Source organism: Mus musculus, chromosome 11 (assembly GCF_000001635.26).
Source record: "Mus musculus strain C57BL/6J chromosome 11, GRCm38.p6 C57BL/6J".
Classification (NCBI taxonomy): Eukaryota; Metazoa; Chordata; class Mammalia; order Rodentia; family Muridae; genus Mus; species Mus musculus.
This window is the reverse complement of record NC_000077.6, coordinates 49,193,741-49,337,919: the sequence shown is the minus strand read 5'-3', so window position 1 is coordinate 49,337,919 and position 144,179 is coordinate 49,193,741. Positions and strand designations below refer to the sequence as shown.

Sequence of the window (144,179 nt, the reverse complement as noted above, 5' to 3'; positions counted from 1 at the left end):
ACTGTTTATTTATATCAATCTTTTCATTTTATGTGTTTCTGATGATTTGATACTTGATACTTTGATTCACCATAAAGCTACTTCCCCTTTTAGGTACAGAAATTCTCACAGATAGCAAAGCACTTTCTTATAAGAAACATCACCTGAAAACAGTCAACATTCCTTTCAGCTCTTTTGCTGGGGTCATAAATGATGCTGAAATTATTCAAAACTACAGTATCTAAGGTTTATACACTGTCTCGTGGTCTGTGGCTTTCGTCTGCATCTCCTCTCAACTTCCTATCAAACTCTGGCACATCACTCTGTGTAGCCACAGACACCATGCCTCTTCCTTTTGAGAACTGTGAATAATGAGTTACTGATAAATTACAGCTATGTCGTTAAAAAAGGGCCTCTCTTGACCATTAATTTAACAAAGACTCTGTGTTAGTTGCCATCTCTTTGCCTGTCACATTCACTAGGAAGAATCCTGAACTTCAGCATGTCCAACATGAAACTCATTCTTTCTGGTTATTAAGAAAATGAAATTCAACTGCTTATACTCTTGTGTCATCTCAGTGAAGCACTTCTAAGCTATGCTGGCCACTGGACCAGAAAATTAGTCATCAGCCTCTACACTGACATTTTCTGTGAGCACACTCTACATGCCACTCCATCTACAATAGCATTTCTCAATCAGAGATGAAGTCATTCATTCTGGAAGATTTTCCCACATGTACAAATATTTCTGATGTGTGTAGAGACCAGGAGTGGCGCTGTGTCTTTTACAATGCACAAAGCTTACCATCACCACCACATATACATTAATTATCTATTCCCAAATGCCAGTGTATGAATTTAACACTCTTGCTTCTTGGGAGAATTCTTTTCTACTTTGGTGTGAACTGAAGGCTCCTTGCCATATAGCCATATGGACACTTCATCTTCTCACATATCACTTATCATCTGTGACACTAAGTTATGACCTTTAGATCTGTCATGACAGGGCTTATGAGAAACAGAGCTATGTCTGCCTTGATCCTCACAGTTGTTTTTTAGCAACATAAAGACATTTATGATCTATGAAAATAATAAAATCCTTGAAAGCAAAGGTCACAATTAATATTTTTCCAATTTTTCAATGCCATTCCACTACATTATTGATTTTAATAAACAGAGTCATATTCGAGTGAGGAATGTCAATCATTCTACCAAGCAAAGGAGGTTCAGCCTTAAATCACTCAGTGTTTGGTAGCATGGATTTCCTTCTTATCTATGCTTTTCTATCCTTGCATAATTGTTTCTCATGGCATGTTTTTCATACATTTTCAATTAAAATACAATTGCATTACTTTCCCCCATTGTTTTCTTCCCTCCAGTCCTTCCTAAGTCACCTCCCTCCAACTCATTTCAAGTGCCATCCTCAAATTGGTAACTCCTCTGATTATTATTGTGATGTGATGTGTGTGTATAGATACTCCATTTTATCTGCACTTGTAACTTTTTATTAGTTGATAGAAGGCTCAGCTCACCATCAAAAGTTCTTAGACACCATTTCATCCTTCTGTGCATGTTTCATCATGGCCACCCCATTCTCCTTCTCTTCCTCCTCCTCCTCTTCTTCCTCATCCTCCTCCTCTCCCTCCTCCTCCCCCTCCTCTTCCTCCTCCTCCCCCCATAGACATGACTGCTGCTTACTCCTCTCAACCTTCTCATGCTAAAATCATCCAGCACCTCACTCTAGTCCACATCTTCCTTTAGACATGAGTTTCAAGGTTGTATCATGTTCTTAGAAAAAACAACCAGCATTATCCAGCATTTTGTCAGCTCATTTGACCTCCAAAGCAAACCAATCCACACCCTGTTTAAACACAGACGCCTTGTGTAGACCTGGGTTTCCCCTCATGGATCCGTTCTTGTTTACTCCAAGAAGTCTTCCTTCATGTATCATCAACAGCTCTGACTTTGCCTCTACTCCTTGTCGCCTAGCTGTGATGTATGTGCCTTATTTTGCATGTTATTTCCTTGACATCACAGAAGCTAAATTTTGCAAAAATGTTATTAACCCAATATTTACACTTAATGAGGTAACCAAGATGTTTAGCGAGTACTCTAATTTTATGCAACTAAAAAGTTGGTAAAATTACTGTGCAACCTGCTGTGTATGCTTGAGTGGGAGGACAGAGAAAGAAAGACTCAATTAGTGCTAAAGTTGCCTGAGTTCCACCTTTCCACACTCAAACCAGGGACACAACTGAGCCTTGCATAACTGCCTCATGCTATGCCTGGTGTTGTCTGGTTTTGTCTGTGGAGACAGAAATGCCACCAAGTCATTACTCTCCCACAACTCCCTATGCCCTTACCTTTCTGGATTCTCTTGGCATCAAAGGTGAGGTGAGCACTCCATGACACTGTTATCATCTACCAGCCAGGGAAAACCACTTGCTACTTTGGACCTTACTTCATCTGTAAGGTGGGGTGCTTGTGAGAGAGTTACTGTCCAGGGGATGTTGTGAGGATAAGTGGTTTCTTCCTTGAGATGCAGGGGTTGCTGAGATTCATAACTTAGTGCGAGGAACCACCACAGCTCCTGCACTACCTCACTCAGGCTAAGTTGGACCAAGTGGCAGTTTTAACACTACATAAGCTACTGTCCCTAAAACTGAACCCTTCGATTCTGTCCTAGGGGCATTGCCAACTTTAAAATTCTCAAAAGGGAGAGTTTTTATTCATTTATTTATTTTTATGAACCAAGTCTCTAGAGGTCTGTAGGCTCAAATGAGATAATTAAAATTAACCAATAGCCTTCCCAAGATCTGAATCACAAGCCTTAGTTTTTCCTATTCCCCATATATTGTTTAAAATAACTGATAATTATTCAGTATCCTCACCAAACTCTAAAGATCAGGAAATACTAGCCCCAAACTGCCTCACTGAAATTAATAATAGCTGAACAGCAGCTGCCTGTGCCTTTGAAGGAGCATGCTATGTCTCCAGTGAACAACTCCTCTTTTTAGATACCTTAATCTCCATCCTGTAGGCCTTCTGGTTTTCAATCCTGAGATTTTAAATTGTTTACTATATTTCTTTCTTTCTCTTTTCATTCTTTTGTGTGTGTGTGTGTGTGTGTGTGTGTGTGTGTGTGTGTGTGTGTGTGTGCTGGCTTTGAGATCAAAAGACAACTCACAAGAGTGTGTTCTCTCTTTCTGGCATGTGAGTTACAGAGATTGAAACCATGTCTTGTTTGGAAGCAGACACATTGAGTCTCTAATCCCTATCCTGAACTCTTAAGAAGAGGACAGAAGAGAAAACCTGGAAAATGAAGGACAACCTATCAGACTTGGAAGGAAACCCTGAAGTCCTTGTCCAATTCACAGAACTTCTCTGAATGCATACAACTGTGCTCATGATTTAATGTCTCAGTGATGAGAATCGTGCCTTACATGGCTTTTGGCTCTTCCTTCAGAAACTGCCCTTTGAGCTTCAAGGCCTTGTCCTTCTCTTGACCTTCACTGCCACAGGGACATTCGTGTTTCACACACATAGCAGCTTCTCAAAGACTGAGGGCATGTACTAACTTCATGTAGTACAATTTATACATAGAAATAATGTACATATTTTAGTGCATGAGTTCTGTGGGATTAAATTTTAATTTAAGGAATGAAAAGTTAACAAGGAAAAATCATGACTGACGAGATATTGTTAATATAATGTCCATTTTATACCTTATCCTTTCTGTTGTTTGCTCACATCATATATTTAATTTTACCACATTTATTATTTTTTCTTTTGTTGCCTACTTTAATACATATATACATACATACATACATATATATATATATATATACATGTATATGTAATCATTTTGCTTTTGTTTGTGAATTTCTCCTGTATGTTTTATGATTGTTCTGCATATTTCTTCACAATGATAACTGGTACCCATTACCGTTCTTCTTAAGTATAACTCATATACTTTCCCATTCCTCCCAACCTCTTCCTTTTTCTAGCTTTCTTATTTCCTCCTCTTTATACATTACAGCCATAATTTGACATAGCTTTAACAACCTCTAAATGCTATGGCTATTAGCAATATCCTAACTTTCTCCTCCCAGGTACTTTCCCATCATGGTATATTTCTAAATTCCTATAATACTAGTTTGTATCCTCGACCACCCTACTTCCCTTCTACTCCTAACTAAAATCCTAACACACTGTGCAGTATCCTTGTCAGTTCAGCCTTCACAGTTATTGAAGCCAACTGGACCATTGTTGTTAGTTAGCTAGTATGCTATTTACCTACTGAGCTGTGACTGTATGACTGTGTTTTGGTACAGTTTCTTCAACATCCAAAGTCTTCCAATAGCAGTAGGACCACAGCTGTTAATGTGAAGACACAGACAGAGCCTTCCAAATGGTTCCTAGACTAATCACTGAGCTGAAAGGTAAATTAACCTAAGAGGATTAGAAGCACTGTGCTAATGCGATACTCTAAGTTATACAAGAGCCACAAAAAGCACACTGATGTCAAAGGGGGATTGCTTTCATGTAAACATTTTTTGTTGTTTTGTTTTGTTTTGTTTTGTTTTTCGAGAAAGGGTTTCTCTGTGTAGCCCTGGCTGTCCTGGAACTTACTTTGTAGACCAGGCTGGCCTTGAACTCAGAAATCTGCCTGCCTCTGCCTCCCAAATGCTGGGATTAAAGGCGTGCACCACCACTCCCGGCTAAACATTTTTCTTTTTCTTTCTTTTTTTTTCCCATTTTTACTAGGTATTTAGCTCATTTACATTTCCAATGCTATACCAAAAGTCCCCCATACCCACCCACCCCCACTCCCCTACCCACCCACTCCCCCTTTTTGGCCCTGGCATTCCCCTGTACTGGGGCATATAAAGTTTGCGTGTCCAATGGGCCCCTCTTTCCAGTGATGGCCGACTAGGCCATCTTTTGATACATATGCAGCTAGAGTCAAGAGCTCCGGGGTACTGGTTAGTTCATAATGTTGTTCCACCTATAGGGTTGCAGATCCCTTTAGCTCCTTGGCTACTTTCTCTAGCTCCTCCATTGGGAGCCCTGTGATCCATCCATTAGCTGACTGTGAGCATCCACTTCTGTGTTTGCTAGGCCCCGGCATAGTCTCACAAGAGACAGCTACATCTGGGTCCTTTCGATAAAATCTTGCTAGGGTATGCAATGGTGTCAGCGTTTGGATGCTGATTATGGGGTGGATCCCTGGATATGGCAGTCTCTACATGGTCCATCCTTTCATCTCAGCTCCAAACTTTGTCTCTGTAACTCCTTCCATGGGTGTTTTGTTCCCAATTCTAAGGAGGGGCATAGTGTCCACACTTCAGTCTTCATTCTTCTTGAGTTTCATGTGTTTAGCAAATTGTATCTTATATCTTGGGTATCCTAGGTTTGGGGCTAATATCCACTTATCAGTGAGTACATATTGTGAGTTCCTTTGTGAATGTGTTACCTCACTCAGGATGATGCCCTCCAGGTCCATCCATTTGGCTAGGAATTTCATAAATTCATTCTTTTTAATAGCTGAGTAGTACTCCATTGTGTAGATGTACCACATTTTCTGTATCCATTCCTCTGTTGAGGGGCATCTGGGTTCTTTCCAGCTTCTGGCTATTATAAATAAGGCTGCTATGAACATAGTGGAGCATGTGTCCTTCTTACCCGTTGGGGCATCTTCTGGATATATGCCCAGGAGAGGTATTGCTGGATCCTCCGGTAGTACTATGTCCAATTTTCTGAGGAACCGCCAGACTGATTTCCAGAGTGGTTGTACAAGCCTGCAATCCCACCAACAATGGAGGAGTGTTCCTCTTCCTCCACATCTAAACATTTTTCTAAAACACTAGATTAAGCCTTACTTTGGTTCTTAGTTGGTTCTAAGTTTGTTTCACACTGGGTTTTGAAGACAAAACACATGTCATTGAGGCTAAGACTCACTCAGTAAGGAGAAAGCTCCCTATCATGAAAAAGTACCACACCAACAGTGCTGGAATGAAGCATGTCACAATTGTCCAACAAAAATGATGGCCAGTAGGACGGTAGGTTGACAAAGGTGTACCTCAAAGGCCAACTGGAAACCCTGTTCCAGCATCCATAAGAAAAGTTCATTGGGAAGGGACAGAGTCTTACATAGCCACAGACAGACTGACAACATAGGCAAGATGTATAAAATTATACTCATTCTTTGTAAAGCTGGTACATTTGCATAAACCTCTGTGAAACCCAACCCTAAACAGGATATCTCCTGAAGGAACCCTGAAGAAGAGGAGGCACAAAGAGTGTAAGAGCCAGAGGGGATGGAGGACACCAAAGAGACAAAGCCTTCTACATCAACAGGATAGATGCATAGGGTCACTCACAGAGACCTAGGCAGCATGCACAGGGCCTGCACCAAATGGGGTCCTAGAGCTGAAAGAAGTGGACATAGGCCCTCCTCCTTAACCCAGAAGCTGTGTCCAATTGATAACCATTTGCAAATGAAAATTCAGTTTCTTCTAAGGGAGTCTCACTGGGGGAACAAACTACTCTTAAGTGTAGGATGCACGCCAGGAAGAAGATGACCAACAGGCAATGAACTCAGTGGCATCTTTGGAGGTTCCTTGACTTCTAGTGTAGTCTCAGGGTGATTTTTAACTGTACCTTATTTTTAATTTCTATTTTATTGTGTGTGTGTGTGTGTGTGTGTGTGAGTGTGAGTGTTTGTGTGTGTAGTATGCACACACTTTTTGTTTTGGTTTATTTTTGTATTTTTTGTCTTAATTAGTTTTGGTTGGTTGGTTGATTTGGGGTTTTGATTCGCTTTGCTTAAAGAGAGAGAGAGAGAGAGAGAGAGAGAACACAGGAGAGTAAATGGTATGTGTGTGTGGGGGGGTGGAGTGATGGCCCAGCAGTTAAGATCACTGATTAATCTTCCAAAGGTCCTGAGTTCAATTCTCAGCACCCACATGGCAGCTCATAACTGTCTGTAACTAACCCCAGTCCCACTGGGTCCAACACCCTCACACAGATAAACATGCAGACAAAACACCAGTGTGCATAAAATAAAAGTAAATAAATCATTTGTTATTTAAAAAGGGTGGGGAAGATCTGGGAGGAGTTAGAGGAGGGAAAAGAATATGATCAAAATATAATTGTATGGGAGAGAGAGCTGGAGAGAAAGCTCAGTGGTTAAGAACACTGGCTGTTCTTTCGGAATACCCAGGTTCAATTTCCAGCAACCACATGACAGCTCACAACTCTTTGTAACTCCAGTTCCAGGGGATCTAACGCCCTCACACAAACCTACATGGAAGCAAAACACCAATGCACAAATTGCACAAACAAGAATAAATGAATCATTTAAACATATTGTGTATGAAAAAAATTAAATTAAAATGCTCTTAAATTAGGCTGGAGAAATGGATGAGCCATTAAAGCCTAAACTCACACCCAAGAAATGCTCTTAGATTGTAATCATTAATGATGACATTAAATCAGCCTTATCTTCTTGTGTTACATCCTGTTAACATTTCTTTGCTCAAGATGAGTAAACTTCACAGTAGAAAGTCCTATCTGAGTTGGACTGGCACTTGGGAGGCAGAGGCAGGAGGATGTCTTTGAGTCCAAGATCCTATATAGTGAGATAACTTTTCAGAGAGAGAAAGAGAGAAAGAGAGAAAGAGAGGAAGAGAGGAAGAGAGGAAGAGAGAGAGAGAGAGAGTAAGAGAGAGAGAGAGAAAGAGAGGGAGGGGAAGAGAGAGAAGAGTGACAAAGCAGAAGCAGAAGGGAAAGCAGAAGAGGAAGAGGAGAAAAGAGAGGAAGAAGAGGGAGAAGAGGAGGGGGAAAAGGAGGAGGAGGAAGAGGAGGAAGAGAAGGAGAAGAAGAAGGAAGAGGAGGAGAAAAAGGAAAAGAAGGAGAAAGATAGGGGGAGGGAAAGATAGAAAGTCCTACAACACTTTTGATTCTTAAGCACAAATTCATGCTAAAAGTTGTCTGTGTCAAGAATTTAGTAAGTAGAACAAGCCATGATTAAAATGAGATAGCTTCTGTTCTGAGCATGAAAATCTTTCCCACTCACTACTAAAAATATATCCCAATGCAGATAAAATAGAAGAAATGAGCAGTAAGCAAAAATAGCTGTCCCCTGAGACAGTTCTCTTCTTAATTGCGATATAGAATTTCAAGACATCAAAATGCTGCAGTTTTATTAGTATGTTTTGAGAAAGAAGTCACAGAATCACTTTTTATATTATTTTTTTTCTCAGAAAAAGAGGCAGGGAACAAGTGCACACCACTACAGTGCTTTGTGAAAGACTTTCTCGAGTCTTTCTTGGGACATAAGAGGTGGAGATCCTCAGTACTGAAAGATATACCACATTGACAGAGCTTGCTTATTAAATTTAATTGTTGACAATTCCAGACAAGTATATAATACAATCTGATTACACTCACCCTCTCCACAGTGTGTGTGTGTTGAGAAACACTACTCTAAACTACTTTACTTTCTATTTAACAAGAACAGGTACTGAAAATATTTATTGTAGATACACTACACATCAAATGCTGAGAGTGGTTAATATAATGCTCATTTTATTAAACAAGAAACTAACACTAAGGTAAAATAGATGCTTGGACCACTCAGAGCTCCAGCAAGGTGTAAGCACAAACATATGTGGTAGCAAAGTCCTGGGCTTTTCAGCATGAAGACCAAGGCAATCAGTGGGAAGGTATGGTAGTCTGAATGAGAACAACCCCCATAGATACATATATTTAAATGCATGATCTCCAGTTGACAAAACTCTTTGGGAAGGATAAGGAGGTATGGCCATATGGGAGGAGATGTGTCACAAGAGGCAGGTTTTGAAGTTTCTCTATTTAAGTAAATATAGCCATGTCTGAAAGTCACATACTCTATGAAATGGCTCTGTGCATGATCTGATTATTTTCTCCAAGTATCATAAAAGAGGAAACACTGTGATAAACTTTTGAAACAGACTCTGAAACAGCAAGAGTCTGATAAGGCCACCAAAAGTTAGAAACAGCAACAGTGAATTTGTGTGCTCTGCCTAGGGACATACCACTAACTATGTGACATCACATTAGGATCTGACTTTGTGAAAAGTCATTCAGAATTAATTAACTAACTAATTAATTAATTAATTAATTCTTTCACTCCCCACAACTCCTCAGAGTGCACTCTTCTTCACTCAGTTTACTTTTGAAGGCTGTGTAACAATCAGCACTTACCCACTGCTGAGCAATGACCAGACAGTGACTTAAAATGAACCATAGGAGCTCCTTGCTTCCACCTTCCACAAGGAAGGCAGCGAGCCCTGGTGCCTACTGAGGACATGCTTAATATTTGTTGACAGCTTCATAAATGCACATCTGAAATTTGAGCACTTTACCCCATGTTATCTTGTCTCATCTCTCTGTCTTTTCCAATGAATCTTTTCGTCTTCACAAGCCAAGAAGGATTGTTTCCTAGAGAACCCTGGGCTCAATTCTCCTGAAGCTATTACAGAAACAAAATGTTTTGTTTTGTTTTGTTTTGTTTTGTTTTGTTTTGTTTTGTTTTGTTTTGTTTTTACTACCTGGAGTCTGTGCCTCTCCCTAGCACCTTCCACAGAGCCCCCTTTACATCCTTGTTCCTCAGTGTATAGATCAGAGGGTTGAGCATGGGGGTAACTATAGTATAAAAAAGGGCCACAAACTTTCCCTCATTCTCAGAATAACTGTCATTTGGTTGCAAGTACGTGTAGATGGTTGAGCCATAAAACATAGAAACTACAAGGAGGTGTGATCCACACGTCCCAAAAGCTTTTCTGCGACCAGATGTTGACTTGACCTTCAGTACAGCCCTGGCAATGTGGGCATACGATCCTAGAATCAATGTTGCTGGGAATACCAAGATTATGGCTCTCGCCACAAACATCTTGGCCTCTGTTCCAGCTGTATCCTTGCAAGCCAACTTGAGGAAGACAGGCATCTCACAGAAGAAGTGATTCAGTCGATACCTGCAGAGAGGCATGGCCATCATGAGACCTGTCTGGATCAGAGAGTTCACGAGGCCTGCTACCCAAGAAGAGATAGCTAAAGCCTGGCACAGAAGAGGGTGCATAATGGTTGTGTAGTGTAGTGGACGGCACACAGCTGCATAGCGGTCAAAGGCCATCACCACTAGAAGCATACTCTCTGTAGAGCCCAGGGCAAGGACACTGAACAGCTGGGCCACACACCTTCCATAGGTGATGGTATGATCCTGTGCAGCAATATTGATCAGGAGCTGGGGCACGGTGCTTGTGGTGTAGCAGAGGTCCAGGAAGGAGAGGTGCGAGAGGAAGAAGTACATGGGGGTGTGCAATCGAATGTCCAGTTGTGACAGAGCGATGATGGTGGTGTTGCCAAAGAGAGTTAAGGAGTAGAAAATCAAAACATAGATAAAAAGAATGAGTTCTAATTGAGGCCAGTCTGAAAAGCCCACCAAAATGAAGCCTTTACCCAAACTGGCATTAAAGCTTCCCATAGCCTCTGGCCTGCACTGTAGCAGAGGACAATTCAATGCATCCGATGAAGAAAATGGATTAAGGCTGTTCACAGCCTTCTTCAAGCCATCCTAAATCATTTGTTTTATTATTCAATTCTATTTTATTCAGTGTTTCATCCCTATCTTCTCTTCTATAGACTGAACATCTCTGGATTAGGAATAATGTTCCTTTTCTTTGGAACATTATAGCTCAGCTATTTGTTCCATGACTTTGGCAGTTCTTCAGTCTTGCAGATCATAACTTTCTTGTTCAAAAGTAAAGAAGAGCTTTGAAAGTTCAAGGTGTACATCCATACCATAGCATTCTATGTTATTAGATCTTAATCCTTCTTTTAATCTAGTTGTTAGCTTGTTGCAGATCTGAATCCAGGCTCGGGCAGATGGCAATCACAATGTTGACCCCTGGTTCCTCCTCCGCCTCCTTCTGCACCATGGATATTGTCAGTTTACCCATCCTGGAGTCCCACTCACAGCCACTGCCATCTGCCACAGAACACTGAGAAGTAGTTTCACTTCTTTGGGGAAGGAAATAGCAAGAAATATGTCCTTTGTGATGAGTAAGAAGAATGCCCCTCCTTGAACCTGGTTCTTCAAATAAAAATGTCTATATAATTCTGCTCTACAAAAAGATCTTTTCCTATTCTCTATCCGAACCTTCTTTAAACTATTTCTTGCTAGCTCCTCCTGTTCATCTCATGACATCCACACTACATATGTCTGTCCTGCTAGGAGCAACTGTAGCAGAAGACAAGCTAAATATAAAAATAAAAACTAATGTTTATCACAAAAAATAATAAATAGTGAATAAATATTGTCACTGCCTTTTTGGTACTGAGGGTGACAAATGAGCACTACCTTCATTTAAGATACATCATGGCTATTGAAATGTGCTTTTACCATTTTATCTCATAAAAATAAGATTCCTCTAAGCCTGCAGATTAATTGCTGATGTACTGGTAAATGATGGAAGTACGTTAGACAAACTATCACTCTCCTCAAGAGATGGAGGCTTCTCATAAACACAGGAATAAGATTATATGAACACATGCCAAAGAGAGAGAAAAACAAAGATGAGACTCCAAAATCTAGCCTATGATTAGTAGGAAACGCCTTTGCATACTTAACTAGTTCCTTTTTCTGTCAAGTTTAACAAACCAGAATAATGTCATCAGTGGTCAATGCTGAACTCAAAGCCTTTAGCTCAGTATCATGTCCCCACAGATCAACTCTATCAGGGGCCAGCTGTGCCTCCGGCTCTGAAATATATGCTTCTGTGAGTCTTGGCTTACATACCTGTAAAAAATATGGTAGTAATAACTTGATCCAAACAATTGTGGCTGTGGTTACATGAAATATCATATCATGTATACTGCAAAAAATTTTGTTTGTTATGCTGTTTATTAACACTGTTATTAATTTTGTTTGTTAACACTGTTAATGTTGTTCTGCCTTCAACACTAACAGTGTTAACTCATGCAAATGAGGCTGCATAACTCACTCAGGATTGTATGTCCACCACTCACTGCAGTAGCTGGAAAATAACCATCAAAGAAAATATTGCCTGCCTGCCTGACTGACTGACTGAGTAAATGAATGAATGTGTGGTTGAATGAATGAATGAGTGACTGTATAAATGAATGAGTGTGTGCCTTTGTAACCCTGGCACCATGTCTGTTGTTCATGGATGTTCCAGAAATCTGGACTGTTCTTCACTTATTAGCACAGGGTTTTTATTCACTCCTACTGTATCCTTCTATACAAGATTTTATATCATGACATATAGAAACAAATAACAGATTTTCTTTTATATTTCCATTTTTAAATTTTGTGTGCTTGGGTGTTTTGTCTGCATCTATGTCTGGGCACCCTATGTATACCTGATGGCCACAGAGCCTAGAAAGGGACATTGAATCTCCTAGGACCAGAACTACAGATAATTGTAACCCGCTAGGTGAGTGTTTGGAGTAGAACCTAGGTCCTCTGGAAAAACAGAAAGTGCACTTAACCATGAGCAGTGATCCAATATGATAAAACTCAGAGCTTGATATCACTGATGTTCATTTTAACTAATGAAAAGTTTAGATAATTTTGAAGCAGGGTATGAAGCTGAATTTTCAACAGTTGGTGTTTCCCAGATAGATGTTAGACCCAGGGCTGGCAATACCCGTGAACAACCAGGAGCTGAGCCGGCAGACTCAGAAACTTATAGGCTCCAAACCCTAAAAGAAAAAGGTACGTATTTAGGCTTTACAAGGCAGCCAGCCTTATAGCTTCTGGGATACAAATAGGGGGTGGGGAAAGACCAAGAAGCCATCTTCAACTGATAGCCACCAGCAAATGAAAATTTAGTTTTTTCCAAGGGTGTCACAGTGGGGGGAAAAAACCTACATGACCAGTAGATGACCGACAGGAAATGAACTCAACAGCATATTAGGAGGCTCCCTGCCTCACAATGTTTTGTTAGGGCATTTTAAAATCTTATTTTTATTTTTATATTATTAGATGATTACATATTTATTCATAGCTTTTTATCCTGTAAGTCCTCTGCATGTATATATTATGACTTCCAGGTTAGCGCTTTTAAGGGATTCCTGAGTGTGTAAATGGGAAGGTTTCTGTGTCTGTATCAGTATATTGTGCCTATTCTTGGGCTCTTCTATTTCTGCTGTTTTTACTGTTCTATTCTGATGTGTTAGTTTTTGTTTTCTCTTATTATACATCATACTCTATTATTATCCTTGAGAAGCCTGTTTTTTTGCTAATGAGAGACAAAAAGGGGGTGGGTGGGGTTAGGGTGGGAAGGAGCTGGGAGGAGAAAATCATAATCAGGAAATGTGATGTGTGAAAAAAATAAAAGGGGAAAATACAACTCATGACTACAGATCCTGTGACTGGAATCTTAGTGCTCTGGGCTTTCACCACCAGTGGCCAGGAGGGAATTCTGACAGCAGCCACCAAGAGGATGTCCTCTGCTCAAGAAAGCTAGGGACCAGGGAAGGTCTAACAGCTCTCTACTGGGGATATTTACTTCCCCGGCATCCAACATCTTCCCTGTTTAAAATAAAAACAAACGTAAATATCTGTCTACTACATATATGCAAGGAACACTAAATAAACCCAGTAGAGTGCATGTATGTGTGTAAAAAAAAATTAAAACGGAGAGGTCATGAGTTTGAGAGGGGGTGTGGGCATGGAAGAAGTCAGGGTAGAAGGGGAGATGGAAATGATAGAACCACACTACCTGCTTATGAAAATCTCCAAAAATCCAAATTTACAATAAGAAATTATGTTTTTAAAGTGTGTGTGTTTACAATTGAGGCTTATTGTTAACATTAACAGCACTCTAGTCTTTGTCTGTCTCAGTCACAATTGGATAATTTTAATAATGGTGGATACAGAAGTTGCAAAACTTTTAACTAGGTCACATGAATGTAGATGACAATCCCTAATAACCAAATTAACTCTAAGAGAAAAAAAACAAAGTCAGATGTGTCACACTTCCAAGTACATTACAGAGAAACAGTAATTTTAAAAACAGTAAAGAACACAGAGAGCATTGGGAGGGAAGAGAGAGCCAGACACAAATCTGAATGCACACAGCCAACTGCTGTTCCAAGGGTTGCAGGAGAACACAAAGAATGTAGGAGAGTCTCTCATGTAAGCAGTACTGGGAGAGATGCATTTACACAGCAAAGACAAGACTACCACTGTTGAACACCCTTCACAAAACAGCTCAACGATGACAAAGGAGGCAGCAACCCTTGAAAAATATCATGGAGCCAACTGAGGGACACTGTGTAAGCGGAATAAGTGGTCAGAATTGGAAAAAAAAAAACTTGTATAACCTCAATGGTACATCAGTCCGCCTTTCTACATATACCATCATTGTCTCTTGCCTACAGCATTGCATAATGAAGAGAAATCACACTACATTCACTCTATCCCATAGCATTTAGGGTAATATTCAAGACTCCTTTATGAAATATTTAACAATAACACACCAATATTTTATAATATAAGACCAGGAAAGATGAGTCTAGCCACCTTAGTAACACTTCAAAGTCTTAACAAATAAATTATAGTTTATAATCTGACTCCCAACACAGAACCCTACCTCCAAGTAAGAATGCTTTCCCATCCTCTTCCTCTCTAATAAACAGTTCCTCATTTACTTTGATCATTTCAGACCATGGCTCAGTCTCTGTTGCCTGCTTCTGGTGTCTACAATTGGTTTTGCATCTCAGATCCTAGGCATCCAAGAAATTGACTTTCAGAAGGAATCATAGATTCAGGGTATCTCACCCAGTCAGTACTCACCACAGCTTTGGAAAGAAAACAGTTATGTTGACTTTCCTCAATCCTGCTGGTTTCTGGATCATATGAAACCCAGGTCACACTGGTGTCATCTAGAAGTGTGTGCGATAAACTGGTTTCTCTTTGGTGCCAACTGTATCTGTGGTACTGAAGGCTGAACCTCAGCTCTATGTTCCTGGATAAATCATGTTTTTTTGATGCTACCACCCCTAGCAGGCTCACCTGCTGAGGGCTATAACTAAGGGGAAGGGGAGAGCCTGTACTTTTCTCTGGCTCATTGCCATAATCAACTCAACCTAGACAAGAGCTGGTATATCATCCAATCTGACCTTAGGGCAGACTGCCTTATACTTGCCCCTGGGACACTGCCTGGCCTCTCTAATCAAAGTGGAAACATGATTGTTTACTCAAGTGTGGTCTTGGAGACCTCTGGGGACCCTAAGCATATTATAATTAACTGACTGCTTCCATATCTGCTCTCCTCAGATCCCTTTATCCCCTTATACTGCTCAATCCAAGGCGACCCATCCAGGTCCTCAAACCATACCTTTTTTTATATAATTTCCTCATAGTTTCCCAACTTTGACCACCGTCTAATCAGCCTTTCCATGAGACCATATATCAGGTCTCATATAACCCAACCATGTTCATCAAAATCCAAATATCTTCTTCTTATTTAAGTTTCATCTAAGTTTGTTCCCATGCATGGAGAAAGTCTTTCCAACTAGACATTTTCTTTCATCTAAAATCTGATATACTTTTGCTCTTGTACAAATTCTATTTCATACATTTGTAGTTCTTATTTTATACCATGGTTTTGTCCACAACAAATTTAAAAATTGAAAGCTTTACTTTTTTTAATTACTGTTTGTCAAATGGACTGCCTAGGGGAGAAGCTGACAGATAGCCTAGTGCTGTGTAGTGAGATTCTGGAAGAATTTAAATCCTGACAACTGTTCACAGGAGAAATACTAAGCCTTTCCTGCAGTGCACAGACATCCTCAGAGCATGTAGAATAAGGGAAACAATGGTCACAGGTTGCTTACCCAGCCTAGGGCCCTTTCAGACAATGGGATTTAAAAGCCACAGGGGTAGCCTGTATCTTGTCAGGTCTGAATGTCTAACTCTAGAAGCAGGCATACCAAGTCAGAATGCTGCCCTTGGGCCTGACCCTGCCTGAGCATCACAAGATAGACCTTGCAAGAGCATCATAGGCAGAGAAATGCACAGTAGCCTTGTGTCAGCCACACATCCCCAGGAAGAGTACAGTCAATGGGGTGGTGTCTTCTCTCCATGCTGCTGTCCCCAATAATTAAATGATTTGTAGAAGTCATGAAATCTGTTTGTACTGTTATGCACTTCACTATCATTTCCTTTTTATATCCCACTGGATGCTCAACATCAACTGACACTTATTTGAAATGGATGATGGTGGGCCTTCAGAAATCCTGTCCACTCTCTATAGAAGGGTTTCTTTACATTTTGGTATGCTCTTGAGCACCTCACTATTTGTAAAAGAATCTGTAAGAACTCTACTGATAGCACTCAAAGAGTTAACAAAAAAGCCACAGTTGAGTGAGAAAAACTGTTTCAACTGCCAGAGGCCTTAAGGTTTGGGAGTAAAATTCCCAATAAGAAAAATGAGTGACTTCTCTATGACTTGTTAGCCAGGGAAGGCCATCGAGTCTCTGCCGATAGGCTATGATACTATTGCTGACAGTGTTGGTGGATGGTAGAACTACACAGAAAGTCCTTATTGCTGAAGACATAAATGCTTTGGCAGTCAGTCATGGAAAACTAAAGCTAGGACTAAACTGGTAGCTTTTTCCCCATTAGTCGACTTTTGAAATCTTAGAAAACACTAATTTGACTATAGGAGGAGAATTGTCACCAACCCTTCTACTCAACTATGGACCTCACGTGCCACATTACTAAAACCAGGCGAGCTGTGCTCACAGGGGCAATAGCAGCACCACTGTTATGCTTTTCAGTTGAATTGGAGATCTACCTTACAGCAGGAACCTCAATCGTACTATAAGGCAGAAAGAGGAGGTCATTGGTTCCAGTAGAGAAGCTGCTGCTATCATTTCCTTAAGTATTATAATGTGACTATCAATTACATTCTAAAAAGTGTGTGCGCATGTGTGTATGTGTGTGAGAGTGTGTGTGTACTTATAGACCATTGCTACTATTAGCTTCAATTGTTCATGAAGGAAGTCTTCTCTTTTGCAACAAGAAGTAGAAAGCAGATTCATAAATGACCAAACTTCTAAAATGATGTAACTATGACTGTGGTGTGGTGCACAAATAATAAGTCTTAGATGAAGAACTCTATCAAAGAGCCATATCACCCCCTTCAAAGTTCATAGCCCTTTGGAGATGAGAGTACAGTAAGAATGTAAGCACCGAAAGAAGAGATAGAGTCTTCTTGGAGTTGTTTCTTATGTATTGAAAATTTCCCTCTTGGAAAGTAGGGGGGTTCCTTAAGACTCAGAAACTAAACAAAACTCACAAGTCTGAAAAGGTTCCTGAAACTAAGAAGAATTACAAGAGCCTTCCCCAAGTTTACACAAGCAGAAACAACTACCTCAGTAGGCTCTGACAGTCTGACTGGCTGGAATGACTACACATAATGCAGAGAGACCCAGGACTGTGGCTTTCCTATACTGAAGTAGGCTTTTTGGTAATGCAGCTGCCTTTGAGTCATCCCCACTCCTGTAAGTAACACTAAATCTAATCTCTGGTTTGCTAATATAGAGTTGGTTAAAATAACTTCTTTGATTTTTTTGCTCTGTCTTCGGTTAATAGATTTTTTTTCTCACATCTGCCCAGGAAAAAAAATCACAAGACACCTTTCAAGGAGAGAACTGCACTTTTTCATTGATGAATTAGACAAAATAAAATTTAACAAACCTGTGACCCTGAGAAAGGATTAAGATAAGATATGAAAAACATGTTCCAAACATAAACAAAGTTGATGCAAACTAATTATAATAAAACAAGGTTGAGGTAACACAAAATTTATTACATTTATAGAAGTTTACTAACAAAGATACCTGCACTTTTAGACATAAAACCACCATTTAAATGAATGGAATGAGCAATTTGATGGAATTCTGGTAGTTGGATAAAACAGAGGAAGAGAACGGAAATGGAACCCCAAAGGAACTTTTAGATTCCTGGTCAATGATAAGTAGGAGCCTTTTCCCTTGATTTTTTAAAATTTTGATTGCCTATTTTCTTACAAATATAGATTTTTCTATATTAATATTTGCATCTGGACATATATAAAATATCAAAAATTTTAATTTTTCCTTTAGTCTACTAATCTTGCATCTGGATGTATATTAGTTGTTGAGCTCTTAGACATTTGTATACTCATTTATATTGTTCACATCACTAACAGGGAAGGGAGGAATCTAGCCAGTTGGCAAGACAGACACTCATAGTTCTGCTGGGAGAGCTGTGTTGCTTGACTGCAGCAGAAATGATTCTGTCTTCTTCTCTAAGATGGAAAATTAGCCCATGATTCAAATTCACATGGTACACTGGGCAGTTCCACTCACGATTGGCTTCTTTCTTCCACGCAAATGGAAAGCACTAAAGTAAGAGGCCTAGAAAACAGGGCCTAAGTTATGACTGATGTTAGACAGGGTGACGATCGATATGTTAGGAAAGTGGGGTGATATCGAGGTCCCACTTGGAGCTGATGCTCCGACCCATGCACATTCAGATAATTCTACACACAGAGCTGGGGAGTCATAAAGTCTATAAAAAGGAATGAAGTTGTGAGCCCAAAGTGATGCTGAGGAACATAGGAGAAATTGAAGAAGAAGCTAGGGATAAATTTGATCAAAGTATAGTATCCTTGTATGGATAAGAATGTTTGGATACTAAATTAAAAATGAAAATTCAAAAAGGAGAGATAATCAGAGTGAACTCAAGCCCTCTGCCTTGGGTCACAGCGTCCACTGTAGGACACAACATGGGGATCTGACTTTGAGTGCTGCCATTCATAATTTAAAACCATCTGACACTCAGACTTGCCAAGAACTCAGCCCATTTTCACAGGTGCTCACAGTCCACCTCTCCCAGGCTCCTTCTGTGCAAAGTTGTTTCTACATCTGCATTTATCCTTACTGAGCAGCAATGACAGACAGTAACCCAGGGAGAAGATCCTCACTCCAGCTCCCAAACAAAGAAGGCATTAAAATGCTATGGCTGCTGGGGAATATTTTGTTTTGTTTCAAGTTTTGTGATTTATTTCCTTTACACACACACACACACACACACATGCACACACACTTGTGTGTGGAGGACTTAATTGTGTCCTTTTACGATGTGGAATACAGGCATCAATCTTAGATACTCAGAGTTGGCCACAAGTGCCTTTATCCTAAGAGCATCTTGCCATCCTAGGACTGGTTTTCTTATTGATTGTTTTGGTTTGGTTTGCTGTCTTGTCTTCTATTTTTGTGTGTGTGGACAGATTCATGCATGTACATAACTAACTGTAGTTGTTTTGACACCCAATTGCCCTTTCCCATGGAACTACTCAGAATATGAAATGTTTTTACTGATCAGCGTTTCCTTCCTACCCTGTGACTGTAGCTCTTCCTAGTACCTTCCACAGAGCCCCCTTCATATCTTTGTTTCTCAGGGTATAGATCAGAGGGTTGAGCATTGGGGTGATGATAGTATAAAAAAGGGCCACAAACTTCCCCTTGCTCTCAGAATAGCTGTCTTTGGGTTGTAAGTATGTGTAGATGGCTGAGCCATAGAACAGAGAAACCACCAAGAGGTGGGAGCCACAAGTCCCAGCAGCCTTTCTGCGTGCAGTTACTGACTTGACCTTCAGCACCGCCCTAGCAATCTGTGCATAGGAGCCTAGAATGAGCATGGTAGGCACTGCAACAATCACTGCTCTGGCCACAAACATCTTGGCCTCTGTTCCTCCTGTGTCTTCACAGACCAACTTGAGGAAGACAGGCATCTCACAGAAGAAGTGATTCAGTCGATGTCCACAGAGTGGCATGGCCATCATGAGGCCTGTTTGAATCAGAGAGTTCAAGAAGCCTCCTACCCAGGAAGCAATAGCCAATGCCTGGCAGAGAACAGGGTGCATGATGGTCGTGTAGTGCAGTGGACGACACACAGCAGCATAGCGGTCAAAAGCCATCACCACCAGGAGCACACTCTCTGTGGATCCCAGAGCAAGAAATATGAAGACCTGGGCCACACAGCCTCCATAGCTGATGGTCCTGTCTTGTCCATGGAGGTTGATGAGGAGCTGGGGCACGGTGCTGGTGGTGAAGCAGAGGTCCAGGAAGGAGAGGTGAGACAGAAAGAAGTACATGGGGGTGTGTAGTCGAAGGTCTGTTCGGGAGAGAGCAATGATGGCTGTGTTGCCAAAGAGAGTTATAGAGTAGAAAATCAAAATATGAATAAAGAAGATGAGTTCAAGTGCAGGCCAGTCTGAGAAGCCCACCAAAATGAAGCCTCCTCCCAAACTGATATTGAAGGTTCCCATAGCCTTTGACCTGCACTGTAGCAGAAATCAATTCTTTGGATCCTATGAAGAAAATGGATATGACATTACTCTCAGCATTCTTCCAGTAATACTAAATCATCTATTTCATTATTAAATTCTATTTTATCCGGTATTTTATTCCTATTTTCTCTTCTATGGAATGATTGACCCTGGATTAGGAATTACGGCCCTTTTCTTTGAACCATAGCTCAACCATAGGTTACAAGACTTTAGCCTGGCTGCTCCTCAGTCTTTCAGATCCAAACTTTCTTGCTCAAAAGTAAAGAAGAACTTTGAAAGTTCAAGGTCTGCATACATACCATAACATTCTATGTTGTTAACTTTTATTCCTTCTTTTGATCTATTTGTTAGCTTGTTACCAATCTGAATCCAGGCTCAGGCAGATGCTGATCAGAATATTAACCCCTGGGTCCTCCTCAGCCTCCTTCTGCACCATGGATATTGTCAGTTTACCCATCCTATAGTCCCACTCACAGCCGCTGTCATCTGCCAAAAACCACTGAGAAGTAGTTTTAATTCTTTTGGTCGGGGGTGGGGAATATCAAGAAATGTGTCCCTTCACTCCTCCATTGCTGCTGAGATTGTAAGCTGGTACAACCACTCTGGAAATCAGTCTGGCAGTTCCTCAGAAAATTGAACATAATACTACCAAAAGATCCAGAAATACCACTCCTAGGCATATATCCAGAAGATGCTCTAACTTTTAATAAGGACACATGCTCCACTATGTTCATAGCAGACTTATTTATAATAGCCAGAAGTTGGAAAGAACCCAGATGTCCCTCAACAGAACAATGGATACAGAACATTTACACAATGGAGTACTACTCAGCTATTAAAAACAATGAATTCATGAAATTCTTAGGCAAATGGATGCATCTGGAGGATGTCATCCTGAGTGAGGTAACCCAATCGCAAAAGAACTCACATGATATGCATTCACTGATAAGTGGATATTAGACCAGAAACTTAGAATACCTAAGATACAATTTGCAAAACATGTGAAACTCAGGAAGAAGAAAGACCAAAGTGTGGATTCTTTGTTCTTTCTTAGAATGGGGGAACAAAATACCCATGGAAGGAGTTACAGAGACAAAGTTCAGAGCAGAGACTGAAGGAATGACCATCCCAAAACTGCCCCACCTGGGGATCCATCCCATAAACAACCACCAAACCCAGATACTATGGCAGATGCCAACAAGAGCCTGCTGACAGGAGCCTGATATAGCTATCTCCTGCGAGGCTTTGCCAGTGCCTGACTAATACAGAAGTGGATACTCACAGTCATTCATTGAACAGACCCTGGGGTCCCCAATGAAGGAACTAGAGAAAGTACCCAAAGAGCTGAAGGGGTTTGCAGCCCCCTAGGAGGAATAACAATATGAACTAACCAGTAACCCCAGAGCTCCCTGGGACTAAACCACCAATCAAAGAAAACACATGGTGGGACTGGTGACTCTAGCTGCATATGTAGCAGAGGACTGCCTAGTTGGTCATCAATGGGAGGAGAGGCCCTTGGTCCAGTGAAGGTTCTAAGCCTTAGTATAGGGGAATGCCAAGGCCAGGAAGTAGGAGTGGGTGGGTTGGGGAGCAGGGGGAGGTGGGAGGGGATAGAGGATTTTCAGAGGGGAATCTAGAAAAGGGGATAACATTTGAAATGTAAATAAAGAAAAAAAAAAATATATATATATATATATGTGTGTGTGTGTGTGTGTGTGTGTGTGTTCCTTGTAATGAGTAAGAAGATGTTCCTCTTGACCCTGATTCTTCAACTAAAACTGTCCATAATTCAACTCCACAGAAAGAGTGTTTTCAACTCTCTATTTAAACCCTCTTTAACTATATCTTGCTAGTTTCTCCTATTCACTTGATAACATCCATGCTATATGTTTCTATCCTGCTAGGAGCAACTCTGTAGTAGAGGACAGGCCAAATATAAAAATAAGTATTAGTGGTTTTTACAAAATGAATAAACATTGTCACCAGGCTTTATGGTACTGAGGGTGACAAATGAGCACTACTTTCATTTAAGATCCACCATGGCTACTGAAACATGTTTCTACCTTTTTATCTCATAAATATTAGTTTCCTCTAAGCCTGCAGATAAATTGCTAACACAGTGGTAAACGATGGACGGATGATAGATATAAACTCTCAAAGGTGGATACTTCTTATAAAAATATCAATAAGATTATATGAAAACATGCCAAAGAGTAAAAACAAAAACCTGATTCCAAAGTTTAGTCTATGATTAGTAGGAATCATTTTGAGTACTTAACTAGTTCCTTTTTCTGTCAATTTAACTAACTATAAAAATGTTATCAATAGTCAATGCTGCACTCAAAGCCTTTTGCTCCGCATCATGTCCCCACAGGTCAACTCTATCATGGGCCAGCTGTGTCTCCTGCTCTGAAATATATTCTTCTGTGAGTCTCAGATTAGTTATTTGTTAAAATAATAATAATAATAATAATAATAATAATAATAATAATAGTAGTAGTAGTAGTAACTTGCTCCAAGCAACTGTGGTAGTGGTTACATGAAATAATTATCACGTATATTACAAAGTTTTGTTTGTTCTCACTGTTAATGCTGTTCTGCCTTTAACACTAACAGTTAATTCATGCAAATGAGACTGCATAACTCACTCAGGATTTTATGTCTGCCATTCACTGCAGTAGCTAGAAAATAACTACCAAAGAAAATTACAGTGTGCACCCAGAGCTAATCCTATGCTACAGCATTCCATATCCAAATACCACCAGGAGAAAGCTGGCCTCCTTAGAATGCTGACATACCTGTGAGCACAGGTAAGACCACCAGTTCTGCTCAAATTCCTGCCCCAAGAGGACCCCCCAGAGCCATCAGGACACAGGAACCAAGGAACAGTTGTGGACAGGATCCTTCCAGTTTCTGCCTGCACCCCGGGGTTGACCCTGTGCCACAGCTCTCCATACTCAAATTCCTCCCAATAAGATCTGGTCTCCCAGAAGCACTGACACACAGGCTTGCAGGAGGGACAAGCCAAAGTCAGAGACAGCAAGACCAGCTAACACCACAGATAACGAGATGGCAAGAGGCAAGGGCAAGAACATAAGCAACAGAAACCAAGACTACTTGGCATCATCAGAACCCAGTGAACCATGGTTACCCCAACACATCAGAAAACCAAGACTCTGATTTAAAATCACATCTCATATTGATGATAGAGGAATTTAAGAAGGACATAAATAATCCCCTTAAAGAAAAACAAAAGAACATGGGTAAACAGGTAGAAGACCTTAAAGAGGAAACACAAACATCCCTTAAAGAATTACAGGAAAACACAATCAAACAGGTGAAGGAACTGAACAAAACCATCCAGGATCTAAAAATAAAAATTGAAACAATAAAGAAATCACAAAAGGAGACAACCCTGGAATTAGAAAACCTAGTAAAGAAATCAGGAGTCATAGATGTAAGCATCACCAACAGAATACAAGAGATAGAAGAGAGAATCTCAGGTGCAGAAGATATCACAGAAAACATTGTCACAACAGTCAAAGAAAATTCAAAATGCAAAAATCTCCTAACCCAAAACATCCAGGAAATCTAGGCCACAATGAAAAGACCAAACCTAAGGATAATAGGTATACAAGAGAGTGAAAATTCCCAACTTAAAGGGCCAGTAAATATCTTCAACAAAATTATAGAATTTTCTTTCCTAACCTAAATAAAGAGATGACCATAAACAAACAAGAGTCCTACAGAACTCCAAATAGTCTGGACCAGAAAAGGAATTCCTCTCATCACATAATAGACAAAATACCAAATGCATAAAACAAAGAAAGAATATTAAAAGCAGTAAGGGAAAAAGGTCAAGTGACATATAAAGGCAGATCTATCAGAATTACACCAGAGACTATGAAAGCCAGAAGATCCTGGACAGATGTCATACAGATCCTAAGAGATGACAAATGCCAGCACAGGCTACTATACCCAGCAAAAGTCTCAATTACTATAGCTGGAGAAACCAAGATTTTTTTTTCCATGACAAAATCAAATTTACACAATATCTTTCCACAAATCCAACCTTACAAGGGATAATAGATGGAAAACTCAAACACAAGGAGGGAAAGTACATCCTAGAAAAACAAGAAAGTAATCTTTCAACAAACCCAAAAGAAAGTAGCCACACAATCAAAATTCCACCTATATCAACAAAAATAACAGGAAGCAACAATCACTATTCCTTAATATCTCTTAATGTCAATGGACTCAATTCCCCCAATAAAAAGATATAGACTAACAGACTGGATACATAAACTGGACCCAACATTTTGCTGCATACTGGAAACACACCTCAGTATCAAAGACAGGCACTAGCTCAGAGTAAAGGGCTAGAAAACAATTTTCCAAGCAAATGGTCCCAAGAAAGAAGATGGAGTAGCCATTCTAATATCGAATAAAATTTACTTTCAACCTAAAGTTATCAAAAAAGATAAGGAGGGACACTTCATACTCATCAAAGGAAAAAATCTACCAAGAAGAATCCTCAATTCTAAACATCTATGCTCCAAATGAAAGAGTACCCACTTTCATTTAAAAAACAAACAAACAAACAAACAAAAACCTTTACTAAAGCTCAAAGAACACATTGCACCTCACACAATAATATTGGGAGACTTCAACACCCCACTCTAAATAATGGGCAGATTCTGAAAACAGAAACTAAAAAGAGACACGGTGAAACTAACAGAAGTTATGTACCAAGTGTATTTAACAGGTATCTATAGAACATTTCATCTTAAAACAAAAAAATATAACTTCTTCTCAGCACCTCGTGGTACCTTTTACAAAATTGACCATATAATTGGTCACAAAAGAGGCCTCAGCAGATACAAGAAGATTGAAACAATCCCATGCATCCTATCAGATCACCATGGGCTAAGGCTGGTCTTCAATAGCAACAAAAACAATGGAAAGCCCACATATACATGAAGGCTGAACAATGCCCTACTCAATGATAACTTGGTCAAGGAAGAAATAAAGAAAGATGTGTTTCTTAAACAACATTTTAATTTCATTAGAATGTTAAACTATAGATTACCATGTGATCATCACCATCTTGGACTTCAGCTTTTGAGATTTTTCTCAAATAAAAATGATATTTTTGGAGCCAGGTGTGGTGGTTCATGCCTTTAATCCCAGCACTAGGGAGGCAGAGGCAGGCAGATTTCTGAGTTCGAGGCCAGCCTGGTCTACAAAGTGAGTTCCAGGACAGCCAGGGCTATACAGAGAAACCCTGTCTCAAAAAACAAAACAAAACAAAACAAAACAAGAAAAAAAATAAAAAAAAACAAAAACAAAAAACAAAAAGATATTTTTGTTGTGATATTAAAATAAAAGAAAAAGAAAAAGGAAGAGAACAGGAAACAACCGAGCAGTGAGGTAAATAGTAGATTCTAGAACTGCATTTTTCTCTAGCCAGTGCTCAAAAAGCAACATTATTTTTTCCTAGTGTCAAGAAAAATGCTTATGAGAATAATTTAAAATATACAGAGTCATATACACCAGTATCTACATCTAGATAAATCTAGAAGTAAATCTATTTCCATATTGTGCCAAGATATTAGCAGTTGTCTGTGATTCCACATGCACATCGGAGATAGCATGTGTACCCCCACCTTCACACACATGCACACACATATGGTAATAATGAAAATGTTTTGAAAGTTGACTGTAGTTTTTTCCATTGTAAAATCCCATACTTACATGGCCATTCCAAAGCTTTTACAATATTTTTGGCATTTTTCGATGAACAAGAATTTTTTAAATAAACAAATGCTTTAATAACCCCCCCAAAAGAAAATTACTGCCTGCCTGCCTGACTGACTGACTGAGTGAGGGAATGAATGAATGGTTGAATGAATGAATGAATGAATGAATAAGTGTAAACATGAATGAAGGTATGCATGTGTAACCCTGACACTGTGTATGATGTACATGGATGTCCCAGCATTCTGCACTGTTGTCACCTGTTAACACAGGCTTTTTATTCACTCCTACTTGATTCTTCTAAACAATGATTTTATATCATGGCATGTAAAAATGAAAAACACATTTTTTTTTCATTTTTAAATTTTGTGTGAATGGGTGCTTTGTCTGCATCCATGTCTGTGCACCCTGTGTGTGCCTGGTGCTCACAGGGTCCAGAAGAGCACATTGAATCCCCTAGGAACAGTATTACAGATGATTGTCACCCAGAAGCTGGCAATCTGAACCCAGGTCCTCTGGAAAAACTACAAGTGCTCCTAACCACTGAGCCATCTCTTCAGGCCCTGTCTAATACATTTTCAACCAGCAAAGCTTAGTGCTATAATTTCAATATGATAAACAAATGAACAATGATCCAATATGGTAAAATTCAGAGCTTTATATCAGTGATGATCATTTTAATGAAGGAAAATTCAATGGAATAATTTTAAGCAGGTGCATGAAGTTAATTTTCAGTACTTGGTGGTAGCCAGCTACATGCTCTACCCAGGACTGGCAATACCCATGAGGAGCCAGGGCCTAAATTGGAAGACCCAGAAGCTTATAATCCCCCAAACCATAAAAACTAGGGACTTTAGGTTTTATAAGCTATCTTTAAGGGTAGGAATTGGGGTGCACACCAGAAGTCATCCTCCATTTGCCAGAGCAACTGAAAATTTAGTTTTCTCTAAGGGAGTCTCACTGGGGAGGCAAACTACTTGTAACGGTAGGCTGCTTGCCCTGCAGTAAAAGGCCAACGGGACATGAACTCAATGGCACAGTGAGAGGTTCCTTGCCTCACAGTGTCTTGTCGGGGCATTTTTTAAAATCTGATTTTTTTATTTTTACTTTATTTGATAAATACACATTTTTCTAGATTTTTACCCCACAAGTTCTTTATGCACATATTATTGTTTACAGGTTAGTGTTTTACAGGATTCCTGAGTGTCTAAATGAGCAGCTCTTGCATCTGTATCTGTTTGTTGTGCCGTTTCTTGGGCTTTTTTCCTTCTGCTGTCCTTTTTGTTCTATTCTGATGTGTTAGTTTTTGCTTAATCTTACTATATTATATTCTATGATTATGCCTGAGAAGCCTGTTTCTTTTGGGGAAGGTGGTGGTTCAAGGCATTGTTTCTCTGTGTAGCCCTGACTGTCCTGGAGTTCACTCTGTAGACCACGCTGGCCTCAAACTCAGAAATCCACCTGCCTCTGCTTCCCAAGTGCTGGGATTAAAGGCGTACACTACCACTGCCCAGCGCCTGTTTCTTTTCTAATAAGAGACACAATAGGGATGGATAGGAGGGGTTAGAGAGGAGCTCAGAGGAGGAGAAGGAGAAAAAAATCATAATCATAGTCAGGATATATTATGTGAGGAAAAGTTAAAAGGAGGAAAGAATCCCACCTATGACTATATATCCTGTGACTAAAAACTTAGTGCTCTGGGCTTTACGATCAGTGGCCAGGAGGGAATTCTGACAGCGGCCAATAAGAAGATGTCCTCTGCTCAAGAAAGCTAGGGACAGGGAAGGTCTAATAGCTCTCTGTTGGGGATTTTAATTTCCCCAGCATCCAAATTAAATCTTACCTATTTAAAATAAAAACAAACATAAAAAGTCTGTTTGCCACATTTATACAAGGAACACTAAACAAACCCAGAAGAGTATATGTGTGTGTGTAAAACAGTAATGAAAGGATAAGAGGTCATAAACTGCACAGGGAGTGTGCATGGAAGAAGTTGGTGTGAAAGAGAGATGGAAATTATATATGTGCATCACTCACTTATGAAAATCTCAAAAAAATACACATTTACAGTAAGAAAATAGTTTTTTTTAAGTGTGTGCATGTTTAGATTCCAGACTTATTGTTAACCTTAACAGCACTCTACTCTTGGATCATTTTATCTGTCTCAATCACCATTGGAAAATGGCAATAATGGAGGATAGTGAAGTTGCAAAACTTTTAACAAGGTCACAAGAATGTAGATGACAACTCCAAATAGCCAAATTAACTCTAAGAGAGAAAAACAAAGTCAGATGTGTCACACTTCCAAGTACATTACAGAGAAACAGTAACTTTAAAAACAGTAAAGAACACAGAGAGCACTGGGAGGGAAGAGAGAGCCAGACACAAATCTAAACACACAGCCAACTGCTGCTCCAAGGGCGGCAGGAGCACACAAAGAACATAGGAGAGTCTCTCATGCAAGCAGGGCTGGGAGAGATGCATTTACACAGCAAAGATAAAGCTACCACTGTCGAACACCCTTCACAAAACTCAGCTCAATGATGACACAGCCCTTGAAAAACATCATGGAGCCAACTGAGGGACACTGTGTAAGAGGAATAAGCAGCCAGAATTAAAAGAAAACTTGTATAACCTTACTGGTATACACAACATGAAAGAATAATATGACAATGTAAAAGAATAAAATATGACTGCTGCAAATGAAGCAGAGGTGACAGGGAGAGGCTGCAGGGCACAGGGTACAAAGGGAAAGATGCACAGGGTTTTAAAGTGTCTCAATGACTAACAGAAGAGACTATCTCTGCCATAATATCGAGAAGAGGGAGGGAGAGTGAGAGGGGTAGAGAAATGGGGAGAGGGGATCAATGCAGGGCACTGTGTATTAACTTGCATAATCATAACCCTGTTCAATGTCACCTCTGATCTCATGTACTTGTTAATGTTGGGAGCCATTAAGACAACACAATTGTCCTGATCTCTGAATTGGGCCTCTCCCCCCGAGAAGAAAAGGGGTCAAAAGCAGGCCATGACACAGCAATCCAAGAACAATCACAGAATGTTCCAGCCCTAAGTCATCGCAGATGTCCTGACCACACCCTGATACCGCCAAGTTCCTGCTTCCCCGTGTAACTGCCTAAAGAATGTGCAATTCTATTGCCCCATCCCTCCCGCTGATAAGTACCTGTACTTCCCCTTTTGCTTGTGCAATTCTACTGCCCCATCCTTCATGCTGAAAGGCACTTCCCCTTTTGCTTGTGCATTTAAACCTTGGGCCTGGCTAATACACTGGGGTCTTGATGCAACTCAGAACGTTTCTGTGTCATTATTCGCACAAGGTTCTTGTCTCTCTCTACCCCCCAATTTGGTTCTTAGGAGAAGGTCCCCTTGAGACCCTCGAATAACTGGACCTGCTGGACGGGTCAGGTAACATCACCCAAGTGTGCTCCAGCATTGTTCAGCACACTTTACATGCCGCCCAGAGGAGATCGAAGTTCTCCATCAGGAGGGAATTTGTCCTCAGTGACTAGAATCCTAACAGCATAAAAATAGGTATAAAACTGTACTCTCTTGGGAAATTGTACAACAGGAACAGAAACAGACTACCAACTAATCCTGAGTTGAACATGGTGATGGAGCAAACATTTGGGGTTGACGCAGGTGACACCTGGTTTGTATGGGTAGAGTGGCACAGTATAGCCTGCACCAAACAAGAGACTTTATCACCTCCATGACACACACAAGAATGTCAACTGTGCTGAGAAACACTTTAGAGACAGGCTTGCTGTTCTCAGCTGAGATGGCACTTTACTGTAAGACCACCCAAGGCACTGCACCTTCACACAGACTGTCCCATCCAACCCAATTTCTGATTTAATTATGTACCTGCACCACCATTCTAGAGCTTCCAGAGAGTGCTGCTGTGTCTAGCGTGTCTGCAATGATCATTTTAGGATGCAGAAGAGCTGTCACATGTAAGCAGCAGAAAGGTCCCCAAGTCTGCAGATATTCGCCTGTACCAGCATTCAAAGGCTCACAGAAAAGCACTGTAGCCCTCTTCCTTAGGAAAGAGAACAGGAACATGGGGGGCAAGAAGGGAGGAACTACACCATACGCTCCAGGAGATGATTTCTCACCACGCCTACATCATGTTGCTTTCCCCCACTCTGTCCAACCAAAGCTTCAATGTTTTCCTGCCAACTTCAGAACCTTTATTTATATGACTTATTTTATTTTAAAAATTATATTATAATCATATAATTTCCCCTTCCCTTTCATTTTTCCAAACCCTCACATATATCCATTCTTGCTCCTTTTCAAATCCATGGCCTGATTTTTTCATTAATGGCTGTTGCACGCACATATGTATATTTATATACAGATATATTCATAACTATAATCTGCTTGGTCTGTATAATGGTAATTGTATATCTGTTTTGTATTACCCAATTATCATCAGAGGAGATAACCATCTTGTGTTGGACAACCAATTAGAATGCTCTTGTAAATTATATTTGGATGATTCCCCAGGACCCTGCTGAAAACGGATGATCTTCAGATGTGTAAGTCTGAGATCAGCTGAAGTGTCCTCTTAAATCTCTCATAAGAATGATGTCAAGGACACCCTGTGCTCGCCACGGGTGACCTTTCCCTTCCTGCATTTCACAAACTCCCACAGCTTCACAACCATCCACTGCATGGAGGACATGTTACTTAATGTCTCACAGTGTTTTTCCATACTTACCTGAGATCCTGGATAGACTTGCTCACATTCACTTGTACCAATCACAGAAAGAAGACCTCAGCATAAACAATTCTCTTGAGTCTGTCTCTTTTCTGGAATGGCTGCCCATTCCAGAAATGGATCCCTCATGTGTGTTCAGCATTGGGCTTCTGGTAAATTCCACACAGTAGAAGCTACATCTTACAAGCCAAGAGTGTGAGCCTAAGAGTAGGCTCCACTCTAAATGAAACTGAGTGGGCAAATGTGCTACACTAGGCTTTATATAAAAAGCTCTAGTCCACACAGCTGAGGAAGGGGAGACAGTTCTCATGACAGGATCACACATTAATCTCCAGGCTCCTTCCAAAGGACCATCCTACAGGACCTGAAGAAGACAACTGTGCCAAGTAAACTTTTCTGGACCACATGATCCTCCAGTGATGTGGGAGTTTCCAAATGACCATGTCCTTAAGAATTTCCCAAATCTCAATCCAGCAAGGGGAGAACACAATGTCAGGCTGATATAACATGTTCCTGGCAGGCCCTGAGTAGCCATCTAAGATTAGCAGAGGATACCTCTGTGTTTTCATAGATTTAAAATTGTATACTATCCAGTGCTCCTGTGCTAGGCAAAAGACTATGATATAAACTACTCATCTAAAATTATCCTGCACTAGAAATGGGTGCTTTCCTTGAACATTTGAAATTTAAAAACTAGATGCTTAAAAATGGTGTGATGGTTTATACACAAGTTTCAATATCTCTCATAGAGAGAAGATTGTAACCTTTCTTTGTTCTCTACAGAGCAGAATGAGAAACAAGTTCTGAAAAATGACAAAAGTCAGTGACTAAATATCCAGAAAACTTGAGAAATACAAAGAATAGCAGTCTTAACATGCACATTTTTTACTCTTAAATTACCTTTTAAAATGCAAATGTTACTGTTCATCTTTTTAAGCACTACAAAGGACACTCACATAATTGGTCCTGCAGGGAGTCTTGACTGAGATTACCAGGAGCCCATGTTCATCTCCCAGTGTGTGTGTAGCTAGACATGTGGATGTGTATCTGTTCACTGGCTTCTAGAAATACTAAACTAGTTTTCAGGGCTGGGGATCAATCCCAACGCCCCCACATGCACAGCAAAATTTCTACCACTGACCTCCACTCTCAGTACTAAAGTATTTGATAACAGAAATGATAAAAATAGATAAATACCTCCTTCAACCAATACACTGAGTAAAGGCTCTTGTCTGCCTGTATTGGAGCTACAGTTGGGAAAAAAAAAAAAACCAAAAAACCCAAACAACCTAACAAAAACCAAAACAGCAACAATAGCTCCCCAAAATCTCTGTAGACAGTAGAAGGTTTGGCAGAACCCTTAATAAGCACCGTCATTACTAAAGAATTCATACTCAAATTTGAACTCAGTTCTCTTTGTCTTGCTACACCTGATTATGCAACACTCTCATTAGTCTCTGGAGAAGTAACTCTTAAGCAAAGCTGAGCAGGCACTAGGTCATCTTTGTCCTCTACAAGAGTCTGCGATTCTACAGACCCTATCATTCTCTATTGTCTACAGCATCATGCACTGAAGAGATATCACCCCATATTCACTCTACCTCATGAGCATTTAGGGTAATATTCAAGACTCCTATGTGAAATATGTAATAATAATACACCATTTTCTAATATAAGAAGAAAAAAGAAGGTGAGTCTACTCGCCTTAATTACAATTCAAAGTCTGAACAAATGAATTATATTTTATAATCTGACTCCCAACACAGAAAACTACCTCTAAGTAATAATGCTCTCCAATCCATTGCTTCCCTAATAAACAGCTTGTTGTTTGTTTTCAGCAACTCTGACCATGGTTTTGGTTTGTGTCACCTAGTTCTGGTGTCTACAATTGTCTTTGCATCTTACATCCTAAGCAGGCATACCAGGTCAGAATGCTGCCCTTGGGCCTGAGCCAGATGAGCATCAAAGATGTTGACTTTCAGAAGAAACCATGAATCCAGAGTATCTCATCCAGTCAGTACTTACCAGTCCTGGAAAAAAAATTGTGTTGACTTCCCTCAATCCTTCTCGCTCCTAGATAATAGGAAACCCACTCCACACTGTGTCATATAGAAGAGTCTGAGAACACCTGTTTCTCTTTGGTCCCAACTGCATCTGTGGTACTGAAGGCTGAATTTCAGCACTATGTTCCTGGAGAAATGATGCTTATTTGAGGCCACCACCCCTAGCAGTCTCACCTGTTGAGGCCCATAACTAAATGGCAGAGGAAAGCCTGTACTGTTTTCTGGCTCATCACTATAATCAACTCACTCAAGATAGGAGCTGGTATATCATCCAATCTGACCTTAGGGACATTGCCTGGCATCTCTAATTGATGTGGAAACATGATTGTTTACTCAAGTATGGCCTTGGAGACCTCTGGGGACCCTAAGCATATTAAAATTAACTGACTGCTTCCATATCTGTTCTCCTCAGCTCTTTAAATCCCCATACACTGCCCAATTCAAAGTGACCCATGCAGGTCCTCAAACCACACCCTTTTATGTGGCTTGTGAAAGTCCATGTTATCATAATCCTCATACTTTCCCAACTTTGACCAAAGTCTAATCAGCCTTTCCATCAGACCATATACCAGGTTTCACATAACCCAACCATGTTCACCATAATCCGAATGTCTTCTTATCACGGAAGTTTCATCTAAGTTTGTTCCCATGCATGGAGATTGTCTTTCCAACTAAATATTTTCTTCATCTAAAATCTGATGTACTGTTTGCTCTTGTAAAAAGTCTACTTCATACAATGGTAGTTCTTATTTTATACCATGGTTTTGTCCACAACAAATTTAAAAATTAAAAGCATTAATTTTTTAGAATTACTGTTTGTCAAATGGTCTGCCTAGGGGAGAAGCTGACAGATAGTCTAGTGCTGTGTAGTGAGATTCTGGAAGAATTTAAATCCTGACAACTGTTCAGAGGAGAAATACTAAACCTTTCCTGCAGTGCACAGACATCCTCAGAGCATGTAGAATAAGGGAAACAATGGTCACAGGTTGCTTACCCAGCCTAGGGCCCTCTCAGACAATGGGATTTAAAAGCCACAGGGGTAGCCTGTATCTTGTCAGGTCTGAGTGTCTAACTCTAGAAGCAGGCTTACCAAGTCAGAATGCTGCCCTTGGGCCTGACCCTGCCTGAGCATCACAAGATAGACCTTGCAAGAGCATCATGGGAAGAGAAATGCACAGTAGCCTTGTGTCAGCCACACATCCCCAGGAAGAGGACAGTCAATGGGGTGGTGTCTTCTCTCCATGCTGCTGTCCCCAATAATTAAATGATTTGTAGAAGTTATACAATCTGTTTGTACTGTAATGCACTTCGCTATCATTTCCTTTGTATATCCTACTGGATGCTCAACATCAACTGACACTTATTTGAAATGGATGATGGTGGGCCTTCAGAAATCCTGTCCACTCTCTAGAAAAGGGTTTCTTTACATTTTGGTACGCTCTTGAGCACCTCACTATTTGTAAAAGAATCTGTAAGAACTCTACTGATAGCACTCAAAGAGTTAAACAAAAAAGCCACAGTTGAATGAGAAAAAGCACTGCCAGAGGCCTTTGGGAGTAAAAATCCCAATAAGAAAAATGAGCTACTTCTCTATGACTTGTTAGTCAGGGAAGGCCATAGAGTCTCTGAGGATAGGCTATGATACTATTGCTGACCGTGTTGGTGGATAGTAGAACTACACAGAAAGTCCTTATCGCTGAAGACATAAATTTTTGGCAGTCAGTCACGAAAAACTAAAGCTAGGACTAAACTGGTAGATGCCTCCCTGTTAGGTGCCATTCATAATGCTAGAAGGTGTCATGTTGGCTTCTGGAGGAGAATTGTCACCAACAGTTACACTCAGCTATGGACCCCATGTGCCAAATTACCAAAGTGCCAAGCCAGCTGTGTTCTTGGATGCAATAAAAGCAAAATGTTATGGGTGAGCTGTTTTTCAGTTGAATTGGAGGTCATTTCACCACAGGAACCTCAGTCATACTATAATCCAGAGATATTTGGTCATTGGTTCCAGTAGAGAAGCTGCTGCTGGCCAGCGCCAGGCCACCTTGGACCAGAACTCAGAGGACAGTCCCTTGGTCACCAGAGCATTCTCCACACACACACACCCCAGGCACCTTAGCACACCAGGATCTTAGGATCACTGGTGAGTAGAACAGAACATCTGTTCCAACAAAACCAGGGGTGTGTGTAACCAGCTGGAGCATGGGCACAGGAACCCCACCTAACCAGTGGCTCATGTTCCTTCTGGTCTGCACAGGTCTACCTTGGTTTTGAACTCAGCGGACAGTCCCATGGTCCCCAGAGGAGGTACCACTTCCAGGCACTCTAACACTCCCAGGATTTCAGGATCCCAGGAGCTTGGTCACACCAGGACCTCAGGGTTTCCAGGGAAGCTTGACTGCCAAGAACTCTGACACACCTAGAATCTCAACATCACAGGATCACAAAGAAAGCTGGACCCTGAGAAGTTCTGACTCAACTGGGATTACAGGAAGGACAGGCTCCAATCAGATATATTGAGGTCAGGAAGCACTTGAGATAATCAGGTGGCAGGAGGCAAACATAAGAACAGAAGCAACAGAAACTAAAATTACTTGGCATCATTAGAACCCAGTTCTCCCACTATAGCAAGTCCTGGATACACCATCACACCAAAAAAAAAAAAAAGCAAGATATGGATCTAAAGTCATTTCTCATAATGATGATAGAGAACTATAAGAAGGACATATATAACTCCCTTAAAGAAGTACAGGAGAACACATCCAAACTGGTGAAAGAATTGAACAAAACTACCCAGGATCTAAAAATGGAAGTAGAAACACTAAAGAAACCACAAAGGGAGACAACTCTGGAAATAGAAAACCTAGGAAAGAAGTCAGGAGCCATAGATGCAAGCATAACCAACAGAATACAAAAGGTAAAAGAGAGAATCTCAGGTGCAGAAGTTACCATAGAAAACATAGACACAACAATCAAAAAATGTGAAATGCAAAAAGATCCTAACCAAAAACATCCAGGAAATCTAGGACACAATGAACAGACCAAACCTAAGGATAATAGGGATAGACGAGACTGAAGATTTCCAACTTAAGGGCCAGTAAATATCCTCAACAAAATTATAGGAAAAAATTCCCCAACCTAAAGGAAGAGACGTCCATGAACATACAAGAAGCCTACAGAACTCCAAATAGTTTGGACCAGAGAAGAAATTCCTCCTGCCACATAATAGAAAAAACACCAAATGCAGAAAACAAAGAGAGATTATTAAAAGCAGTAAGGGAAAAGCTCAAGTAACATGTAAAGGCAGACCTATCAGAATTACACCTGGCTTCTCCCTAGAGACTATGAAAGCCAGAAGATCCTGGGAAGATGTCATACAGACCCTAAGAGATGACAAATAACAGCACAGGCTACGATACCCAGCAAAACTCTCAATTACTAGAGATGGAGAAACCAAGGTATTCCATGACAAAATCAAATTTACACAATACCTTTCCACAAATCTAGCCCTTCAAAGGATAATAAAGGGAAAACTCCAACACAAGGAGGGAAACTACACTCTAGAAAAAGCAAAAAAGTAATCTTTCAACAACCTAAAAGAAGATAGTCTCATGAACAAAATTCCAACTCTAACACAAAAACAACAGGAAGCAACAATGATTTTTCCTTAATATTTCTTAATATCAATGGACTCAATTCCCCAATAAAAAGACATAGACTAACAGACTGGATACTTAAACAAGACACAACATTTTGCTGCATTCTAATATTGAACAAAATTTACTTTCAACCTAATGTTATAAAAAAAAAAAAAAGATAAGGAGGGACACTTCATACATGTCAAAGGTATAATTTACCAAGATTAACTCTTAATTCTAAATATCTTTGCTCCAAATGCAAGGGCATCCACATTCATTAAAGAAACTTTAGTAAAGCTAAAAACACACATTGCACCACACACAATAATAGTGGGAGACTTCAACACCCTACTCTCATCAATGGACAGATCCTAGAAACAGAAACTAAACAGAGACAAAGTGAAGCTAACAGAAGTTATGAAACAAATGGTTTTAACTGATATCTATAGAACATTTTATCCTAAAACAAAAGGATATGCCTTTTTCTCAGCACCCAATGGTACTTTCTCCAAAATTGACCATTTAATCAGTCACAAAACAGGCCTCAACAGATACAAAAATATTGAAATTATCCCATGCAACCTATCAGATCACCACGGACTAGGGCTGATCCTCAATAACAACATAAATAATAGAAAGCGAACATTCACATGGGAGCTGAACAATACCCTACTCAACGATAATTTGGTCAAGGAAGAAATAAAGAAAGATATTAAAGACTTTTTAGAATTTAATGAAAATGAAGTCACAACATATCCAAACTTATGGGACAAAATTAAAGCAGTTCTAAGAGGAAAACTCATAGTTCTAATTGTCTCCAAAAATAATCTGGAGAGAGCATACATGAGCGGCTTGACAGCACAACTAAAAGCTCTAGAACAAAAAGTAGCAAATTCACCCAAGAAGATTAGATGGCAGGAAATAATCAAACTCATGGCTGAAATCAACCAAGTAGAAAAAAAGACCTATACAAAGAATCAAGAATCAACCAAACCAGGAGATGGTTCTTTGAGAAAGTCAACAAGATAGATAAAACTTTAGCCAGACTAACTAGAGGGCACAGGGACAGTATCCTAATTAACAAAATAAAAAATGAAAAGGGAGACATAACAATAGAACCTGAGGAAATCCAAATGATCATCAGATCCTACTACAAAAGGCTATACTCAACACAACTGGAAAACCTGGATGAAATGGACAATTTTCTAGACAGATAACAGGTATCAAAGTTAAATCAGGATCAGATTAATGATCTAAACAGTCCCATATCCCCTAAAGAAATAGAAACAGTCATTAATAGTCTCCCAACCAAAAACTGCATAGGACAAGATGGGTTTAGTGCAGAGTTCTATCAGACCTTCAAAGAGGACCTAATTCCAATACTCCTCAAACTATTCCACAAAATAGAAACAGAAGGTACTCTACCCAATTCATTATGTGAAACCACAATTACTCTGATACCTAACCACACAAAGACCCAACAAAGAAAGAGAACTTTAGATCAATTTCCCTAATGAATATTGATGCAAAAATACTCAATAAAATACTCGCAAACTGAATCCAAGAACACATCAAAAAGATCATCGATCATGATCAAGTAGGCTTCATCCCAGAGATGCAGGGATGGTTCAATATACAGAAATCCATCAACATATCCACTATATAAACAAACTAAAAGACAAAACCCACATGATCATCTCGTTAGATGCTGAGAAATCATTTGACAAAATCCAACACCCATTCATGATAAAAGTCTTGGAAAGATCAGGAATTCAAGGCCTATACCTAAACATAATAAAAGCAATATACAGCCAGCCAGTAGCCTACATCACACTAAATGGAGAGAAACTTGAAACAATCCCACTAAAATCAGGGACTAGACAAGGCTACCCACTCTCTCCCTTCCTATTTGATATATTAGGACTTGAAGTCCTAGCCAGAGCAGTTAGACAACAAAAGGAGATGAAAGGGATACAAATTGGAAAGAAATAAGTAAAATATAACTATTTGCAGATAATATGATTGTATATATAAGTGAGTCACAAATTTCCACCTGAGAAAAAACTTCAGTAAAGTAGCTGGATATAAAATTAACTCAAACAAATCAGTGGCCTTTCTCTACACAAAGGATAAACAGGCTGAGAAAGAAATTAGGAGAACAACACCCTTCACAATAGTCGCAAATAATATAAAATACTTTGGTGTGGCTCTAACTAAGGAAGTGAAAGATCTGTATGATAAGAACTTCAAGTCTCTGAAGAAAGAAATCAAAGAAGATCTCAGAAGATGGAAATATCTCCCATGCTCATGGATTGGCAGGATTAATATAGTAAAAATGACTATCTTGCCAAAAGCAATCAACAAATTCAATGCAATCCCCATCAAAGTTCCAACTCAATTCTTCACTGAGTTAGAAAGGGCAATTTGCAAATTCATCTGGAATAACAAAAAACCTAGGATAGCAAAAACTATTCTCAACAATAAATAACCTCTGGGGGAATCACCATGCCTGACCTCACGATGTACTACATAGCAATTGTTATAAAAAACTGCATGGTACTGATATAGTGACAGACAGGTAGATCAAGGGAATAGAATTGAAGACCCAGAAATGAACCCACACACCTATGGTCACTTGATCTTTGACAAAGGAGCTAAAACCATCCAGTGGAAAAAAGACAGCATTTTTAACAAATGGTGCTGGCTTGACTGGCGGTTATCAAGTAGAAGAATGCAAATTGATCCATTCTTATCTCCTGTACAAAACTAAAGTCTAAGTGGATCAAGGAACTCCACATAAAACCAGAGACACTGAAACTTATAGAGGAGAAAGTGGAAAAGAGCCTTGAAGATATGGGCACAGGGGAAAGATTCCTGAACAGAACAGCAATGGTCTGTGCTGTAAGATTAAGAATGGACAAAAGGGACTTCATAAAATTGCAAAGCTTCTGTAAGGCAAAGGACATTGTCAATAAGACAAAAAGGCCACCAACAGATTGGGAAAAGATCTTTACCTATCCTAAATCAGATAGGGGGCTAAAATCCAATATATATATAAAGAACTCAAGAAGTTGGACTTCAGAAAACCAAATAACCCTATTAAAAAATGGAGTACAGAGCTAAACAAAGAATTCTCTACTGAGGAATGCTGAATGGCTGAGAAACACCTGAAAAAATGTTCAACAACCTTAATCATCAGGGATATGCAAATCAAAACAATCCTGAGATTCCACCTCATACCAGTAAGAATGGCTAAGATCAAAACTCAGGCGACAGCAGATGCTGGTGAGGATTTGGAGAAAGAGAAACACTCCTCCATTGCTGGTGGGATTGAAAGTGGGTACAACCTCTCTGGAAATCAGTTTGTCAATTCCTTAGAAAATTGGACATAGTACTACCAAAAGATCCAGCAATACCACTCCTGGGCATATACCCAGAAGATGCTCAACTTGTAATAAGGACACATTCTCTACTATGTTCGTAGCAGTCTTATTTGTAATAACAAGAAGCTGTAAAGAACCCAGGTGTCCCTCAGCAGAGGAATGATACAGAAAATATGATACATTTACACGATGAATTACTAAGCAGCTATTAAAAACAATGAATTTATGAAATTCTTAGGCAAATGGATGGATCTGGAGGATATCATCCTGAGTGAGATAACCCAATCACAAAAGAACACACATGATATGCATTCACTGATAAGTGGATATTAGCCCAGAACCTCAGAATTCCCAAGATAGAATTTGCAAAACAGATGAAACTCAAGATGGAAGACCAAAATAAGGATACTTCCATCCTTCTTAGAATGGGGAACAAAATACCGTTGGAAGGAGTTACAGAGACAAAGTTCAGAGCAGAGACTGAAGCAATGGCCATGCAGAAACTACCCCACCTGGGGATCCATCCCATAAACAACCACCAAACCCAGATACTATTGCAGATGCCAACAAGAGCTAGTTGACAGGAGCCTGATATAGCTGTCTCCTGAGAGGCTCTGCCGGTGCCTGACTAATACAGAAGTGGATGCTCACATTCATCCATTAGACAGAGCCCAGAATCCCCAATGAAGTAGCTAGAGAAGTACTTAAGAAACTGAAGCGTTTTACAGCCCCTTAAGAAGAACAACAATATGAACTAACCAGTAACCCCAGAGCTCCCTGGGACTAAACAACCAATCAAAGAAAATATGTGGTGGGACTCGTGGCTCTAGTTGCATATGTAGCAGAGGATGGCCTAGTCGGTCATCAATTAAAGGCCCTTGGTCCTGTGAAGGTTCTATGCCCCAGTATAGGGGAATGTCTCTGCTATGAAGCAGGAGTGGGTGTGTTGGGGAACAGGGGAAGGGGGGAGAAGACAGGGTATTTTCAGAGGGGAAAGTGTGAAAGGGGATAACATTTGAAATGTAAATAAAGAAAATATCCAATTTTAAAAAAGGAAAAACAAAAAGAATGGATAGACACACATCTGCCAAAGAAAAGATTTACATAAACTCATTAAATAAGCTTGGATAGAAAAAAGAGAGAAAAGATGCTGCTATCATTTTCTTAAATAATATGATGTGAGTATCAAATTACCTTCTAACAATGTATGTGGTGTGTGTGTGTTTGTGTATATGTGTGTGTGTTTGTGTGTGTGTTTGTGTATATGTGTGTGTTTGTGTGTCTGTGTGTGTTTGTGTGTGTGTTTGTGTATATGTGTGTGTTTGTGTGTGTCTGTGTTTGTGTGTGTGTGTGTTTGTGTGTGTGTGTGTGTGTGTGTGTGTGTGTGTGTGTACTTATTGACGAACTACTATTAGCTTCAACTGCTCAGGGAGGGAGAATTCTCTTTGGACAAAAAATACAAAGCAAATTCATAAATGTCCAAGCTTCTGAAAAGACATGACTATGACTGTGGCATGGTGGAACAATAGGAAGTCACAAATGGAGAAAACAGCCATATCACCTCCTTCAAGGTTCATAGTCCTTTGGAGATGAGGGAACAGTAAGAATGTAAGCACCGAAAGAGAGGTAAGGTCTTCTTCAAGCTGTTTCTCCTATATTGAAAATTCCCTCTTTGACCATAGAGGAAAGTTCCTTAAGACTCAGAAAGTAAACAAAACTCACAAGTCTCAAGAAGTTTCTGAAACTTACAAGAATCCCAAAGGCCTTCCCGAAATTTACACTAGCAGAAACAACTACTTCAGAGAAGAGACTCTGGCTGGCTGGTTGAGATACCGGCCAGTAATGCAGAGTGGCCCAAAACTGTGGTTTTCCTGAGACACCACCTATACTCTGGTGACGCAGCTGCCTTTGAGTCATCCCCACCCCTGTGACTCAAAATCAAGTCCCTGATTTGCTAAGGTAGAGTTGGGTAAAATGACTTCTTTGATTTGTTGCTCTTAGGTTATAAGTGTTTTCTCTTATCTTCCCAGGGAAGGAAACAAGAAGAATTTTCAGGGTAAGAACTGTATTTTTTCATTGATAAACAAATTATACAAAATATAAATAAATCAAAAATTATGATGCTGTGTAATGATAATGATAAGTTATGATGAAACAGGATTCAGTTCACACAAAATTTATTACATTTACAAAAGTTTATTAACAAAGATGCCTGCATTTTTCCTTATAAAACCGCCATTTCAATGCATGGAAGTAAGCAATTTCACGGGATTCTGATAGTTGAATTAAACAGATGACGAGGAGTGAAATGGAACCCCAAATCAACTTTGAGATACCTGCTCAAATGATAAGTAGTAGCCTTTCCCTTTTTATGGTTAACTTTCTTACAAATATAGTTTTTCTATATTAATATTTGCATCTGGACATATGTAAAATATCAAAGTTTTGAATTTTTCTTTAGTCTACTAATCTTGCATCTGCCAGTATATTAGTTGTTGAGTTCTTGGAATGGTGTAAACTCATTTTCCCCATTCGCCTCACTGACAGGGAAGGAATCTGGCCAGTTTTTAAGGCAGATGCTAATAGTTCTGCTGGGAGAGATTTGTTGCTTGACTGCAGCAGAAATGTTTCTGCCTTCTTCTCTAAGATGGAAAATTAACCGATGATTCAAATTCACATGGTACACAGGGCAGCTCTGCTCACGATCTGCTTCTTTCTTTCACACAAATGAAAGCACTAAAGTAAGAGGCCTAGAAAACAGGGCTTAAGTTATGACTGATGTTAGACAAGGTGAGGATACATTAGGAAAGTGGGGTGATATCCTACATGGAGCTGAGGCTCCACACCCAAGCACATGCAGGTAACCCTACATACACCCAGGGGATTTAAGCTCTTTAAAAGTGCATAAAGGTGTGGCTGCAACGTTATGTTGAGCAACAGGAGAGAGATAGGAAGAAGGAATGGGGGTTGTATTTGATCAAAGTATAGTATCTGAATGTATGAATATTAAATTAAAAGTGAAAACACAAAAAGGAGAGATAATCAGAGTGAACTCAAGCCCTCTGCCTTGGGTCACAGCGTCCACTGTAGGACACAACATGGGGATCTGACTTTGAGTGCTGCCATTCATAATTTAAATTCCTCTGACACTCAGACTTGCCAAGAACCCAGCCCATTTTCACAGGTGCTCACAATCCACCTCTCCCAGGCTCCTTCTGTGCAAAGTTATATCTACGTCTGCATTTATCCTTGCTGAGCAGCAACGACAGACGGTAGCCCAGGGAGAAGATCCTCACTCCAGCTCCCAAACAAGGAAGGCATTAAAACCCTATGGCTGCTGGGGAATGTTTGGTTTGGTTTCAAGTTTTGTGATTTATTTGCTTTACACACACACACACACACACACACACACACACTTCTGTGTGGAGGACTTAATTGTGTCCTTCTACGATGTGGAATGCAGGCATCAAACTCAGATCCTCAGGGTTGGCCACAAGTGCCTTAATCCTCTGAGCATTTTGCCATCCTAGGTCTGGTTTTGTTGTTTGTTTTGTTTTGGTTTGCTGTTTGGTCTTCTATTTTTGTGGACAGTTACATGCATGTACATAACTAATTGTACTTGTTTTTCCCACTCATGGAACTACTCAGAATATGAAATGTTTTTACTGATCAGCATTTCCCTCCTACCCTGTGGCTGCAGCTCTTCCTAGTACCTTCCACAGAGCCCCCTTCATATCTTTGTTTCTCAGGGTATAGATCAGAGGGTTGAACATGGGGGTGATGATAGTATAAAAAAGGGCCACAAACTTCCCCTTGCTCTCAGAATAGCTGTCTTTGGGTTGTAAGTATGTGTAGGTGGCTGAGCCATAGAACAGAGAAACCACCAGGAGGTGGGAGCCACAAGTCCCAGCAGCCTTTCTGCGTGCAGCCACTGACTTGACCTTCAGCACCGCCCTAGCAATCTGTGCATAGGAGCCTAGAATGAGCATGGCAGGCACTGCAACAATCACTGCTCTGGCCACAAACATCTTGGCCTCTGTTCCTCCTGTGTCCTGGCAGGCCAACTTGAGGAAGACAGGCATCTCACAGAAGAAGTGATTCAGTCGATGTCCACAGAGTGGCATGGCCATCATGAGGCCTGTTTGAATCAGAGAGTTCAAGAAGCCTCCTACCCAGGAAGCAATAGCCAATGCCTGGCAGAGAACGGGGTGCATGATGTTCATGTAGTGCAGTGGACGACACACAGCAGCATAGCGGTCAAAAGCCATCACCACCAGGAGCACACTCTCTGTGGATCCCAGAGCAAGAGTTATGAAGAGCTGAGACACACACCCTCCATAGCTGATGGTCCTGTCTTGTCCATGGAGGTTGATGAGGAGCTGGGGCACGGTGCTGGTGGTGAAGCAGAGGTCCAGGAAGGAGAGGTGGCAGAGGAAGTAGTACATGGGGGTGTGCAGTTGAAGGTCCATTCGGGAGAGAGCGATGATGGCAGTGTTCCCAAAGAGAGTTAGGGAGTAGAAAATCAAAATATAAATAAAAAAGATGAGTTCTAGTGCAGGCCAGTCTGAGAAGCCCACCAAAATGAAGCCTTTACCCAAACTGATGTTGAAGCTTTCCATAGCCAAAGACAATTTAATGCATCTGATGAAGGAAATGGATTAAGACATTGTTCATAGCCTTCTTCACATAATCCTAAATAATTGATTTCATTATTCAATTTTGTTTTATCCAGTATTTTATTCCTATCTTCTCTTCTATAGACTGAACATCTCTGGTAGGAATTATGTCACTGTTCTTTGAACTATAAAGCAGCTATTTGTTCCAAGATTTTAGCCTGGCAGCTATCCAGTCTTGCTTTTGTTCCTTCATTTGATCTATTTGTTAGCTTGTTACAGATCTGAATCCAGGCTCAGGCAGATGGTGATCAGAATATTAACCCCTGGGTCCTCCTCGGCCTCCTTCTGCACCATGGATATTGTCTGTACACCCATTCTGGAGTCCCACTCACAGCTGCTGCCATCTGCCACAGAACACTGAGAAGTTTCATTTCTTTGGGGGGTAAAAAAAGCAAGAAATGAGTTCCGTGTGATGAGTAAAAACACTGCTCCTGCTTGACCTAGTTCTTCAACTAAAAATGTCTGCCATTCAATTCCACAGAAAGAGCGTTTTCTCCTCTCTATCTAAACCCTCTTTAAACTATATCTTGCTAGCTCCTTCTGCTCACTTGATGACATCCATGCTTACACGTGTCTGTCCCTCTAGGAGTTCCTGTGTAGTATAGGACAGGCCAAACTTAAAAATAAATATCAATGTTTATCACAAAAAATAATAATGACTAAACATTGTTACTGTCTTTTTGGTACTGAGGGTGACAAATGAGCACTGCCTTCATTTACGTTAATGAGGGCTATTAACTTCAACCATGGCTATTGAAATGTGCTTTTACCTTTTTATCTCATAAAAATGAGTTTCCGCTGGAGAGATGGCTCAGCGTGTAAGAGCACTGACTGCTCTTCCAAAGGTCCTGAGTTCAAATCCCAGAAACCACATGGTGGCTCACAACTCATCCATAATGAGATCTGACATCCTCTTCTGGTGTGTCTAAAGACAGAAACAGGGTACTTATTTATAATAATAAATATTTTTTAAAAAATTAGTTTCCTCTAAGCCTGCAGATTAACTGCTAACACACTGGTAAACAATGGAAGTATGATAGGCATAAAATCTCAAAGGTGGATACTTCTTATAAAATATGAATGAGATTATATGAAAGCATGCCAAAGAGAAAGAAAACAAAGATGAGATTCCAAAGTCTAGCCTATGATTAGTATGAAACGTTTTTGAATACTTAACTAGTTCCTTTTTCTGTCAAGTTTAACAAACCAGAATAATGTCATCAGTGGTCAATGCTGAACTCAAAGCCTTTAGCTCAGTATCATGTCCCCACAGATCAACTCTATCAGGGGCCAGCTGTGCCTCCGGCTCTGAAATATATGCTTCTGTGAGTCTTGGCTTATTACCTGTAAAAAATATGGTAGTAATAACTTGATCCAAGCAATTGTAGTTGTGGCTACATGAAATAAGATATCATGTATATTATCAAATTTGTTTATTCTCACTGTCATGCTGTTCTGCCTTCAACACTAACAGTGTTAACTCATGCAAATGAGGCTGCATAACTCACTCAGGATTGTATGTCCACCACTCACTGCAGTAGCTGGAAAATAACCATCAAAGAAAATTACTGATTGACCGAATGGATGGATGGATGGATGGATGGATGGATGGATGGATGGATGGATGAACGGTTGTATAAATGAATGTGTGTGTGCATTTGTAACCCTGGCACCGTGTCTGATGTATATGGATGTCTCAGCAATCTGCACTGTTCCTCGTCTATTAGCACTGGGTTTTTATTCACTCCTACTCGATCCTTCTAAACAATGATTTTATATCATGGCACGTAGAAATGAAAAACACATTTTCCTTTTTTAATTTTGTGTGAATGGGTGCTTTGTCTGCGTCTATGTATGGCACCCTGTATGTGCCTGGTGCTCACAGGGTCCAGAAGATGACACTGAATTTCTTAGGAACAGTATTATAGGCGATTCCCACCCAGAAGCTGGCAATCTGAACCCAGGTCCTCTGGAAAAACTACAAGCGCTCCTAACCACTGAGTCATCTCTTCAGGCCCTGTCTAATACATTTTCAACCAGCAAAGCTTAGTGCTATAATTTCAATATGATAAACAAATGAACAATGATCCAATATGGTAAAACTCAGAGCTTTATATCAGTGATGATCATTTTAATGAATGAAAATCATTGGGATAATTTTAAAGCAGGAGGCATGAAGCTTAATTTTTAATACTTGGTGGTAGCTAGCTACATGCTCTACCCAGGACTGGCAACACTCATGAGGAGCCAGGATTTAAACTGGCAGACCCAGAAGCTTATAACCCCCAAGCCCTAAAAACACTAGAGACTTTAGGTTTTGGAAGCCAGCCTTATAGATTTAGGATTGGGGAGCACCCCTGAAGCCACCTGCAAATGAGAATTTAGTTTTCACCTAGGGAGTCTCACTAGGGAAACAAACTATTAAGCAGTAGATGGCGGACAGGAAATGAACTCAACAGCATATTAGAAGGTTCCCTGCCTCACAGTGTCTTGTCAGGGCATTTTTAAATCTTATTTTTTATTTTAATCTTATTGGATGAACACATATTTTTTTCTAGCTTTTTACCAGACAGGTCCTTTGCAGATAGATAGATAGATAGATAGATAGATAGATAGATAGATAGATAGATAGATAGACAGATAGATATTATGGCTTCCAGGTTAGTGTTTTTAAGGGATTCCCGAGTGTGTAAATGAGCGGGCCTCTGTGTTTGTATCGATTTCATGTGCTTTTGGGGGGCTCTTTTCCTTCTGTTTGTTTTTTTCTACCCTATTTTCATGTGTTAGTTTTTGCTTCATCTTATTATGTATTATATTCAATTATTGTCCTTGAGAAGACTTTGTTTTCTAATAAGAAAGAAAATGCGGGTGGGTGGGGTGAGGGTGGGAAGGAGCTGGGAGGAGTAGAAGAAGAAAATCATAATCAGGAAATATGAGGTGCGAAAAAATAAGAGAGGAAAATACAACTCATGACTACAGATCCTGTGACTGGAAGCTTAGTGCTCTGGGCTTTACCACCAGTGGCCAGGAGGGAATTCTGACAGCAGCCACCAAGAGGATGTCCTCTGCTCAAGAAAGCTAGGGACCAGAGAAGGTCTAACAGCTGTCTATTGGGGATTTTAATTTCCCCAGCATCCAACATCTTCCCTATTTAAAATAAAAACAAACATAAAAAGTCTGTTTACCACATTTATACAAGGAACACTAAACAAACCCAGCAGAGTGTGTGTGTGTGTGTGTGTGTGTGTGTGTGTGTGTGTGTGTGTGTGTAAAACAGTAATGAAAGGATAAGAGATCATGAACTGCAGAGGGAGCATGGGTGGAAGACGCTGGCATGAAGGAGAGATGGAAATGCTATAGGTGCATCACTCACTGATGAAAATCTCAAAAAATACAAATTAACAAGGAGCAAATATTTTTAGTTTGTGTTCACAATTGAGGCTTACTGTTAACCTTAACAGCACTCTACTCTTGGATCATTTTATCTGTCTCAATCACAGTTGAAAAATGGTAATAATGGAAGATAGTGAGGTTGCAAAACTTTTAACAAGGTCACAAGAATGTAGATGGCAAACCCAAACAGCCAAATTAACTCTAAGAGAGAAAAACAAAGTCAGATGTGTCACACTTCCAAGTACATTACAGAGAAACAGTAACTTTAAAACCAGTAAAGAACACAGAGAGCACTGGGAGGGAAGAGAGAGCCAGGCACAAATCTGAACACACAGCCAACTGCTGCTCCAAGGGTGGCAGGAGGACACAAAGAACATAGGAGAGTCTCTCATGCAAGCAGGGCTGGGAAAGATGCATTTACACAGCAAAGATAAAGCTACCACTGTCGAACACCCTTCACAAAGCTCAGCGCAATGATGACAAAGCCCTTGAAAAACATCATGGAGCCAACTGAGGGACACTGTGTAAGAGGAATAAGCAGCCAGAATTAAAAGAAAACTTGTATACCCTCACTGGTATACACAACATGAAGGAATAATATGATAATGTAAGAGAATAAACTATGACTGCTGCAAATGCAGCGGAGGTGACAGGGAGAGGCTGCAGGGCACAGGGTACAAAGGGAAAGATGCACAGGGTTTTAAAGTGTCTCAAAGCCTAACAGAAGAGACTATCTCTGCCATAATATCGAGAGGAAGAGCGAGAGGAGTAGAGAAAGGGGTGGGGGGGCGAATCAATGCAGGGCACTGTGTGTTAACTTGCACAATCATAACCCTGTTCAAAGTCACCTCTGATCTCATGTACTTGTTCACATCACCCAAGTGTGCACCAGCATTGTTCAGCACACTTTACATGCCGCCCAGAGGAGATCACAGTTCTCCATCAGGAGAGAACTTTTTCTCAGTGGAACATGGTGATGGAGCAGATGGGGTTGACGCAGGTGACACCTGGTTTGTATGGGTAGAGTGTCACAGTATAGCCTGCACCACACAAGAGACTTTATCACCTCCATGACACACACAAGAAGGATGTGAGCTGAATGTCAACTGTGCTGAGAAACACTTTAGAGACAGGCTTGCTGTTCTCAGCTGAGATGGCACTTTACTGTAAGACCACCTAAGGCACTGCACCTTCACACAGACTGTCCCATCCAACCCAATTTCTGATTTAATTATGTGCCTGCACCACCATTCTAGAGCTTCCAGAGAGTGCTGCTGTGTCTAGCGTGTTTGCAATGATCACTTTAGGATGCAGAAGAGCTGTCACATGTAAGCAGCAGAAAGGTCCCCAACTCTGCAGACATTCTCCTGCACCAGCATTCAGAGGCTCACAGAAAAGCACTGTAGCCCTCTTCCTTAGGAAAGAGAACCGGAACATGGGGGGCAAGAAGCACCATACACTCCAGGAGATGATTTCTCACCACTCCTACATCATGTTGCTTTCCCTCTCTCTGTCCAATCAAAACCTTGATGCCTACATGCCCAGTTGGGAGTCTTTATTTATTTCTTGTATTTTTGAAATTATAATATAATCACTTCAGTCTCCTCTTCCCTTTTCTCCCTCCAAACCTTCCCAGGTACTCATCCTTGCTCTCTTTAAAACTCATGGCTTCGTTTTTCTTCATTAATTGTTGTTGCATGCAAATATACATTTATGTAGAATATATTCCTAAATATAATGCTTGGTCTGTATACTGCCACTTGTAGGTCTGTTTTGAAGTGTTGGACACCCAGTTAGATTTTTTTATTATTGTTGGATGTTTCCCTGTACTTCTTAGGTCCCAGGACCCTGCTGAGAATGGATGATCTTCAGATGTGTAAGTCTGAGATCAGCTGAAGTGTCCTCTTAAATCTCTCATAAGAATGATGTCAAGATGTATCAAAAGATGGCCTAGTCGGCCATCACTGGAAAGAGAGGCCCATTGGACACGCAAACTTTATATGCCCCAGTACAGGGGAACGCCAGGACCAAAAAGGGGAAGTGGGTGGGTAGGGGAGTGGGGGTGGGTGGGTATGGGGGACTTTTGGTATAGCATTGGAAATGTAAATGAGCTAAATACCTAATAAAAAATGGAAAAAAGAAAAAAGAAAAAAAATGATGTCAAGGACACCCTGTGCTCTTCACAGGTGATCTCTCCCTTCCTGCATTTCACAAACTCCCACAGCTTCAGCACCATCCACTGCATGGAGGACATGTTACTAATACCTCATAGTGTTACTCCACCCTCCCCTGGGATCCTGACTGAAATTGCTCGCATCCACTTGTACCTAGCACAGAAAGAAGACCTCAGCATAAACAATTCTCTTGAGTCTGTCTCTTTTCTGGAATGGCTGCCCACTACTCCATCTGTGTTCATCTTTGGGATTCTGGTAAATTCCACACAGTAAAAGCTACATCTCACAAGCCAGGAGTGTGAGCCTCAGAGTAGATCCAACTCTAGACAAAACTGAGTGGGCAAATGTGCTGCACTAGGCTTTATATAAATAGCTCTAGTCCACACGGCTGAGGAGGGGGAGACAGCTCTCATGACAGGATCATACAATAATCTCCAGGCTCCTTCCAAAGGACCGTCCTCCAGGACCTGAAGAAGACAACTGTGCTAAGTAAACATTACTGGACCCCACAATTCTCCAATAGAGATAGGAGCTGCAAAATGACCCAAATCTCACTGCAGCAAAGGGAGAACACAATGTCAGGCTGATATAACCTGCTCCTGGCAGGCCCTGAGTAGCCATCTAAGATTAGCAGGGGATCCTTCAATATTTCCTTTTTTAAAAAAAGTATTCTATCCAATGCTTCTGTGCCACTCCAAGGACTATACTAACCAGTCATCTAAAGACATCCTGGATGAGCAATGAGTGCTTTCATGGAACATTTGAATGTTCAGTGAAAACAAACAAACAAACAAACAAACAAAACAGGATGCTTACTAATGGGTGTGTGCCGGCTTTTATACAAGTTAGAAAATTTTCAAAGAGTAAAGATTGTAAACTTTTTTTGTTCTTTTCCACGGGGCAGAATGAAGACCACGGCCTGAAATGTGATAAAGGTCAAACAGTGGCTAAATATCCAGAAAACTTGAAAAATACAAAGAATAGCAGTCTTAAAGTGCACATTTTCTTTTACTCTTAAATTATCTTTTAAAATGCAAGTATTACTGTTAGTCTCTTTAAGAACCATAAAGAAAGGACATTTGAATGTTTGGTATTACAAGTGCCCTCGTCTGAGATTACCAGGAGCCTGAGTTCATCTCCCAGCCTGTAGATGGACATGTGGATGTGTGTCTGTTCACTGGCTTCTGTAAATACTAAACTAGTTTGCAGTGCTTGGAATCAACCCCAAAGCCCCCACATGCTCAGCAAAGCATTTACCACTGACCTCCACTCTCAATACTAGAGTCTTTGATATCAGAAATGATAAATTATACCTCCTTCAACCAATACACAGAGTTAATGATCTTGTCTGACTGTATTGGACTACCTTTGAGCAAAAACCAACCAAACAACAAAAACAAACAGACAACATAACAAAAACAACAACAAAAACTCCCAAACCCCACATCTGAAGACAAGAAAAGGTTCGACAAATCTAAGGTTCGACTAAGCACCTTCATTACTGACACATCCATCCTTGACACTCAGTTTTCTTTCTCTTGCTACACCTGAGTATGCAACGCTCTGTCTCTGGATAACTAACTCTCAATCAGAGCTGAGCAGGCACTAACTCATCCTTGGCCTCATCAGTCTGCAATTCTTACACACACCATCATTCTCTCTTGCCTACAGCATCACACACTGAAGAGAAATCATACCACATTCACTCTATCCCATAGCATTTAGAGTAATATTCAAGACTCCTTTATGAAATATGTAATAACATACCATTTTGTAGTATAAAGAGAGAAGATGAGTCTAGTCACCTTAATCACAATTCAAAGTCTAAACAAATGACTCTGACTCCCAACACAGAACCCTACCTCCAAGTAAGAATGCTCTCCCATCCTCTGCCACTCTAATAAACAGTTCTTCATTTACGTTGATCATCTCAGATCATGACTCAGTCTCTGTCATCTGCTTCTGGTGTTTACAGTTGGCTTTGCATCTTAGATCTTAGGCATCAATGAAATTGACTTTCAGAAGGGACCATGAATGCAGAGTATCTTACCCAGTCAGCACTCACCACAGCCATGGAAAGAAAACAATTGTGTTGAATTCTCTCAGTCCTGCTGGCTTCTGGATCATATGAAAACCAGGCTACACTGGTGTCATATAGAAGTGTGTGAGAAAGATGTGTTTCTCTTTGGTCCCAACTGCATCTGTGGTACTGGCAGCTGAATCTCAGCTATGTTCCTGGAGAAATCATGCTTATTTGAGGCCACAACCTGTAGCAGGCTCACCTGCTGAGGCCCATTACGAAGGGGCAGAGGAAAGCCTGTACTGTTCTCTTGCTCATCACCATAATCAATTCATCCTAGGCAGGAGCTGGTATATCATCCAGTGTGACCTTAGGGAAGACTGTACTATGATTGCCCCTGGGACATTGTCTGGCCTCTCTAATCGATGTGGAAACATGATTGTTTACTCAAATATGGCCTTGGAGACCTCTGGGGACCCTAAGCATATTATAATTAACTGACTGCTTTCATATCTGTTCTCCTCAGCTCTTTAAATCCCCATACACTGCCCAATTCAAAGTGACCCAAACCACACCCTCAAACCACACCCTTTTATGTGGCTTGTGAAAGTCCATGTTATCATAATCCTCATACTTTCCCAACTTTGACCAAAGTCTAATCAGCCTTTCCATCAGACCATATACCAGGTCTCACATAACCCAACCATGTTCACCATAATCCAAATATCCTCTTCTCATGGGAGTTTCATCTAAGTTTGCTCTCATGCATGGGGATTGTCTTTCCAACTAAACATTTTCTCTCATTTAAAGTCTGATGTACTCTATTGCTCTTGTAAAAATTCTACTTCATACATTAGTAGTCCTTATTTTATACCCTGGTTTTGTCCACAACAAAGCTAAAATTAAAGAATTAATTATTTTTTTATTATTGAATGTCAAATGGTCTGCCTAGGGGAGAAGCTGACAGATAGCCTAGTGCTGTGTAGTGAGATTCTGGAAGAATTTAAATCCTGACAACTGTTCACAGGAGAAATACTAAGCCTGTCCTGCAGTGCACAGACATCCTCGGAGCATGTAGCATAAGAAAAACAATAGTCACAGATTGTTTGCCCAGCCTAGGGCCCTTTCAGCAGCCAATGGGATTTAAGGGCCACAGTTTTAGCTTTAGTCTGTCAGGTCTGAGGGTCTACCTCTAGAAGCAGGCATAGCAGGTCAGAATACTTCCCTTGGGCCTGAACATCACAAGCTAGCCCAGCCAAGAGCACCTAGAAAATGCAATACACAGAATTTCTGTCAACCAGGTACCCCAGGAAGAGGACAGTTGATCAGGTGGTGTCTTTGACCCGTGCAGCTGTCTCCCCAAATCTGTGTGTACTGTAATGCACTTTGCTATCATTTCCTTTTTCATATCTCACTGGATGCTCAACACTAACTGGCACTCACTTAAAATAGATAATGGTGGGCCTTCAGAAATCCTGTCCACTCCCTGTAAAGGGGGTTTATTGCATATTGCTAAACTCTTGAGCATCTCGCCGATTAGTAAAAGCATCTGTAAGAAGTCTACTGATATCACGTAAGAAACTAAACAAAATCACTACAGGTGACTGAAAAAAATACACTCACAGAAGTCTTAAGGTTTGGGGGTAAAAATTCCAATAAGAAAAATAAGCTGCTTCTTTAGGACTTTGGACCTGGGAAGGTCCTTGAAACGTCATAGACTGTAATCCTATCACTAATGGTGTTGGTGGATGCTAGAAATAGTTAGTAAATATTCATTGCTGAAAACATCAATGCCTTTGACTGTCAGACATTGAAAAATGAAATTAGGACTAAACTGGTAGCTCCCTCTCTGTTAGTTACCTTTTGTAATGCTGAAGGTACCGCATCGACTTTGGGAGAAGAATTGTCACCAACAGAATGGAGCCCATGTGCCACATTACCAAAATGCCAGGCAAGCTGTGCTCATGGGTGCAATAATGGCACAACTGTTATGGGTGAGCTGTTTTATGGTTGAATCAGAAGTCACCTCACAGCACAACCCTCAAATGTACTATAAGTCAGACATAGGAGGTCAGAGGTTTCAGTGGAGAAGCTACTGCTATTATTTTCTTAAGTAATATATTGTGAGTATGAAATTACATTCTAAGTGTGTGTGTGTGTGTGTATGTGTGTGTGTGTGTTTGTGTGTGTGTGTATACTTATGGACCACTGTTACTATTAGCTTCAATTGTTCGTGGAAGGAGACTTCTTTTTTGACAAGAAACAAAAGCAAATTCATAAATGCCCAAGCTTCTGAAACAATATGACTATGACTATGGCATGGTGGAACAAAACTAAGTCACAGATGGAGAAAACTACCAAACAGCCATATCACCCCCTTCAAGGTTCATAGTCCTTTGGAGATGAGGGTACATTAAGAATGTAAGCACCAGGAGATGAGGTGGAGTCTTCTTGTAGTTATTTCCTCTGTATTGAAAAGTTCCCTCTTTGAAAATAGAGGAAGGTTTCTTAAGGCTCAGAAAGTAAACAAAACTCAAAAGTCGCAAGAAGTTCCTGAAACTAACAGGAATCCCAAGGGCCTTCCTCAAGTTTACACAAGCAGAAACAAATTCTTTAGAGAAGAGATTCTGTCTGACTGGCTGACATGCCTGTAAGTAATGCAGAGTGGCCCACGACTGTGGCTTTCCTAAGACACCACCTATACCTGGGTTGGCTTTTTGGTAATGCAGCTGCCCCTGAGTCATCGCCACTCCGGTAAGTAACCCAAAATCAAATCCCCGGTTTGCTAAGGTAAAATTGAGTAAAACAACTTCTTTGATTCGTTGCTCCATCTTAGGTTACAAGTGTTTCCTCACTTCTGCCAAAAAAGTCACAAAACACCTTTCAAGGTGAGAACTGTATTTTTTCATTGATAAAAGAATTACACAAAATATAAATATGACAAAATCATGATGCTGAATAATGTTTAGTGATAAGGATGCAAAATAAGTTCCAAACACAAACAAAATTGATGTAAACTCATTATGATGAAACAGAATTCAGTTCACACAAAATTTATTACATTTACAAAAGTTTATTAACAAAGATGCCTGCACTTTTACTTCTAAAACCACCATTTCAATGCATGGAAGTAAGCAATTTCATGGGATTCTGATAGTTGAATTAAACAGATGACGAGGAGTGAAATGGAACCCCAAATCAACTTTGAGATACCTGCTCAAATGATAAGTAGTAGCCTTTCCCTTTTTATGGTTAACTTTCTTACAAATATAGTTTTTCTATATTAATATTTGCATCTGGACATATGTAAAATATCAAAGTTTTGAATTTTTCTTTAGTCTACTAATCTTGCATCTGCCAGTATATTAGTTGTTGAGTTCTTGGAATGGTGTAAACTCATTTTCCCCATTCGCCTCACTGACAGGGAAGGAATCTGGCCAGTTTTTAAGGCAGATGCTAATAGTTCTGCTGGGAGAGATTTGTTGCTTGACTGCAGCAGAAATGACTCTGCCTTCTCCAAGGTGGAAGACTAACCCATGTCTCAAATTCACACATTACATGGGGCAGTTCTGCTCACAAAGAATGGAAAGCACGAATGTATGAGGCCTTAAAAACAGGGCATAAGTTATGGCTGATGTCAGAGAGGGTCATGATACATTAGGAAAGTGGGGTGATATCGAGGTCCCACTTGGAGCTGATGCTCCACACCCATGCACATGCAGGTAACCCTACACAGATCCAGTGGGTCACAAAGTCTATAAAAGGGCAGGAAGTTGTGAGAGCAAAGTGGTTTTGATTAACAGGAACGAAATAGAAAGAAGGAACTGGGTTTGGATTTAATCAAAGTATAGTATCTGAATGTATGAATATTAAATTAAAAGTGAAAACACAAAAAGGAGAGATAATCAGAGTGAACTCAAGCCCTCTGCCTTGGGTCACAGCGTCCACTGTAGGACACAACATGGGGATCTGACTTTGAGTGCTGCCATTCATAATTTAAATTCCTCTGACACTCAGGCTTGCCAAGAACCCAGCCCAATTTCACAGGTGCTCACAGTCCACCTCTCCCAGGCTCCTTCTGTGCAAAGTTATATCTACGTCTGCATTTATCCTTACTGAGCAGCAATGACAGACAGTAGCCCAGGGAGAAGATCCTCACTCCAGCTCCCAAACAAGGAAGGCGTTAAAACCCTATGGCTGCTGGGGAATGTTTGGTTTGGTTTCAAGTTTTGTGATTTATTTGCTTTACACACACACACACACACACACACACACACACACACACACACACACTTCTGTGTGGAGGATTTGATTGTGTCCTTCTAAGATTCAGAATACGGGTATCAAACTCAGATCCTCAGGGTTGGCCACAAGTGCCTTAATCCTCTGAGCATCTTGCCATCCTAGGACTGGTTTTCTTGTTGTTTGTTTTGGTTTGGTTTGCTGTCTTTGTCTTTTATTTTTGTGAGCATGGACAGCTTCATGCATGTACATAACTAATTGTAGTTTTTTTGACACTCAGTTCCCCCTCTTCCAATGAGAAACCCTCTGGACTTCAGTATATAAGATGTTTTACTGATCAGCATTTTCCTCCTACCCTGTGGCTGCAGCTCTTCCTAATACCTTCCACAGAGCCCCCTTCATATCCTTGTTTCTCAGGGTATAGATCAGAGGGTTGAACATGGGGGTGATGATAGTATAAAAAAGGGCCACAAACTTCCCCTTGCTCTCAGAATAGCTGTCTTTGGGTTGTAAGTATGTGTAGGTGGCTGAGCCATAGAACAGAGATACCACCAGGAGGTGGGAGCCACAAGTCCCAGCAGCCTTTCTGCGTGCAGCCACTGACTTGACCTTCAGCACCGCCCTAGCAATCTGTGCATAGGAGCCTAGAATGAGCATGGCAGGCACTGCAACAATCACCACTCTGGCCACAAACATCTTGGCCTCTGTTCCTCCTGTGTCCTGGCAGGCCAACTTGAGGAAAACAGGCATCTCACAGAAGAAGTGATTCAGTCGATGTCCACAGAGTGGCATGGCCATCATGAGGCCTGTTTGAATCAGAGAGTTCAAGAAGCCTCCTACCCAGGAAGCAATAGCCAATGCCTGGCAGAGAACAGGGTGCATGATGGTAGTATAGTGCAGTGGACGACACACAGCAACATAGCGGTCAAAAGCCATCACCACCAGGAGCACACTCTCTGTGGATCCCAGAGCAAGAAATATAAACAGCTGGGCCACACACCCTCCATAGCTGATGGTCCTGTCTTGTCCATGCAGGTTGATGAGGAGCTGGGGCACGGTGCTGGTGGTGAAGCAGAGGTCCAGGAAGGAGAGGTGAGACAGAAAGAAGTACATGGGGGTGTGCAGTCGAAGGTCTGTTCGGGAGAGAGCAATGATGGCTGTGTTGCCAAAGAGAGTTATAGAGTAGAAAATCAAAATATGAATAAAGAAGATGAGTTCTAGTGCAGGCCAGTCTGAGAAGCCCACCAAAATGAAGCCTCCTCCCAAACTGGTGTTGAAGGTTCCCATAGCCTTTGACCTGAACAAGTACCCGAAGGCAATTCAGTGCATCCTATGAAGAATAAGGGTTTATATGCTGTTTACAGTATTCCTTAAGCACTCCCAAAACACGAGTTTGTTTTCTGTTCTGTTATCCAGCCCACTTCACTCCAGCCTTCCATTCTCACTCTACCCTACTTTAGATAGATAACTTCTGGATTAAGAATGATAGCATCTTTCTTTGAACCATATCTCTGCTGCCTCTTTGTTCCTAGATTTGGCCAGGTTTCTCAGTCCTGTAGATTTGATGTTTCTTGTTCCCATAACACTGAGATTTGGACCTCACCCAGCACCTTGGAAATTGCTTTAAAAACAATGAGAAGGGGGTTGTGGGAAAAGCAAAGGTAATATGCATGTCACACACGTCACACACATGACAACTGGAGATTAGACCCCCAACATCTATAGAACACTCTCCTTTGCTCAGAATCATCATTAAATTGTCAGGTTCAATTGAGTCTCCTTTATTGTAAGACCACATCATCAACGTACTGTGCCAGCACAAAGAATACAGTATCTGACCTCCCATCCAATAATTTTATTACTGGCTTGGAGATAGATTTTTGGTACAGAAACTGCCCAGTGTTTGGGAAACTCTGGTTTTACTATCAGAACTGCAAACATATTTCCTTGTTTCTGGAGATCATTCATATACAGAGGCACTCACAAATGCACAGAGAGATGAAGGTAGATACTCACCAGTTTCTATGACGTAGAACATCAGCAGGATCGGATATGTCAGTGCCTAAATGCTTGGTGCTTGATAGAGGGAGTTAGATCAGCACAGTGTCCTTAAAAGACAATTTAAATAGGTAACAGTATATAAATCCAACCCAATTTTCCCTTGTTAGGTTTGCATATATAACCCTCTCCTCGGTCTCTGGACAACTAACTCTCAACCAAAGCTGAGTAAGCACTAAATCACCCTTGGCCTCATTCTACAAACCAAATCGTTTCTTCATAACCACGCCAACGCTCACGCTAAAGTTTCCTGCGAATATTTATTGTGGTCTTCAAGACTGCTTTATGAAATATTTAATAGTATATGACCAGAAAATAAAGCTGGGTGGTGGTGGTAGTTCATGTCTTTTGTACCATCACTAGGGAGGTAAAGGCAGGAAGACGTCTGAGTTTGAGGCCAGTGTGGGTCTACAGAGCAAGGTCCAGGACAGCCAGGGATACACAAAAAACTCTGTCTTGGGAAAAAAACAAAACAAGACCAGGAAAATAAAATAAGTATAGTCTGCTCAACTGAAATTCAAAGTCTGAAATTCAAAGTCTGGATGACTACACTGCTTTTTACACAGACAGGACTTTGCCTCAAATTAGGAAGAATTCTCTTCCATCCTCTGCCCCTTAATAAATTGTTCTTCATTTAGTTTTGATCGTTTTGGCCATGGCTCTGCCTTCTGTCTCCTGGATCTGACGTCTTCAGTTTGCTTTGCATTTTAGGTTCCAGGCATCTGAGATATTGAGCTTTGAAAGGAAACCCTGTACATCCTGCACAGATCACCCACTCTGTACTCACTCAAGGTCTGGGGAAGAAAACACTCATGCTTACCTTCTTCAGTTCTGGAAGATCATGTGAGACCTGCTCCTCTTTGGTTCTGACTTCATCTGTGGTATGGAGGGCTTGAAGCCCAGCTGATCCTAGATAAGTCTTGCTTATCTATGACTCTCAGCCCCAAGAGTCTCACCAGCCAGGCACATCGCTAAGAAGAAGTAACTGCCCTCCACCGTACTCTCTGGCTCACTTACCCTAACTAAGACTATGAAGGACCTGGTATATTATTAAGCCACCCTTTCCCCTCTGGACCTTGCCTATGACTCTATAATAACCGTGGCAATTGAATTATTTATCACCTGTGGCCTTTGAGACCTCTGGGCCCCAATGTGGCAATTATAACCAACGGGCTGGCTCTCCAAGATGCTCTCACTGTCTTCAGCTACTACAATTTCCTGCCCAATCTTAGCTCCTCTGTTCCCCACTCACTGCCCAGTTTAAATTAACTCACTCATAGTCCTTAGAATACACGGTTTCACTTGGCTCATGAAACTTTCTATTGTGAGATTCCTCATGTATCCCCAACTTGGACCCAAGTCCTGTCTACCATGCTCACCACAATCCAGGAGTCTAACTTCTATAGACATCTAATCAAATGCTCATGTTCTCAATTATACACATCATTGACCCAACTAAGCATTTATTCCTTTGAGGAAGAGTTTGACCTTTCAAGGGCTCTTCAAATTCCATATGAACTTTAGAGTAGGTGTCTTTCATTTCTGCAAATAAAATATTACTCCATTTTTGTGGAAGTTGAATTAAATCTGTAGAGTGCTTTGAAATAGTGTTGACATCTTAACAATATTTAGCTTTCCAATCTACAGTCATGGGATCTCCATTTGTTTTCACTTTTTTGCTACCATTTTACAGATTTTCATATACTGGTCATTTTACTTCCTTAGTTAAATGGATTTCTCTATATTTTCTTTGCTTGGAGGTAAATGATTTTCTTTCTCAGTCTCCTTTTGGAATTGTTCAGTTTCTCCTCTCGCACTGTTTTCACTAAACACTTTGTTTGGGGTCCTGGGACACAAGAGTGATAATTGGACCCCCTTCCTTCCCAGAGTATACAGAATTCCCTTACCATTCTTTTGGTTCTGACTTCATCTGTGGTATGGAGGGCTTGGAGCCCAGCTGATCCTAGATAAGTCTTACTTATCTATGACTCTCAGCCCCAATGGCTTTCCATTCTTGGGCAGAACTACAAGTTTCTCCTGGAACAGCCTATGTGTGCCCAGTGTCCACTTCTAGGCTTCAAACCATATTGTACTGAGGCAAGTGGATACAAAAGGGAGGGCAATAAAATCACTGCTAGGTTGTTGGTCTTAAAATTCATTCCCCCACCCCAATCGGCCCATTAATTTTCAGGTACTCAAATAATAAAAATTTATGTTTTCTGTCTTCAAATTATAGTTGGTTTTAATGGGAGAGATAAAATAGAGTCTGTTCATTCCATCTTTCCCAGAAATAAGACCACTAGGTCATAGACAGATAGACAAATGGACAGGCAGGCAGGCACGCATGCACACAAACAAACACAAACACACACATACACAGAGAGAGAGAGAGAGAGAGAGAGAGAGAGGGAGAGAGAGAGAGAGAGCTTCACATAGACATACACAAAGAGACACAGACACACAAAAAAACATTTACAGCTTGAGCATATCTGTTTTGAAATGTTAGCAATTTTAACTTTAAAAGGATAAAGCAGACTGGGGAGGGGAGGTGTATCTCGAGCTTTTGTCCTCGCTGGCAAGAACACACTCAAGACAACCGGAATCTTCTGCAGCAAAAGGCTTTATTGCTTACTTCTTCAGGAGGAAGAGAGCGAATGGCGAAACCCTGTCCCTTTTATGGAGAATTGTCTTCCGCCTCGGACGTGTTGCTCCCTGATTGGTTGCAGCCCATCGGCCGAGTTGTCGTCACAGGGAAGGCAGAGCACATGGAGTGGAAAACTACCCCGGCACATGCGCAGATTATTTGTTTACTACTTAGAACACAGGATGTCAGCACCATCTTGTAATGGCGAATGTGAGGGCGGCTCCTCACAGAGGTGGCTCGTGGCTCAGTGGGTAAAGGCATTTGCTACCAAGCCTAATGACCAGAGAGAACTGACTGCCATAAGTTATCCTCTGACTTCCACAGGTGGTACTCACATGCCCTCTAGTACATAAATAAATTTAATAAGATAAATAAGGACTTTTTTTTTTCTAAAGACAGGATTTCTCTGAGTAGCCCTGGCTGTCCTGGGACTTGATCTGTAGACCAGGCTGGCCTCAGACTCAGAGCTCTGCCTGCCTCTGCTTCCCCAGTGGTGGGATTAAAAGGCGTGTCCTATCACCACCCAGCAAGTAAACTGTTTAAGAAACCTGTAGCAGAATGAAGACTAATGTGCCAGCTACTCTTTCCCCTTCTAGCAGCTCTCCCTGTGTTAGTTAGTTAGCTTCTGTTTAGCAAACTGCTCACAGGCAGCAGAGTACAGGGAAACACCAAGGCCTGTTTATTTGTGTTTTATTGTTCGTGACATCTGCCATCCAATTAGATGGAAGAAGAGCTTTCCTGGGTTATCTATCGCATCTGGCATGTGCCTGTCTTCAACACTGGAAACTGCTTCTCACTCTTCACAGTACCATCAAGCAGCACAAGGGAGTCCCTACTTTGCAGTTAGGAAATCAAAGGCTTGACAAGGTCAAGTCATGTCTGGACCATCCAATTCTCTTGCTTCCCCATGCAAGCCTCCATCTATCCTTGGGAGCTGTGCCTTCTTCAGCATTCTGGAACACCTTCCGTCCCTTCTGACTGCAGACCGCATTGATGGAGCCGTCACTTGGGAACCCAGGTGTGGATCCTGCAACTAGTCTTGTTCATCCTCAGTGGAGGTCAAACCTCCTGGTAAGACACTCCTTTCTTGTCAGTCAGCTGCCATCTGTTCTCCCTTCCCAGTCCCACTCACCAGGATCAGGGTGATCAACCGCCACTGCAGCAGAATTTGGGCAACTGTACCGAGTACTCACTGGACATAGACTAGTTGCCATGAAATATGCTCGCAAGTCCAAGGCTTTAATCTTCCCAACAACCCAGCAGGAAATTCTCTCATCTGTGAATAATGAAGATGAAGCTCACAACTCAACCTGTTACCCTCCAGAATAGGCTTCTCTCCCCCTGACTTACACCAGCTGCTTGGCCCTCTGAAAGACCCATCCCAGACAAGAAAACAAATGAGGCCTCAGGGCAGCTCTTACATCTCCACTGCCTTGCCCTCAGCCCAGCTTCCAGGAAGGCTCAAACCCTCACCGTCCGACTCAGCCAGGGTGCCTACGGCTATCTAGCCTGTCAGCTATCCAGGCACAGGAAAGGGTCTAGACTACAATGGTTCTCAACCTTCCTAATGCTGAGACCCTAATCGAGTTCCTTGTGTTGTGGTGACCCTTCGTCTTTCCTTACTGTAATTATGCTACTGTTGTGAATCGTAATGTAAATATCTGTGTTTTCCGATGGTCGTAGGAGACTCTGTGAAAGGGTCATTCAACCCTCCGAAGAGGTTGCCATCCATGGGTTGAGAACTGCTGGTCTAGGGTAGGAGAAGCACTTGATTCCAGGCATAAATTAGTAAATAGATAAATCCTGTGGATGTGCAGAATACAGTGAAGGGTTATAAAAAACACTAATTCTAGGACTTAGTGTTTGCCACAGGTCTCCCTTAAAAAGCAGGCAGTGATTAAAAATTAAGTATATAGTTGTATGCAGTAAATTTTCTTCTTATTATGAAATACCAGAAATTAAAGAGGTAATTAACCACATTACAGATTTTTTGAAAAATAAAACAACATACATGACTAGCAATGAAATAGACATGTTAACACTATAATGAGTGATTTGCTGTAGTTTTTTTTTTTTTTGAGGGGGTTGTTTGTTCGTTTGTATTGCTGTTGCAGTTTAGTGTGTTACAAAACAAAACAACAACAACACTCCCCCTCATAAAAGCATCAGGAATTTAAATGAGGATGAGACAGCCACGGACATGCTTCCACCCTGGCCCAGCTAACAGCAGAGGCAGGAATTGATTCCAACCGAGTCTGGCATGAGAAATTTGGGGGTGAGCTGAATTTCAATAACATCTGAGAACGTCTCAAGGGGAGGCCTCTGATAAGGCCAGCAGTCACCAGCACAGAGATGGGCCGTTTCTCTTTTCCCAGAATCCCCTGTCGGAAGCCACTAGCAGGGAGACAAGTCAGCTGAAGAGAGCAGTAAATTAAACACACATCAGTCCATTGGCAGGTTGGCTTCCCAAGGGGACAGCAGCGCGGCTGGCTGTAGTCCCAATGAGGGGAAATCCAGGGACACAGAAAGCCCATCCACCAAGCAATCAGCTGCCGGTCCCCGTCAACTTGCTTAGAAGTGGCATGTTCGGCTGACCCAGTGTGGCCTAGGTCAAAATACTGTTTTTCTCTGACAGCTTGGCACGGCTCTGCTTCTGCAAGGGTTTGCTAAGGATTTAGTGAACAGTCTGAGTGTGCTTATAGACACTGGCGCCTTTGTGCATAATGTATAAATTACATAAGTCATGATTTTGAGGTGGGGGATGTGGTTTTGAGACTCACTGTGTAACCCTGGCTGGCCTGGACCTTTCTACACAGATCAGACTGGCTTCAAACTCACAGGCATCTTCCTGCATCCTGCCTCCTCCTGCCTCCTCCTGCCTCCTCCTGCCTCCTCCTGCCTCCTCCTGCCTCCTCCTGCCTCCTCCTGCCTCCTCCTGCCTCCTCCTGCCTCCTCCTGCCTCCTCCTGCCTCCTCCTGCCTCCTCCTGCCTCCTCCTGCCTCCTCTTGCCTCCTCCTGCCTCTGCAGTGCTGGGATTCAAGGCATGCACTCCCATACTCCAGCACTGAGCTGTTTCCTGTCTCTGCTTAATATTCATGCCTGTGTCCCTAAGAATTCCCATTCTAACTCATCCGCACTGAGTCAGTCTCCTTGAATCCAAGCCAAAATAAGACCGCTCTCACAAACCCACAGTAAATCGAGAGACATTTCTTTTGTCTGATTTATTCCTTGTGGAGAAAAGTGGGGGGAGAAGAACTGAGAAAACTGTGTGTGTGTGTGTGCATGTGTGTGCATGAATATTTACCAAATATATATAAATATCATTTTTATCATATACAATATTTACAATATATATCCTTGGCTGTCCTGGAACTCACTCTGTAGACCAGGTTGGCCTTGAATTTCAAGATCCACCAGCCTCCCAAGTGCTGGGATTTAAAGGCCTGTACCACTACCTCTTGATAATTTTTTGTTTGTTTGTTTGTTTTTAATTTCATGAGTGGCTTTTCCTCATCTTCCGTTTGTATCAGGTTCTGACTTGCACTTGTACAAGTGGTTTGGTGCTCACGGCAGCTTCTTTTCTCATAAGGAAGAGAGCCGTATAAGTAACTCTGCAATGATGATGTGCTTCTGTGTCCGTGCATGGCGCGGGCACGTAACTGACTACAGGGCCCCCAGAAAAGGACATTGGATCCCCTGGAGCTGGAGTTGCTGGCAGTTGTCAACCACCCAACGTGATGCTGGGAAGGGAACTTGGACCTCTGCAAGACCAGTCCATACTCTTAACCACTGAGCCAACTCTCCAGTTCCCGTGATAGCTGTCTTAGAATTCTTGCAGAGAAGTAGTGAAAGACAGAAATGTTGCTAGTGATTAAAGTGCAGGGACTATCTTTACCACATTGTCTGTAATGCGTATACATTTTACAATTAGGAAAAAAGATGGAGGTGCAGGGGAAAGGACAGGTGCTCCTCCTTGGGCTTTGAAGGTATGAAAACCTCCTGATATCAAGGTCTGCTGGGTACCCAGACCTCTAGGATTCAGCATAAGCCTTCCAGTAAAACAAAGCTTCGAGGGACCCCAGGAGTCTGTGGTTAGAAGTTAGCATTATCTTACTTTGAATTGTGTGCATTTCTTGCCCCCCTAAGGGGAACCCACATTCCAACTGAATGATAGGATTCCATCAATACAGTTTTTAACCTCCACTTTGATCAATTTTTACACTATGTGGTGATAAAGGGTGGAAGGCAGAAATTGTTTCCAGGCGAACACACAGGTACACTGACCTCCCTGCCCCACAGTGGGGTAGCCTGTGCTTCCAAAAGGAGACAGCCTGTTCTGAGCTGACAACAGGATTTGGGGGAGAGAGAATACAGACGAAAGCATAAACTAGTGAAGGGAACTGGGTGGATACTAGTGTTCTCCCCTGTGCAAAAAGAGACTAGACATGTAGGCGGCCCTCTTACCACCAGATCACAGACTATTCTCTTCTTCCTGCTGGCTCACTGTGTGCTCAGCACAGCGACAAACAATTCCATCTTACTTCTTCCTGACAGGTTTGTCACAATAAATCTTGGAAGTTCTAAACTACAATAACTTTATTCACTTTATTCCCCAGAGAAAGAATTGTTCCTATTCTTGCATACCAACAAATGCAGGGACACAACAGATCAACTCAATGTCTGTGAAACGTGTTTGCTTGCAGAAAGTGTGTAGCTTCCTGCCTGTGTCTTTCTAGTCAATGGCTTCTAAGTGATAGGACTAGGGCCTTTTTTTTTTTGCTCTTAACTTTGTGAGAAGAAGAAAGTATTTTTAAAGTATTTTAGAATAGCAATCATAGAGAACTTACTAATTTGCAACAGAGCCAAAGTTGATAGGCTGAAAAATATCAAGAGTAAACCATATGAAAAGTTCTAGAAGGTATGACATGTACATAAGACAAATGGAGGGAGGGGCAAGAAGGACGAACTGAGGGAGAAGGGAATGAACCTAAGGAAAAACAGGTATCGGCTCCGCTAGGGAAGAAAGGTACTGACTTCAATGTGTGGCCATCTGACTGAGTTGTTGAGCTGCCAGACCAGGAGAGGAGATGGGCAGCTATTGTTAGAGATGGAAGCCCTGGGGGCGGGACATCAGTATCTTCAGCAGTTTCAGAAACTCTGAGTCTAGTCAATTCAACCAAACCTCAAGAGACCTTGCAAATTCCCGCCTAGTGCAATTTTTTCAAATTACCACGAGAGGGCACTCCTGCCTAATGAAGACCAAAGTCCAACTACACACTTGTTTCATATGGAAGGAGTTACAGAGACAAAGTTTGGAGCTGTGACGAAAGGATGGGCCATCTAGAGACTGCCAAATCCGGGGATCCATCCCATAATCAGCTTCCAAATGCTGACACCATTGTATACACTAGCAAGATTTTGCTGAAAGGACCCAGATATAGCTGTCTCTTGTGAGACTAGGCTGGGGCCTAGCAAACACAGAAGTGGATGCTCACAGTCAGCTAATGGATGGATCACAGGGCCCCCAATGGAGGAGCTAGAGAAAGTACCCAAGGAGCTAAAGGGATCTGCAACCCTATAGGTGGAACAACATTATGAACTAACCAGTACCCTGGAGCTCTTGACTCTAGCTGCATATGTATCAAAAGATGGCCTAGTCGGCCATCACTGGAAAGAGAGGCCCATTGGACTTGCAAACTTTATATGCCCAGTACAGGGGAACACCAGGGCCAAAAAGTGGGAGTGGGTGGGTAGGGGAGTGGGGGGGAGGGTATGGGGGACTTTTGGGATAGCATTGGAAATGTAAATGAGGAAAATACCTAATAAAAATATTTTAAAAATTAAATCTAGGAAGTGAAATTATGAATGAATTTCATTTGCTTCTAATTTTCTACATTTCACAGTTGTATTGAAACTAACACATTGCTTCATGGTTACTAAAATATTTATAAATAAAGAACTGATGAAAAGTAGCGCCCCACCATCATCCAATCAAATGGGGTGAAGATCTGGATAGACACTACCTCAAAGGAGACTCACGTGACCAGCAGATACTTCAAACTGTTTGAAATGTCAATATCTGTAGCCAGCAGGAAATGCAAAGTAAAACTGCTTTGATGTCCTATCTCATCCCAGTCGAAAGGGCTATCGCCAGGAAAACAAATGCTGGGGATGGTGTGGGAACATGTGTCTTATACTGCACTATTTATTGAAAATAGAACTAAGTGCTAGAGAGATGGCTCAGTGGTTAAGAGCACTGACTGCTCTCCCAGAGGTCCTGAGTTCAAATCCCAGCATGACATGGTGACTCACAACCATCTGTAATGTGATCTGATGCCCTCTTTTGGTGTGTCTGAAGAGAGCTACAGTGTACTTATATATAATAAATATATTTTTAAAAAAAGAGTTAGGGAAATAGAATATAAAATATGACTCAGCTGTGCCACTCCTGCATATATATCTGAAGGATTCTGGGTCTACATACCTCACAGATACCAGTACGCCTACATTGTTGATGTCTACAAGAGCTGAGAAATGCAGCCGCCTGGATGTCCATCAGGCAGATCAACACCTAAGGGACATGTGGTGTGCGCATACAATGGAATTTCTTTAGTTGTAAGAAAAAAAATCAAATCATAACACTCAGGGTGAAGTAAAGAGATCCGGAGATTGTTTTGCTACACGAAATGAGCCAGACTCAGAAAGACAAATACCGTCTTTCCTCTCATGTAGAACATTGATTTAAGTGTGCGCATGCGTGTGTTGAAAGAAAGACGACCATGACCTGAGAAAAGAGGAAGAGATCTTAGAGGCAGAAGTGAGGGTAACAGTATAAGGCAGTGGTTCTTGGCATTTCCTAGTGCCACGACCCTTTAACAGCTCCTCATATGGTGGTGACCCCCAACCATTAAATTATTTTTGTTGCTACTTCATATCTCTAATTTTGCTACTGCTATGAATCATAACGTAAATATCTGATCTGCAGGATATTTGATATGCGACCCTGCGAAAGGGGCCGTTCGCCTGTGTGTGCATGCACGTATACACACACACACACTCACACTCACACGAGGGTCGAGACCCAGAAGTTGAGAACCGCTGGACTCAGCGCCCACAAAAGAAGAAAGGAGAGTGGTTTGGAAGAGGGTGGGGTTCTTTTGTGATTGGGTTACCTCACTCAGGATGATGCCCTCCAGGTCCAACCATTTGGCTAGGAATTTCATAAATTCATTCTTTTTAATAGCTGAGTAGTACTCCATTGTGTAAATGTACCACATTTTCTGTATCCATTCCTCTGTTGAGGGGCATCTGGGTTCTTTCCAGCTTCTGGCTATTATAAATAAGGCTGCTATGAACATAGTGGAGCATTTGTCCTTCTTACCGGTTGGGACATCTTCTGGATATATACCCAGGAGAGGTATTGCTGGATCCTCCGGTAGTACTATGTCCAATTTTCTGAGGAACCGCCAGACTGATTTCCAGAGTGGTTGTACAAGCCTGCAATCCCACCAACAATGGAGGAGTGTTCCTCTTTCTCCACATCCACGCCAGCATCTGCTGTCACCTGAATTTTGGAGGAGCTAGAGAAAGTATCCAAGGAGCTAAAGAGATCTGCAACCCTATCGGTGGAACAACATTATGAACTAACCAGTACCCCAGAGCTCTTGACTCTAGCTGCATATATATCAAAAGATGGCCTAGTCGGCCATCACTGGAAAGAGAGGCCCATTGGGTCAGGCAAACTTTATATGCCCCAGTACAGGGGAATGCCAGGGCCAAAAAATGGGAATGGGTGGGTAGGGGAGTGGGGGGGGGTGGGGGACATTTGGGATAGCATTGGAAATGTAATTGAGAAAAATACGTAATAAAAAAAAAGGAAGAGGGCGGGGGTGGGGTGTTGAGCAAGCAGAGAAGGGGGGACAAAAGAACAACAAATGGTGGCATACACATGTGAAGATGCCACAGAGAAAACCAGTGCCCCATGTGTGAATTAATTAATTTTAAAAGTTAGTTTTAAAAGATTTGCCCTGTGACCTTGTATTTGATGAGACAGATACAGGCGCTGGGGTATAATATGTGTGTAGCTGGCAGGTGACAAAGTATTGATTCTTGTATTATCTCAGTGGAAAAAAATGTGGGTCACTAATCTTTCGATGTCCCTACGGGTTTAAATTCTCATAATTAAAAACTTGAAAAAAATACTTCAAATATAAAACTGGAAAAAGCTGGGCGTGAATAAAAGAATATACCCATTAATTCAAAGATAATTTCTACCTTAGTAATAGAGTGAGCATCACTGAGAACACCATACTCACCCTTCGGTACTAATGGATAAATGTCTGGAATTTCTCATCCGCGAAACATTTGTTTAAGCATTCCATTCCGGTTGCAGAGACTTCTCCACTTCAAGGACAGAACAGGAAAGCCGACCGGTTAACCAACCGGTTACTATTTTAACTTATCAAAAACTTTCAAACAGCAGCTAAAAATAACCATTCATTTTGCTGGTCATGGGTTAAACATTGAGGAGGGCTGACTGGCTTTGACCGGCTGGCTAGCTGCTGCTTCACACCAAGTTGTAGCAGATACTGACCCAGGCTTGGAGTTTCAAAAGGCTCCACAGGACTGAATATGGAAGACGGTTCGCTCACACGGCAGCAGATGTTCCTGCCCACTAACCTTCCCATCTGGCCTCTCCCGTGAGGTGGTCCCAGAACAGTGAGATTTCTTACACGCTTAGCTTTTAGCCCAAGGTTCTAAGCCAGCAGTTCTCAACCAGACGCCAAATATCCTGCATATCAGATATTTACGTTACAATTTATAACAGTACCAAAATTAGTTATGAAGTAGCATTGAAATAATTTTGTTTGGTGTCACCACCACTTGAAGAATGGTATTAAAGTGTAGCAGCTTTAGGAAGAATGAGACTCATTGTTCTAAGCAATACAGGCAGAAATCCCACAAGCTTCTTTGTTGTTGTTATAGCCAGACATTGGACACCCTCCAGAGAGCCATATGTAAGGCTTGGTCCCCAGAGTCGTGTGCTGGACAGGGAGATCTACAGTCACTTGGAGTTGTGCTCCCTAAAGCAAGCGGTAGGACCCTGGCCTATCTCATCGGTCTGCTTCTTAGCTGGAGATGTGAGCAGTCACAGTGACACACGCATCCTCCCACCAGGCAGCCAAGTGGCCCGGCTTAGACTTGAACCTTCCAAATCACGTGCCAAAATAAACCTCTACTTCCGAGATGATCTGTGTCTACTATTTTGTTATGGTGGCATAAAGGGACTAATGTACCGTCAATGACTTCTGTTGGAGCCTTGAGTAGGATGGAGTCAACTGTTCCCAGTGTGTGCTAATTGTTCTCTTCTGGGAAAGAATGGAGGGTTGTGGTGAGTTCTAGCTTGCGTATGCGTGTGTGTGCGCGTGTGTGCACCTCCTTTCCCCTTTCCTGATGCCTAGATCCATCTTGGAAGGCGAGCGGAGAGCCACACGTTGAAGATGACGCCTTGGTTCATCGGTGTGTGTTTCCTGTCAATCGGCACTTCTGGAGATGTGTGTGGCCTTTAAGAAAACTACTCTTGTGTGACCTTGAGAGTCTCACCACCACGACAGGACAGCAGGACAGTTCTCACCAAAGCCAGTGAGGGTTCCCGGGAATTTAATTTTACCTTTTCCAGGTCAGGCAGGATTCTTAAAGCATAACCTTCACTCCTGTTTTTCTTGGTAATAATGTTTAACTAAAAATCAACTCAGCTGGTGGATTTCTTTCGTAATCTCTTTTGCTGACAGCACGCCTGTGTGTTGTTAGTGGCCGTGAACCTTTGATCAGGCACTGACTGCAGACCCTCCTCTGGCCTGTCTTCCTTTCTCCCAGCCTAACGTGTGAGTGTGTGTGTATGTGAGTGTGTGTGTGTGTGTGTGTGTGTGTGTGTGTGTGTGTTAGCTGGAACTCTTGCAGCCAAGGAATGACACTTAGAACGGAGGCCTTGTGCTAAGGAGGGTGAGCCCGACACAGGTATCTGAGGCCCTGATAACATCAGAAGCCACTATGCCAGGCCTACATCACCTCCACCGCCTTTGTTTTTTAAGGTTTATTTTAGTTGAATGTGTGTGTGTGCCTGAGTGTGTGTGTATTGTAGCACATGTGTGTAGGTACCCCAGGAAGCATAAGGGGTCAAATCCCTTGGAACTGGAGTTACAGAAGAGCTGCCTGGTGTAGGTACTAGGAACTGAACTGGCATGGGCAGTACATACTTCTCATTGATCAGTCATCTCTCCAGCCCCTGGCTCTCATTTCTTTAGATCTGTATTTCCTGTTGCGGGGAGCTAAATCTAGTTCTTAGTCACTTACAGTTTTAGTAGGAAGAGCCACACTTCAAATGAGCAAGGGGGGTGGGGGCAAAGCAGACCAACCTCGGTGCCATCCACGTGGTCCCCGTTCACTACTATACTACTATCTTGACCTCATAGACTAAAGTGCTGGCAGGACCACTGTGTGATCCAGAGTGAGACATACAGACAGTGTGCCCAGTGCAGACTCCAGCTCAGGCCCATCACACCTGGATCATCTGTGCCACCAGGCTTGGTCTCTGAGCCTCTGGGAAGAGAACAGTGCTCTTGATCCCTTAGCTGAAAGGGCCTTTAACCTCTGCATCCAAACATAAATTCCCTCTGATCTGTCCAGGCTAGTCAAGTGTGCTGGGTAGAAAACAGGACCAAGGACTCCTGGGTAGCAAACCACTTGCCACTTGGGTTAGGGCTACACCTGGAAGTCTGAAACTCTATTTCTTTAGAATGAGGTGAATATTATGTTGCATAAATTTATTAGTTATGTAAACTTATATAAGCTAAATATTTGCAGATAAATAAATGTTCTATTTGTGTGAGAAAGAAGTCTGGTAGAATCGTGCACCACGGTATAAATTTGGTAAAGAACTGGGCCACCTTGTCTGGGGAGAGGATGTACCTAGTCCTGCAGTGACTTGATGTGTTGGGGGGATGGGGAGGGAGAAATGGGGGGAGGATCTGCATGAGGGTATACTGAGAAGACAGGGAGGGGTTGATATTGGAATAAAAAGTGAACAAATTTTTTAAAATCTCGTTTAAAAAAAAGTATAGCTGTTATTGTCATCCGTTTTGTCTTCATAAATTATGTAATGAAGGGGAGAAGACATTCTTAGTAAGAGTTTCCAACCGAGCATGGTAATTGCTTTCTAACTCCCACCCTTTCAGTCTTCCCTAAGAGCTTCAGCTCTAGGAACTCACCCGACAGGGATCAGATGTGGACGTCTATTGAACACTCAGAAGCCCTGCCACAGAGACCTGTAGAGAACATCCTGCGTCCGTGTGGAGGTGACACCTGCCAGTAAGTCTGATGGCCTATAACTTAGGCAGGAAACAGGAGGTGGGACATCCTGGAGGCAGAAAGGATTCTGGGATAGTGCCAGGCTCGGGAAATTTGCCCAGGAACGAGTGATGAGACAGACACACGGTACCTGAGCACAGGTAACCAGCCACGTGGCAGAAGGTAGGCTAGAATAAATGGTTTTTTATGATCTAATCAAAGAAGAGCCTAGTTATATGGGCAAGGATATTTCCAAATGTAAATGTATTTGGAGTTTGAGTCTTATTTCTGGGAGCATGGAGCTGGGGGGAAGAACCACCCAATACATCTTGTCTACACTGGGGTGAGTCGCACCACAAACGTCAATGAGACCTAGGTAAGAGGGCAAGGACATACGGAAGGCATAGATAGCAGTTCTGAAGTCCTCAGAGTCATGAGTGAAAGGGCATAAGTGACCTCATGGTGAGTGTGGACTCTCTAAACCAAAAGGTAGCAGAAGGCAAAGGCATTAACAGTATGGTGTTTTCAGCTGCCACGCCCACGTGGTTTCCATAGGAACACAGGAGCACGGGGGTTCCTAGTCAACTCTGAACACGTGACCTCCAAGAGCACCATAACGAGCAGCAAGCAGACCTTGGGGCATACTTCAAAAGCAAACAGAATGCGAAGAGGCCTCAAAAAGGCACTCGTTTCAAGGAAACGCTGAGGAGCGCAGGCTGCTTTGAAATATCCGTGCAGCTTTAGTGGGCCACAAGTTATTCTCTGCCTTCTTGTCCTGCTTTGTATGTCCTGGACTCACTCTACCCCACCCAGCATCCATGGCACGGCATGAGACCACCAACTGCAGTCTGGAAGTCTGCTATCACCTGCTGCCTTGGGGTCAAATGAGGCTGGAGAGGGGTGTTGAAGAGGGCATTAAAGGATAGACTAGTACCTGTCCTTTATATAACCAGTATCTCGGTTGTTTACAGCATGCATTCCGTCCAAATCCTGGGTCTGCCCAAGCCATCCCTATGGGCCTGACCGAGTTTGCCTCTCTTATACTTGCCTCTCCTTTGGTGAGACTGCAGTAACACAGAACTGGCAGTGCTCAGAACAAAGCACGTGGCCAGTGACTGTTAAATACATTAAGCGCTGAGACCATGAAGTCCGGACAAACTACTCCCCCCTCCACGGTCAGGGATGTTGTGTCTTCTCTCCAATCCCTGTGTCTGTAGCTACAATGAACCACCTCCCTTTAAAATCAAAATCAATGTCAATCCACCTCAGAGCAACAAGGGGGGACACAACCAAGGCCACCAAGTAAAGGGGTGAGATGTGGGAAATGAATTCCACTCTATGGTCTGCAGCCCTAAGCCCCCAAACAAGGCCACTAGTTCCCTCTTCTTCCCTGCTGGATAGAGCTTACCCAGTGATTTCTACCACCAGAGGCAAGATCCAAATTAGATCCTGTCATAAGTCGGTGCCTCAGTTTTCAAGTATCAATTTGTTAAAAAAAAAAAAAAAAAAAAAAAAATTGACCTGGGGAGGTAACCCAGGTAACGGAGTTCTTGCGATGCAAGCAAAAGAACCTGAGTTCAGCCCCCAGAACCTATCTATGTACAAATAAATGCCAGTGTGGCAGCCAGCACCGGGAAGATGGAAACTAGTGGATCCCTGGCATGGGTCACTGGCCAGGCAGCCTAGTATAATGGGTAAGTTCTCTGCCAGTGGGAGGCCCTGTCTCAATAAGTAACATGGACAGTGTTCTGAGGAATAGGGCTCCCATAAAAAGGTATACATTTGTACCTACACACACACACACATACACACACACACGCACATGTACACGCACAGAATGCTGCCTTTGATATGTGTAAAGTTTCAGTCAACTCTGAGGGTGGGACAGACATACTCTGGTTGTCATTATCCTGACCAGGAGCCTTAGGTGCCACTGCATAGCCTGCCACATATGCACTACAAACCCTGGGCTCACTGGCAGCTTTCGGAGTTGCCCAACAGACGCTGCCTGAGCCAGCAAAGGGTATGCGGCACAACGTGGAACGTTCAGATGCCAGGGTTTTCTATTTCTGTTTTGCAGACCACTCCCAGACTTACTTGCCAACTGAGGAGCCTGTGGCCAGCTTGAGATTACCAGCAGGCCCGCAACCTAGGGCCCTCCTCACAAGCTGGCCTTGCTACCTCACCTGGCCCCATCCTCAACTGTCCCTGTCCCCCAAACTCCCCCCAACCCTATTTTTCTTCTCATTCTCTTTCCTCGAGGTGTCCACTTGCTTTCTGTCCTGTAGACTTTCCTCTCTCCCTTTGCCAACCCCTCCCCCACCCCTTCGCCTCCTTCCCTAGGACACACACACACACTTATTTTTCAGCAATTCAGCCTTTACTTTATTTTTGAAAATAATTCTGTAGATTCCATTTTCTTCCATGAAACTAAGATCAGGCAACAAACAAGGACACACAAATTTCTCTTCAGCCTGCCCCCTGCATCTTGGCCTGGGAAGATGTGGGAAGGCTGGGAAAGGCCGAGGACCAGAGCCGGCTCAGGGCCACAGATGTCCTGATCTCAGCTGCTGCCACCAGGAGCAAGCCCTCGGGGAGGAGCCCCTGAAGCAAACCCCAGGGGAAAGAGGCATGGAGCCCACTGTCTTCCACTAGGCCGCCCCTGAATCCTCCTAAAGAATGCGGAGAGAACTAACTTTCAGAAAGGAGGGGGGCCACAGGCAAGAAGACAGGGTACCCACGCATAGACTTTCCATCTCCCAACAACGCACTGCTCTGCTCCAGGACAAGAGCCACGTCAGCAGGGAGAGAAGCCAGGAGGTAGTGCCCCGGCAGCAGCAATCCACGCTAACTCTGACAGTGAGTCCCTCTGTTAGTCTCATCTGACCAAAGATCCATTCCTTCCTCCATAATCCAGCCCCACCCTGAGGGAAGGTTCAGAAAGGGAGGATGGGTACATAAAGAGGGCTCATGGGCTAACAGGGGCCAGATCAGGGTGGAGAGGCCTGCTGAGGAGAGCTGGAGCTGCCAAGCTCTCTGCAGATGCCCTTGGAGACATTACAAACCTGGCCCCAACAGGCCCAACCCTCCCCATACCACACAGTGGTTTCTTGTTCAATATGCCCCGAACATACCACACAATACTCCCTTGACAACAGGAGTATAACTCTCATCCTATGATTTGTGCACTAGAATGCCATTTGGGGGCTGGCCAGGACACAAAGGGAAGATCTACAGATCCAAGAGGGAGACACTGAGAGGGAGACACTGGCAGGATGGTGTAGCCCAGGCCCTGCAGGCCTGCCTCGGCTCAGCACGCGGCAAGGAGACCCAGGAGGGAAAGGCAGGTGCTGCTAATTCCAGCTAGGATCATAGCCAGTCCATGTCTGTGGGGGTGCCAGGTGCACACGCCGGCCCCGAAACTGGAAAGTGACAATGCCACGGTAGCCAGCCCTGGGGACACCAGACTTGAGGTCATCCATGACACCCAGGGCCTTAGCAAAGGCCTTGAAGCTGTCTCTGCTAGTGTACTGTACCCGCACCTCCCCCAGCTCCTTCTGATCATTGGTCCTTACTTTCTCCACCTGTAGCTGGGGGGCACCATAGACCTGGGCGAGGAAGTCCCGGTCATAGGCCTCCTGCTGCAGGTACGACAGGTCCAACTGGGTGAAGGGGACGAACTGCTGGTTCAGCTTGATGAACTTAAGATGCTGGTCAAAGAACTGCCCGTGGCTCACACCCTTGCGACCAAAGGTCATAGTTCTTGAAATTTCTGGACGAATACAAGCCCGTCCTTTCCGCTGCTCAGGTCGGCGCATCCAGTCGTCCCAAAAGGCCTTGGGCCACTTGGGCTCCAGCTCTGCCCACAGATCAGCCAACAGCAGCCATCCAAGGCCAGGAAAAAAGTCTGTTCGATAGAGCAGCTCAGGTTTGCTTGAGTCTACCATCTGCTCCTTGCCATTGTCATTCCAAGCAGACACACACCAAAGGGAGGGGTCTGTTCTCAGCAGTGGGTAGGTGGCCTGGAAGTACTCAAAGAAGTCTGGTGCCACTTCCAGATCATCCTCCACTACCACAGCGGCCGGGAACTTGAACTTGTTGAAGATCTGGCCTAGTGCCCAGCGGTAGTGCCTGGCAATCTTGTAGTAACCCTGGAACTTGCGGTGGTCTGGCTGCACGGCAATGTTACTCAGGTCCGGCTGCCGGATGTGTGTGACTGCAGTGCCATAGGAAGCAATGACCTGTGCTGTCTCTTCATGCCCACAGTCCTGACTGACAATAATGGGGAAACGCTCAGCTGAGGGCCGATAGTGCAACAACTTATCCAAGCAGCGCCGGACAGTGCTGCGGTCACAGGCAATGACCAGGATGGGGATCTGCACTGGTGAGGGGGTCACAGGCACACGGGGCCAGGCTGGAGGGGCCACAGTGGGAACTCTCCACCTCTGCCTCCACAAAGCATAATGCTCCTTGATTTGCTGCAACAGTCCCCTCTGCCGCTCCAACTCCGCCTCAGCGTCCTCGGCCAGGTGGATGACCTCACGGGTGAGGCTGGCAGGGTCATCACCAAGGGCGCTGTCTGAGGGCAGCCTGCCAGGTGCTGGGCGTGTCCAGAAGAAGAGAAGCAGCAGGGCATTCCAGCCCACAAAGATGATAGCACCCCAAAGCACAAGCCCTGCAGTCTGCTTCTTCAGCATCCTGGCCCCCGCAGGGGAGGGCAGGGGAGGGAGGGCTCAAGGCTGCCTTTGGCTTGCCTGGCTCAGGTCCCCACACTAAGGGTTTATTCTTCTAGGCTGAGAGTAGGAAGAAGCCATGTACCTAAAGAGGGGGAGAGAGAAAACCAATTGTTACCTCAAGTTTGTATAATTCCACACAGCAGTGGGGAGAGGCTGGGCACAGGTGAGAGACTGAGGAAGGAGGAGAGAGGGTGGCTGACTGCAGGATTAAGCTGACATGTTCCCTCTACCACTTCAAAACGAGCTAATGAGTCCTCAGGAAAGCAATGTGACTTGGACAAGGAGGCAGAGAATGGTGCTTGTGGAAGAGAGCCGAAAAATAATAAAACAAAATGGAAAGACTCCAACTCCTGGTTCCCTACCACACAGACTTCATCTCCTGCCTTTGATCTAGTCTAGGTCAGATCAGGAGTGAGAGGTAAGACCATTTAACCCCCATTCCTCATGTCAAACTGCACTAAAATTACTGATTTTTTTTTTTAATCAAATGTTCTAACTGACTTAGTGAGGAATACAATGCAAGCCAACACTTGTCTCTCTGTGTCCAGGTCACTTTGTTTGATACAATGATGTCAGAAGCAAGGCTAGGCAGCCTACACCACTCATGTTTATAGAGGCACTTCTCACAATATGCAAGTTATGTAATCAGCCCTGGTGTCGGTGACAGAGTAACAGATACACAAATGTGGTTTAGAAACACAATGGAGCAGTATCAGCCAGAAAGAGCATAATCCTGTCAAAAGAACTGTGTTAAGCAAAAGCCAAATATGTACATTTTCTCTCACTGTGGTAACAAATAACAACTTCAAAGTAGAGGGGAGGCCAGGTGTGGTGATGAACCCCTTTAATTCCAGTACTTGGGGGGAGAAGGAAGAAGAAGAGGAAGAGGAGGTGGTGGCTGCAGTAAGCAGGTCTCTGAGTCTAAGGCCAGCCTGGTCTACAGAGCAAGTTCTAGAACAGCCAGGGCTACACAGAGAGACTGTGTCCTGAAAAACAAAAGAAGGAGGGTAGTAGAAAAGATATAGATTATTAGGAAAGGGAAAGGAGCCTGCAGTCCAGAAGGAATGAGAAGGGGAAAGAGAGAGAGTGGGTACAACCAAAGCAAGATAGATGCATCTGTGTGGTAGTAATATATTAACTTTAAAAGCCATGACGCCCACAATCTCAATGGTTATTAATTAGCCAATACAAGTAGACTAAATGAAACAACTGAAGGCCGAAGTAGAACTATCTGTTTGCTGATATGTGAGGGTTTCTAGAAACAGTTATACTGCAATCAATGGTAAAAACAACTAACATACAAATATACTCATATCCACAATAATAACTAGAAGAAGTAATGGACATTAAAAAATTCTATGGAAAAATCCATGAAAACAAAATATTTAAAAATAAACTTAAGCATTCAAAAACTTGTATGAAACAAAATTACAATTTCTGAAAAACACTTCAACATCTCTCTCCTTCATTAAACCATACTGGAACCATCAAACACCTCAATGAAAATGCTTTTGCAGAGGCAGGCAGATCTCTGTGAGTTCAAGGTCAGCCTTGTCTACAGAGTGAGTTTCAATACAGCCGGGGCTATGCAGACAGGGAAATCCTGCCTTGAAAAAAAAAAAAAAACCCAAAAACAAATAAACAAACAAACAAAAGCAACAAAGCTGTTGTATGGAGCTACAAAAAAAAGTCAATAGAGCTCTCAAGAAGCAGCACACACATCAGAACACCAGGCAAACACTAACAATGAGTGGTAAGGAGGGACCTCTTAATGAGCTATCAAAGCAGTATCCACTAAAGGCCAGCAACTAGACAGTTATGAATAAGCAGACTAACCAATGGACTAGAACAGGGCTGGAATATACAGGCATTTGGGGAAATGTAAAATTGTATCAATATTCAAGAATAATTACCAAGTGCACCACAATTTTAAAACATTAAAAACAAAATAAAACAAAGAAACAAATGTAAAGGATGGGAGGAAATCCAGTTGCACAGAAAGGCTTTCTAATTATGACTCAAAATCTTGGTGTAACAAAAGAATGCTGGTATCCTTCTTACTTGAAAGACTGCTGTGTAGATAGAAACTGCACAAGGAAGCCAAAGAGCCAACTGGGTGCTTCTGTAGCATCAGCCACAGATACACAATACCACACTCGGGGGGAAAGTTCAAATAAAAAAGAAGTTTAATATATATATATATATATAGAAAATGAGCCAATAATGGTAACTTGTAAGAAATACATACCTACAGTCCTTAACCATATCAAAAAATGTTCAACTTCAAGCATAAGCAAAATGCAAATTAAAACTATCTTGAGATGATGTTACTCATGAAACTGGCAAAAAAAAAATAATAATAATTAAAACCTGACTAAGTCTCTTAGTGACTGCTGAGGAACCTAAGTTCTCAATTTGGGGCTGGAGGAAATCAGTTGAACTTTCGAGTGAGTGGATATATTTATTGTCTTTATTACAGTGATAGTTTAATATATATATATATATACACACACACACACACACACACACACATATATATATATATATATATATATATATAAACATTTATTTATATATATTTATTGTCTTTATTACAGTGATAGTTTAATGGATGTGTGTGTGTGTGTGTGTGTGTGTGTGTGTGTATATATATCAAAACAAACTGTACCTTTTAAATGCAAGTGTCAATTACACTCCAATAAACCTCTTCTTATAGAAAAGACACTAAGGGACCGGAGAGATGACTCAGTGGTTAAAAGCACTTGTTGCTCTTGAAGAAGACCAGAGTTCAGATCCCAGAACTCACAAGGCAGCTCATAGCCATCTACAGACAGCTCCAGTTCCAGGGGATTTGTCTCCTTCTGACCTTTGAAGGCATCAAGAATGCATACATACAAGTAGGCAAAACACTCATACATATAACATAGAAAAAAATCTAAAAAAAGTAAGACACTTTATCTTTAATATAATCATCAAGTAAAACTGGATGCAGACAGTAGGTTAAAGTATGTGTAGTGGCTGATAGCCACTGAGGTATCTAAGAGAGGACATGGCAATTCTCAGGGAATAAATACACAATGAAATCTTTGGGGCAAAGGTCTATGAAAGATGCCCTCAAGTAGTTCAGAACAGAAATTATCATAGCTACACAGAGTGAATGGAGCAAGACATTAATAACAATGAATAATACCTGTATGTCACTCTGAAGGGCCATTTTTATTCCTTAAACTTTTTTTTTCCAAATAAAGTTTCATAAGCAATAAAATAAGGCAACATGGAGTCCATTTCCGAGTGACTTCATCCATTAGTATTGCCCCAGGTGGGGACATGCAGTAAGGGAAGCAGAGATGAGCAGATTTACCTGGAACCCCTCAATCATATGCCTGCTCCTGCTAGGCTCTTGGAAGGGCCAGGACACAAGAATCAGCCTTGCTCTGTACTTACCCTATTCTCTATCCTTTCTAAAACTTTGAATCCCAGCTCTGCAGCCCTCTGATCTGGGTCCTGTCTTTCCAAGCTCCTGGCCATTAGATTTCCTCCTAAAACCAAGCACCCACACAATCCAGAATGCCATGTAGCAGAAACCTTGAGCCACTTCCTCTCAGCTGTGTCATTACACTACTTTCTTGAGAGATGAGAGATGCACCAGTTGCCAGGTCTCCTTCAGTCCCCTACAGAATGTGATCAATGTTGAAACTTTGCAAGAATTCCAATGGCCAGGATTTCAGGATTTCCCCCCACTTCCTGCTTTCTAAATAGGTGACCAAGTAGGGGAAAGTCTTTAAAACAAAAGGATGGGAGACAAACAGCGAAAGGAATTACCTTAAATGACTGGGATAGGACAGTGGCCTTGATTTGTCACTTCAGTTCTATCTGCAAGTTCTCAGAATGGCGGCAAATCCTCAAGAAATCCCTACTTACCCTTCAAGTGATTTTACTTTCAAATGACTTGTTTTCTCTAGATGTTGAACTAGGTGCAATGCATTCACTAGAGTGCAGATCAAAGCAAGCCTGGATTGCCTGTCAGCAGGATTTTTAGCAAGTCTACAGCCATTTAGAGTGGCTGGATAGCTCATAGAAAAACCTCTCTCTCTTTGGCTCTTAGTCTCTTCCTACCCCCCTCCTCAGCCCTTCTCTATGAACCCTCCAACAATACTTGATTCTTTTGCCACAAGAATGCACAGTTCCCCTGCTGAAGCCCTAGCTGCCTCTCCACACAGACTCATCAAGATTCCCTGTGTCATGTTCCTACATACTCTTCAGGGCAGGGCGTTCATCCACGTCTGGATGTTAGTAGTGTATGAACTTACACTGGCTGGGAATGATGCAGCATCTACATCTACATCTACATCTACAGCAGGTGCCATGTCTAGAGGTATGAGCCTTGGCTGATGGGGTGGAAGCTCCTCCAGGGAGCACTGCTCAGTCCCCTCTGGTACCATATGCACTTTGGTACAGATTTTAAAATAATTATTAATAATAATAATAATAATCAAAGCCAGATACCCAAGAAGCAAGGCTTGCCATCAGCCTGTGTTTTTCTATATCTGTAAGACTCAGTTTTCTCACCTCTAAGATGGAAAGCATAACTGAATACTTCAGCAAGTTGCTTTAAGGATTGGATGAGATATTCCATAGCATATTTAGAACAGTACCAGCTACATAACAAAATAAATGCCAAGATATTCTTTCTTGATGCCTTCAGATCATAAGAGTACACCTCCCCATTACCATCCACACCAGTGGAACCAGCAAAAGACAACACAAGGTGGGACCAGCGCCACGCACTGCCAAGCCACGAACTTCAACATTTAGATGATGCACCTGCAGCCTACACAGATGCACCTGCAGCCTACACAGCGTCTTCAGTATGAATGCCACATTCATGCAATCTCTCCACTGCCATTCCAATCCAAAATGCACCCAAAAAAGTTTTCAAAACCCATTTGATAATAACATCTCATTGCACCTCATCCGGCAGCATCCGATCTAATTTAATGTGAGGCTAACAATCTTCTCCATTGCACCTCGGTGTCTATTCGCAGTTCGCTACAGAAATAAGCATGGTGGATCACGGTGCAGTGTTCTGATCTTATAACAGAGTACGTACACCAGATCATTTTTTTGAGAATTTCATATACTGTATAACTTTTGATCACATTCACACACAGAGAGATAGAGAGAGAGGCAGAGATACAGAGACAGACAGAGAGGGAGACTAAACCCACCCACAACTTCCCTGTTTCCACTCCAATTTGTGCTGCCCATATACTCATGAGTGTCGAGCCATTCCCTGGACCATGGTGGACCTACCAGGAGCAACATTTCCTTTTTCATTAATTTATTCATTCACTTTAGATCACTATCACAGCTCCCCTCTCTCCTCTCCTCCCATTTCCACCCTACCACCCGCTTCCTCTCGTCCCTCCTCCTCTTCTCCTCAGAGAAGGGGCACCCCGACCCCATCCCCGGGGAACCAACCCACCCTGGCACATCCAAATTGCATCAGTACTAAGTGCATCCTCTTCCCCTGAGGACAGACAAGGCAGCTAGGGAAAGGGATCCAAAGGCAGGCAAGAGACTCTGAGTCAGAGAAGTACCCACTTCAATTGTTATGGGACCCACATGAAGACCACATTGTACATCTGCTACATATGTGCAGGAGCCTAGGTCCAGTTCCTGCATGCTCTTCAGTTGGTGCTTCAGTCTCCGTGAGCCCTGTGGGTCCAGGCTGGCTGGCTCTGGAGGTCTTCCTGTGCTGCGGGAGCCACGCCTTAAAAAAAAACCAAACTCATGCTTTTCTCCCACTGAAGCCAGCAGCTGTCCACAGCTCCTGTCAGGGGTTGGGCCTCACGAACCCCTTCTAACTCTAGAAATGTGAGCAGCCCTAGAAGCCTCAGAGTTATGCCAGGGTTGAAAGTTACCGTCCACTGCCAGTCCTCAGTTCACACCCTCTCACCTGGACTGTTTATTATGAATATTGTTTTAAGCTGGAACCTCTGATGTTAGCTCCCCAGCTAATCTAGTCTACCTGTGGCTTCTCTCTAAATACCTTCTGGTAGCAACAGAATCTTAAACACATTAATATTAAAAGCCTTCAGAAGCTGCCACTGCCCACAGGAAAAAGATGAAAACTTCTTAGTTTGACAGAAATGGGCTTCACAACAGCAGACTTTAATCCCGATGCAATCTCATTTCCAACCACAAACGACGTGGATCCAATACAATAGCCGCAGAAGGCTACTTATTTCTCCAGTAACTACTGTTGCACACTGTTGTGTCTTTGTTCCTGAAATGTAACCCATACCCCACCTAAGAACATTGACATCCTTTAGGCTTACGACATCCCAGATACAAGCGAGCCTCCCATGACGACTCTTCACTGCACTCTCTCCATGTTGTAACAGAATCCAAGACTGTATTTCCTTAGCTCTTACCTCACTCCTTAAGAAAAGAGGCTGTGTCCTCTACACCCGCTACGGTGCTTGGTCCATGTGTACAGTGTGATGAGAGGGTGCATGAAGGACCATCTGTAGTATTAACTAAAGAAGGGAGAATGACGATAGAAACAGCAGCCAAAGTGAAGAACTGCACTTTGCACAGATGCTGCCACACCTCCCCTCCTGTAAGCTTCTCATTCAGGATGATGGACGTCTTTCCTTGGGGGAGGAGGGAGCACCACATTCCCTCGTTCTGATTCTGAGACCCTGTGACTCCTACAAGTCATCCCTAAAAGACAAGGCACCTGAGTGTGATGGAGCACACCTGTAATGAGGCAGGAGACACTCGGGAAGGTTGAGCCGAATCCAGGCTACAGATCAAGGTAGGACATTGAGGGTCCAGCTGACCGCCCGCCAGAATCAACCACAGAGTATGAAAGGGAACCAGCCCCATTGGACTGCGACATGAAAGCCCACAGCCCACAAAGTTTGGAAGTTTGGGATAACTCATTACAGCAGTCATTCAGTCCTTGCAATCACGAGAAAATGGACCAGAATTCCCGAGAAGCAGGGTGAGAGCTCTCTGGACCTGCTCCCTTCAGGTCCCCAGCCTCAGTCTTAAAGACAACTGTACTTACATTTCTTACCAGTATTTTTATTTGGGGGCAAATAACAAATTGCTTCAAAATTCTTTGGCTTAAGACTGTAACAATCACCTATTTCCTCATCCAATAGCAATAGCTGAAGAATTTAGAAAGTGGGGCACAGAGGGAAGGACCTGTCTGTTTTACGTTGGGACCTCGGGTTGGAAGACTCAAAAGCTAAGGCTAGCCTCCTATAGATGCATGGTCCATAACACATGTGTAATCTAATGTTGATGTTGACTGGGACACTGGCCGGAGTCACCATCATGTGCTCCTTCATGTGGCCCAGGCTTCCAGTGAACTCAGTGGCTGGGTTCCAAAGAGAAGGAAGTGCTCCAAGACGTCAACGGCATGGCCAGTTGAAGCTTTTTCTTTAGGCAGCCTTGGCTCACTTTTGCTTTCTTCAGTTCCTAAGGAGACTGCTAGTTCCTACCATTCCTATGAGAGAGCAATGAGGTGGAGAGCCGGCTCAGCTGTTAAAAGCACTGGCTGCTCTTCTATAGGACCCAGGTTCCACTCCCAGACCTAGATGGCAGCTCTGAACTCTCAGTAACTCCAATTCAAAGGGCCTCTTTAGGCCTTTGAAAAAAACAGGCATGCAAGTGCTGCACAAACATACATGCAGGCAAAACATGTATATGCACAAATATTTTTTAAAAAGAGAAATGAAAATGGAAAACCCTACCAGTGTGTGAGAAGAGGACAAAGTTAAACTGCAACAGCACTTATGAACAAAGCCTCTTGAAAACTCTTTTGCCATATTTTCCTTTTAAAAATAGAATACCCTAGGCGGGGCATGGTGGTACATGCGTTTGATCACATACTCCAGAGACAGAGGCAGGCAGATCTCTGTTGAGTTTAAGGCCAGCCTGGTCTACAGAGCAAACTCCAGGACAGCCAAGGTTACATAGAAAAACCCTGTCTCAAATACATACATATATACATACATACATACATACATACATACACCAAAACAAAACATAACATACAACAAGAGCAAGCAAACAAATAACAAAATAAAATATCCATCAACCCTGAACTGAGTTTTTAATATATCAGTTATGAGATTTGCCTGTAATATGCACACTCAGTTTAAAACTTGCTTTCATGGTTCCAGTGTTTTTAGGACTCCTTTGAGGAAACTAGCAGGTGAACCCACACCACCACGCACAACAACATTTGCACCATGGTGGGGTGAGACCTGAGTCTCGGCATACTGAAGGTTCTGCCAGCTGCCAGGTGGCTCTGGCAAGTCTTGCCAGTCCCTCTGGGGCCTTCTCACATTCTAATCTGAAGGAGCGCATAAGAGCAGGCTCCTTTCTAAGACGGTGCACATAGTGCAAGCTTGCCTACTACACCTGATGCTCCTCCTGCCTCAGCCTGCAGAGTTCTGATATTACAAGCGTGCACTAGCACATCTAGCTTCTAACACTCTGGATTCCATGCTTGCCCCTCTCTGTCAGAGGCTGTTTCTTAGGCAACAAGCAAACAGCAAATAGTCAACTTCCAGCCAGGAGCAGTAGAGCAACCATTACTCTAGCCTTACAACTAAGTCTCGAAATGGAAGAACCGTTGATGAACTGTCCCTCCTGTTTCTGCTTTGCCAGTATGATAGCAAGCACAGCTTAAACAAGTACAGAGCACATAGTGTCCATCACAGATAACGGCTCTCTAAGTGAATTACTTTCTTGTTAGACTCTGTATGATGTACCAGGCTCCATAATTTCAGAGGGGAAGAAGAACTGAAAAGAAGTCCGAGTAGATATGCTAAATAATTCAAGAGTATAGAGGGTAAGACCTAGGAGGGATACAGGCTATTCACCTGGGAACAGGTCAAAGGGAAACACAATGCTGCTATAGCCTGGCACCAGACAGACAGCCCTGAAGCCGTTACCTGAAGAACCACTGCCTCAGTTCCTCTTCTGTAAACAGACAACCGACTTTTGTCTTCTCCACCGCCCTTGATGTCTGGATTAGAATGGCAATACCTTGACGTCCGAAGCAGAAAGTGAGTTTAACCTGTTGCAATGACATGGAGTTTGAACACACTGTAATACAGCCTTCTGAGAAACAGAAGTGGGATGTAATGTTGCCATTACTGGTGATCTCCATGCTAAAAAGTCAAGGACTAGTGACTGGAAACGGGAAGACCCCAGAATCAAGGACGCTCTAGTCTAAATAGTACTAATGACAGGCAATCAAGCTGGCCAGCAATATTCTCAAGCACGAGAGCCTTACAGTAGCCAAGGTTAAAGAAAAAGAAGCTTCACCAGAAGGCCACTCTTCCATGGAGACTCGAATGGGTGGGCCACAGTCCCTCTGAACCACATTTTGAACAATGGGGGGGCTCTGCACCTCTTGGGAGCCCCCTGTTCCAAACATACTAGAAAGGAGGCTAGGAAAAAAAGTTTTCTTGCCAAATCACATATTTCAACATTGAGTCAAATTTTCCTTGTGGCTGAGCAAAAGCCAGCCCTAGTAACTTATGAAGCCTGGACGCTGGGGTGAGGCTTGCATAAAGTCCACTTTCCACTCCAGTCTCCCACTTCTTCAGGGCGACCCCATCTCTCCCCTGCCCTGCCCTGCCCTGCCCCGCACCCAAGGTGCCCTCCTGCCGAGTTTCACAACAGCTCCTCCTGGAGAAGCCACCCTCCCTCTAGCAGCTGAAGGCCAGGAATCCTGTAGCTGTGCGTTAAGTTCCCACTTCCCCGCGTGGGGGAGACTGCGCGCTGCGCGGCCCCGGGCGGGCCCGCCACTCTCACCGCCCTGGCTTTGGAGCACACTCGGGACTCAGACCCGACTCCCCTGGCTGCGCGGCCTCTCTCCTCCGGGGTCCTTGTCCTCCTGGGACAAGCCCCAGGACTGAGGACGCTGGCGTCCCCCGGCCCAGCTCACCGGATCCTCTCAACTCACCCCGCCTGGAACCAGGCTCGCCCCGGACCGGCAACACCCAGCGCTGGAGCGGCCTCGTCCGGTCTGGTTGGCCTTCCTGCTAGCCGGCAATGTGGTCCTTCCCCGGGAGGGCGGGGCGGCGCTCCCCAGCCCCTAGGCCCCTCTGTTGGTCCCCGCCCTGCCACGGGCGAGTCCGCGCTGGCCCCTCCTTCCAGGGCCTTCCTCTACTGCTGACTTCCTGATCACCGGTCAAGATCTAAACAACGGGTCTTCCCAAGTCCCCCAACTTCGAAAGGCAGTGGTAGCAGAGATGTTTGTTTGAGGCCCTTTCCCTCTCAGTTGCAGCTCCTGTGTAGATGCCAACCCCACTCACACCCTGAGCCTTGTCCAGTAAAGACTTTTCCCAAGAGTGTCCCTTGTCCAGCCCAGTGAATCTAGAGATTCACCGACTTTGAGGGGTGCAGCACTTGGTGGTGTTAGAAGCGTTTCCTCAGCAAGAAGAGCGTTCACCAACCTCAATTCTAAGAACCTGGGAACCATTCCTCTATGCGAGGGAAGTTGCAGACTATTAGTTGAAAAAAAAAAACAGCAAGAGAGGGGTGAGGGTGTGCAAGCAACAAGTATTCGGTTTCAAAAGGGAAGATAGGGAGGAAACACCTGCTGCCCAAGGTGGGTAAGAGCCAGCCTGCCGCCGTTTCAGTTCTGTCTTGTGTGTGTGTGTGTGTGTGTGTGTGTGTGTGTGTGTGTGCCCCTTTATGGGCGGGGAAACCAAAGTCAGGCCTGTACACTGAACCTAAGTCCTGAGGAAGGAAAGAATCAATCACAGGCTTTTGGAGTAACCCTAAAAATGAATGGGAGGGGGAAGGAAACCCCTGGATCTGTATTCCTTGGTATTTTTTTAAAGCAAAAGAAACATGGGAGGGGCAGGGAGACTCATCAGGACCCAACTGAACAGAGTACTTGGTAAGTACCTCAATCAGAGCCTCAAGCAGCCTGAGTGGGGGAGGAAAGATGACAACCAGGAGTTTCAGGGTCTGATTTAGATGTCAGCAGTGGCCCCGGAGCACAAACTATTTCTGAGATCTGAGCCGTGCATTATTAGCAACTCACAGTAAGCCACATCTCACTGACAGGACCATTTTGGAATCAGAGATGTCTGGGAATCCCTACTGTCCACTCACCATGGTACCACAGCCCCCACTGGCTCCCACATCCTGCTGTGCCTGGCCCTCTGCATAAGCCTTGGCTCCAACCACCCTTGGATCTTTCACCCATGAGGGGAGCAGAGGCACTGCCAGTTGATTACTAGATATACTCAACCTCAGACAGACCCTCCTACCTACAGACTTCATCACTACTGTTCCAGAGTCCCCAAGGTAACCGGGACTTTTAGGTCTGTGCTTACTGAGTGTTACTCACTAACTTGTTCGTACCAGACACCAGGAATTATGCAGAAAGTGGGAGTACCTTAAGGGCCCTTGTGGGCAGGTGAGGAAGTAAAACAAAGTTGTCAGGAGACACTAGGAAGCTGCCCTTCCGTCCAAGCCTGTTTTCTTGGCCTCTCTGTACACTCTCCCGCATCTCTGCAGAGCTCAGCAGAGAGAAGTCTGAGGCTTTGGGTGTATGGAAGCTGTTAAGTCAGAAGTCATAGCCAGATTTTAGATTTAGGCATTTCAGCTTCCAAACCTGGTACCCTGGTGAGCCCTTGAGAAGGACTGCTGAGATGGCTTTGTGCCCATGTGACAGGACACAGTGGGGCAGCGGAGAAGCTTCACAGTAGCAGCTGGAATTCTGCCCTCACGTAGAGGAAAGGGCTGACGCATGAGGGAGGGAGGAGGACTGTGTGTGGGTGTGGTGTGTGTATGCCCACTATTTCCAGTTTAGCTGACTGCACAGACTGTGACAGGAAAGTCAAGCCCATGCATGTGCCAAGAGAATGCCAATGTTTATATACTTTAGGCCTCTTTCTACTTCCCATAAAAAGGAATTAGGGACTTATAGCCTTCACACTCAGTGCCAAAGTGTGAGAAAAAAATGACCAAGTTCCCTGGATGTGTAAAAAGTTGGGAAACTGGTCTGAAGATATCCAAAATATAAGGAGCACAAATCACCATCCTGGATAAAATCCATACATAGTAGGTCCTGAAGATGGTGAAGACGAGGCAGCCCAGGCCATGTCAGAGTGACTTTCCTGCCAAGGCACTTAGACAGGAAGCAGGTCAGAACACAGAAACTCCCCACCACATCCATCTCTTCAGCCCTTTGTTTAAATTCCAAGGCTCACAGAATGATCCCCAGCAAAAAGGCTACCCTGCCTCCGAAAAAAAATAGGCTACAACATAGAATTTGGATTGGGTAAATTTTAAACAAGGGTAATAGTATTTGGTCTAAGCAACAAGCACGTATCAGTACTGAGGCCTTGGGCTCTACAGAGCTTACACTAGGGAAGAAAGTAAGAAATGGGAGCTGCCTGTCTAGACTCTGGGGATGAGCCTGGGATCAGATTATGTGCAAATGGAAAAAACAGGTAGATCTAGTCACAGGATAACAGAGAATTAAGAGGTAATATGCTTGCCTGCTTACTCTGCTACCACCAAAAAGGAACTTAAGAAAAAAAAAAGTAAAAACTTCCAGGAAATTGCTGCTCACAAACTCCAGCCTGGCTACCTGAAAGTGTTTGCAGTTTGGAAAGGACTCATGCTCTGAATTTCTGAAGAAACCTTGGCTTAAAGCCGTTAGAGGAAACAAAACCAAAGTGTTAAACTGGTGTTTAAGTTTCCTTTCTCATTCTTCCTAACATGTCTGTCCCAAACCACAAAGTGATAGAGAAAGAAAATCAAGCTTACTAACAATGTAGACACTGAGCAATGCCTCTGAAATCCTTCATTAGCTACCTGCGCTTCCTTTAGAATAAAGTAAGGTCTAAATAAATCCACTTAAAAATCCCCACACAACGTGTGATTAAATTTACCACCAGTCCTGGCTAAACAGCCTGACACACTTGAGTGTGGTACCCTAGCAATCTGCTGATCCCATGAGAAGGCTGGAAAGAAATGTCTGACCAAAGAGTCACAGGAGATGGGAGAGCTGGGTTCTGGCAGCTGAAAGCCTCTATCTAGCTCATGTTACAGAGGAGAGGACTTACCAGAGAGGCTGTCAGGGCACTCAGTTTCTCTCCCTGGCAGGCTGATGCTAAAGGCAACTGCACAAGTACAATCAGCATATGCCACACCCCTTCAGTGAGCTCTTACTGCTCAGGGCCTCCATAGCTCCTCCTCAAACTAGAAAAGCAATCCCCACACTGAGGGAAAGCAGACAACAGACCTGACACTTTGAAAGCCATCAATCAATGCAACACACCTCCTCAGTACTCTGGGTGCTTTAGGTACTCACGGGCCAGGAGGGACTCCTCCGTAGGACTAGGAAGTCTTCTAGAACATATCATGCCCTATAGGTCACTCAGGAGGCACTGCCATAAGAAATCATGATCCCCATACATGAGCAAAGACCGGCAACCATGCATTTATTGAGTGGCTGGAGGGAAGGTGACGCATCCAACCATGATTCACACACAAAAGTCTGGTCTCTTCAGGAGTCCAGACAAGCTTCAGACAAGATAAACAGCTCAGAGCCAGAAGACCTATTCAGGGCAGACTTCTCAGGCTTCAGGCCACTGAGGAAAGACAGGGACTCCTATGACAAGAAGAACAGTCGTTGTCTTCAGTGACTGCGATGTCCCTCTGTAATTGACTTACAGGCTCAATGAGTCTCGCTAGCCCTGGCCAGCATATGCTGCCTCAAATTCATCCACCGAATCTCTTGCTTTTTGCTGTTGACATCATCACTAAGAAAAGCAGGCACCTTGGTATAAGTAAACTGAGCTTCCAAAAAAAAAAAAAAGTCCAAGCAAAGTGCAGGCAGGTACCAAGACAACTAAGAACAAACTTGCTTGGGTGATAAACAACCGAAAGAGAACTAAAAGCCCAAGAGATGCCAGTTTGGAGGCAGTTGTCACCTGAGAACAGATGGGATATGACTCAAGAGAAAAGGCCCAGCACCCATTCCGAGAAATACAGTTCTGTCTTCTCTCTAGCTCTTCTTAAAACTTCCATCCCCAAAGCTGCAGGATCCCTCAATTTAAGTTTTCCTAAAACTGTCCACCTTTATATAACATGATGAAACCATTGCCCTGCAGGCCTTCAATCAATATGTCTGCTGTGGCTCTAGCCAGCATGTTCATTCAATAAAAGAACCAACTTCCATTCAGAGCTTTTCCATGTGTTACAATAAACAAGAAATCCAGTATAGTTAATGTTGCCGTTTTATATGTACAAGGCCTAGGGTACTTTCAAAATGTAAAAATTATTCCGTTTGTTCCTAGTAGCAACCTGACTGAAATATCTTCTAGTGTGAGGAGAAGGGGACAGAGGTGATTATCATATCTCGAGTTGCACATTGACCAGGAAAGTCTGAGCTCGACCACAGATTTACTGTTCCCCAAACTCAAGCTCTGTTTGTGTTCTTTCCAGGACATTTCATGACCTAAGCTTCCTTACTGCGGAAGGAAGGAGGCAGAGAGATGGTTCAGTAAGCTATCTAACCATTTCTTACCCTCCAGCTCCCTTCCCCACCTCCCTTGAAGTCTTACTCTGTCAACAGATTTCCAAAACAGAGCAGCCTGCATCGGCCAGAGTAATCCACTTCAGCCTTAGCCCAGGCTGATTTGAAATCCTATTATCTCACTGGAAGAAAGGCTTTTAAAGGTAACTAATCCAACAGCCCGCCTGAAGCCTGATTTCCTTGAGGGCTCTCCTTGACCTAACCTCACCTACCTAAACTCACAGTCCTTTACCAGCTATTCACTGTACTGTCAGTGAGGAACGGGAAAGAAACAACTCCGCCCCCTTGAAAGAGTGAAGCAGAGGTGACCATCAGGATAAGGGTTCTTATCAGGACACGGGTGCTGTGACTTCCGACATGGCTGCATTCCCAGACCTTTCCCATTCACGCTCCCTGTACAACAACAAGGTACTAAGTAATAAAGTAACCGAAACCTTACCTTTCTTTTCTTCTCTCTGTCGCTTCCCTGAAGATCATCAACCCCGCCCCCTCCCCCAACCTAATACTTCATTTCCAAAACTGAGAATCAGATCCCCCAAAGTACAGCTTCTCTCCACTTATCCAGGTCCAAAGTCCATGGCCACGTGCACCCTGATGGGGAGGAGTCTGGGGGGGGAAGGGGTGTGTCCGGGCCCCTCCCCCCCCACTCCTGACTTCAGTGTCCCTCCCAGGCGCGTGTTACATCCCTTCATCCAGCTGGCTTTTACAGCTCAGAGGCCAGTGGTAGAGAGATTGCAGGGATTAGGCCATCTCTTGCTCAGACAAGAGAAGTCATCCACTGGTCCACTTGTGTTCTGCCGGGGCTCAGGAGAAGAAACAGGCTTTAACACCAACATGGCCCGGGAGGCTGATCTCTGTGGGAACCTGTGGAACATTTAAACAGTATGACACTCTAATCTAATACATGCCCCAGTGGATTTCTAAGACTTCCATATTCACCACACTCCTTTACCGTGTTCAGTCAACAAACTCTCTTGAGTACGCCACACAATTTGTATAAAAAGTACATCCTTCATGCACATACTGTATCCCCATCATTTTGAGCATATGTGTTTATGTGTGTTTGTGTCATGCCTATTCTCAGAGCAGAAATGTTACCAAAAGTACTGTCGGTATGGGAAGACTGTCTTCTAAAAAAATACAGGAATAGGGTCTACTGTTCTCTAAAACACCACTTACTAATCCTCTCTCTCAAGGTTCTCTCGGAGTTCAGTGTTTTAATCTCCTACCTCCTGTCAGTCCTACCCAGCACTAGCCTCTGGCGCCTTTCACAGGCATTCCCTGCAACCTCACCTCCCCCACTGTTTCCAAAACTATGCCAAGGATGCAATTCCCAATTTCTTTCAAACTCCTTCACAGGGCCACTCCCGAGAGCACTCTCCTGGAATATTTGAGGCCTGTGTCCGGTTTGCAACAGCCCCAATTTCTCAGTTTGGGAGCCCTTCCTATTGCCCCATCCCCTGGCAGTACACACACACACACACACACACACACACACACACACACACACACATGAACCCCTCTTCCTGTAGGGGCGTGGCCGACACATGACACCCCCCACCCCCCAAGAACTTAACTCCTCCCACCCTTCCCTTCCAAACCCCGCGCTCAGCGCTCGGCGTTCTCACGGCACAGTGACACTGAGACCCTCCCTATACTCAGAACCCTCCCTTCCGCTGCGCCTAGGACTCAGTCCCTCCCTGCACGGGCTGCTTACCTGGGCCCCGCCCATCGGTCCGGGCTGGGAGCCTCCGCCCTCCCGGCTCCAGATCCAGGCCGGGGCCAGGTCCCTGCCGCCCGCAGGCCCCACCCCCTCGACCCCCTGCGGCCCGGCCCTCCCCCTCGCGCTCCTTCTCCCCTCCCACCAGACACCGCAGCCACTTCCGCCTGTCCTCCGGAAGTAGGTCCTGGGCAACCGCTGGCTCCCCACTTTCCCCCCCCCCCTCCATCATCAACGCGGGAGGTGTGTCTGCACGCTTGGGCCAGTTGTGCAGTGTTCACGAGGTGGAGGGCGGGCGTTGCAGAAGGCCCCTGGGAAGATGTAGCGGGGGGCTCGGGGCGGGAGCAGTCCACCAGGGGGCGGGGCGTAGGCTGAGGCCTAGAGCGGGAGCGTGCGTCACTCAGTGCGGCGCGAGAAGCAGCGCGCTTGCGCCGCCGGTCCTCCAGCCGGTCGCTCGCGTTGACGCTCTGGCTGCCAGAGGTGGCAGGAACTAGGGCGGAAAGTGGAGGCGGGACCTGCGTGGCTGCCCTGCCTCTGTCCTGATGCCAGGAGGTCGCCTAGCAACTGCCTGGTGGAAGTAGCTTCTAGGGTCACGGACCCTTTTAGGCACTCTTTATGCTAGCAAGCCAAAGCCTGTTCTAACAAACCTGTTACTGAGCTGAGCTGCCTGAGTAGCAGTGCCGGAAAAAGTTTTATTTCATTCATCACTATTTTCCACTGCCTCGCTGGATGAGGTAGGACCTTTCTAAAAGGATGAAGAGCACTCGGTTACTGTTTACCGAACATGAACTTGTGCTGAGCTCTTAATAACTAGTATATGATTATCCACCGGTCAGAACCCCAGATACGATCTACTAGAGCAGCAGAGGTTTAACGGAGGTTGCGATATGTTAGAGCTGATGGGGTAATTGGCCAGATCTGTAACACTTGGTCACATGGTCATGCCTCTAACTAATACCAGCTGACTTAAAAGAACCTAATCTTAAGACTGGAGAAAGGGATCCGCAGCTAAGAATACTTGCTATTCTTACAGGATTCAGCTCTCTGCACCATCATGGCTATTTAAAATCATCTGTGACTCCAGTAGGATCTCATACCCTCTTCTGCCTTTGGTCCACCAGGCAAGCATGCAATGCACTTCTATGCATTCAGACAAAACATTCACTCACATAAAATTTAAAAAATCTATCAAAAACCACACTCAGGGCCAAGCAGTGGTGGCGCACACCTTTAATCCCAGCACTTGGGAGGCAGAGGCAGGTGGATTTCTGAGTTCGAGGCCAGCCTGTTCTACAGAATGAGTTCCAAGACAGCCAGAGCTATACAGAGAAACCCTGTCTCGAAAAAAAACAAAAAACAAAAACTACACTCAGAAGCACTGGACTTAGAAGACCAAATTACACTGTTGATTTTCCTAGAAACAATACCCTTTACATCTAAGGATTCTAGTTTTTATTTTATTCAGTTCTGCCAGCAACCAGCTGTTATACTTGGAAAAGTTGCTAAAACTTTCTGTACCTCAATTTTCTCATAACTACGCTTGGAATAATGAAAGTCCCTCACCTTGCTCAGTTAGTGTGACCACTGATTTAATGCATAAGTGCTTAGAACTTCCCAGTCTGTGTACTTAGGGCTCATAATATCTGTAACCATTCTTATAATTTATTCACAAATATGTCTATGTTTTGTTCTTCTCTGTATAGTTTTGCTGTCCTGAAGCTCACTGGGTAAACCAGGCTGTCCTCAAACTCAAGGAGATCCATCCTCTCCTGGGATCACAGGTGTGCACCGTCATGCCTGGCCTCTGTGTAGTAATCTGACTGTTTTTAGAATATCTTTTACTTATCTCCTCTGAATGTGTAACTCATTAGTCATTGCACCATTTTCTAAAATCATTCACTTCAGCAATTCCAGGTGGTAAGGATAGAATCTTCTAGAAGACTAAATTCCCCCTATTCTTTTTTCATGTTCTTTGTAGCTTTAAAAAATTCTTTTTTGTTAATTTAGCTAGTGTTCCCACTTCAGATGTAGAACAACAGAGGATGGAACAAACCTAGACACCACAAAAGCTAAGGTGTAAAGCTTCACAGATGCTATGACAAATCTGAGTGGAATCAGCATATTAAGCCACATGGTGGGAATTTCACCCCTTGGATAGGACTGAGGCTGGGCTATGTAAGTGCACTTAGAAAGTGGAAGCCCTCTTGCCTCGTGTCACCAAGAAAGGTGTATTTACTCTTTTGTGTCTTACTCTGACTTATTTAATCCTTGAATTGTGATTTTAATTTATTCTACTTTGGATGTTCCTTCCTAGTTAAATTATGGACTTCTTAAGAGTAGACATCCTGTGTACCTGAAAACCCTTATCCTTATCTTTGTTCAATTTAATTAATATTTTACTGGCAGGCTCAGGTGCTGTCATCTTTCTTTGTGGGCTCCAGAGATTAGGTTTCCCTTTACGAAGCTAGGATACAGAAACCTAGCATTTATCTGGCCAGAAGTTCTCATACAGAACTGATGGGACATGAGTGTGCAGACACTTTTAAAACTGGAGCTGATAAATATCTGTAGTACTTGTGAGTGCACAGGCAGTCATCAGAAGCCAAGGTGCTGTGTACAGTGAGGTTTAGGGGAAGCACTTGCAGGGCTTTTCCTGTTTGCAAACAGAGACTTGACCATCTGCTTCCTGTGGTCCATAACCTGGCTTCTATTCTTGGAGTTCTTAAAATATGACTGATAAGATAGAGAAAGCCAAGTATTTCTTTTTTTTTTTTTTTTTGGTTTTTCGAGACAGGGTTTCTCTGTGTAGTCCTGGCTGTCCTGGAACTCACTCTGTAGACCAGGCTGGCCTTGAACTCAGAAATCCACCTGCCTCTACCTCCCAAGTGCTGGGGTTAAAGGTGTGCACCACCATGCCCGGCTATAATCACATTTTCGTATGAGGTAAATCACACTGTCCCCTATGGACATTATGTTGCTTCATGTTAAATACATTGCTTGTTGAAGCTGTATTTCTAGGACCCAAATCCATCTCATAATGTTAATCCAAGCTAAAGAGTGCTAATTTCAGGGCATCATAACTCCCGAGCTTCCTGTGGCCACCTAGGATGAGATTCAGTTTTAGTAAGAGAGCAATATTATTGATCATTCTGTGTTCCAAAGTGCTGCATTGGGCATTGAGGGTGGCTACCTTCTAAAATCCTACTTGCTTGGTTTCACATTCATAAATAGTTCCCCACAACTTCAAAAGCTGCCAGGAGCCATCTAGGAGGCGCTAAAGACTACCAGGTGATCTTCCTGAGATGGTTCCACCGTGGACTGTAAAGTTAAGACGTAATCTCTTTTTTAGGCAAGATCTAGGAGATTACATTTAGAAAGGATTCCAGCTATTAATATGCTTTTCCTGTTTTATTAAAAATATATATTAATCACAAGGTATTAGCCCACCCTTTTGAACAGATTTTTGCAGAACAAAAATCATACTGTCTTATAGTGATACTATATAGACAAATAGATGACTTCTTAATTTTTAATGGTGATTCTATAAAATGTCCTAAAATTATATTAGTAATCATTATGTTCTTTTATAATAGAACTGCTATTAAGTCCTTTCTGATGTCAAAACTGCAAAGAGAACTCTGTGAGTCTTCAAGTGTCACAAGTTAATTGCTTTTGAGATAGAAAGCAGACATCTATAACTTAGAGAACATCCCAAGAGGTTGTAAAACAAATTAACCCAAGGTCATGAAAGGGAAACTAATAATTTTTTGTAGGTGGAAAGACAGGGTTTATCTATGCAAAACTTCAGTGATAACTTAGTTATAGTCTTTAACGCTCCATGAACCTGTAGAGCTGGTGACAGATAATGTTTAACCAAATAATTACTCTTAATAGATAAGCATGTAAACATTCTCTGTTGTGAACTTCTCATTCAATTTTTGACTTGAATTTATGTTTGAACTTCTAGTGAACTTTTGTAAAAAAAAAAAAAAAGGGGGGGGGGGTGGGAATACTAGGAATAACCACTTGATCTGTTTTCCTACAAAAGGTACAGAAGTCTCAGAAAGATCGCATTGCCTAGCATCAGGAGCAAGGGCGTTACTGTTACAGAGCAGGAGAGAGCAAGATTAGAGGAAGAGATCAAAGAAGAACTTCTTTGGAGAATTTTAAAGAAAGAACTTGTTAAGAGAACTTTTAGAGAGAGAACTTTGTGGAGAACTTAGAAATAAAGATTAAAATCACTTTTCAAGGTGTCCCTTTTTCTTCCTGTGACTTTCATTAGCAAGCTGGGAGTCAGAGCTGAGAAGTTTCTGCAGAGGAGGGACAAAGACTACTTAGCCTTCCTCTGTTTTGCTATCAGTTGCTAAACATCAGTGACTGCAGCTTCTGGCCTCAGATGAACTCAGACAGGCAGGTCAGCTACAGAAGCAAAGTGACTTAGGCTTAAGATAGGTAAATGTTTTATTATTAAACAGAAACCCTAAATGTCTCATAAGAGCAAGTCTCGCCCTCGCCAACACTCTTCACCACTCTACTACCTTCAAGAGAACCAGAAAGAAGAATCTCTGGGGCTGCCCCTGGCAAAAAGCACTTTTATCTTGATAAATACACGTAAATTTTAACATCATAACCAAAAAAAAATACAATTAAACAGTGCCAAGTACATTCATACTTTCATGTAACCAATCTCCAGAACTCCTTTCATCCTCTAAAACTAAAAATGGTGCCCACTAAGCAGTAACTTGCCATTCCTTTGATGGTCGGCCCAAGCAAACAGCCACTATTTGTGTCCATTGACATGGCTGCTCTGTACACTTCATTTTAGTGAGATTATGTGTTCAGAACTTCAATTATCACATTTATGTGGAATACCTCACATATGTATCTCCAGCCCAGATGTCTCTACTGAAATCCAGACTCACTGGAAGGTCTTTTAGCTACTGTCTCCAGTACACCACACTAAAAAAAAAAAAAAAAAAAAAAAAAAAAAAAAAAATCCCTACCAAAACCTCCTTTGTCCCTGTGTTCCATATCCAAAAGAATAACACTACCTTCTAACCTGCTCCAGAGTGTAAGGGACTATTGCTTTTCTGCCTCCCTAGTATCATTTTAATACTTCTTTTATAATTTTACCATTTCTTCCCTGGGGACAACTTTCTTCACACTCATGCCTAGTTCTTTGAGTGGCCTTCTAACTTAGACTTGTATGACGTAAGTAATCTATAATTCTCAGCCTTTCAGGAAATGCTCATAGGCTTTACACACAGTAATTCCTAATTCACTGGATTCCTACAACTCTTGGGAGTGTTCTTCTAGCCCATCCATTCTTTTGCAACACCTGACCACCTGCAGAGCTGCTCTACCAGGGACACCCCATGGCCACAGTAGACTGCAACTCAAAAGAAAGTGGCCTTTATTATCCTTCCCGGCCTCTATTTCAGTCTTCCTAGTCTTGGTCTTAGCAGGCACCCCCTCCCACTTTACCTCCATTCTCTGGAGACTATGACTCTTGGTGCAACCCCAGGGTCCTCCTAGTTCTTTCTTGCCGCGCCTTTAAGCCTTCTAGTTTAGCTCCATTCATTTGTGACACCAGACTGACTCACAGAAAAACCTCTACTAGGGAACCCCCTGGCCATCACACTTAACTAGGATCCAGAGTGGGCAGCAGCAAGAAGAACAGAACACCAACCCAATAAAGATGAGACCAGATAGCTAAGCCAAGAAACACTTCAACTCCAGATGCCTAGACTATAGCACATAATAGTAATTAATAATAATAGTACAACTATGAATGGTCAAGACAGTATGCCTTCTCATGAGGCTAGCAGCTCTATTGCAGTAGGCTCTGAGGAAAAACAGTTTAGCTGAAGCACAGGACTTCAAAAATAGTTACTATAAGTATGTTAAGGACCATAAAGAGAATCTACTTAAATGTTTTAATGAAGGCTGTAAGAACATAAAAAAATGAGTGAAATGATGAAAATACAAATCTCCAGACAGAAAAGTAGAACTTAAGAGAGAAATAGAATCACTGCAGAAAATCCAAACTGAAGTAGAACTGAAAATGAAAAACTCAAAATGCCAAACAAAAACCTCAGAGGTAAGCCTCAACAACAAACTAGAAGACATGGGAGAGAAAATTTCAGACCTTGACAAGAAGTTAGAAGAAATGGAAGCTTAGTTAAAGAAAAAGTTAACTCTAAAAGAAAATGAGAAGTTAGAAATGAAAGCTCAGGCAAAGAACATGTTAATTCTAAAAGAAATGGTCAGTTAGAGAAAATACTAAATCTAAAAATAAATCCAGGACAAAACAACTCTGTGATTGACAGATGAGGAAACAGATAATTTCTGCAACTTATCAGAGCTGCATAGTTAGAACTTGCTCAGACTCTGCTCCAAGGTTCTGTATGTGACTGTAGACAAGCCTGTAGGCATTTCCTTTATTAGTGACTGATGTAGGAGGACCCAGTACACTGGAGTGGTACCATCCCTGAGCAGTGGTTTCTGGGTTGTATTGAAAAGCAAACTGAGCAAGTCCGTAAGTAGTGTTTGTCCTTGCCTTCTGTTTCAGTTCCTGCCAGGAGTTCCCTTTCATGATAGATTACCACTGTAAACTGAAACAAACCCTTTCCAAGTTTCTTTTGGTCATGGTGTTTATCACAGCAGTAAAAGCAAACTAGAACAGTTAGAGTGGCAGGAGGAGAATTATGATACAAAGTGCAGGGAAATGGTCCAGGAGGGAGGGCTGGAAGAAAAGAAAGGTCCTGGTTCCTGGATAAACATGACGGTCATTACCAGCCTTCATCTTATCTCTTGAATGATAGGCCTTTGGTACGATTGCCATTACACCTGCCAGGATGGGATCTGCAGTAGAAGATCAGTAGTACAGGAAGCATAGTTGTCCTTACTTTCCCAGCGGTTTGCCTGGAGTGGTAAGATAGTTTAGAAGTCTCCGTGCATTAACATGTAACCTTTGTTTCATGGAAAGACTCCATGGTGAGTCTGTGAAGCCCAGGAGAGCCTGGCAGGGAACTCCATTGTAGTTTACTTCCTTTTTATTTCCTGCCTCAACTTTTTCCCCTTCACTTGCTTTCATAAGACTGTACAACTCACAATGTATTAGCATATAAACTATCTGTTCAAGTCTCTGATTCTAGGCAAAGGCACTTTCCCATGGAAAAATAGCGGTTACTTTCCCAACCAAACCATTATTACACATCCCTTGGGAAAGATTCCAAATTATTGGCTTCCTGGCATGGTGCCTATGAAATGTTCTTGGAAAAACTGTTAAACCCAAATCTAATCAACCCTTTAGACTTCATTTGAAGGATGATACTCTTTAAGCATAACACTGGAAAGCAACAGATAAGTCAAGAATATGCTGTCTTCTTTAAGCCCCCAGATTCTTCAAGTCCATGCTATATGTCAAAAACATATAGAAGGAATTGTGGGGGAGACTTCCAGTTTAGCCTCCAAATAGAATCCTCGGGACTTGGCTGCATTATAGATGAACATTCCATTAAAATCTTTAGAAGATCATTGTGAAATTTTTAAAATGACTTAGAAAGACTGGTAAGGTGGCTCAGAAGGTAGGGGAGCTTGCCACCATGCCGGAGAACCTAAGCTGAATTTCTGAAACCTACACAGTGGGAAAAACCTGACTTCCTCGGGTTGTCATCCTCACATGCACTATGGCACAAGTGTCATGCACACACACAGATAAATGTAGTTTTTAGTGACTTGTATATTGGTTGTGGTTACTGATAGAATAATTGCTAAGTTGCTTTGATGTGATAGTAGTATATAATTCTGCAAAAGATTATCTTTATTAGGTGGTTCATACTGAAGGGTGAGCAATCATTGTGCTGTATCTACTATATATTCTCAAACAATATTTATATCTGTGTGTTTGTGGAAGAAAAAAAGGGAATTCACATTTTGTAAAGTATTGGCATTATTGAATATAAGCTGAAGGCATTTATAGTTCCAGTCTCTTGACACCTAAGTGCTTATAACTTTTCATAGTTAAAAGAAAGAAGACAAATATCAGGAGAAAAGTGGGTCAAAATGAGGATATTCCCCTGTTTGAAGAAATGTGTTAATCATCTTCTTTACTTCAGCCAGTTTCATATTAGCAGCCAATACGTGGTCAGAGGCTAATTTATGTACTGTAAAGAGGACATTCAAACCCAAATTGCTATCCTCTCAAGATTCTTTTCCCTTTCCTATCTCTGGCAGTTGACCAGGGAAGGGGGAAAATCAGTGTCATTTCTGCATACAAATCCTTGTTGGCAGAACAATCAGCAAGTAGTTCAGAGAGTTACTTCTCGGAAAAAGCTGCGTTCACTTTGCAGAAGTTGGAGGCAGTGAAGCTCTTTAGAGGAATTATTCTTTAGAGAGAGATTTCAATTGCTAGTGTAGCCTCTTAGTGACAGACATGGATTAAGTAATGTTCTTAAATGCACTTATTTCAGGCTTCTGATGTTAGCACTATAGTTTTACTCAATGTGAAAGCTTCCCCAACCTGGTTTGTTAATTTTTTTTTATTTTGACCTAGTTTTCTATTATTTACCTGGCCTCAATCCCCAAGATTCCTCCAGGCAAATATACTCCTGCTTTGTCACTGATCATTTGACTGACCAATCTGGATTCTTTCCCTATTACACATGGAAAGCATGCTTACAGTTATGAAACCAATCTGGCTACCTATGCTATGAACTCCAAAAGGACCTTCTCCAAGTAGAGTTGTTTCTGTTTGTCTTGGGAGCAGCTTCTCTCATGGCTGTTAAGTGCTTTCATTCACAAATGTTCATTCTTCCCATGTATAATAAACATAACCCTGTAATCAAAGTCTGAGCTCACAGCAAGCAGCCTCCAAATCTTTAGTGGCTTATTAAAAAAAAAAAAAAAAGACACCCAGTAGTCCCATGTCAGCAGAAGCAGCACTGCCTCGGGCTATAGAGTTGTCTCATTTACCTCTGATTGTCTCCACCAATAGCTACCCAACTGAGAGTCTACTCATGAAGGATGGCAGGAGTGCCATTGGCAAGCAGAAACAAAATCCTTGGATCACATCAAGGTCTTAGCTCAAAACTGACATGCTATCACTTCTGCTCACATTCCATGGGCCAGAGCCCAACATCAGTGAGGTGGGCAAATATTCTCCATCTTGGTGAATCTTGCAGAGAGCAAGGAGAGAAAGAACTGTAGGCAAATAAACCTTAGCTTCCTTTGAGCTTGGTGTTTACTTACAATTAAGTTCTGGATCAGAGAATGTAGGAAGATATGATATACTGCCTCTTGCCCTTGGTGGTCTAAGACCTGTTTTTCTCCTGCATGCTAGCTAGAGACATGGTAGAACTACAGATACTTATAGCGTGCTATCCTGCCAACCCTACTGACCTGTTACAAGTATCTTATTCATGCTCCATGAAATTTTGCATTTCCATTACAGTGCCTTAGAACCATCATTAATTTATAATTCATTAAGCAACTATTCACTAGGGGTCTTTGTGTCATGGATCATGCTTAGCCATGGAGAAATGACAATGAGTAAAACTTTACTTGGCCGTTTTCTATCTTAAATGACAAATCTTGACATGAATAAGTTGTATAGAACTAAATCTATAGTAATGCAAGAAAAACTGGACACACAATGTATAAGATCTTTGGGCTGTAACAATTCCAACTTGCTATGTATGACAGTGTACTATGATTTCACAAGATGTTGCTGCAGAGAAATAGGTGAGAGGTCCATGGGACCTCTGTAGTCTCACATCTACCTACATGTAAATATATGTAAGCTCAAGCTAAAACAAAAACTCAGGCCCTTGGCTTCATGCTTATGAAATTAAGTTATAAGATTAAAAAAATCTAAAAGGTCATTGATGAGAATTTGAACTGGTAACAACCCAACCTCAGCCATGTAAATGACAACAGTGCCATCACATTGCAAGTGGTTATTAACATAAATAAGCAGAAAAAACATAAATTAAGCAGAAAAAATGCCAGGCAAGAATACTTAGCCTGAGCCAGTCATGGTGGTGCACACCTTTAATCCCAGACTCGGGAGGCAGAAGCAGGCGGATTTCTGAGTTTGAGGCCAGCCTGGTCTACAAAGTGAGTTCCAGGACAGCCAGGGCTACACAGAGAAACCCTGTCTTGAAAAACAAAAAACAAACAACAAAACAAAACAAAACAAAACAAAAAAGAATACTTAGCCTGAACCATGAAGCAAGAGTAATATAAAGTACTTTTCTCTTTAAATAAACATCCATATAATTTATCATCCAGTCAAAGACATTCGAAAATTATCACATTGAAACAACTTGTGTAATGAATTATGTTGGCCACTCTACCTTTAATACAGTGCGTAGTTCTTTGTTATAACTACCCAGCCTCTTCTGACTAGTACAGAGGTCAGTGGCTGTTTTGTAAGCCGAGGTAAGATAATACACGTGTTGGTAACAAATAATCCAAACCTTGGCAACTTCAATGTACCCAAATGTTTATTTCTTGCTCATGCAAAAGATTCTAAGGTGATTGTATTCCCCTTCTGTCTAGTTGACTCATTTGGATTATAACCTTTCTTATTGTTCAAAACTGGAAACGAAAACCAAAAGGGGGCATGATTTTACGGACCAATCTGCTGGCTTCAACAGGACAAGCTTTCATCATGTTCTCCTTCAGGTCACAGTTCACAGGTGACCAGGTAGGTGGTCCAGAGCAACAGCTGAAGTGCCTCAGGAGGTTATCTGGGCACCAGTGTTGGTTTTTCCTCAGCAGTCTTTGGCATCCACAATTCAGTGAGACTTGCTTGTAACTTATGATCTCCAGAACTCTACGATACTAAATTATGATGTTTTAAGTCACAGACTGTGTGGCAATTTATTGCAACCACCAACTAGAATTAGTAATCAAAGTCTATGTGAACAGACCTGTTTCTATCCATGAGAATATAAACTGAGCTAAGGGCCAGACTACCTTGGAAAGACTTAAGTGTTGTGACACAAACCCACTGAGACAGGATAGTAAAGTAAGCATGAGATGTAAACATGCTGACTGTTATTTCCAGAAGTAGTGAGTAGGGGCTAGTGAAACTATTGATTTCCTACACAGTATTGAAGGCCCCAATGAGAAGGCTGGTTAAATCAACCACATTGTGACTATAACTAACAATTGAGTTACTAGGAAGCCGTTAGAAAGAATGCAAAAAGATATGTGTATTTTCACAAGAAAGTGAGTCACTATATAAATGCAAATGTGGTAATGTCATGTATGCTAAGATTCCTTTTGTTAGAAAATCAAAACCATATGTTTGCAGAGGAAAGTGCCCATTTGGAGGCCTGGTGCTGAGTAGCAGTTAAGAACAGTGCCACGCTGCTGCTTTGACTCCCCCACATGTTGCCCTAGTGACGCTATGGCTGTTTCAGGAACTAAGAGAGATTCTTGTTTGAACAAATTCCTAGAAGTATAAATGGGCAGATTATTAATTTAGCTCTTTCCAAAAATTACATAATACTTGAGTTTAAAGTGGTTGTATTCTAACAAGAAAGAGAGGAAATGTTCTAGCTCCTGATGGTTCCTACCTCCCTAAGGATCTCAGGCAACTGCGCAGAGCTTCACTATGGTGTTCTGAATCTGTTTCTTCTCCGCCATAGCCACCATCTTACTTTCGTTAAACCTTTCAGTCCTTGGCTAATCAATGAAGAACTTGGTGTAACCTTACAATCAGCATGTAGTTCCTTCTCTCCATCCCTAGCCTACCTACAACATTGTAGTCGTGGAACTGGCTGAAAGAATACTGTCTAGAAGGTGAGAGGAGAGCTAAGGGTCCCCATGTCAGCCCATAGTAAAGGGCATGGAGCTCCTTCGTCATGGAGACCTTGCTCTATAAAGAAGTTGAGACAGGACATTTGTCCTCTGTCCTGTGCTCCCGACTGACTTGACTGATGAGACATAACAGAGACTGGGATGAACTCCAGGGCACATCCTGATTGCTCCTAACTGCATAAGCCATGATGGGACAGTCAACTTCAAGTTAAGTTGAAGATTTGTGAGGGCAAGAAAGACTCAGAACATGCCCTTTCGAAAGTTCTCCACTGTTAGCTAGTGTACTAGTCTATTTTCTGGTGCTACAACAGGGTACTTAATGCTTTGTACATTATAATGCAGTTTATTTGGCCCATAATTTTAGCAGCTGAATCGTTCTAATCAGCATCGTGCCATAGTTCTACTGAGTATTACTTGGCTGCATCACAGCACGGCAGAGAACCTGAAAGGGGATCAGCCATGTGTAGAAGGAATAAAGTGCTTTGGGAGGGTGAGGTTAGCACTGGCTTTCTAACACCCTAATGTTTTAAGAGCTTCCCTGGCTTCAGGAGACCAGTGTTAGGCCCTTTCCAGGGGTGATGGCCATTACAACGTAACCACGTTCTCCTAGACTGTCTCTTCAGTTCCCACCCACCTTACCACCACTACACTGGGGATGAGGTTCTGGAACACACTCATACACACACACACACACACACACACACACACACACACACACATTCGGCGGGGGGGGGGGGGGGGTCTCAAGTTATTTCCAAGCTGTAACAGCTAGTTCCCAGGGGGGAAAAAAAACAAAGTAGATAGTTTCCAGGGTTCTAGGTGTAGGAGGAGGTGTGCGTGGAGCTCAGTAATGATGCAAATTTTCCCATAAAAGTAGTTTTCAAAGTTCTTGTTAGTAGGAGGGAAATGGTAAAATTACAGGAAGAAAGAAAAAATTAGTCAGTGTTACTATTAATGTATTTCTGTTATAATAGCAGAGTTGGCTTCATCTTTGATTTAAAAGAAGCATCCTGATAATAAAACAGGAACATAGGACCTTCCATGCCTTAGGGTTGTATGTATGTTTTAATGGCATAGTCAGAGAACAGGGCCTAGGAAAAAACTCCTCAGTAAGTTATTTGAGTAATTTAGAGAAAACAGAAATTAAAGACACTGGTCCTTTTCTTGATATGAGGTCTTACTATGAAGCCCTGTCGATCTTAGAGCTGATAATGTAGACCAGGCTGGCCTTAAAGTCATAGAAATCCACCTGCTTCTCCTTCCTGAGTGCTGGAATTAAAGGCATGTGATGTGCTACCATACCTGGCTAAGATCATGAATTTAGATGACTTCAAGATGTCATAACTATTAATGCAAAGTTAACCTCCTCTACCTCACATATTATTTGTAAAAGGTAAAATTTCTCTGTATGAGACAAACAGAAACAAAATGGGGAGGATGGCTGTGACCCCCACCACTGAAAACCCAACTTTATTAAGGCCAACAGACTTTGAGAAGAATAGCTTTTGTCCAGTTAAATTCACTTTAGAATCTTGGAACAAAACTTACTTAGGTCTTGAACCAAGTTCCTTATTCCTCAAAAGTTGTAAGCTATCCAGAAGGTCTATGAGCTGTCAACGAATTCTGTAGGAAGGTTAAAGTTACAAACTTCCAGAGTGTAACTGTTGAGAGCTTTTGGTGCCACTTCTAGGAATTTGGCATTTGTCACTGGGCTCAGACAAGGATGGAGGCTCAGAGAAGGATGTCAGAAACAGCGACCATCGGCTTTGCTTACTGCTTTGCTGAGTCACTACCTGAGGTGTTCCCTTTGCTTGCTACTTTACTTACTTATTGTACTGGCTGAGTTTGTGTCAACTTGACACAGGCTGGAGTCATCACAGAGAAAGGAGCTTCAGTTGGGGAAATGCCTCCATGAGATACAACTGTAAGGCATTTTCTCAATTAGTGATCAAGGGGGAAAGGCCCCTTGTGGGTGGTGCCATCTCTGGACTGATAGTCTTGGGTTCTATAAGAGAGCAGGCTGAGCAAGCCAGGGGAAGCCAGCCAGTAAAGAACATCCCTCCATGGCCTCTGCATCAGCTCCTGCTTCCTGACTTGCTTGAGTTCCAGTCCTGACATCCTTGGTGATGAACAGCAGTATGGAAGTGTAAGCAGAATAATCCCTTTCCTCCCCAACTTGCTTCTTGGTCATGATGTTTGTGCAGGAATAGAAACCCTGACTAAGACACTTATTATCTGTGTGATCCTTTTGCTTACTACTCTGCTTGATTGTTTTTTTGTGTGATCTCCTTTTTCACTACTTCACTTGATTTCTTTGTCTTTGATTTAAGAACTGACCATGGTTTTTGGATGCACCTAGAATGATATAACAGCAGGCTGGAGAGACATAGAGCTGCTTCAGCCTCAGCACTGGCTGAGTCACGTTATTATTTTCTCTAACTGTTTTTCTTTTTCAATCCTCACTCCCTTGCTTGAGACCCTGTTGACTGACTGAGCTGGCTTGGACATGTTACCAATCAGATTCCAATAAGGAGGGGAAAAGCTACTCTTAAGTACTTGGGCAGAGGCAATCTAATAATATACTTTAGTAACTACCCAGAAATCAGCATCAGAGAAAAGAAAGTAACAAATGTTATGGCTGGGACGAGGGATCAGTCAGTAAACTGCTTGCCTTGCAAGCATGAGAACCTGAGTTTGTTCTCCAGAACCCACATTAAAAAAAAAAAAAAAAGGCTAGGAATGGTACTATGTGCTTATAGTCCCAGTGCTATGCAGGCACTAGTACTTGCTGACCAACTAGTCTAACTTGCGTGGTGTGTTTCAAGCTAGCAAGAGATCTTGTCTCAATAGAAGATGGACAGCATTTAAAAATGATAGCCAAGATCTCCATCTTCCCAAAACAAACAACAGCAAAAGGAAAAAAGCATACTATTTTCAAGAAAACTAAAACTAAGTTTGAGACTTCTGTTTACTATAAAAAGGAAGCAAATTAAAAGTCTGCAACAGAAACATAAAAGCTGGTAACTGAATATTCAGTATGCATATTAAGTGGCAGATTAAGTGGCTAAGAGAAGCCAATAGACTGGAAGACAAATTTGATCCAGAATGAAACTTGGAACAAGGTTTCCACCTTGTTCCACTGATAGATAGGAAGGCCAAGAGACACAGGAGATGCATCAAGATGGTCAAATATACCTTTACGTAAATCCTGGGAAGGAAGGAAGGAAGGAAGGAAGGAAGGAAGGAAGGAAGGAAGGAAGGAAGGAAAGAAGGAAGAGTATAGATCTAATGCCTCAAGCACTAGGAAGGAAGGAAGGAAGGAAGGAAGGAAGGAAGGAAGGAAGGAAGAGTATAGATCTAATGCCTCAAGCACTAGGAAGGAAGGAAGGAAGGAAGGAAGGAAGAGTATAGATCTAATGCCTCAAGCACTAGGAAGGAAGGAAGAGAAGGGTATAGATCTAATGCCTCAAGCACTAGGAAGGAAGGAAGGAAGGAAGGAAGGAAGGAAGGAAGGAAGGAAGGAAGGAAGGAAGAGAAGGGTATAGATCTAATGCCTCAAGCACTAGGAAGGAAGGAAGGAAGGAAGGAAGGAAGGAAGGAAGGAAGGAAGGAAGGAAGGGAGGAAGGAAGGAAGGAAGGAAGAGTATAGATCTAATACCTCGAGCACTAGGAAGGAAGGAAGGAAGGAAGGAAGGAAGGAAGGAAGGAAGGAAGGAAGAGTATGGTTCTAATGCCTCAAGCACTAGGAAGGAAGGAAGGAAGGAAGGAAGGAAGGAAGGAAGGAAGGAAGGAAGAGTATAGATCTAATGCCTCAAGCACTAGGAAGGAAGGAAGGAAGGAAGGAAGGAAGGAAGGAAGGAAGGAAGGAAGAGTATAGATCTAATGCCTCAAGCACTAGGAAGGAAGGAAGGAAGGAAGGAAGGAAGAGTATAGATCTAATGCCTCAAGCACTAGGAAGGAAGGAAGGAAGGAAGGAAGGAAGGAAGGAAGGAAGGAAGGAAGAGAAGGGTATAGATCTAATGCCTCAAGCACTAGGAAGGAAGGAAGGAAGGAAGGAAGGAAGGAAGGAAGGAAGGAAGGAAGGAAGAGAAGGGTATAGATCTAATGCCTCAAGCACTAGGAAGGAAGGAAGGAAGGAAGGAAGGAAGGAAGGAAGGAAGGAAGGAAGGAAGGAAGGAAGGGAGGAAGGAAGGAAGGAAGGAAGAGTATAGATCTAATACCTCGAGCACTAGGAAGGAAGGAAGGAAGGAAGGAAGGAAGGAAGGAAGGAAGGAAGGAAGGAAGAGTATGGTTCTAATGCCTCAAGCACTAGGAAGGAAGGAAGGAAGGAAGGAAGGAAGGAAGGAAGGAAGGAAGGAAGGAAGAGTATAGATCTAATGCCTCAAGCACTAGGAAGGAAGGAAGGAAGGAAGGAAGGAAGGAAGGAAGGAAGGAAGAGAAGGGTATAGATCTAATGCCTCAAGCACTAGGAGGGAAGGAAGGAAGAGAAGGGTATAGATCTAATGCCTCAAGCACTAGGAAGGAAGGAAGGAAGGAAGGAAGGAAGGAAGGAAGGAAGGAAGGAAGGAAGGGAAGGGAAGGGTATAGATCTAATGCCTCAAGCACTAGGAAGGAAGGAAGGAAGGAAGGAAGGAAGGAAGGAAGGAAGAGAAGGGTATAGATCTAATGCCTCAAGCACTAGGAAGGAAGGAAGGAAGGAAGGAAGGAAGAGAAGGGTATAGATCTAATGCCTCAAGCACTAAGAAGGAAGGAAGGAAGAGAAGGGTATAGATCTAATGCCTCAAGCACTAGGAAGGAAGGAAGGAAGGAAGGAAGGAAGGAAGGAAGGAAGGAAGGAAGAGAAGGGTATAGATCTAATGCCTCAAGCACTAGGAAGGAAGGAAGGAAGGAAGGAAGGAAGGAAGGAAGGAAGGAAGGAAGGAAGAGTATAGATCTAATGCCTCAAGCACCAGGAAGGAAGGAAGGAAGGAAGGAAGGAAGGAAGGAAGGAAGGAAGGAAGGAAGAGAAGGGTATAGATCTAATGCCTCAAGCACTAGGAAGGAAGGAAGGAAGGAAGGAAGGAAGGAAGGAAGGAAGGAAGGAAGGAAGGAAGGAAGGAAGGAAGGGAGGAAGAGAAGGGTATAGATCTAATGCCTCAAGCACTAGATTACTGAGACTTAAAGCCACAACGGCAGGAGCATAAGGAAACTAAGATAAACATTTGTCCACACTAAATATGTTGTAATTAAACTCGGGTAAATCAAAGACAGAGAAACAAACCTCAAGCCTTTATTAGCCAAAAAAAGAAAAAAAGAAAAAGAAAGAAAGAAAAAAAGTACAGAATACCCAAAATACAGTTCACAGAACTCAAAAAGGTCAACAATTTGAAGGGCCCAAGTGAGGACACTTCAGTCCCATTTGCGAGAGGGAAGAAAGCAATAAGTGGGGAGGGAGGGGGAAGGAGGGAGAGACTTGGAAGAGAAAGGGGATGGGGGCGGGGATTTCGGGGGAGATGGGAATATGATCTGGTATTGGGTGGGGGAAAAGGGACAAAAGGGACGAAGCTCTGAGGGCCAGCAGAAAGAATGGAAACAGGAAACCTCTGGATGTAGGAGGTGGGGGGAACCTCCAGAATGTACCAGAGACCTGGGAGGTGAGAGACTCTCAGGACTCAAAGAGAGGGATCTTAGATGAAATGCCCTGCAGTGGAGAGAGGGAACTTGTAGAGTCCACCTCCAGCAGAAAGACAGGGCATCAGATGAGGGATGGGGTTGCTATCCCACAGTCAAAACTCTGACTCATAATTGTTCCTGTCTGAAAGAACTGCAGGGATGGAAATGGAGAAGAGCCTGAGGAAAAGAAGGTCCAGAGACAGGCCCAAAGTGGGACCCAGCTCAAGGGGAGGCCCCAAGGCCTGACACTATTACTGAGGCAATGGAGCACTCACAAAAAGGGACCTAGCATAACTGCCCTCCAAAAGACCCAACAAGCAGCTTAAAGAGTCAGATGCAGATATTTGCACCCAATCAATGAACAGAAGCTACTGACTCCTGTGAAAGCTAGAAGAGGCTGAGGAGGAGGGCGACCCCGTGGGAAGAACAACAATCTCAATTAACCTGGACCCCTGAGATCTCTCAGACACTGGACCACTAACCAGGTAGCATACACCAGCTGATATGAGGCCCCCAAAACATATATAGCAGAGGACTGCCAGGTCTGGGTTCAGTCAGAGAAGATGCACTTAACCGTCAAGAGACTGGAGGCCCCAGGGAATTTAGAGGTCTGGTGGGCAGGGGGGACTTCCTCATATCCTTGTGAAGACGGGGAGGGGGGGGGAGGGGGGGCAGTATGGGATGTGGAACAGTCAGAGGGTGGACCGGAAGGGGAATAAAATGTGGAGTATAAAGAAAAAGAAAGGAAGAAATAATAATTTTTAAAATATGTTAAATACATGGCCAGGTGATTTGTTGTGACAAAGGAATATGAGACCTATCCAGGAAATGTATTAGTAACAAAATATCTTTTAAGTTAAGCAAATGCCTGTAATCCCAACAGCTGAAAGACTGAGGCAGGAAGGTAGCAAGTTATAGGCTCATCTATGTAGTAAGGTACAAGCTCTAAAAATAGATTTTAATTCAGACTAAGATAATATGATTATCAAACTAGAGGGGAAATAGAATAATTATAATAGAATTTTAATAGAATAATTCTGATATAATTTGAAGACAGGAAATAACTGACACCAAGTGAAATTAAAAATAGAAAGTTTTTTTTTATAATACTTCTGGGTTTTTTATTTTTATTTTTTTATTTTATTTTAATTAGGTATTTTCTTCATTTAATCTAAAATAATAAGCAACTGTGCATGAAAAACACTCCTGTTAAAATGAATTATTAGACTGTATTAAACAATACTATATGCCATTTCCAAGTGGCACATGCAGCAGATTAGAAAACACAGAAACACTGAAAGTAAAAGGATGGAAAGAGATAAGCCATGAACCAAAGATCAGAAAGAAGCGAGTCTACTAATGTCAGAGAAGAGACTAAATAAGCAAAAGGCATCACTAGAATCAGGTTTTCCTCCATAAAGTTTCAATGAGCCAGTCTGTATGGCCTCAGAAAACTGAAATCCTCAGTAAAGGACTAACTGAACAAATCAGTAACACTCATTAGTAACAGTGATGTGCGTGCTACATTACAAGTTAATCTAATGACTTCATTAGGGGACCACACCCAGCGTCTGCAGAACTTATGTCCTTTTCCAATGATGTAAGCTTCATTAAAGCAATGCATGCTAGACCTAAAGCAAGTCTCTGCACAATTATAAGGACTGCAAATACAGACTGTTTTCTAAACACAATGAACTAACAAAGCTATACCTAGGACACCCATGTTTGTGTGTCTAAAAATAACTCCTAACCCCTTATGGGATGTCTGCTATAATTTCTCATCTCAAACTTAGATTATTTGTATTTTTCTGGGTTTTTGTTCAATCACCCCAAAAGTTTATCAATTTTCCTATACTTGAGTGCCAGCCTTGACTTTGCTGATCTCTATTGTGTTGTTCTTTGTCATTAAAGTTTACTCTCCTTTTCATAGCATTCAGCTTTTGAAAATAAGAGAGCATGAGTCAATTTAACAGTAACGTTTCTATAGTAATTTTTGAAGTCCAAGGCAGTATCCTTAGAATTTGAAAGAAAAACAACAGGAAAGGTGAGCTGGAAGTCTTAGCAGCTGGTAAGGAGTGGAAGAGAGTAAGCAAGCTAGCCATGGTTATTGAGTTAGTGCCCAAGAAAGCAGGCAAGTTTAGCAATAGATGTCACAAGGCAGCTAGCTGCATGGCAGAAGTGGGGGCGCTTTGGGGGAAAGACCACAACATCAGTGCAATATGCTTGGGCTTTTGACCAGTGTGAGAAAAAGGAAGATGGAAAAGGAAAGGTTCCACTTTTTGTGTTAGAGCTCACATGCAGTGCTGCACAACAGAAGCTCTGGAAGCAGCTGTCTGGGTGGCATTTTTAACAGAAAATGCAGGCTTCCTTGGGAGTGGTAGTACATACCTAAACCACCCCCCCCCCTCAGCACTTAGGAAGCAGAGGCAGGATTGCAAGTTAGAGGCCAGCCTCATCTACAGAGAAAGTTCCAAACCTGCCTAGCATACATAGTGAGAGCTATTTCAAAGCAACACAAACAAAATAAGGATGGAGATGGCTCAGTGTGTAAATGTGCTTGCTGTCAAGCCTGATGCCCCAAGTCCAATTCCCAGGACATCCACATGTGTGTGGCTGGTGGGGCACATGTGGAAGCCAAAAGACAATTGGTCGTAGTCAGGTTGTTAGACTTGGCAACAAGCCCCCGTGCTCGATGAGCACTTTTGCTGCCTCTTTTCACTATTCCTTAAAGAACTGTATTATTCGTTCGCAACCCCCATTTTACAGATGAGAAAATTGCAGGCAGGACAGGAAACAAACTCATAACCATTGCACTGATTGGAATACTGGCCCCTAAGTTTGTATCTGAGACCAGAGGAACTTGGTCTGCCCTTCTCAGAGTCCCTGACAACCACAGGATCTCCCTTCTCTTTTTAGACTTTAATGGACACAATAAAAAACAGCCATAGTTAAGATGGTGAGACCTTGGCATTCACCAATTCTTTTTGTATAATCTCTAGCATATCTGCAAATAGCAAAGTTAAAAAAAATAATCACCACAATTAACTACAATAAAAGCCATAAAGGAGGAAGGGTGGCGCATGGGAAGCAAAATGTGCATGGCATGACTGTCTAGATTGCTTAAGGCTGCCTCAAGCTGGGGGCTTTCTCCAAGCTGAACCCCTCTCTCAAAGACAAAGCATGCTTGCTCAGGACAATAGATTGCTTAAAGCAAGATTACCACTGGGGGGAAAAAAAACAGATCCAAAGCTTGGATTCCTTACCTCTTTTCTCATTTTATCTGTATATGGCATGGACCATGGGGTATCGTTCTCGACTTTCAGTTAAGAATTGTCTTCTATTGCTTCAGCATGTTAAAGTTCCAAAATGCTTGAATAAGAGGTCCCAAAGCCTGACACTATTACTGAGGCTATGGAGCGCTCATAAGAAGGGACCTAGCATGACTGCCCTCTGAAAGACCCAACAAACAGCTGAAAGAATCAGATGCAGATATTTGCACCCAACCAATGGACAGAAGCAGCTGACCCGTTGTTGAATTAGGGAAGGTTGAAAGAACCTTAGAAGGGCAATCCTGAAGGAGGACCAGCAGTCTCAATTAATCTGGATCCCCAAGATCTCTTAAACACTGGACCACCAAACAGGCAGCATACAACAGCTGATATGAGGCCCCCAACATGCATACAGTAGAGGGCTGCAGAGTCTGTGTTCATTCAGAGATGATGCACCTAATCCTCAAGAGACTGGAGGGCCCAGGGAGTTTAAAGGTCAGGTAGGGTGGGTGGGGAGGAAGTATGGGATGCAGAAGAGTCGGAGGGTAGATGGAGGAAGGATAAATATGGAGTGTAAAAAAGTAATTAAAAAGAAAACAACCACTACTTGGCCAGCCTTCCTCATTTACACTACTCCACTTCAGGCACTCTTTCTTGATCTGCAATTATACTGACTTTTCTAATTTCGTTACAACCTATGAGCTATTATCCTGAGAAGAGACAGGTGAAGATACATCAACAAGGCCTTATGAGAATAAGCAAAGTAATGTATGTGTGTATGTATGCATTACAGAGATTTGCCTGATTGTATATCAACAAGACCATCTGTGAATAAGCAAAGTCACTTACTTATTATTGATTTTTGTTTTGTTTTGAGACAGGGTTTCTCTGTGTAGCCCTGGCTGTCTTGAACCTCAGTTTGTAGATTGTGCTGACCTCAAACACTCAAGAGATCTGCCTGCCTCTGCCTCCCCATGCTGGGATAAAAGGTGTATGCCTCCACCACTCAGGCAAGACTTCTTCCAATCCAGGTTTCCTGGTAGGAGAAATCCTTCCAGCCACCCCATTTTTGTTGCCTCTTTGCATGGGTTTCACTGCTATCTAAGCACAACAAACACTACCCCATGGCTAAATGTTGAATCTAAATGGGAAATGCCTCAACAGGCATGTAAAGAAGGGAATCTTTAGACATGCCCTTATTTTAATGATTAATCTAGTTGGGGCAGTGGCAGGGTCCTGGTTAGGGAACCAAACACCTCCAAGAAGATGGGTTCACTTTCTAGGTGCTTCTCCTTTCCAGAATCCCTACCCCCAAGTATAGTCCCAAGCAAGCTCCCATGAGATCCAGCGTGTCTGCCTGCCTTTTCTGAGACGGGACTCCGATCCACCTGCTTCCATCTCAGTAGTGCAGCTAGATGAGATTTTTATAAATTTAACTTACTTACATTCTTTGGGATTTCATATCTGTAGATTTCACTAATTCTAGAAAATACCCAGCTCAGTTCCCCTTACTCTTTCTCCCATGGTTCTCTTTCTGAACGACGACTGAATGTTAAAAATACTTCCATTCACTGAAAAACAAATCTCAGTGAAGCTTCCCATACACCCACATTTTCCCATTTTGAAGCTACATCCTAGGCAACTTCTTCACATATCTTTCAGTTGAGTAATTGTCTTCTCATGTGTTCTGATGCCAAGTGCTTCTTCATTATAATCATCTTTAAGTATTTTTATAAATACATTACATCCAGTATGGCAAGCCTATTGGGTATGTTTCTTTTTGTTGGATTTTACTTACATTGTCTTTTTCCCAATATATCTGCTTATCTTTGCTTGCAGATTACTGCCCATAAAAATTATTTATGGGAGCAGGACACAGAGGTACACATCTTTAACCTCAGAACTTTGGAAGGCAGAGGCAGTGAGGCTAACCTGGGATAAAGCAACTTTGCTACAAAAGGAAAACAGAAAGGATGTAGTGAGTTAGGTGTTACTTGCTACTAAATGGCGCTAGCTCTCATGTTTGTGTCTATCATGTCTTAGGCTGCTGTTATTTAGACCGGAGTAAAACCAGGGATCATCTCACTTTTTCTTGTACCACTCTGCCTATTAACAAGGCCATTGTCTCTCTACACATAGGGAAGGGGTTAGCTCTGATTTATTTTGCTGTAAGCAATTTAAGAACCCAACTTTAACTTTTCAAAGGTCTCCTATTCATCACTATGGTGGGACTGGCTCTGAATTTCTTACCCAGAGAGCATCAGCAGTCCACAGAACAGTCTGCATTTTATCTCATTTTTAAAAGATTTGTATTATATTTTTCAGAGAGTGTGAGAGAGAACTTAATTAAAGCCAGAGGCAAACCCTCTGAAAACCCTTGAAACTGGAGTTATGGAAGGTTGTGAACCTCCCTAGTGGGTGCTGAGATTAAATCAAGAAGGTGGAATACTCATGTATGGTATTGGTGCTCCTATAAAGGAGGCTCAACAAAGACCCCTTGATCTATACACAGCACAGTAAGGTCCTTTCTATGACCCCCCCCCCAAAAAAAGGATTCTAAACAGATTTACAAACTCAGGGTGCCCCATGATTAACTTGTCACCCTCCAGAATTGAAAAATAGTTATTTTTGAAATTATTCACTTTACAATTTGTTATAGCTGCCAAATGAACTAAATCAGGATGCTATATGCCTTTAAAAAATACATTTTCATTTTCAATGGGAAATTGACCCAAATATTATAGCCCACCTTTACCAAAACCAGAATGTTAGGTTTCTTATATTGAGGTTTTTCATCTCAGATTTTAAACTTTATCCTATTAACATTTGTCTATGCCATCTTCCATGCATATATGACTTTATAAACATCATGACCCTGTTCCTACCTAGATAAAAGCGTTTTAGTTCGCAGATCTTCCAGATTCGAGTTTACTTTTCACCATGCCAATTCTCCCTTATCTTGCAAACCTTAAAAATGTATTTTGATTCCCTTACAAGTTAAGGTTTTTGCTTTGTGTTTTCTTCTTGTGTATCACTTACTAGAAAAGGCAATGATCACTGATCTCACATCCATAGACTGGTCCAAGCAGACTTAGCCACAATAAACTCATTGAATCTGCAGCATGGTATCCATTATGGGACAACTAGAAACCCATACACATCTGAGTTAAGCTGAATATAATTTATCTCACCCTCAATATATAATACTCAAGGCCAAGCCAAAAGTAGTTGTCCCCAGCACTCAGTACACTGGGGTAATCAAGAGACCAATCTAAAAAGAGGCTAAAGAAATATATACTGCTATCAAATGCAAATTCAGCCCTCAGCATCTGTATCAGGTAGCTTACAACTAGAACTCTAGCTACAGCTGATGCTTCCAGCTTCCTCAGACACAAATTCACAAGCACACAGCCTACACATTATATACATACATATGTGTATATATACATACATGTGTGTACACACACACACACACACACACATATATATATATTTTTAAGTGACCACAGAGCCACACAGAGCCAGAGATGTACCTTACTGATAGAATTTGCATAGTATACATAAATTAATTTTGATCCACAGTACCACAGAACTCACAAACTTTTCTGCAAGGCGGCCAGGCTCAACATTTTTACCTGTGTTATTCCTAAAACTAAGTAGTGCCATAGATCCAGTTGGAGCTTACATGGGGAAACAGGAGTGTGGAAGGAATGGGACTCAAGCCACTAGCTGCTTTGGCTATAAGGCACATAGAAACCTCAGGTAACTGGATTGTCTAAGAAGCTAGAAGTGGTCTTTAGCAAATGCAACCCCTTTCCTCAATGGCTGCTGGGAATGGACAGTCTATAGTCTTTCTGCTCACCTTAAAACAGCCATTCTGGACAATTCCTGAACTGTTCTGCTGTCTTTATTCAGGATGTCCTTTCCTACTCCTCAGAAAAACCCACTATCCACAGCTCTTTTCCTGGCTATGGTTAAGTTTCTCCGAACACTTAGATGTGTGTATGGATTAGGATGACTCTGCTCGAAGTCTTAACTCTTGTTCCCACCTTTCCCTACCTAGGGCCCAGGACAGTGGTTTGTACCTAGCAGATTCTCCACAAATATTTGCTGAGTAAACTAGATCTACAGATAGGGTCAAATTGACCAGTGTCTCATGCAGTAGAACAGTACAGTGTGGACATCTACTACAGAATTGAGCAGCAAAAATATATTTTCCCTTTCTCCACCTGACATGTCAAAACCTACTGGTAGCTGGAGACAGAAACAAAGTACTCTCTAGTATTCCCAGAGGGAGACCTGGGAATTTTTAAATTAGAGATGGCTAGAGATTGTCTTTAATGATGGTAAGTCCTGAAGTCAGAGAACAAACTGAGGGTTTGTTCACCTGGTTCTGATAACCTGTCCAATTATTATGGAGCTCAACTCAGAAGAATCTACTTTTACTATTGAAATACCTAGTCTTTACTGCTACAGTTACTAACACTTTGTATAAAGTTCTGTTCCTAATGAATTATATGGTGACTCACTCACATAGCCTACACACTCTAACAAATTATAATCCAGACTCATATCATGATCAGATTGCTTACTCATGGTCTCTTCAAAATTCATCTATTTCCACCTGAGATAAGTATGATATAACTTCTGGTGACTCCTAAGATACTAGTTTAGTGGATAAGTCTTCACAGATAAGACAGAAGCTCCTCTTAGTCAAGATTCTGTATCATTTACAAGGAAAGATATAACACACAAATGACTCTCTACTATTTGTCCATCTAAAACAAGTCACAGCCTATTTACATTTGAGGCATTTATTGTTTTTACCCCTTATCTTGCCATAACTATTTGGCCTTTATGGCCAAGTGAGTTTTGAACATATTCATATTTTACTACAGACAATATACACATGTATGTCGTACATAACATTTTTACAATGCTTTCTGAAACAAAGTATTGTTTTTAAAACATGAATTTCTTCTTAATTACTGGTACTTATTTAGCTCTTGTAATAAAAAGCCATCCTTTGAAACATTTTTTTTTTATTCATAGGATTCCCTGAAAGTTTTCTGTAAGGTGCAAATTCATGTTGAAGATGTGTTCCATTACTTAACTGAAGATACTAAAATCCTTTCCATTCTTTCAGTATATGTGAATGTCACCTTCCAGGTTTTCATTTACCATATATATTATCTATTAAGGGAGTTCATTTGAAACTTTAGTCTTACCAGTTCAATTAATAGTATATTTCAACTAATATGCATTTGAAGTGATTATGTCACAGATTATGCCTTTTCTTTTCCTAGGACATCCAAAGTGTTTCAGAAGTTGTGATCTTCCTACCACAAACCATTACTGTTAAGTCTATAATTCATGACCCACTAATAAACTGATATTCCCTGAAACCATCCTCTCCCTGAATTTGCCTGTTGGAGGCCCTTCTTGGATCTTTTTTCCACTGACTGAAGTATAGAGCTCAAAATTATACCAACTTTATACATTCTTATTCACTTATTTATCCAAATAGGATCTTTGTAGTGAATGATTTCTAACTAAAGACCCTTATCTTTATGTTTTATGTCCAGATTATATTTTTTAAATGTTCCGCCACTTTTAAAGGCTTTAAATCCAGTGGTATTTTATAGTCCTAAAGTGTTCGACTATTTTGACACTAAAACTGTTCTTGCTATAACTGAATCACATAGAATTGTTCATGAGCACTTAGAATTCTTTCTTTCACTCATACTATGAAAATTATAAACCATGACTAAGGACCTCAGAAATTGTTATATTCATAAAGTTTTTCTTCTATTTGATTTCTTTGAGACTTGGCATGCTCTGCCTCCCACACAGGCATCTGCATTCTGGTCCCATCCAGAGAATTCCCTCCCTCATAGTAGATCATCTTCTGGAATGTGCCACTATGACTTTCCATATTTGCCATATTTAAAGATTCCTCTCCTGTATGGATTCTTTTGTGCTTGGTAAGGTTTGACCTGATATTAAATGCCTTCCCACAATCATTACATCGATATGGCTTTTTTCCAGTGTGGATTCTTTTATGTTGGTCAAGGACAGATCTGTAATTGAAAGATTTCCCACACTCACAATTATAGGGCTGCTTTCCACGGTGGACACTTTTATGATTAATAAGACTTGAGTGTGAAATGTATGCCTTTTCACATTCATCACACCCATAGGGTTTCTCTCCTGTGTGGATCCTTTTATGTACTGTGAGGCCTGAGCTGTTCCTGAATGCCTTCCCACACCAATCACATACATAAGGTTTCTCCCCTGTGTGGATCCTCTTGTGTTGGGAAAGAAGTGAGCTGTAGCTGAACGACTTCCCACACTCAACACACTTGAAGGGCTTTTCCCCAAGATGGACTCTCTTATGGCTTATAAGAGTTCTGCTTGAGAAAAATGCTTTTCCGCATTCATCACATGTATAGGACGTCTTGCCAGGGTGTGTACTTTTATGGTTAATAAGGCTTGAGTGTGAGATGTAGGCTTTTCCACATATGTCACACTCATAGGGCTTCTCCCCAGTGTGTATTCTTTTATGCACTTTAAGGCTTGAGTTGTTTCTGAAGACCTTCTCACACCTGTCACATTCAAAGGGTTTCTCTCTAGTATGAACTCTTTTGTGTTGAGAAAGGAGTGAGGTGTAGTTAAAAGATTTCTCACACACATCGCATTTATAGGGCTTTTCTCCAAGATGAATTTTTTTGTGGTTTAGAAGTGTTCTGTATGTGATGAAGGCTTTCTCACACTCATCACACTTAAAGGGCTTTTCCCCAGGGTGTACACTTTTATGATTTATAAGGCTTGAGAGTGAGATGTAGGCTTTTCCACATTCTTCACATTTGTAAGGTCTCTCCCCTGTGTGAATTCGCTTATGTACTTTAAGGCCTGAATTGTTTCTGAAGGCTTTTCCACACTCATCACACCCAAAGGGCTTCTCCCTTGTATGAATCCTTTTATGTTGTTCAAGGGCAGAACTGTAGTTGAAAGATTTCTCACAATAGCTGCATTTATAGGGCTTCTCCCCCATGTGGATTCCTTTGTGATTTTTAAGGCTTGAGCGTGAGATATAGGCCTTCCCACATACATCACACTTATATGGTTTTTCCCCAGTATGGAGTCTCCGATGAACTTTGAGACCTGAATTGTTCCTGAACGTTTTGCCACACACATCACATACATAAGGTCTTTCTCCAGTATGAATGGTCTTATGCTGAAGAAGAAGTGAGTTATAACTAAAGGACTTGCCACAGTCTTTACATTCATGGGCTTTCTTTCCAGGATGAATGCTTTTATGGACTGCAAGGCCTGAACTATAGCTGAATGCTTTGCCACAGATATCACACTTGTAAGGTTTCTCTCCTGTGTGGATCCTTTTATGCACTATAAGGCCTGAGCTGTTCCTGAAGGCCTTCCCACATTCATCACATTCATAAGGTTTCTCACCAGTGTGGATGACTTTATGCTGAATGAGGAGAGAGCTGTAATTAAAAGATTTTTCACACTCATCACATTTATAAGGTTTATCACCAAAGTGGATGCTTTTATGATTTAGAAGTGTTCTGCAAGTAATGAATGCCTTCCCACATTCATCACATTCATAGGGTTTCTCACCTGTATGGATCCTTTTGTGGACCCTCAGGCCAGAACTATTACTGAAGGTTTTCCCACAGGTATCACATTCATAGGGCTTCTCCCCTGTGTGGATCCTTTTGTGGACTCTCAAACCAGAACTGTTTCTGAAGGCCTTTCCACACTCACCACATTCATAGGGCTTCTCTCCGGTGTGGATCCTTTTATGCTGGTCCAGAACAGAACTATAATTGAAGGATTTTCCACATTCGTCACATTTGCAGTTCTTCTCCCCAGAATGAGTGCTTTTGTGGTTTATAAGGCTAGAGTAGGACATGTAGGCTTTGCCACACTCATCACACTTATAGGGCTTTTCCCCAGTATGGATGCGCTTGTGGACTCGAAGACTGGAGCTACTCCGAAAAGTCCCCCTACAGTCATCACACTCGTAGCGCTTTTCTCCAGTGTGCATAATTTTATGTTGAACAAGACGAGAATTGTATTTGAAGGATTTTCCACACTCATCACACTTATGTAATTTCTTATCAGCAATATGAGCAGGGTGTACGTTTCCATTAATGTTCTCTGTGTGCTCACCTTGTTTAGTACAATTTGGTTCTGTGGGGATAGTCTGGTGCATTGTATTTGTACTTGGGTAGAAACTTTTCTCAGATGTCTCATCATCCTGCTCTAGTTTTATATTTGCTGCGTTTGTATGTGTGTCAATCATTTCTCTGATACTACTTTTGCCTTCCTTCAGTATTTTCCATTTAGGAAACAAGTCACAAGTGTCACCGGTCTTAGATTTCTGCATATGATCCTTATGAAAAAATCCCACACTTGGGCACTGAGAGTCTGCATTTGAATCATTTTCATTCTTTTTAGACGACTCCTCATCCTCCATGGTTGTCTTCAAATATGACACTAGACCAAAAGAATGAAAATGACATGTTTATTTAGGAAAAAACCCTGAATGAGTAACAACAGCAAATAACAAAATTAACTTATCCATTTGTCAGATATTTGCTTTTTAATATGTGGCAGGTACCATTTAAAAAATAATCTTTAAATTTTTTTGAGTGTTTTTGCTTTCTTGGAGGAATGTGCACCATGCACATGTCTGGTGCCCATTGAGTTCAGAAGAGGTAGTCAGATCCCTCTGGAACTGGAGTTAGCATGGATGGTTGGGTGTGATCATAGGGTGTTGGGAACTGGACCCAGGTCCTCTGCAAGAGCATCAAATGCTCTTAACTGCTAAGTCATCTCTCCAGCCCTTCCAGTACCATTTTAATTACTGGAATTATGATGGGGGACATTAATAAGATTTCAATACCTTTAGAACTACTGTTAAAACAAGAGTCCAGAAGGTACCATAAAAATGGGTTCAACTGATGCACAAAACCACAGCCAATACCAATCAGTTTCAATGTCACCTCATAGAAAAACAAGAAAAAAGAAGTCTCTGAAAAACATGACAGAAAAAAGTTAGAACAACAAAGATGTTAATTTTTTCTTTGAAAAGTTACACATAATCAGGAGAGAGCAGGAAAAACTGAAAAGGAAGATAAGTCAGGACCGTAGAAGAGGAATCAGGCAGGGAGTTGCAGTTATAAGATGATGAGGACAGTGACCAAGAAATGAGAAACAAAGAAACCTAAAGCTACTATACCGTAATTTGGCCTTCTTGACTTTTCTGTGTAAGGAAAACACTCTTTGGAAAGTGGCTAATCATGGAAGAACTTACATGGTAGAAACATGCTCCAGCCTGCCAAGGAATAAAGTTTTCATTCCTATTTATGAATCAATTAGTCATATAGAATGTCAAAGCTTACAAATAGCAAAGTGTAATGGCTCAATCTTATTATTCTTGCACTTTGGAGGCTGAGGCAGGAAGGTTACTGCATGTTCCAGGCCAGCCTGAACTATGGCATAAGATCTTTGTCTCACGGATGCTAAAACAAGACAGCAACACCTCAAGCCACTGAGGAGAGTAGTTGGCCCTTCACAGCGGCAGGTTCTGCATTTACAGATTCAGCCAACCATGGACCCAAAATACCAGAAAAACAAAGTTACATTTGTGCTGAACATATACAGCTTTTAATGTTTATCATTATTCTCTAAATAATACAACGAAATAAAGATTCACACTGCTTTTAGGCACTGCAAGTAATTTGAAAATAATTTCAAGTACACAGGATGATGTGTAAAGGTCATATGTAAATACTGTTGTTTTAAATAAGGAACTCCAACCTCTGTAGTGGACTCTGCTATCTGTGAAATATTAAACCCAATCTCTCACACAGACCAGAAAATGACTAGAATACCAACTAGGTTCAAATACCTACTTATATGACCTTTGGGATAGCTATTTAACTTCTTTGTACAGCAGTTTCTTCACCTGTAAAATTAAAGTAATAGTGTTACTATGATTATTGGATGATAGCCATCTAAAACCAGTAAGAACAATACTTGTCCCTTGGTCAGGGCAAATGTTATTACTATTTATTATATCATTTATTATTGTATTAAAAGTTAAGCTATTGATCAGGGTTCAAATGTACAGGTTTTGAAAAAAAAGCACATGATTCAAAATAAATAAACTTCCCAAAGCAAACTTTAATACCCAAGTAAGGGTTTCTGTTCTCCTGAGGGTGCTTTACATGACCCATACCCTATCAATACTCCTTTTCTGATTTACTGACTTCTAAGGAGATACTGTTAAACTTATTCCAAGAAAATGAAGCATTTACAACCATATAAAATGCAATCTTTCCCTCCTGCCCTGTATAACATTTCAGGACATTATTGTGAAATTCTTTGAGTCTTACTTGGAAAGCTATGTATGCAACTATGTGAGGAAAAAATGGTCAATAAAAGTAAAATACATGCTTTAGAGTGAACAGATGTAAAGAATCAAACTATCCAACTTTTTTTCATAGCAATAATGACCTCCTATAAGGAATAGAAAATGCTAGAAATTTAGGAGACCATTTAGAAGGTGAAGAATCACCCAGCAGCCACTAAAGCAAAAGTTGGTTCATCTGAGGAAATAGTATATAAAATTAAGTCCCAAGGATGAGGTTACTGAAGAATGGTAGGCCAGACTAGTTCTCCAGCTCTCTGTATTACTCTGGGTAGAGCAACCCACAACACAAAACATGGAACTGATAAGTGGGCTAGTGTGGGCCCAGAAACTTTAGCAGCAACATACCTTATCTATACTCTGCCATGTCCACATATATCAGATTTTCCATCCATTTACTTTTCAATTTTAGACCTTCCATTTCAACTTCCTTAGAAGAAAAAAAAAATGTTAAGGTTCCTACAGCCATAAAAAACAACTTCCTAAAATAAAAAGTTGCTAGGGAAGAAAAAGAGCTGTGAGCAACTACTAGCCATAGTGACTATTAACATATGCTATAATTAAAAATGTGCTTTTATAATTTAAATGTGTTACTGGCATATAAATAGATACATCCAGAAATGATTCCAACTACACACAGAAATTGATGATGAGGATGGTATTACTGGGAAAAGACAGTTTTTAAAAATAGTGTAACAAATATAAAGCCATCTGGGGAATAAAAAAGATAAAATTAGATCTTTTATATCACACAAAAGGATAAACACCAAATGGAACAGAGCTCTAAATATAAAGAAGCTCTAAATAATTTAACAGACACAAGAATAACTAGAAGAAAATATGAATTAATGACTCTATGACCTGGGTATAGAGAAAGCTTCCTAACCATAACCAAGATGCAATCCAAGACTGATGTTTAACTACATACAAGTACTTTTACAATAAAGATAGCAAAAATTTCTACCCCCACTCCCAAAAGAAAATGGCACAAATACTGTCAGAGCTGTGATGAGGGTGAGGGAGAAAGGCTGTACTCTCTCAAGCAATTCTCCATCGTGCAGCTTTCAGCCACAGTAGAGAAAGGGCTAGCGACATAGCAGCTATTACATGTTGGAGACCCTGGTTTTCCAAGAACTCTTGTTGCTGACTCTTAGAAGTCATTTTTCTAGGCCCTTTCCCCAGATTTTACTGTGGAACCTGCAAAGTCTGGCAGAAAGAAACTTGAGCATTCCCCAAAGTCTATTTTGGGGTGAGTCAATACTGAGCAGGTTGGGTATATAATGAACATGATGACCAAAGCCACAGGTCATCTACCTTCATACAGGCCCTAAGGTTGTATGACAAGGTGTCTGGGTCTGTCCAAAGCTTGATGGCTCACCAAGAGATATTGGTATTCCAAGCTAAGCAGTAGGCGGCACAAAATCTCCCTGGACAGAGTGCCTACTTCAATAACAGAAAACTGCTTTCAAGGTATGACAATGTGTTGGAACTTGCTATTGGTGGAGTACTACAGGATGAACAAAGTACATATGATATGCAATTGGAGAAAGTGGATTCTGTTGCATACACCCTGATAATGCCTCTGAAAACTGGAGGTATAACTACATGTACAGGTAGCTCTCATCTCTCAGCTTAAGGAGACACTCCAGTAGCAGGATCAGCAGCTCTAATGGTTACTGAGACAAAACATTTGTCATTAACTGGAATATACTCAAATAGAAATCTAGCAAATCAAGTTTCTGTGTGTCTGGAAAGACCAGGCAGTTTGGCCCTTAAGCCCAAAGATCTTACTATCCTGATCTTTAAAGCTGACATCATTGTTCTTCTCCAGGCCATTACATTTGAATCCCTCAAGATCACTCTGATTCCCAAGCACCTGATAGCCCCTGCTAGTTTATCAAAGATCAGCCCCTAGAGAAAATAAATTATATTCCAGGGGCTAGAGTATATCAAAATCTAGCACCATAGCTGTTCTTTTTAATGAATGGCTTCTTGGAAGCAAACTGGCTCTGGCCATCATGTTCATTATATACAGCACCCTGCCCAGGACTGGCTCACCCAAAACAGACTTTGGAGAATGCTCAAATTTCTTTCTGCCAGACTTTGCAGGTTCCACAGTAATATCTGGGGAAAGGGCCTAGAAGTGACCTCTAAGAATCAGCAACAAGATGTTTCTGGAAAACCAGGGTCTCCAACATGTAATAGCTGCTATGTCGCCAGCCCCAAAGAAATGCCTACTACTGGAAATAAAGCTGGCAAGGAAAATTTTAAGAGCCCTATGGCCACTTCCTGTTGTACCTTTTAACATTGTTCATCTGGGGATTACCAGAAAAGGAGGAAAGAAACCTCAGTTAACAGTGACTATTTTGAAAGAAAGTCTAGAAACATTTCTTAATTCACTGTCTAAAAGAAGGTAACTTCCTAGATTGGTTAGCCTCCTATTATTTGCAATCTCTTAGCCTGGAGGCAGCCTAAAGTTGGTAGAGACTGCTGATCATAGCAAACTCCTCTCAGATGTGAAAGAACAGACTACTAGAGTCAAGCAGCTTTTCTGCAGGCCATCACACATCCTTGAGTTCAGTGACTGTGACATGACAATATAATCATGGTATACTCTGAGAACTTAGTTCCTTTCCTTTCTAATTTTAAACTAGGGAAGAAAAAAACATCAAGTGGTATTTTGTAACAGAAATAAGTTGTTAATGCTAATATGGTTCAGTTTTTTTCTTTAAAAATTAATATTTAATTTACCTTCACTAGAAACTGCTTCTTGGTGCATAGACTTCTATGGCAAACACTATTATTTGAAAAGTAGACTATTTCTATGGTGAAAGTATGTTACAATGTTTTCAAGCTAGTCTGTTGCTGTCTGCTCCCTTAATCTTTTGACTGCCCCTTAGATGTTCTCTTCTTACTCTGGGCTTTTTTATAGTAGTCTACAATAATTATTTTGTTCAGTGAATATACAGGGTGCTTCACACAATAACTAACCATGCCAACAGGGTTTTTCCTTTAAAAATAAAAAGCAAGTCAGTTATTAAACATGCAAAAATACATTTATTTTCACTAATAAGAGAATTACATCAGAATTTCAATAAAATAGTGTTTCTCACATGTTACACTGAACCATTGTTCAGAGCTTGACCATATACCCTGTTGATAAAACACTGAAGAAAACAAATATTCTAACAGATTGCTTGGAATCTATTAAAAACTTACATACTGCTTGTGATGGGAAATTTGTGTTAATATACACATTTCCCCTTCAATCCACAAGTAACAATTCTAAAGACATGCTTCTAATACAACAAATTGTGTGTGTGTGTGTGTGTGTGTGTGTGTGTGTGTGTGTATGCACGTGTGCACTCATAAGAACATGGGTAGAGATAACAGAATTATTACGACACAGTGTTAAGTGAAGATCTGGGAAATGACCTAAATCTGCAAGCACAGAAGATTACTTACCTAAGCTATGAAATACACACAGAGGAGTACTAGAGAAGTACAACGTCTCATCGACAAGGTAGTCATTTCCAGGATGTACAGTATTATATCATCAGAAAGTGGAAAAGTACAGATGCTAGGAAACATAAGAGTTTTACTTCTACATAGATAATATCCCTTAGCACTGGTTGCCAGCAAGCCAAAAGGAAAACTATCATCACAGTGGTATAAGCGCTTCAAGTTTTGGTTTCTTCTAGTATCCCTTATTCAGAAGAAAGTCTTCAAAGAAGTGGCAAGGAACAGAGCTGTAGGATGAGCTGTGTGTGGTGTTTACCAGCGAGTAAGGAAAGAACAGAAACGCTGAGTGGAGCGCTCTGTAAGACTACAAAAGCCAGCCTGACCATCCAGTTTAGGAACAAGTAAGCACAGTAATGACAAGCTACTAAATCAGGACTACACAAGTCCCCACAGACAAAAGCCAGGAAAAAGGGGCGACCTCTTGATTACAACAGAATAAATTAGCATCCTATAACTATCAGAGTGAAAAGTAGATAACAAAAGTGACCAATGAATTCTAAGTCTGGGGAGAAATTCCGACAAAGAACAGGCTATTTTCTGAATTTAAATATTCCTTCTCAGAATGTTCATTAGAGAGAAAACAGTAATTATGCATGAAATTAGGCAAGCTTTGACAGATGTTCTACAATAATATTTCTAGTGAGAACAGAGTTACATCATATGCTTCCTGTAATGACATCCTGAGAGGGACAGAACCTAGAAGAATTTATTACATGAACTGAACCATAAGAAAACAGATTAATTCAAAATGAAGACTATTCTATTAAAAGGGCTGTGGGGGGAGGAGGAGTTCTATTTTTCAAACCTTCAAAAGACAAAGAAAAGTTCTAGAAATGTTACAGGCTAAAGAAGCCAAACATTTTTTCTTTCTTTTTTTTTTTTCAATGCCAGAGCTGGGTGTGGTAGCAAACCTTTAATCCCAACACTTGGGAGTCAGAGGCAGGCAGATCTCTGTGAGGGCAAAGCCAGCTCTACATAGTGGGATCTAGGATAGCCACAGCTACACAGTAAGAACCTGTCTCAACAAACAAACAAACAAACCCAAACAACAACAACCAAAAAGTGCCAGCTGACAAAGTTGGAAAATAAAAGAAATATTAACTTTAAGTTTACTGAAATTGACAACTGTACTGTAGTTAGGTAAAAAAAATACCTATCCTTCAAAAAATATCCTGAGATGGCTCAGCAGGCCTTTGGGTCTGTCAGGACCAACCTGGTGGAAGAAACAAATTCCCACAATTTGTCTACTGACTCCCACAGGTGTGCTGTGCACAAATGTGTACATACATACAAATAAATAATTGAAATTTAATTTTTAAATTTAAAAACATACAACAATATATCTATGGTTGATGGACTATGATGTATTAAGTTATCCTCAACTTGGGGGGAAATGCTTATGAACGCAAGAGGACAAAATTAAATAAAATATTAAGAACGGGTGAATATGAATAAAAGTTTCTTTCACTATTTTTAAAATTTATTTTAATGTATATGAATGTTTGCTTATATGTATGTGTGGCTGGTGACTGAAGAAGCCAGGAGTTGGATACCTTAGAAAGGAAGATAAAGACTACTGTGAGCCACCTTTCAGGTGCTGGGAACTGAATCCTGGTCCTCTGAAGAACCAGTGCTCTTAACAGGTGAGCCATCTCTCTATCCCCCTTCTTTTGCTGTTGTTATTCTTAGAATTTTTCTGTACATTTATTATTTTCAAATATAAAGCTTTTAAAATATCAAAAAAAAAAGAAAGAAAAACCATTTAGAACTCCATCCACTCCGCTTCCCTTGTGTATTACCTTCACCATCCTGTTTGTTTAGTGGCTCATCTCCCTTTAAGCCTCATCTACTCAAGTGGATTTCTTTACCTCAGAGCACACTGTACTCACTTTTTCTAGATAAGGTGCTTCCTTCCCAGAGCTGCTGGTGTTCAGATGTGCCTGCTCCCCTCATTTAATCTTTCCTCTTGACTCTGCAGAACTACTCCCCTCTGGACAGACAGCTCTGTCTATATATGACCTCTATCACTCCTAGAAGCTGTCTGTTAGAAATGTATCTTTGGTTCAAAACCTTTTATCCAAATACAGATAGATCCTATTATCCACCCCATTGTTCTGTCTTCTTCTCTCATTTGCATGCAAAGCATCCTTTAAGGCTGATTTTATAGTATAAACATCAACTTCTAGGCCTTGACTCCTGCCCTCTAGAATCTTTCTGCCTTCATTCTTATCCCCATCCAATTCTTCCTCTAAGAGCTGTTAAGAATAAAATGCATACTTGATCATTTTCTCATATAGTTTAACACCTTATTAAAACAAAATTCATGCTTAATTAATTGCCAATATAATATAAAGCAGGTGTTTTCTTAAAATATTTTTGTTTTGTCTTTGAGACAAGTCTCACAATGTTACTGGGGTTGGCCTTGAACTTGAAGTCCCAGACTCAGAGATACCAGGTTTAGCCTGTCAATTATCTGGGATTACAAAAGTGTGATACTGTTCCTGGCAGGAGATAACAAGGCCATGGAGGCACTGTCTTTATGTTACAGTGTATTGATGCCATTATTGTGGGCCTGGGCTCCTCATAAAGAAGTCTTACTAAGGTTCTCTCTGCTTTTCTGTTGTATGCTGCCTTCTACCACGTGAAAACAAAAACAAAGCAAGAAGGTCTGAGGACATGCCAGCACTTTAACCTGGGACATCTCAGGCTCCAGAACTATGAGCAGTACGGTTTTTGTTTGTTGTAAATTACCCAGTTTGCAGGATTTCTCTCCTCCCGACTGCTAGGATTTCAGGTATATGGTGTTACAACTCTAAACTTTTCACATGGGAATCTGAACTCTGATCCTTTTGACAAAAAGCCATGTATTCAAACTCACCATCAATTACTTGACAGACTGAATTATTTTCATTATCCTTAGTCACTTCATTTCCTTGGGGAATGTATGATTGGCTAGTAACTGGCCTCAACTGCATGAACCACAAACACTTTATTTGCCTTCACAATCTAGTCAGAAGCCAAAGTTTCCTTAACTCCTTGTTTAAGTACAGGCTATTTGGCTCTTCCAATAGTTCACTCAATCAAAAACACGGGCATCAGTAGCATAAATGCTGTTAGCTTAGCATATAAGGCAACTGAGAATGTGTAATAAGATATACTGCCATTCTCATGAACATACCATTAAAAGGGTATAAGCTGATGGGCAGTGGTGGCACACATCTTTAATCCCAACACGTGGGAGGCAGAGGCAGGCGGATTTCTGAGTTCCAGGCCAGCTTGGTCTACAAAGTGAGTTCCAGGACAGCCAGGGCTACACAGAGAAACCCTGTCTCGAAAAACAAAAAACAAAATAAAACAAAGGGTATAAGCTATAAGTCCTTCTTAGCTTATTGTAGACAAATGACCCAGTAGTCTGCCTACTTGCTGCTAGATAATATCAAAAAAAAAAAAAAAAAATCAAAGCTAAAATAGGCTGTTATGTAATGGTACTATAGATGTTAGGAGTATATATACTTTTAATGACAACTAAAATAGAGTAAAACAAACGGTGTCAGAAATTTGCTTTAAAATGCTTCAACCAAGAATAAATAAATATATCAGAATCCTGAAACTCTGGGCATACAATTCACTGTACTACCTCTACTTTGCTTAATATATATATATATTATTCATATATATATATATATATATGAATGAAACGTCACTATATAGCACTGGCTGGCCTTGACTCACAGAGCTCCACCTGCCTCTACCTCCTGGGACTAAAGACAGCACTGCTGCCACCACCACTACTAATCAGTTGGAGAACAGACTAAGAAGGGATAAGAGAACCAAGAACTAGAGTTGCAAGATGAAGTTATAGTACAATCAATAAAATGGATGTGGTGGCCATCATGTGTTGTCCCCCATAACACAGAACAAAAAGGTTTTAATTTCTCAAAACTAGATGGGAAATCTCTTGAGCCAGTTTCTGATAGACAGAATGACCTTAACCATCTGTGAAAACATCTGTGGTAACATCAGTGAAAAAGCCAACCATGAGAAAGTCTCTATCCCTCATAAATTACTTAAGACTCACATTTCTGGCAATTTCTGTACTTTTTCACATTCTACTGCTAGGTTCTACAAAAGTGCAAGCAGATATCAAGAACCTTCACTTTACTACCTGTTCTGGACAGCGAGGAGTTAGTTCTCAAAAGCTGAGTCAACTCACAAGAGAGCACTCTTGGTTTAGTGGGAAGTGACGCCTACAGTGGGGCTGCAAGAAGAAACAGGTGTGATATACCTGCAGCTACTTTGAATTTCCAGATTTCAACTGTTTCCCATAAGGGAGTATCCTATATGTCAAGTGTGGTACAGGGCTTCTGTAACTTAAGCTCTTAGGTGCCATATTTGGTGACGAGAGGATGAAAGAGGCAACTCAAGAGCACTCAGTGGAAGAACGTGCGGATGGAGGATGGAGTCTAAGTGATATGCTGAAAAGAGGACGATATGTGCTTTGGTCATTTTTTGCATTTAATTTATGAGAAGCATATGCAAATGGTTAACAAGATTTGTTTCTATTATTTAAAAATTAGGAATAAGGACAGGAGGGATTTTTATAATGAAATATTCTCATAGTAGTGAAAGAGATACTTTTAGATACTCCAGCAATAAGGGAAGCAAGAGAGCATGAAGGGCAGTGGAGAGATTTTTCTGAAGCTAAGGGCCCACTCAGAGATTAGCTTGAAGCAATTAGTGTAGCCCATTTAACTGAATGCAAAACAACAAAAAATACCTTATTAACCTCAGTCCCTCTTAATTTCAAAATCCTTATCCTAATACAGAATCATTCCACATAATACCATTTGGCAAAAAACACTAGAAACAACTCAAAGATTATCAACTGCAGTCTAGAGATTTATCTAAAGCATCCTTTAAAATGGCCAATCTGCTACATGTTTGTAAAACAAACAACCCACCCGTTTCCGTATGAGTTCTGTAAAACAGATTCAGTAAAAGAAACAGAGAAGCAGGACTTATTATGCTACCACCTGTCTGAATAAAAGAGGAACGACTTATATATTTGCTAGTATTTAAATGAAGAAGTCCTTAAAGTCTACTCAACATCTTAACAAAAGTGTTTACCTTTTAAGGTAGGGCCCAGAACAACCTTTGAGAACAGTAAAAGAAAATCTTGTTTTCATATTTTGCATTAAATTTTTGTTTTTTAAAAATCTTTGTATTTTAATGCCTTGGACACGTGAGCATTACGTATTCAAACACACACACACACACACACACACACACACACCCCAGACAAAAGCGCACACACACACACACACACACACACACACCCCAGACAGACAAAAGCTTCAGGCGTACACAAACGGTCTTGGCCATCTAGACTAACCATCTTAAGATAACACACTAGCCGCGGCTCTCTCCACCTGACCTTTCTTTCTTTCACACCGCTGCCCCAGGACTTCCCCAAGCGATCACTTGGGTTCAAGTGCCTTCGCTGGCTTTTCCCTAGGCCAACACTTTCTCAGTTTGCGGTGGGGTGGGGGTGGGGTAGGGCAGATGGCGGCCTCCGGTTGCACCCACTGCTCTACAGATGAGTTTCTCCTAGGAGAGGGCCAGGAAGTGGAGAACGGTCTGCTTCCAGAGCCGCAAGTGTCTCTCAACACCTCTCCCCCACCAAAATGACGGGAAGAGGTGACCGAATCAGGTCATCTCCAAGTCTCAGAAACAAACTTAACCGCAATCAGGGCAAATTTTTAGGCGCTAATAATCGGGATTCTCCTCTTTCTAAGCCCGAAACGGCCATGACAGTCAAGGAACACCGGGGCGGACTCTGGCCCTTCCTCGGCCCAGGGCCTGCTCCGATGGCAGCCTGCCCGCGCGCCGGGCCCGAACCAGGGCTCTTCCTTCCCCTTCACTCCTAGAGGACGCTCCCCAGGGCGTGTGGAAAGTCACGCTCTCCCTCCCCCACTAGGACCCGCCCGGGACCGGAGGGCAGAGAAGGGAAGGGCGTGGCGGGCCGGGGAGAGGCGGGAGCGTCGGCAGCCCGGGACTCACGTACTGGCTGTGGCGGCACCGCGGGAGCCCGGCCGCCGGCGGGACAAAAGCGCGGACTGCCTGGCCGGAAAGACCCGAGCCGCAGGGGCACTTCCGAGGCCGCTCTGGGAAGCTGGAGGACTGACTCGATGGTCGGGCTCTGATCGCGCACGTGACCCGCAGTTTGTGGGTGCTCTGCTGGCCTCCTAATCCCGGCTGGTCTGCCCGGAGAGGAAGGGGGTTCTAGTTGTCTTGGACTTTTATTGCAATTCCGGGGTGCATTGGGGGCGGGTATAATCAAGTGGTGTGGTAAAATAGATACTTCACTTCCTGCTTGTGAAGCTGAGCTCATAGTTAACAAGCGAGGCTGGGGAGAGTCTTAGGAGGGAGGGCTGGGCTCCTGGGAGAAAGCGGAATATGGGGGTCCCATACCCCTTATTTCTAAAAGACCCTCCTCTCCCAAAGCCAAGACCCTCAACAAAGCTCAAATTTCCAGGAAGCCTGCTATTCGGAGACTGCAGAAGAAAAGTAACTGTCTCTCTCCCGGATACCAGCAGCTTCGTGTTTGTTTTCCAATGAGGACAAGCGACAGAGGTGAATATTTACTTACCAAAGCAGACCTGGCTCCATGTTGGGAACAGCATCTGTCCCAACCAGGCATACCCTGATCTCAACTTCCCAGCCCAGGGGCTGAGCTGCCCTTTCCCCCAGAGGTTCCTCCCTATATAATCTAGAAGTTTTGGTCACTCTTGCTTGCTCTTTTTCTCTTCCTTTATCTGAGTGCACCCCCCCCCCCCCCATGGGGACTTTCCTGGCCTCAGTCCTCGGAGCTAGTGAACTCGCCCACAGGAGAGCAGCTTCTCCGTAAACCTGCCTTTAATCTAATCTAACTTGAATTGGCTCCTTTCCGTGGTGGCAGAGAAATAACCTATCACAGCTACCTTCCCCGTTCTGCCTCTAACAAAATCCCCCTCACCCTCCCCCACCCGTAACTACAAAACTCCAGTTTAAAGCCTGTAATCTGCACCAGTCTACTCCTGTTTTTTATATCTTTGTAGGCAAGCCCTAACTCACCTTAATGACTTGGAAATGTAGAAGGAATGGCAATTTGAGTGTAGTAGTATCTCGACTGCATTTGGGCACTAAGGTCTATGCATCTCTAAGGTGGTCAGGGCAAGTGGAAAGTCTGCGGTAATGTCCAGCAGAGTAGGAAAACAGTGAAGCCCAAGATGGAGCAGGGTCCTAGGTCCTTGTCAGGCCAGCAAGCAGCAAGTTATGGAGAAGAACATGGACAAGTTAGGGGTTGTTGGGGGATTCTTCTACAACCCAAACAGTAGCTGAGACACAGCTACAAGTGCTTCAAATGTGACCAGTGCCACTGAAGACCAAGTGTCTAATTACATTTCATTGAAATAGCCACATGAGTGCTAGGATCCCACTTACTGGATAGCACAACTCTGGGAAGAGCTTTGGGCACTTCTTTGAGGCCTCTAGAAGAGTCCATAGTCTAAATTAAAGGCTATCACATTAGGCTGGCCTGCTCACATTCCAAGATTTTGGATTTTTGTTTGTTTGTTTTTCCTTTTAGATAATTAAGTATAAAAATAATTATATCTGGATTGGGACACTTTTATTTAGTAAAGGATAGCAAAGGATCATAAAGCCTAAATAAATCATCTTGATTAGGTAACGTTTATTGTGGACAATGTTTTTATTTTCCACCATGGTTTTTGTTATTCAGGCAATTTTTTTTTTGGCCTTGTATTCACACACACACACACACACACACACACACACACACAGAGAGAGAGAGAGAGAGAGAGAGAGAGACATAGACACAGACAGACACATAGACACAGACACACACACACACAAACACAGACATTCACGTGGACACACAAACACACAGAGACACACACAGAGTCCTTTTTTTAGCACTTGTCCTTTGGAACAGCTACCAAGACTGTCTACCTGTTGTATAGCTACTATGTACATTTGGTGGCTAATAAACACATGCAATATGGCTAGTATGAACTAAGATATATTATAAATGTAAAATTGGCACTGGATATCCAAGCTAAGAAAAAAAAAGAATAAAAACAGAATAGTTACCTAGTGATAACCACCATTTATATAAGATCCCACACACTTTTTTTTTTTTTGAACAAATTCTTACTCTGTAATTCTGGCTGGCCTCAAACTCACTATGTAGATCAAGCTGGCCTTGAATTTACAGAGATCTGCCTGTCTGTATGCTACCACACACAGACTTCCTTCCTTTTTCTACCACCAGTTGAATGGATTTTTTCTTTTTTAGAGTGTTGCAATCATGCTACCTATGCACTTTTTAGTGATTTAAAATATAGTGTTATTCATTATGATTTCTCATAATGCTGTTTTCTGTGTTGTTCTGTTGAATTAGAATCTCATTAGCCATTCTCCTCTTGTTCATGTATGAAGTGCTTCCTAATTAAGTGTATAAAAACTAAATTAGGTCTATAATAAACAATACTGTACAACAGTTTTTCTGTATGCATCTTGGACAAAGAGAGGACATTTTTACAAGTCCTAAAATAAGGACAGTAAGGACTGGGGCACTAGAGAGTGTGGCAGGGGAAACAGTGAAAGCAATGAGAGAGCCAGAAGATAACTACCTACCAGTTACTATCATTACTTCCTGTTGCAGCTGGATAAGAAAAAAAAAAACATAGAATATAAACACTGCAAAGCAAGCATATAATTATCCTACTTTCAGATAACAAGATTTTATTTTTATTGAGCTCAAGGGAATTAACTTGGAAAACCAGAATAAACAATGAGACAACACTGTAAAGTATGTGTTTTCAGAATTAACAGAGAAAGCAATAGTTTCCTTATGCATAAACTATAATTCTAATAAATGAAGCAAAAGTACATTTATAATAGGAACCAGCAGAAAATGAAATAGGAGCTAACAATACACCTGCACGACCTATATGAAGAAACTTTGCAGTGTTCCCGGGAACGCAGAAGTGCAACTGAACGTATGCAAAGTTTCCTGGATTCCACTGAGAGGAATGACTCAGACTCAAAGGTGCCCCCTTCTCATCTGTAATGACTCTCGTAACTACAGTCACAACCTCTTTGCAACCCACCATTGGTCCTGAAGTTTACATGGACAATGAGTAGAGACTCTTGCTTATTTCTAGCCAGTAAATGCCTTAGAGAAAGAACCAGAGACGGGGGAGGACTACTAAAACTTATCAGTAATTAAGTGGACATATTTCCAAGGCAGGCTTATAAACTAATTAAAGAGCAACATAGGGTCGGCATTTAATATTTTAAATCAGTGTGGGGAAGATAGCACGGGACAACTGGGAGGCATTTCAAAGCAGATAAATTTTGATTTAAACTTAAATTTAAATATAAATATGTATAAAAGATTTAAGTGTAAAATGCAAGTATGAACCATGAGTGGGGTTGAGAAGGGTGCATCTGCTTTTAGTCTCAGACATGTAAGAGGCTGAGGCACCAAGATGACTTAAGCCCAGGGTATCGAGGGCAACCCAGCAAACCTCTGTCATCAATAAATAAATTTGCACATGTTAGTCGCCAGCACTACTAGTCCCACTTCAGTACAACTGTTAGGAAAACAGCCCCAGAGAAATTATGATCATACTGGAATACTGAAATGCTTTCCTTTTTAAAAATTATACCTTAAAAGATAAGTAGTGGGGCACAAAGGATGGCAAACTCAAACACCCCATAGTCAAATACTCTATGGAAAAATCACTACAAAGAAAATAAAAATGCAATTTACTACCTACGAAAAATATTTACATCTTATGTCACAAAGAACCATTCCCTCCACCCCCCAACCACAGGTTTTTCTAAAAGTCATAAGGAAGATGGAGGATTCAGAGAAAGCTCCTACAAATAACTTATAAAAAGATACAAACCATGGGCTGGAGAGATGACTCATGGGTTTAGAGCACTTGCGGCTCTTGCAAAGGTCTGGAGTTTGTGTCTCAGCACCCACACAGCGGCTCATAATTATAACTTCAGTTGCAGTCTTCTTACCTACACAGGCACTAGGAATGGACACAGGGACACTTCCATACATATATACAAGCGAAACACTCATATACATAAATAATATCCTTTTTCAAACAATGCAAACCCAAACTTGACAGAAACACATTTTTTTTTTCCTATCAGAATGGCAGGTACCTATGTCTGGAACAACCATACTGGGTAGAACTCTGCTGTGCGGGCCAGAGTGTCCTGGCTGAACTTCTGGGGAAGACACTAGGCAGCATGGATTCATGTGCACACAGTTTCTGCCATAGCAGTTATGCTGTAGACACTCACCATGTGGCATAACTATAGTGCTATACTTTGCATCCAAAATGTCCTTAAGAGACTTTTGTGTTAGTGTTGGGATAAAGTTCTGGTGTACCATGTAAAGATTGTATTTTTCATATGTTGAATTCTGTACGTGCACAGAGTTGAGTGTAGGCAGGACCTTGGTATTGTTCTTTTTATTGAATCATCACTTGCCTGAGTACTTTGTAAATATTCTTCTTCCTCACCTTGTGATTGGTTTAATAAAGAGCTAACAGCCCATAGCAGGACAGGGGAGGAAAGGCAGGACTTTGGGGCAAGACTAGGAACTCTGGAAAAGAATTGAGAGGTGGAATTCGCCAGTCAGACACAGAGGAAGTCAGGTGTACAGGGAATGAATGAGAGGTAATGAACCATGTGACAAATGTGGACCAGATAAACTGGTTATTAAGTTATACAAGCCTAAGGTATAAGGACTAAGCTTTCATAAATAATAAAAGTCTCCACGTCATTGTTAGAGGCTGCCAGGTCGAGACAGGCTGGAGAAATATTGGAGTCTTAGTCACCAGACTGTGACATTATTAGGAGGTGGCTGAACCTACTGAAGGAAGTTAGGCCATTGAGAATGTGACCTGCTGGCTCTCTTTGCTTTCTGGCTGACTTGGGGTGGGCAGCTTTTCCTATACCACATGCTCCTACTACAATATACTATGCTGCCACAGACAGATCTAAAGCAATAGGGCCAAGAAATCATGGATTACAACTTCTGAAACTGTTAGCCAAATTAAGCCATTCTTCTCTTTAATTTGATTTAGCTTAGGTATTTCTCATCGTGACAGAAAACAGACTAACACACATTGTGAAATGACATAGTGAAAGGTGATTCGTCGTTGTATTAATTAAGTAAAATTATTTTTAGTAATATTTTTTGTGAGCGCCCGACTCACCAGCAAAGCAGACGCCACAACAGGGTCCTTCTGTACACGTTTATTGGGAGAGCTTGATTGCAGAGGTGAAAAGACCCTGAGCCCAGAACTGGTGCTGCTTATATAGGCCTAGGAGAGGTGTGTCTCACACCCGGATTGGTTATGCATTTACTACCTCATTTACATGTCTACATCCGATTGGTTATGCTCTCAGTACCTCACAGAACCTCATTAACATGCCCAGGCCTGGCAGTGACTCAGCAAAAAACTTTACTGCATATGTACACATTGGTTGTTTACCCCAACTTATGCGTGATGGCCAGCGGTAGCCAGCGCCACCTTGTAATGGCATATGTGGCTTCCCACAATTTTTAAGTAAAAGTCTAAAGTATGGAAGGAATACATGTATATTCACGTGTGGTTTCCCTGGGTTGCCATGATAAAACACTGCAAACAACAAAAACATACTGTCACACAATTCAGGATGCTTAAAACCCAAGATGAAAAGAGACGACAAGTCCAGGAAGGTGGCTCAGTGAGTAAGTAAGTGGGGTGCTTGCTGTGAAAGAGTGAGTCCTGGAATTTGGATCTGTAGCACACGTGTAAATAAGAAGACAAACTTGGCAGGACAGGTCTGCGACCGCAGAACCTGGATGTAGAAACCAGCAGTTCTATGTAGCTGGCTGAATCCATGAGCTTCCGGTTTACTAAGAGACCTTGTCTCCAAAGTAAGGTGGATTATGATTGTGGTAGAGGTAGACACCCATTGTCCATGTCTGGCCTAAACAACCATGCATAACATACATGCACACACATGCACATACATAAACAAAATTGCTCTTTTGGTTTTGGTTTTTTTTGCTTTTGTTTGTTTGATTTGGTTTGGTTTGGTTTGGTTGGGTTTTTTGAGATAGAGTTTTTCTGTGTAGCCCTGGTTGTCCTGGAACTCTCGGTAGACCAGGCTGACCTTGAATTCACTAAGATCCACCTGCCTCTGCCTCTGGAGTGCTGAAATTAAAGGCGTGTGCCACCACTACCCAGCTTGCTCACAAAGTTTAAAGAAAAAAAAAGATTCCAGGCTTATTTCTTCCTGAGGCTTCACACAAAATCTATTCGACAATTTCTGCTTAGCTCCTGGTGGCTTGCTGAAAATCTTTGGTGTCCCTTCGCACATGGACATAACCATCCTAATCTCTCTGTCTTCATAGTGTTCTGCCTGCATTTGTGTCTATGTGCACATTGCCATATGCCCACATTTTTACAAAGAAACCAGTCATATATTAACCTTTTCTACCATGACTTCAATTTAGCTGTTTATAGCTGAGTTATTTGATTATATTTTGGGGTGTGAGGGGCTAGACTGTCAAGGGATGAACTTTGAGGAGAACATGTTCAAACCAAAACACCATACTCAGTTGTGAAGAAGAAAGAGGGGGAACTCTTTATAAAGTGGTATGAACCAGGTGCTGTGGTGTAGATCTGTAGCCCCAGCTGCTTAAGAAGCTGATGCAGGAACCCGCTTACTCCATCCCCCAACCACAATACACAGCAAGTTCATCCCTTGACAGTCTAGCCCCTGACACCCCAACTAGAGTAAAATAGTCACAGAAATAGTCACAGAACAGTCTTACCTTGTGTACTCAAGGGTTGGGTCAAATTAAACAGCCATATGTTACCTATTGAATAAATATTTTTCATAAATGAATGCACTCAAGGATGAAAAATTAAAGTCAAACCTAAATTGAATCAGACTCTTAAACTTCTCTCAAGGGGATAATATGTACTGGTGAGTTAACCGACCTGAGGAAAAATAACTCCTTGGTTTTTGTGCTTTGAAGCTCGATTTCTCGCCACATTTGGTGGCTGAGAGTATCTGGTGGCTTAGCTTACTTTCCCTTGGTTCTGTGGTTTCTCTAGGGACCATGTGTCCTTGTGTTAGAGGTGGTATCTTCCTAAAGTCTTGTGTGGGCATGTTCTTCATTGCAGGATCACCTGCTGCCTTGGGAAGTGTCACCTTTGGCAATGTCCTGAGCATTGTCTTCCCTTTGTCCGGTGATTGACTTCCCTTTCCTCTCAGATCTGGAAGCTTGGGTGTGCAGAGTGTGTGGCAGGCGGTGCTGTTGAGCTGTGTTTAGAAACTTGCCACCAAGCCGTCTTTGAAGGTCGCATCCCCGAACAAAGGTTTAGAGGGAACTAGAGGCTTCCTTGCTCTCTTCCACGGGGGCTACGTGCATCCTTTTCCTCCTTCCTTGCCAATAGTTGGTATCTGCTGTCTTCTTATCAAGAGGGAAGGAGTCTTTAAAAAGGGAGACAATTGAACTTGTACACACAGACTGATACAGTTTGGGGAAACAGGAAGGCAAAGAAGCTGTCCTGGGTCAGGGAGATGGCTCAGTGGACAAAGGCACTTGCTGCCAAGCCTTGTGATCTGAGTTGGATCCCTGAACTCACAGGGTGGAAGGAGAGAAGAAACTCCTGACAGTTGTCTTCTGGCTTCTATATGTGGTATGCCATGACACAATGCTTCCCACCCCCATCACTAAATAAATAAATAAATGTAACAATGATTTATTTTTAGAGTAGTTGCCCTTTGTTTTCCTAATTTTGAGGAAGAACTCTTGGAAAATGACCTTGACCAAGGCATTTCTTTTCATTCTGTTCTGGATTCTGGATTTCCCTTATGACTTCATAACTCTGTAGCCTCAGGCTGCTAACATGCTTGCATCTCTCTGTTTTTTTATCATTTGGAAAATAAACAGTAATAGTAGCTGCTTCATAATATTGCTGTAAAAACCAAGTTGGCATATATGAGGCACTGAAAACAGGGACTGTCATATAACATGGTTAAATTAATTGTTAAATATTAATTCTAGTTTTCAACTTCAGTTCTGTGGGTATATTTTTTTTTCCTGAGAGTCCATTGCCTTTGTTTATCCCTTGGGAAATAAAAGGACAGTACCTAAGAACTTCAAAGTGCAGCGTTAGGGCCAATTGATCTCTTGAAGTCCAGAGAAGCAATCCAAAGATCAGGTCAAGAGTCAGTCTCTCTCTCTCTTTCTCTTCCTCTCTCTCCCTCCCTCTCTCTGTGTGTGTATGTGTGTATGTGTGCTTGTGCATATGTATTTTCCTCTGTCTTCTGCAGAAATCTTACAAAATTATATAGGACTTAAATATTGCCAGACCTAAGGTACCCAGAGTAGTCAGTGGTAAATTATTCTCTTAACTTTGAGGTCTTGGGTCTTGTGAAATATCACAGTATCATGGTCTGGTTTTGGTTGGGCTCAGGACTGAATGGTTTGCTCTGGGATCTTGGCAGAGCCACCAAGAAGATAATCAGTCTTTGGACCTGTACAATCCACCTTGACACATTGTTGGGAGCCGCCCCCACATTCGCCGTCACAAGATGGCGCTGACATCCTGTGTTCTAAGTGGTAAACAAATAATCTGCGCATGTGCCAAGAGTAATTTTCCACTACATGTACTCTGCCTTTCCCGTGACGTCAACTCGGCCATAGGCTGCAGCCAATCAGGGAGTGATGCGTCCTAGGCGAAGGATAATTCTCCTTAAAGGGGACGGGGTTTCCGCCATTCTCTCTCTTGCTTGCGCTCTTGCGCTTTTGCTCTCTGGCTCTGGCTCTTGCTTCTGGCTCCTAAAGATGTAAACAATAGAGCTCTTGCTCTGGCGCTCTGGCGCTCTGGCGCTCTGGCTCCTAAAGATGTAAGCAGGGGGCTGGGGGCTTGGGGCTTGCACGCTTGCCCCTGAAGATGTAAGCAATAAAGTTTTGCCGCAGAAGATTCTGGTTTGTTGTGTTCTTCCTGGCCGGTCGTGAGAACGCGTGCAAGAACACATATCAGTTCAACCAGGCATGGGGGACCTCCAACAAGACATCCTCTCTCTACCCCAGGCACCACTGAGACAGGAGAAAGAATGCTGCCCTCCAGGAATTAAAGTATTAAATTTAAGATACAATAAAAAGTATTGGGAAAATAAGCCAGGGGACCATCTCTGTAAATGTTATTAAGTTGATAAAAATCTTAAGCCTCAGCCAGGCATGGTGGCGCACGCCTTTAATCCCAGCACTTGGGAGGCAGAGGCAGGAGGATTTCTGAGTTTGAGGCCAGCCTGGTCTACAAAGTGAGTTCTAGGACAGCCAGGGCTATACAGAAAAACCCTGTCTCGAAAAACAAAAACAAAAACCAACCAAACAACAACAACAACAACAAATCTTAAGCCTCAGTTGAGCCAAGAGTGCAGGGAAAACTAGGGGATTTCATTTATGAACTATGGCTGGTTCTGTTGCCTATCTCTCCCAACACATTACAGGCTAGGTTCCCACGATCTGCTGCCAGGATTTAGGGTTTGTCTTTCTTGCCTTTGAAGCATCAGGCTGATTAAGCTTGGCTCAGCTCTGCTGACCTCCATCATGAGAAATGTCGGTGGTGGCATCCTGCTACTCTGTGGGACTTCAGGAAGGTTCTCTTGGCCCATAGTGAAGTGGAAAGATCATGTCATTTACTCCCAGAATTCACGTTTGAGTAAAGATATGAAAGGCCTGTTTCCTGTGGAGACCCTC

At 42.1% G+C, this 144,179-nt stretch overlaps 6 protein-coding genes, 1 long non-coding RNA gene and 1 pseudogene across 41 annotated transcripts; 2 read left to right on the top strand and 6 right to left on the bottom strand.

Annotated features, from left to right (window-relative positions):
• Nucleotides 1–9,571: 9,571 nt before the first annotated feature.
• Nucleotides 9,572–10,507, bottom strand: Olfr1391 (olfactory receptor 1391). The gene has a single exon (NM_146468.1). It carries the CDS (start codon nt 10,505–10,507, stop codon nt 9,572–9,574), a length of 936 nt encoding a protein of 311 aa, NP_666679.1.
• Nucleotides 10,508–19,436: 8,929 nt separating this feature from the next.
• Nucleotides 19,437–20,372, bottom strand: Olfr10 (olfactory receptor 10). The gene has a single exon (NM_206822.1). The coding sequence runs from the start codon at nt 20,370–20,372 to the stop codon at nt 19,437–19,439; it is 936 nt and encodes a 311-aa protein (NP_996558.1).
• Nucleotides 20,373–43,597: 23,225 nt separating this feature from the next.
• Olfr1392 (olfactory receptor 1392) lies at nt 43,598–44,623 on the bottom strand. The gene has a single exon (NM_146470.2). The coding sequence runs from the start codon at nt 44,595–44,597 to the stop codon at nt 43,662–43,664; it is 936 nt and encodes a 311-aa protein (NP_666681.1). The 5' UTR covers nt 44,598–44,623; the 3' UTR covers nt 43,598–43,661.
• A 937-nt stretch (nt 44,624–45,560) lies between these two features.
• Nucleotides 45,561–74,047, bottom strand: Olfr1393 (olfactory receptor 1393). Of its 10 annotated transcripts, none has more exons than XR_003949443.1 (6): nt 72,453–74,008; nt 69,501–69,588; nt 68,567–68,765; nt 62,318–62,461; nt 58,500–58,591; nt 45,561–45,579 (listed from the first exon to the last, which is right to left on the bottom strand). XR_003949443.1 is itself a non-coding variant. In XM_030246013.1 (6 exons), the coding sequence occupies exons 5-6, from the start codon at nt 58,519–58,521 to the stop codon at nt 56,835–56,837; spliced, it is 804 nt and encodes a 267-aa protein (XP_030101873.1). In that variant the 5' UTR covers nt 58,522–58,591; nt 68,567–68,765; nt 69,501–69,588; nt 72,453–72,601; nt 73,940–74,047; the 3' UTR covers nt 56,491–56,834. The 10 variants fall into 10 exon arrangements, 8 of the variants coding, with proteins under 8 accessions (XP_030101873.1, XP_017170047.1, XP_030101872.1 ...); XR_003949444.1 differs by lacking the exon at nt 45,561–45,579 and adding an exon at nt 45,842–45,998; XM_030246013.1 differs by lacking the exons at nt 45,561–45,579; nt 62,318–62,461 and adding an exon at nt 56,491–57,616 and having other exon boundaries at nt 72,453–72,601; nt 73,940–74,047.
• An 845-nt stretch (nt 74,048–74,892) lies between these two features.
• Nucleotides 74,893–93,729, bottom strand: Mgat1 (mannoside acetylglucosaminyltransferase 1). 11 transcript variants are annotated; one of them, XM_017314314.1, is made up of 5 exons: nt 93,581–93,724; nt 92,303–92,727; nt 86,246–86,370; nt 82,872–83,040; nt 74,893–77,349 (listed from the first exon to the last, which is right to left on the bottom strand). In XM_017314314.1, the coding sequence occupies exon 5, from the start codon at nt 77,226–77,228 to the stop codon at nt 75,885–75,887; it is 1,344 nt and encodes a 447-aa protein (XP_017169803.1). In that variant the 5' UTR covers nt 77,229–77,349; nt 82,872–83,040; nt 86,246–86,370; nt 92,303–92,727; nt 93,581–93,724; the 3' UTR covers nt 74,893–75,884. The 11 variants fall into 11 exon arrangements, with proteins under 11 accessions (XP_017169803.1, XP_030101489.1, NP_001103618.1 ...); XM_030245629.1 differs by lacking the exon at nt 82,872–83,040 and adding an exon at nt 79,936–80,133; NM_001110148.1 differs by lacking the exon at nt 82,872–83,040 and having other exon boundaries at nt 93,581–93,729.
• Nucleotides 93,676–98,461, top strand: Gm51893. The gene is made up of 3 exons (XR_003949670.1): nt 93,676–93,826; nt 95,287–95,364; nt 97,632–98,461. It is a non-coding gene; the product is annotated as a predicted gene, 51893 (long non-coding RNA).
• A 20,642-nt stretch (nt 98,462–119,103) lies between these two features.
• Nucleotides 119,104–134,659, bottom strand: Zfp62 (zinc finger protein 62). Of its 16 annotated transcripts, none has more exons than NM_001362731.1 (6): nt 133,710–134,189; nt 133,445–133,469; nt 125,144–125,225; nt 124,278–124,330; nt 123,266–123,394; nt 119,104–122,856 (listed from the first exon to the last, which is right to left on the bottom strand). In NM_001362731.1, exon 6 carries the CDS (start codon nt 122,834–122,836, stop codon nt 120,113–120,115), a length of 2,724 nt encoding a protein of 907 aa, NP_001349660.1. In that variant the 5' UTR covers nt 122,837–122,856; nt 123,266–123,394; nt 124,278–124,330; nt 125,144–125,225; nt 133,445–133,469; nt 133,710–134,189; the 3' UTR covers nt 119,104–120,112. The 16 variants fall into 16 exon arrangements, with proteins under 16 accessions (NP_001349660.1, NP_001349658.1, NP_001349657.1 ...); XM_030245949.1 differs by lacking the exons at nt 133,445–133,469; nt 133,710–134,189 and adding exons at nt 123,602–123,697; nt 134,382–134,659 and having other exon boundaries at nt 119,135–122,856; NM_001362729.1 differs by lacking the exons at nt 123,266–123,394; nt 133,445–133,469; nt 133,710–134,189 and adding exons at nt 123,602–123,697; nt 134,382–134,628.
• On the top strand, nt 126,279–127,016 carry Gm18583 (predicted gene, 18583; annotated as a pseudogene).
• Nucleotides 134,660–144,179: the final 9,520 nt, after the last annotated feature.

Bases quoted from the DNA above. Each gene is read 5' to 3' on its own strand.
- Olfr1391 (NM_146468.1), bottom strand. From the start codon at position 10,507: ATGGGAAGCTTTAATGCCAGTTTGGGTAAAGGCTTCATTTTGGTGGGC.
- Mgat1 (NM_001110148.1), bottom strand. From the start codon at position 77,228: ATGCTGAAGAAGCAGACTGCAGGGCTTGTGCTTTGGGGTGCTATCATC.
- Olfr1393 (NM_146471.1), bottom strand. From the start codon at position 57,770: ATGGGAACCTTCAACACCAGTTTGGGAGGAGGCTTCATTTTGGTGGGC.
- Olfr1392 (NM_146470.2), bottom strand. From the start codon at position 44,597: ATGGAAAGCTTCAACATCAGTTTGGGTAAAGGCTTCATTTTGGTGGGC.
- Olfr10 (NM_206822.1), bottom strand. From the start codon at position 20,372: ATGGGAACCTTCAATATCAGTTTGGGAGGAGGCTTCATTTTGGTGGGC.